The following is a 120,038-nucleotide window of genomic DNA, read 5'->3' as shown; positions in this document are numbered from 1 at the left end:
GAGGGGGAGTAGGGGTGGGGTGGGCCACTTGGGGACTGTGTCCTGGGGAGGACCTGGGGGCTGGAAGAAGGGAAGCCACCTGCAGTGATGTGTAGGTAGAAGTCACCACCTGGTGGCTGGAGTAAAAGTCTGCGGTCCAGCCAGGGTGAGCTCCATCCCCACTGCCCAGCATCCTCAGAGCATCCGTATCCTTTGCTCAGAACTTCGAGGACTTCTCAGCTTGTGAGAACAAGGATGCTGGCATGCCAGGCACAAGCAGATGTCCAGACTCCTGGGTTCTGGATGGCCCCTTCTACCTCCCTCTGGAATGCTTGCGCACCGTGGCAGTTAACTGACTAGCTGGTGGGTGAAGAAGGCCGTCCAGGAATGGAGAGGAACTCTGCTCCAGCCAGATTCCTCTTTTCCAGGACTGGGGACGTGAGAGGGGCAGGCATGGTGCTCTCTGCTGCCACCTGGTGGCTGATGGGAGCAGGGCCACCTCCCCAGTCTGGCCTCCCACCTACTGAGGCCCCTTCACCCCTGGTCTTGCTGGACATATGGACTGGCTGAGCATTTCCCCTTCCCTGTGCAAGCTAGCACCCTCTGGAAAAGAAAACTTCCCACACCCTCCTCCTCATGGCCCCGGTGGGTGTTCCCACAAGAGTCCATCGGCTTTGGGACAGTCCCATTGCCAGGGGTGTGGGGTGGAGGTCAGCAGGCTTCTCAGAGGCCGGCCACCTGCCCAGAGTGCACCAAGCTGTGCAGCCTGGAGACCCTTGCTGTGGGCGGCAGGCAACTCTGCACATGGGTGGGGCATCGGCTCTCTCCAGCTCCTTTCCTGGGCGGGGGGAGTTGGGCATGAGCTGGGGTGAGGGTATGGTGGGTCAGGTGGGAGGGTGGCTTAGGGGGTCTGCCCACCCCTTTAGTGGTGCACTGGGATCATGGCAGTTGGGTTTTGGCTTTTTGCATCTTATGGTTCATGACTTGCACCAACTGTGCATGCATGCTGCTAGTTTCAGTTCCTTACAGTTTCTTTGTATCTGTTGCTTGAAGAGATGAGGGGACACATGTTCAGGTACACACACTGCAGTAAAGGGTCCCAGGTCCCCAGTCCCCGCCTGTCTCATAACCTGCTTGCTTCCGGGTCTGACATCCGGGGACTCTGTGGCCCCCTGTGATGGTGGACAAGGGTCCCTCACGCCTGCTCTACATTCATTCCCGGTGGGGTTGGGGTGCAATGGGGGGGAAGCTGCTCCCCACCCATATGTCTTGGGAGGAAAGGGGATTGTGGGGTCTCTGGGGGGGCAGTAGGCCTGTCCAGGGGTGTTGGGAATGCGGGAACAAGAGCCGGTCCTCCTGGTGGTCTCCATTCCTGGGGCCAGTTCCCACAATTTTTCCAGTTTGCCTTGAGGTTTCGGGTCGTGGGAGCAGGAAGCGCTGAGGTGCTAGGGGCATCCAGTGGGGTGAGGGCTCCTGGTTCTCCTGGGAAAGAAGCCACCAGACCTGCAGGGGGGATGGGAGGAGGGGTGAGGAAAGAGTTCCCATCCCTCCTCCCCATCTCCCGAGCCCAGCTCCCTCATCCTCTGGCCTCCCCGAGAGTGGAATTTTCCTAGTAGGACCAGTTCTGACTCCAAGCTGGGTTTTGGAGCTGATCTTGAACTGGACAGCCTTCTTGGGGAGTAAAGTAGTAAAAGTGTTAGTCTCTCATTCGTGTCCGACCCTATGCAACTCCATGGACTGTAGCCCACCAGGCTCCTCTGCCCATGGGATTTCCCAGACAAGAATACCGGAGTGGATTGTCATTCTCTTATCCAGGGGATCTTCTCGACCCAGGGATCAAACCCAGGTCTCCCATACTGTAGGCAGATTCTTTACCATCTGAGCCACCAGGGAAGCCCATGGTTTTTGACAAGGGGAGGGGTGAGGATAAGAACGCAGCCTGCAATTCCAGCCCGCCTCGCCTCCCCATGGGGGTAGTGCCCTCCTGACCCGTCCTGGTGCAGGGTCTCTCCCAAGGCCAGCAGTATCAGCCTAGGCCCCTCCAAGCCAGGCTTCCCCCTGGGACGGGCGCTCTTCTGAGTGCCTCCTGCACCTGGCCCGGCTGCCATGTCCTCCTCCGTGGCTCGCTCTGGGGTCAGAGGACATGCATTTGGTGGGAGGTGTAAGGAGCGGGTGAGCGGACCTGCTGTCAGGCAGCTGCCAGGTGGCCGGGGGCACGTGGAGCCCTAGAAGGAACCAGCTCCAGGCGCATGCATGGGAGGGACTGGGCAGTGGGGGGCCTGGAGACAGAGCAGGCATCCCCCAGAGCAGTCAGGGACTGGTGGGTCCTGTGAGCAGCCCTGGGTGACCCCTCAAGGGGTCTTTCTCCCCACTCCCATCTCAGCCCAGGCCTGAGTCCACACCTCCTGCTCTAAACCACCCCCAGTGGAACACCTTCCTTCCAGGTGGCGCCACATTAATTACTGTGTGTCCAACATATGGTGCTTGGTGGGAACTCCGGGAAAGCGAGGGTCAGTCACCACGTCTAAGGAGGCCGAGACGGGGGGGCGGGGGGGGGCTGCGTTTGCCAGCCCTGCTGTAAGAGAACCAAACTGTGACAACTTTATCTGCTCCATGCTGAGGTGTGAGAGGTCATCAACCCCAGGACCTGGAGCTAAAGGCCGTGAGGTCCATCCTGGTATTATTCTAAATGGCAAACCTGAGTCCTCTTGGACTGGGGTGACGAGGAGGAGGTGGGCAATGCAGCCTGAAGGCTGACCAGGCCTGGGGCAGGGATCCGCCCCGCAGGAGGTGTTCTGGACAGCAGCGGCCAGTGCCAGGCACTTTTCCTCGCTGCTGGGCTAGTCTTCTGGGGTCCTCCTGCAGCGACCCAACCCTCAGGCTTCAGGAGCCGCCCGACTGCCCGCTCCCCATTCACTTCCTTTCCCAAGAGAATGGTGACCCTCTGTCCTGGGTTTTCTAGGAGAGGCCCATTTTATTATTCCCTGAATAAAACTGGTTTTTAAATGCATTTAAGATTTAATAGGAATTTTCATATAAGTATGCTTATATGAAAGTGACATTGTTAATCACTCAGCGTGTCCAATTCCTTATGACCCCGTGGACTGTAGCCCGCCAGTTTCCTCTGTCTGTGGGATTCTCCAGGCTTGAATACTGGAGAGGGTTGCCATGCCCTCCTCCAGGGGATCGTCCCGACCTGAGAATTGAACTGGGTCTCCTGTATTGCAGGCTGATTCTCTACCATCTGAGCCATGAGGGATGCCCGTAAAAGGGAAATACATGGCAGACTAGCCTGATTTCCACCTCGTTCCATGCCTAAAGGTGGTCTCTGAGCGGCTCACCTGCCCTCAGACCCGACCTTTGGCCTTGTTGAATTTGTCTCCTTGGAGAGGCCTCAGCCCCTCAAGGCCATCACCTCTATCATACCACCATCTGCTGTGTGGAAACACTGGTCCATTTGTGTATTTTTATTATTTTTTTAAATTTTTACTTATTTTTTCGGCTGTGCCACGTGGCATGTGTGATCTTAGTTCCCCAACCAGGGATCAAACCTGTGTCCTCTGAAATGGAAGCATGGAGTCTTAACCACTGGACCACCAAGGAAGTCCCCATTTGTGTATTTTTGACGGCACCGCCCAGCGTGAACCCCTGGAGAGCAGGCACTTTGCTCGGGCCATCACCACACATCCCTCACCCCTGGACCCACACCAGAAGCACACCAGGTCCCAGGTGTTCTTAAGCCTGCTGGATTTTCCCTCTTTTAGCACTGGCACCTGGCCCCTTGCTCTCAGCCTGAAACCTGTAACACCCGGGGGCCACCCTGTCAGAAGCATTCTAAGTCAGGGCTGATGAGTTTGTTTCCATGTCTGAAGGGTCCCACAACGAGAGGCGCTGGCCAGAGAGCTCCGTCCGTCCCCATGTCCAGTGGTTAAGTGGGTGACCAGAGGGTCTGGAGCCCCTGTGGGTGTCTCCTCTGCTACTGGAGGGCTGCCCATCTCCTCCTAGATGACCTCAGAGGCCAGAAGACTTGGAGGACGGTGCCCCCTCCCAAGTCCCCCCCGGGACAGCAGCATCCCATTTGGCTCTGGGCCCTCTCCCAGGCTTGGGCTAAGCTGGGTCCCCTCAGGGGTGCTCCCGAGGGACCAGTCCTCAGCTTCCTGGGTCAGAAAGTTCTCAGGATGGGACAGGTCAGAGCTGGCCCCAGGCTTCTCCTGGAATTTCCCGTTTCCTGGAAGGAGGGTGAGAGCCTGTTCCTTTGCACCTCCATGGGATAATGGGGCCCAGCCTGGGGTGCTGTCTGGATTTTTGGGTGCTCAGTGCTCTGGTCACCAGGGGAGCCGGCTACCCTCTTAGCAGGTGTCCCTGGACCAGCCATTCAGGCCAGTTGTTTTTCTTCCCCAGACCTCAGCTTTGCTGGAAAGCTTCTCCTATCTGCCCTCCTGGGAGACACGGCTCTGGGCGAGCCCCTGCCTCATGGTGGTGGCTGGCAAGGGCCTTGCATGCAGTGTGACACTGGCCCCAGGCCCCCACGTCTCCCTCCAGCTGGGATTTCAGTCTTGCCTCCCACATCTCAGCCACTCAGGCCTATGCAGGGCTTTGGCTTCCCTTCTGGCTCCCGCAGCCTGCCGTGGGCTCAGGAGATGTTTGCTCCACTCCAGCCTGTGGCTCCATCACTTTTCCTGACGGTTTTCTCCCAACCCTTTCACCTGGGCCTGTCCCCTCCACTTCAAGAGGGTACACCTGGGGCTTGTCAACCCAGACCTTGTGATGAGAAAGTCAGGCTTCGGAGCTGACACCTGGAGAAAACCACCTGAGGCTGAGGACCACACGTGGTCGGTGGGACCCTGACACCCGACATGCCCCTGGCCTCTATCGCAAAAAAACAAGTCCTAACCCCCTGTACTCCCACTCTGCTGGGGTGCACATTGGCTGTCATGGTGCTTCTTCCCTTCAGAGCTGTCCTAATCTCCCCTGAAACCTGCTTTAACTGGCTAGGTGTGTATGGGTGTTGGTGGGGGTCATTTCCTGTGTGTGGGGGGGGTGGGGGTCATTCCCTATGTATGTGTGTGTTGGTGGGGGTCATTCCCTGTGTGTGTGTATTGGTGGGGGTCATTCCGTGTGTGTGTGTGTTGGTGGGGGTCATTCTGTGCGTGTGGGGGGGGTGGGGGTCATTCTCTCTGTGTATGTGTTGGTGGGGGTCATTCCCTGTGTGTTGGTGGGGATCATTTCCTGTGTGTGTGTGTGTTGGTGGGGGTCATTCCCTGTGTGTGTGTGTTGGTGGAGGTCATTCCCTGTGTGTGTGTATTGGTGGGGGTCATTCCGTGTGTGTGTATGTTGGTGGGGGTCATTCCCTGTGTGTGTGTATGTTGGTGGGGGTCATTCCCTGTGTGTGTGTGTGTTGGTGGGGGTCATTTCCTGTGTGTGTGTGTTGGTGGGGGTTATTCCCTGTGTATGTGTGTGTGTTGATGGGGGTCATTCCATGCGTGTGTGTATGTTGGTGGGGGTCATTCCGTGTGTGTGTGTGTTGGTGGGGGTCATTCTCTCTGTGTACGTGTTGGTGGGGGTCATTCCCTGTGTGTGTGGGGGGGTCATTCCCTGTGTGTGTGTATGTTGGTGGGGGTCATTCCCTGTGTGTGTGTGTTGGTGGGGGTCATTCCCTGTGTGTGTGTATTGGTGGGGGTCATTCCATGTGTGTGTATGTTGGTGGGGGTCATTCCCTCTGTGTGTGTATGTTGGTGGGGGTCATTCCCTGTGTGTGCGTATGTTGGTGGGGGTCATTCCCTGTGTGTGTGTGTGTGTTGGTGGGGGTCATTCCCTGTGTGTGTGTGTGTTCATGGGGGTCATTCCGTGTGTGTGTGTATGTTGGCGGGGGGGTCATTCCCTGGCCCTGCACCCGGAGCTCTGACCAAGTGCCTGCCCATCAGATAGTTCCTGTTAGTTCCTCAACCCATTTTTTTTTATTGTTTTGATTTTGCATTTTTGTTTCAATTTATTTTGGCTGCAGTGGGTCTTCCTTGCTGCACACAGGCTTTTTCTTGTTGTGATGAGTGGAGCTCTCTCTTGTTGAGGAGCATGGGCTCTAGGTCTTGCGGGCTTCTGTAGTTGCGGCACTCGGGCTTAGTCGCCCTGCAACATGGGGGATCTTCCCAGACCACACTGGCAGGCAGATTCTTAACCTCTGGACCACCAGGGGCGTCTGCCCCATTTGTGCATGAAGGGGCTCCCTGACTGCGTCACAGGAGGACACCCCCGTGGCCAGAGGAGGCTCAGCTGGTGCCCTCAGCCTCTGTGGTCTCACCGAGATCTGATTTGAGGTGGACCCCCTCTTGGGGTACGAAAGGAACAGAACCGACAGTTTGCTCAAGTGACATATTTCAATATAATCTCTAAAACTCTATGAATTGAACAGATAAAATACCTCTGGGCTATTTTGTTACAAAATATTTGCCATTTGGAATCGTCGCTGGGTGCAGCCACCTTGCTTTTCTTTCCCTCGAGAGGCTGCTCTCAACGGGTGAGGGGGCGTACGCGGCGACGGCAGGGGTGCAGCGAGGATGTATGTACAGCAGGACATGGGGACAGACAGACCGGTGGTTGGCGGGGAAGCCTACTGGCACACTGACTTCTGGCAGGCTGTAGGGGGCCTGGTGGGGGGTCAGGGCTGAGCACGTGGGCGGGTGTCTGTGCACACCAGCTCCAGCTCAGAGGTGGGCTGGCCCCGCAGGGTGGGGGAAGCTAGGTTCATCTTCATCTCCGGCTCCTGATTCTGTAGGTGGGGACAAATGGGTGAAACCAGGAAGGGGCCGGGTCCCCAAAGTAAGGCCTGGAGCAGGGACAGAGCAGGGCCACCTTGGGGTCAGTGCGGTCTGCCCAGGAGGCTGTGCCTTGGGGCCCCTCGGCCTAGGGGCTGGGGGCCAGGAGACCAAGAGCACCTCCACTGGGCCCTCCGGGAGGGTGGGGGCCCTGACGTGGCCACGGCTGTACGGAGGGCCCGAGGCTTGTCCCAGTTGTCTGGGGGTCAGCTCTGAGGCCCGGCACAGAGGCGGGCCCCAAGCCTAGCCATTTGGCCCATCAGAAGAGGGAGGTTCAGAGGCTGGGAACCCTGCTCCCTCAAATGTGAGGAGGCCCTGCCGCCCCCTGTCCCAGGCCTGTGGGGGTTAAAGCCCCTTACAGCTCAGGGTCGGCTCCACATGCTGCTGACTCCAGCCTGGTGTGCTTCCTGGGGCCAGCATTCCCAGGGCGCCAGTGGGGCCCAGGGCAGTCTCAGCAGTGACCGGGAGTGGGGAAGGGGCGGTGGGGGGTGGCGCTAGGGGTGAAGCCCTATCTGGGAAGGGCACTGAGACACCTGAGCTTCACATCCTCAGTGGAAAGGACCACGCATGCGCCCGCCCTGAGCCCCCTGCTGGTCCTGACCTGGAAAGTCTGGGCATCGGCAGAGTGGGAGGGGGCACTTCTTCAGCTGTGTGAGCAGATGACAAGGGGTTGCACGACCCCCACCCTGTAGACACATCCTTTTCCTTCTGAGCCCACACCCCTGCTCCCAGACCTCGGGCACTGGGCATGTGAACCTGAACCGTGCACCCCATTGGTCGGCTCTGATTGGAACGACCCTGTTACAGAAAAGACACAGGAGGGGGGCCAGGACAACAAGGACTCGGTGGGGGGGCGGGGGGCACAGACAGGCTCAGGCGGTAAATTGGTCACACGTTATGGACACGGGCTGACAAAGACAGAGCCAGAAATACACTCACTGGGTGACATCACAGTGACGCCTGTGCTTACACACGTATACACGAAACTAGGTCACCTGGAATCTCTGAGAGGGGGAGGAATTGTGCCTCCTTGCAGCCTCGGGCCTGCGGCTGGGGCATCGGGTGGCGCTGGGGAGAAGTGAATTCACTCTAGGTCCAGTGTTCACTGCCATCTCTTGGGATGTCTCGGAACCGGGCCCCGAGCGGCAGGACCGTTACCGAAGGACGGCAGCGCATTGTCGGCTCAGGACCAGAGGCGGGTCCAGCCTGGCAGGGGGACAGACTATTCCTGGAAGGGCCGTGACTGGGGCGGGCTGGCCTGTGCACAGAGGGGTCGCACAGAGGCTGGCTCTGGCTCTGCCGGGCCCTGGGGAGATCAGCGAGCCCTGCGTGGCTCTCCTTCGCGGTTTCAAGGGTGTAGGGACACTTGCAGCCACCCCTGCTGGAGGCGGGCCTGCTGCCTTCTGGGGTGGGGGCGGGAGTTAAGAGGGCTAGTTGAGGGTGACGGCAGGGCGGGGGGGATGCCAAGCCTCTGAGCACCTGCTTCTCTCGCCCACTTCTGCGTTCATGGCCCTCATGGAGGCCATGGAAGTCATTCCGGGCACGGGGTGGGGAGGAGGGTCCCGACCTGGGTGGGAGTCCTCGCTCTGCTGGTTGCGTCTGCCCCTGGGCAAACCCGGCCTCTCCCTCTTTCTGCTTCTATGACGGGAGGACCTAGTTCTCCTGTGTGTGTGCATGTTTATGCCCCGGGCGCACACTTGACACTCTTTGGGGCTAGAGAACAAGAAACTCTATAAAGGGTGCATTTTGTAGCTACATGACCTCACGATTCCTTGGCTCTGTGGACCTGACTGAGAGAGAGTTGAGGGGTGCCCCTTCCCTTCCCCGTTTCCTGAAGTCTCAGCAGCCCTGGGGCAGACAGTGCCCCAGCCCCTGAGGAAACAGGAGCAGCACCCCCAGGCCAGATGGGTCAACGTCCCCGGGGCACAGAGGAGCAGCCTCCTGAGATGGCTGGGCTGAGGGGCGGGGAGGGGCATCAGAGAGACCCCCCCCTTTCCCCAGGCCTCTCCCTGACCTAGCTGCTCCAGGGATCCAGGGCCAACCGGCCCCCACCCAGTGTGGCACACCCAATGCTGGGGCAGGAGCCAGACCACCTTCTGTGCGAGGCTCAGGTGCCAGCCCATATCTGCCACACCTGCCCGCCTGGCCTGAGGGCCAGGGCCTGGCAGACCCGGTCTGGAAGCTGGTTAGGCCCTTAGCTCCTGTCACCCTCAGTCCCTGGTCCAAGCGGCCAGAGGGGTGATCGGGGTAGAAGAGGCCTAGTTGTGCCCGTCTGGGTGGGGCCCCAGGGAGCTAGGGAGGCCGGCAGATTGGAGGGGAGGGCTGCTCAACTGAGGGACGGAAGCTTGGGCTGAGCAAACCAGGTGCCAGGGGCGGGAATTCTCTCTCCAAAATGACAGTGATGGGTGACCAGGAATGCGGCGTGCCGGGCATGGGGAGCAGCGGACAGAAGGGCAGTGGGGGCCCTGGCGTGGCCCCCTCCTCTGCGACAGCAGTGTGGGGAGGGGAGCGTGTCTACACCAGGCTCCTGGAGCCGCTGGAGCAGCGACGTTGGTGCAGCAGGGAGCCGGGCGGGCAGAACTGGTGTGGGTGGTTGTAGGGGGGTGGGGGTGGGGGCAGCGGGGGCCGGTGGACCACCTTGACCGGGGAGCCCGGGCCACCCAGGGACGTGGAGCCGCAGGAGTCGGAGGAGGCTGGGGCGTAGCAGGAGAGGGCCTGGCTCAGGAGGGGCTCCATGCGGGCCAGGCAGGGCTTGTCCAGAACAATGACCTTGACTATCTGCTGGCACTGCACCAGGGTCCCGGGGGGCGTGGGCGGTGGGGGTGGCGGCGGCGGTGGGGGCTGCTCCCTCGAGGGGCTAGGCTGCAGGTCTGGCAACGGCGCTCCCCTCTCGGCCCCCGGCCCGGAGCTGTGCGGGGACACCTGAAGCCTGTTGTGAATTGACACCTAGTTTAGAAACAGCCAGAGAAGTATGAAATGTTACAAGACTAATTCCCAGCTGCTGGGACTGGCCTCCCTCCCGGGCCTCCCGGGCCTCCCTCCCCGCCCACCCCCACCCCTTTCCCAGCTCCTGTGCCCACGAGGGGTTCACAGCCCCACTCCCCATTTCTCCGCCACCTAGAGGGCACCCGGCTGCCAGGCAGAGGCGTTGGGTTTGGACAGAGCCCAGAGACTGCTATGTTCTGCTCCGGCTGAGCTGCCTGGCTCCTGTCTGTGGGGTGGGTGGTTGGACCAACGGACTCAGGTTATGCAGTCTGACCTCACAGACCTGCTGGGTGGCCCTGGGCCACGCGGGAGCGCCCACCAGCCTCCCCACTGGCCTCAAGCTGGAAAAGCAGGAGTAGCTCTACCACCCTCCTGTCCCCCAGGGGTGTGTTGGGGACATGGGGACAGGGTCAGGAGGCAGGTGGCTTTCAGCCTTGCAAGCCCCTCCCCTCCCACCAGCTTTGTTAAAGTGAGGCCTCATGTCACTGTGGAATCACAAAGGTGTCTAAACCCTGGAATTTCAGGGACCCCGAGGGGTAGTCTGGACCTGCCCCATCTTCCCAGACTCCCCAGGGCCATGCCCACACATTCAAGAGCAGAGTCCAGCCACAGGCAGGTCCTCAGCTGCCTTTCTGGGCCAAACTGGGTCCTGGAAAAATCTGTCCTGCTACCAGAGGGGGAACCCAGAAAGGACCCCTTTTTTTCCCCCTGGGTTGGAGTGTGAAGGGGTAGCCCCTCCCTCAACCCATGGAAGGGCACTGGGGACTAGCCTGTCCTCCTCTTGCTAGGAGGGGTGGTGGAAGAAATAGCAGGATTCTGGAAGGAGGAGGGTGTAATTAATTCCTCATCCCTCCAGTGCCCCAGCCTGTACATGTGACACACAAGCCTTTCCGGACACTTGGACCTTTCCAGGGGTGGCTGAGACCCTTATCTCTGAGGTTGCTTCCTACTGTCCTGGGGGCATCACCCGTCAGGCTCGGGATGGGGGAATACAGGGGCTACAAAGGAGGGGACCCTGTAGCCAGGCTAAACCACAACGTCCCTGCCCTACACTATCTCAGAGCCCTGAGCCAGCAGGTCCTGACCCTATTCACTGGCAAAAGGTGCAATGTCAAGAACTCCCCCTTCCTGGGTCCGGGTGCTGCCTCGATGGGTCACTTGGCTCTCCAGTCCTGCTCCTTATCCCCCCAATCAAGCCATGGTTTTCACAAGCCCCCACCGCCAGGGTCTGCAGGTTGTGGGCTCTACTCTCCATTCTCAACCTTTTCCTTGGCAGCGTTTTCTAGGCCTGAGCTTCTCCGCCCCCCTACTCCCTGCCCTATTCCAACAAAGGAGTCCCCAAGCCCCTCAGCGCCCAGACAGGGCAGAGAGCAGGGCTGCGTCTCCCTCCCTCTTGGGGAGTCCTCTGTGGTCCTCTTGGGACAGAAGGCTTCCTTCCAACCACTGGCAGGTGGTGGGGGATGGCGGCTCTTTTCCCCACCTGCTCTGAGTTATTCTGAGTTATTCCCCGCTCTATTCTGCTCTATTCTGAGTTATTCCCCAGGAGGAAGTGGCCTGAGACCGCGGGGTCAATGTTTCTGCTCACCGCCCCCAGACTTTACCGCAGCCCCTCCTGGGGCAAACGCCTGACCGCCCTGGTTCAGACCCTCGAGACCCGCTGTGGCCGCAGCTCTGGTCTCACCCTGCACCTCCTCCTCCGCTCCCTGTCCCTGATCCCTGCTCCGCTGTCTGCACCTCCCTCCGCCCCACCCAAGCTGGCCCATCCTTATCTTTAATAGTAAGTAAGTGAAAAGCAGGAAGTGACAGCAGAACAGTCTCTCATTCTGACCCGACTCCCCCGCTCCCCACACTTCCCTGATGATGAAATAAAGAAGGGGGGGGGAGGGATGGAACATGACTAGCAAGCCTGACAGCTCAGACAAGCTGGAGAAGCCCCTGCTAGCAGGCGGCCAGGCAGTGACGGGGTGGGGGGCCGGAGGACGCGGGAGCTTGGGGTCCAGCAGAGAGGCGGGCGACGAGGCTACCCTCGGTGCAGGGGAGCAGAGGCTGGCGGGGACCCTGGGGCTAGCCTTGCAGATAGCCACGTGGCCCTCTGGGCCAGGGGAGGAGGGGGCAAATGGCCCCCAGACCATGGTCCTCCCTGGCCAGGGGGAAGGCACGGCAGGGCTGGTAACTTGCGGGGTTTATCTGCAAGGCTAGAGAACGGGCAGCTGCAGGGAGATGGGCAGGGGGTGGTGGTCACGGAGGATGGAATACCCACCCTGGGGGCTTGCCAGCTGCTGGGGCAGGAAGCTCCTCCGTGTCAAGGTGCCTCCTCCAGACACAGGTGTGCGGGGCGTGGGGGCCCACAGGGAGAGTGAGGGTGTCCTGGGGCTTCCCCGAGCTTAGTCGGGCTGGGGGCAGGGCTCCTCCCTCAGAGCCCTAAGAGGGGGCTCCTCCAGCTTGGAGTAGGGGGGTCTGTGTGAGCATGAGGGGCCCTGGAGGCCTGGCAGAAATGAGTGAGGGGCTCACGGAGGTCCGAGGGGAGCCAGTGGGGAGGGCTGGGGTCCCCAGGCTTGCAGGGCGACTGCATGCCTCCTCCCAGGTGGCGCTCAGGGGCTGGCAGGGACCAGTTGCTCCTGCCACTCCACCAGTCCCTTCCCTCCAACTTGGAGGGTCTTCAGACACAGCAGCGCCCCCCCCCCCCAAAGGAGAAGCCCTAAGACAACCCCAGTCCCACCCCGACTCACTTCCTCTGGCACATCCCACCCAATGGCCAGCTTTCCAGGTGGCTCAGCTGTGTTGGGCAGTCACTGTGCCCTCCCAGCCGCCTCCACTTTCCCTAGAGGCGTCGACTCAGGGACTGGGCCTGAGGGGTGATTCTCTGGAGGGGCCCAGCTCCCTCCACAGAGGCCGGCAGGACGTGGGAGAGGGGACACGGAGCATCAGGACCATAGCATGTGCGGGCAGTGGGTTTAGGGGACTGAGGAGGAATGCTGTGGGGGTGCTGGGGGCTTCATCTGCACGTGTTAGTCTGGGAGCTCAGCCTGGGGGGCTCGTTGGGCTGGGCGTCCGGGGAACTGGAAGGGGCACTGCGGCTTAATTAGGCGCTAGAAGAGTGGCATTACCCATGCTAGCAGTAACTTTTAATTGTATCTCTTGAAATTGGTAATATGGTGAGTCGGGCTGGGGAGGCATTGATTAAAACCTGAGAAGAGAAACAACAGAGACAGTGAGAAGAGGGCGGGGCACGCAGACACACTCACCTGGGCGACCAGGCCTCCACTCACCTCCACCGAGCTCTCCGCCGCCTTCTCCCTCGCGGCAGCCGCTTCCCTTTTGGCTTTGAATGCAAAGAGCACAGGGCTCACTCTCCACCGCCCTGTTCCTGCACAAAGCCCTGCCTACCCCCCCGCCCCCCACCCCACCCCACTCCACCCCTCCCAACCTGGCATCCTTCTGGAGCCTCCAGGGGCCCCGCAACTGTGGGGGACAGTGGACTTGATGCCTGAGCCCAGCTCTGTCACTGAGCAGCTGTGTGACCTTGGGCAAGATGATACACCTCTCTGGACCCGTTTTTTTCCTTGCTGGGTATTGTCAAATCTCCTTCACCCTTATCAGAGCCCCGGATGCACTGTGCAGGGTGGTTGTGAGGAGGCCTTGGTTCTCAGTTCCTGGGGGCTCCTGAGTGTCTGTGGCACCGACTCCGTGAGGGAGGGGCCCCATTCCTTTCTTGTTCCTGCTGAGCTGAGTGCCAAGGAGGTGAGCTGCACGCGCCCCAGGGCAGAGCCTGGCGCAGGTAAGAGCAGTCTGTGATTGCTACCAGGGATTTCTTTTTTTTAAACATTTATTTTTTTGGCCGAGCCCTGCAGCATGTAGGTTCTTAGTTCCCTGACCCAGGGAACAACCTTGTGACCCCTGCATTGGAAGTGCGGACCACTGGACCGTCAGAGAATTCCTATCTATGAGGGCTTTCTTTTCTTTTCCATTAATTTTTATTGGAGTACAACTTTACAATGTTGTGTTAGTTTCTGCAGCAAAGTGAATCGGCCATACGTATACATGCTGCTGCTGCTGCTCAGTTGTGTCAATTCTGTGACCCCACGGACTGTAGGCTCGGACCCCAGGTTCCTCTGTCCATGGGATTCTCCAGGCAAGAATACTGGAGTGGGTTGCCATGCCCTCCTCCAGGAGATCGTCTTGATCCAGGGATCGAACCTGCATCTCTTGTGTCTCCTGCATGGGCGGGTGAATTCTTCACCACTGAGCCACCTGGAAAGCCCCGTACATATACATACATCCTCTCTTTTTTTTGGATTTCCTTCCCATTCAGGTCACAACAGAGCCCTGAGTAGAGTTCCCTGTGCTGAACAGCAGGTTCTCATTAGTTAGCTTTATTATACATAGTAGTGTACACATGTCAATCCCATTCTCCCAATTCGTCCCACCCCTCCTTCCTGCCATGGTATCCATGCATTTGTTCTCTACATCTGTGTCTCTATTTCTGCTTTGCAAATAAGGTCATCTATACCATTTTTTTTTTTTTAGATTTCACATATATGCATTAATATATATGAGGGCTTTCTGATGGGCCTGGCACACCCTGTGTACCCCCAGGGACAGCTTGAGGACTTCTTCCAACTCAGTCACCCCTGACTCCCACCCCCACCCCCAGCAGCATCCTAGAGCCCTCTGCCAGGGCCCTCTGATTTCTCACAACCCTGGGAGGGTGCAATGCCCACCCCTCTGCTTTCTGTAACACAAGAGGATGCCGGGCCAATGTTTGGAACCAAGGACCCTGCTGGGGAGGGAGCTGATGGACTAGGCCCTGGAGATGCACATGGTCGGGGGGTAGCCTGGGGGCTGCAGCTACCCCCGGAGACGGAGACGGGCTGTACTGCAGAGAGTGGGGCGGGGTGTTCGGGAATCAGCCACAGCTGAGGTTTGACTCTGGGGTTTAAACAGCTGTGAAAACAGTCCTGTGCTGTGACCTCAGACATAAAGGGGCCAGCTGACAACAGGGCAGGTAGAGAATTAGGAAATCATGGTGGCAGGTCAGACCCACACACAGAGGAGACATCACAGTGAGGGTCTCCATGAGCAAAAACCGTGCTTGAAAAACCAATCTCATCTCCCAGCTGGTGGGGCCGGTCCTGTGATGCTGTCATAGCATCTTGGTGCCGTGGCCATAACCAGGGGGGTTTGGGGCCAGCATGGAGCTCACTGGAGGCTCAGCTCAAACTGACATCCTGCTGGGAGCCTGCTTTCCCAGGACTTGGCATGAGGCATACAGGAGGCCCTCAATAAGAGTTCATGGCCACTTCATGTGAAGAATTGACTCATTGGAAAAGACCCTAATGCTGGGTAGGATTGGGGGCAGGAGGAGAAGGGGACGACAGTGGATGAGATGGTTGGATGGCATCACCGACTCGATGGACGTGGGTTTGGGTAGACTCCAGGAGTTGGTGATGGACAGAAAGGCCTGGCGTGCTGCAATTCATGGGGTCGCAAAGAGTCGGACACGACTGAGCGACTGAACTGAACTGAACTGAACCGTAAGGATGAATGACTGAATTAATTAGTGAAGAGTCCTGAATGGTTTGCTAGGGTTTGTTGCACTGGGATTTAATTCTCATGTCACCTCTCCTTCTGATTCTTTTTTCTTTAGGGGCAGGTGGGACGGGAGTGGAGGCCAGTCTTCTCCCTGCAGGTTGGGGGAAGGGAAGGGGCCGGGGATAGAAAAGTAGAAGGGGGGCCAAGGGAAGGGAGGAAGAGGTCTACAGAACATAGCCAAAGGTGACAGAAAATCTGAAGCTGGCTGAATTCGTCTGGAGTGAATAATTCAACCTGGAGAAACCATTTGAGACACTGGGTTTGAGGATTTATGTGGGTTTCGGGAGGCTGACTCAGGCCTGGGATGGGAGAGTGCTGGTGGCCCCTTAGGGAAAGGTCTGAAGGGGGCAGACCAAGATTTCCAGACCCTTCTGGCCACCTTTCTTACCTGCTCCTGGCCGCAGATGCCCCCACCCCACGCACCAGCAGTCTGCAGAGAGCGAGGGACCCAGGGTCCCGACACCTCCAGGAGGACAGTGACCTTTGTTAGTGGACACATTTCTCTCTTGCCTTCCACGCACTCCCACTGCTGAGGCCTCAGGACATCGGGCCACGGAAACCAGCATCTCCCTCGCCCGAATCCCCCAGGACCCCAAGGCTGGGGTGTGGGTGGGGCCTCCACGCAGGCGGGGCCCCAGGTCTGGAACTCACCTGTGGGTGATCCTTGCTTAGATTGCGGGTCCCCCTGGGCTCCCCCGGCCTTAAAGGAGAGAGTCTTTGTTCCTTGCTGCTTCTCCAGCTCCCCTGGGAAATGGAGAAGCTCGTGAACAGAGAGAAACCCGGACACCAGCACACAGAGGAGTGAGGAGAGACGGGGGGAGAGTGGGGGGAGAGAGGAGGGTCTCCCGAACACACGGCACCCGCTCTCCCACTTCATGGCAGGTTCAGTGCCTGCTGAAGCCTTAGTTCACGCTCCAGAGGCGGGGATGCCAGCCCCTGCTCTGACAGCCCAAGAGGAAGGGGACGAGGTTGATAAGAGGGGGGCGACTGCCCGGGTCTGCATCTTGGCTCTGATGCTGCCTGGCTGTGTGGCTTCAGGCGGGTTACTTAACCTCTCTGTGCCTCTCTTATGGGGACAGCAGTGTCTACTTCATAGGGTCACTAAGAGGGTCGCAGGAGGAACGACATCAAAACACTCCTGACAAAGGCTTGTCAGGAGCTTAACACACATCGGCTCCTAGGACGACATGGAAGGCTCATATGGTGTAGTGCCTCACCACCGCTGGAGCCGTCCTGTCTCCCACCGTGTCCGCCGGCTGAGCTCCCCAGAGAAGGGGGTACCCAGCCACCGAGGCTGATAGATGTCTGTCTGCTTTGTTGTTTTGTTGTTCAGTCACTCAGTGGTGTCGGACTCTTGGCGACCCCATGGACTGCAGCACACCAGGCTTCCCTGTCTTTCACTATCTCCCAGAGTTTGCTCAGACTCACATCCATTGAGTTGGTCTGTCTGCCACTCAGCTTTAATTCCTCTTTCTAGACTAAAACCTGGTTCGTTCCTGTCAGTCCTCAGTGGTGCTGGAGAAAGGCCAGTTACCCTCCTTGGGGATTCGACAGCTGTTGTTACATCCCTCCTCAGTTCCTCTTTTCCAGGAGACATCACTCAAGTTCCCTGTGTTAAAGCTACTCTCTTGGGTTCCATTTTCTTCCTCTCTAGGGGGCTTCCCAGGTGGTGCTAGTGGTAAAGAATCCACCTGCCAAAGAGGAGACATGTGTTCAATCCCGGGGTCAGGATTTCTCCTGGAGAAGGGAATGGCAACCCACTCCAGTATTCTTGCTTGAAGAATCCCATGGACAGAGGAGCCTGGTGGTCTACAGTCCATGGAGTTGCAAAGAGTCAGACATGACTGAACATATATGCACTCTAGCAACTAGTCGCCTGTAATCTGAGGACACCAGCTTGCAAACCCCAAACCAGAACCATTTGTGCTGACTGTCTGAACCACACCATCAGTCGATACTCAATCATTTTACTGAACCGAGAGTTGCTCCTCTCTCCCTAGAGGGGCCGCCTTGGCTTTGGAGAAATCAACTTGGGTGTCAGTCTTGTTTTGTCACGGATCATGTGAATTTAGGACCACTTCCTTAAGTTATGTTAGACTCAATTTCCTTATTTGCAAAATGAAGGTAATACTACTCAGCTACTGGAAAGATGTGGCAAGAATTAAGTCATTTGACAGGCGCAGCATTCAGCCCAGGGCTGGGCACGTAGTAAGGGCTCAATAAACAGGAACACTGGCTGTTGTTTTCCTTTTTCTCTTTTCTTTCCTCCCAGCCTTCCTGAGCAACCCCTCTTTGCTCAGCTTTCTTCCCTTTCTCTCCATCGGAAGAGCAGGAGCAGATGTGGGCCCTCACCCCCTTCCCTCAACCTCTGGACAGCAGGAGAGGATATTCACCCTTAGCACCCAGATCCTGGCAATATCAACCCCTTTGTTCTCAGAGGGGCAGATACACTCCTCCCAGGCTGATAGGGAAAGTGGCCATGCGCAGCCAGGCTGGTGCCCGCCTTGGGTGCTGGACTCTCCAGCTGCATCTGGAACATTCTGACATTCTGACAAGGTCAGGGTGTGTCCTTGAGAATGTTCTAGACCAACAGCTAAGATGGCATTGAAAAGAGTCTGTTATGCCCCTGAAGTCACACTGCCCACCTACAGCAGAAAGGGAATTTACACCCTCCCTGCACCAGGCATTAATGAGTTAAGTTATATGCGCTGGTCGGGAGAGTTTTTTGTTTTAACCTGATTTCATTGCTTTCTTAGGAAATTAGAAACAGAAACTAGCCTCTCATTTTCAGACTGGAAAGTATGTGAACCTCGGAATCAGACTCCAGCGCTACTGTCGGGTCGTCCGCTTCTAATATGCACCTTAGACACATCCCTTAACTGCTCTGTCTCGTCGGTAAGGCCATGAGTCCTTGCAGCCTCCATCCGGGCACACCTAAACAAGCTGCCAGGCACACAGTAGGTGCTCCAAGGATGCTCGTCAAACAGCATCGCCTGGTGCACCGGCACCCTGCTCAAAGCTCCCACTGCCTTTTCTCCTGCCTAAGGGGTTTAGACCAATTTAGAACTACTTTTCAGCTAAGTGGCCACGCAAGGCAGACCTGGAGTCTCTCTTTATTTTCTGTTGGAGTTTCTGAATCCATTCTTATTTAATTTTCCTTTAAAGGCTCTCTGAAGCTGCTGCAATGCTTCTTGACAGGAAAGCGTGCAGGTGGGCAGCGACCGCAGGATGTCACTGCTCTTGTCTTGAACCTGGAAGCCACCAGTAAACCATCCGGATGGATGAAGCAGCTCCAAGATTGTCTACAACGCCTGAGCGAGAGCAACCGAGAACAGGTCCTCCTTGGAGGACAGAAAGACAGCTCCTAGGCGAGGGGCAGTCAGAAAGCCAGCTAGGACTCTTCAGGAAGATGACGTTATGAAAAAATTAAGTGGGGGGACCCTTACAGGTTAAAAGACACGAAAGACAGGAAACAACCAGCTGTGATGTGTGGATCTGGACTGGATCAAGGAGGAAGCTGTCCAGGGAGATTGGGTCAGAATCTCTGCCTGGAAGCCCTTGGCGTGCATGCCTGTCTTTAGGGCTGGCTGGCTCCCTGGTCCTGCTCAAACCCAGCGGAGTTCTGTGGCTGAGGAGCCCACAGGGAGCCCCACAGCCTGACTACATGTGCACACGCCTTCGCGTACCTCGGTTTAACTGTGAAGCCTCCATCAGCCATGATGGCGCAGCGGGGTAGGGGACGGGGAGGGCTCGGGAAGGCAGAGGGGCCTTGCTCACCCACACTCACTCCACAGAGGAGTGTCTATCTACGAGCAACCCGGGGGTCTGGGGTGCCCCGTCCTTACACTCTATCCGGATCTGCTCCAGCTCTGTCACCTCGGCGATGGACTCCTTCAGGTCTTCCACAAACTTCTGCATCTCGTCCAAGCCCAGGGCGCAGAAATGCAGCACCTGCCTCTTCTCGGAGCCCGAGAGCGGGGTCACCAGGGTGATGCCGTGAGAGTAATCTGGAAGCCAGACCCCAGCCGCCACGGGCCGTGAGCAGCCGCAGGTGAGGCCTGGGCCCTGAGGTGCCTGCCCCTCTCCCTCCCCCCGCCCCGGCCAAGTCCATGGGTGACAGACTTACACTCGTTCTCGAAGAGCTGGAACTGCATGCCCAGCAGGCCCACGGACCTGCAGAAGGTGTACGTGGAGGAGCTCTTCTTCTTGGGGCAGAGTTTGAGAATCTGTCCCAGAGAGGGAGACACGTGCCCTGAGGGGTGTGCACTCGTGTAATACACGTGCCTCACACACCTGGGTGGGCGGACACCCAGGGGCTCTGGTGAACACAAGGAAACACACAGAGAGGGACATGCACGCCCAGGCAGACTTAACACACTCAGGATACATTCATACACACATACATACGTGACACAGACTTACACACTTAAGATACATTCACACACACATATACACACGTGTGCGCACACATACATATACACACACAATATACTGCATGAAACCCTCCAGCGGCCCTTACCACTGCACCCCCGGCCTGATCTGTCAGCACCACCTCATCTGGTCCCTGCCCTGCTCCGCTCAGGCCACGCCGGCTTTTCTGTGGCTTGAACAGGGCGGGTGGGTCCCACTGTGGATCTCTGCACCAACTATTTCCTTGCAGCTTCCAGCATGGTGGGCTGCTCTCCTCACTTAGTGCTGTGCCAAGCTGCTTCAGTCACATCCGGCTCTTTGCAACCTCATGGACTGTAGCCTGCCAGGCTCTGTCCATGGGAGTCTCCAGGCAAGAATACTGGAGTGGGTTGCCATGCCCTTACCCAGGGGAATCTTTCCGTCCCAGGGATGGCACCTGGCTCTCTTAAGTCTCCTGTGTTGGCAGGTGGGTTCTTTACCACTAGCACCACCTGGGAAGCCCCTCCTCACTTAGATCTTGACTCAAATATGGCCTCCTTAGAGACCCCTTCCCTGACCACCATTTCTAACAAACAAAAACAAAATGAAAGAAGAAAAATCCCGGCCTCAGGATGCCAGGATTGTGGGAGGAGGACCCTCGGGATCCATAAGTCAATCAATGAGTCAATCCATTAACGCATAACAAGCCGAAAGACAAAGTCAAGAAATGCATACACAGGTGACGGCAGAAACTGGTACTTTTTTCCCTAACAGGTCAGCACAGCATCTCAACCACTGGACCACCAGGGAAGTCCCCAGTATGTGTTTTGAGGATGAAGAAGCATAAGGACTGGACAGTGAGTGGGCAGGCCACCTTTGAGGTGGGGGGACATCTGCACTGAATAAGGGGAGAGAGGGGGTCATGCAAAGTCTGGGAGCTCTTCAAGCAGACGATGAGCAGCAAAGTCAGGGTCTGAGATGGAAGGGATCCGGCCTCAGGAGAACAGCTGGTGGGTCAGAGGGTGGGGATGGAGGAGAGGCGTGGAGGGAGGTGAGGCCCATGGGCAGGTGGGCTGACTCCGCTGCTCTTTGGAGGTGGACCTCAGATGTGATCCTCCAATGTGGGACAAGGTTAGAGGCAGTGCCAGGATGAGTCATGGATGGAGAGGGTGGCGGGGGATGGAGAGGAGACAGAGACCAGATCCCGTTCATCCCTGCTTTCCAGCACTTAGAACAATGCCTGGGAGACACAGCTGACACTCACTAAATATCCGTTATATGGATGCCTGTGTTCAAAGGGCTTCCCAGGTGGACCTAGTGGTAAAGAACCCACCTACCAATACAGGAGATGTAAGAGACTTGGGTTCAGTCCCTGGATCAGGAAGATCTCCTGAAGGAGGGCATGGCAACCCGCTCCAGTATTCTTGCCTGGAGGATCCCATGGACAGAGGAGCCTGGTGGGCTACAGTCCATAGAGTCACACAGAGTAAGACACAACTGAAGAGACTTAGCACCCACGCTCTGTGTTCAAAGAGCTAAGGCTGAGCTCCCCATAGATGTATAGACATGCACGCGCACACACACACACACACACACACACACACACACACATATGCCAGCATTCCCCTGGACCCAGGGACAGCGCCGGCCCCTCTCAGGCCCCCTGTACCTCCCAGGCTGTGGGAGAGATGGACATGAAGCCCTGTACCCTCCAGCCCTAGGTTTCTCATCGTGACGGGGAGGTAGATGCTCTGGGACCTAGTCCATTCCCACCAGGACCGGGAACCCTGAGCAGGTAAGCGCTCTGCGCCTCGGCTTCATGACCTACAGAGGAGGAATGATCCTGTCTGACTGGGCCACCTGAAACCCCAGGCTATGGAAATTGGCTGCTGGGTGTGCAGCTCTCTGGAGGGGGGGCATCCCTGAGCCCCTCCCCGCTCGGCTCCTGGCTCGGGTCCCCGCTCACCACCAGCAGGTCGTTGAAGAGGAACACCTCCCTCTGGTGCGCAGCCTGCTTCTGCAGCTTGTTCACGTCCGTCACCTCGAAGAGTCGGCTGCAGCAGACCAGGCGGCGATGAGGCACTGAGAGCACCTGCGGTGGCGGGCACACGGTGCTCAGTGTGGGCGGGGGGCGGGGTGCCCGTGGTCATGGCCATCACCCCTCAGCACCAGTTTCCAGAAGAGCAGATGCAGGCCCGGTTTGACCCTGAACCTCCCCTCTCCTCCCCGGGGCTCTATCCCCTTCCTCGCGCTCCTTGGGGAGCAGGGCTGGGCAAGAGGGGTTCACGATGCTGGGAGGAAGTAAGAGGGTAAAAGGTGGAGAAAGGACATTGAATAGTCTCCGGGGCTTCCCTGGTGGCTCAGTGGTAAAGAATCCACCTGCCAACGCAGGGGACACAGGTTTGATCCCTGGTCTGGGAAGATCCCACAGGTTGCGGAGCAATTAAGACCATGCACTGAAACTACTGAAGCCCTCACACCCTAGAATCCAGGCTCCACAATAAGGAGTAGCCCCTGCTCCCCACAACTAAAGAAAATCCCCCACAGCACCAAAGACCCAGCACGGCCAAAAATAAGTAAATAACATTAAAAAAAAAGAAAAGAACTTGTTCAAGTTCAAGCTGGATCGTTCAAGTCCCATCACTGTGCACCCCTCTCCCTCCAAGGCCTCCTCAAGGGCACCCCCACATTCTGGGCTGTGCCTCTCTCTGCTGCACACCCAGACACAAGTGTGCAAGGTGGGGATGGTGGTCCCAGGGACACTGGGAACCTGCTCTAGTGTGTGAACCAGCTCCTGGAGGGCATTCTCAAGCCTGACAGAGGCTGCAATTTCAGCATGAAGGGCTCTGGCCAGGAAAGGCTGACCCTGCATGAGTGGGTGAAGGGGTCCAGCACAGAGCCTCCAGAAATGTCCCCAAACTGCCCCGTGAGCCAGCCACTGGGGAGGAGGAACCAGAGAGGTCAGGGTTAGATATGGAGGCCAGACCTTTATGTCTGCGGTATACGGAGCTTCTGTGGACACCTAGAGAGGACTGCCCTTAAAAACCACTGCAAACTTGGAGCAAACTGTGACCCGAGCCACAGCTCAGGGGCGCCCCAAGGGTTTGAGACCCCACATCGAGAGCCTGCTTTAGCCCATGTCATGTCTTCTCTTCAGTAGATCATCCAGGATGCCCAGGGTCCGTTCCACTCCAACCTCCCCATCTGGCCTTCCAGAGGCTTCAACCCAAGAGCCCAGGCAGTCTTTCCCAGTGTCTCACTTCCACCCCTCCCACTGCAGGAGCTGGTCAAGGCGGCAATGAGGAGATAGGCGGGTGGAAGGAAGAGGGTGCAAGAAAGAAAGGAAGAAAGGGAAGGAGTTGGAGACAGGGGCTCTGTGGCCAGAGGGGGAGGCAAGCGACCCTTCACCCCTTCCACTCCCACTCCCCCAGCCCCCCGCCAGCTGAGCACTGTGGCCCCATGGTGGGCACTTACAGTCTTCATGCCCACGATGGACTTCTCCACCTTGGTGACGTACGTGACGTGGTCCTCATTGGACTTGAGCTCCTTCTGCTGAATCCTCTCATAGATGCCAACCACCAGCTCCCTGGGGATATCAGCACCATCATCCACACCTAGGGATGAGGAGTGGAGAGGGAGGGGGTCAGGGGGGTCAGGGGCTGGAGCCAGAGAGGGGAAGCCCACTACCTGAGTGACGCTCCCCAAGGGTGGCCTTGATTTGGCCCTGTCCCTGCTCCAAAGCCTTCAGTGGCTGGCTCCACATCCCTGCTAAATTAGAGATTACCTCCCTGGCCAGAGCACCTACTGTATGAGGGCTCAGGACACGTCCCGGCCCCACTTCCAGGTGTCCCATAGCCACAGTCTCAGCTCCCACCTCCCCGGCCTCCTCCTCATCTCTGATCACAGCCTCCAGGCCCCTGCCTTTGCTCCTCCTAGCAGCTCCCACTCCAGCCCTGCCGTGAGGGCACTGCCCGTGTGCTGTCTTGTCTCTTTCAGGCCCTCCCTTCCCCTCCATAGGGAGCTCAGTGATTAGTTGTCAGATGGTGAGAAGATCCCCTCCTTGCTGGGAGCACAGGGAGGGGTGGGACATTAAGTGAAGGAGAGCAGGGCAGCCCCCACAGTGATGCAGTAACAAGACCACCACCCATCTCACACTTCACAGTAATGATCAGACTCTGGTGACAAAAAACACCAGCAGGAAGTACACCAACATGAAAACAACTTTCCCCGGGAGGTAGAAACAGAAGCAATAAAAAACCAAAATCTTCCTTCTACTTTTTCTAAATCTTCTTTTAATGATTATACACTCCTCTTTTCAAGAGGGAAAAATGAAAAATAAAACATCTTGGGCAAGTGCTCTCCAACCAGTTTTCTTAAGTGTTGAGAGGACATTACACCTTCTATGAGCAACTCTCTGGATTGACCCCATGTCTTCCACATCTGAGCTTGGTTCTGAGTTGGGCAGATGAATCAAGAAGCACCCCCCCCCCCAGGGCCCCTGAAAGAAACCAGGCTGCGGCCAAGAGGAGCAGAGTAGGGACTGAGGACATGGGGCTCCCAGGTAGAGATGGCAGGTTGCATACCTCTGCTCCTTCTGAACGCCCCGGAAAAAGGAATCGGCAGAGATGGGGGAAGAGGCAGGGGCACCAGGGGACCTGAAAGTGGGTGAATGAGCTCACGGATCAGCAAACCTGGGAAAGTGGAAACCAGCAGAGGGATTAGAAGGCTCAGAACCACCAAGGGCTCTGGAGCTGGCAGAGCCTTGGAGGTGATGGTGGGCTCGAAATAGGAAGATCAGTTGAAAATGAGAATAAAAGGTAGTTAGACATCCCCACCCCTTCCTCCGCTCCAAGCCTTCATTCTTTGGAAGGGTTGAACCAGGAACTCTGGACTGGTGGACCCCAAGCACAACCAGTTGGAGAAGGAAATGGCAACCCACTCCAGTATTCTTACCTGGGAAATCCTACGGACAGAGGAGCTGTGGGGGCTACAATCCATGGGATTGAGAAGAGTCGGACACGACTGAGCACCTAACACTAAGCACAACCAAGAGTGAGAGTCTGTGCTGAAAACTGGGGGATGAAGCTGATGTCTATGTATTAGGAGACCCCCATAAGCCCACTTCCCACGAAGCTCTCAGAGTGTTGGCAGAGAGACTCAGCCGATCTGGGCCACAGATTGGACATTTCTCTTCTAAGGGATCGAGGAGCACAAGGGAAAATATCTAAAGATATTGGAGTCACTTCTCCCAGTGAAACAGCTCAATGAAATGTCGCCATGAGAAAGCCCACCAGTTGGCAACCCCACACACACTCAGAGTTTTAATCAGCCTTTTAGTGGCTCACTGCTAAATGTGGATGGACAACCAAGTTTCGTCAACTGTGTATGGAAAGTCTCCAACACAAGAGAGGAAAAGTATGGGGAAAACTGTAAAAGGAACTTAGAGGAAAGCAAGGAGAACCTGAAACAAACAAACTAGTGAAAACATATCATTCATATCTTCAGAGATATATAAGAAGATATTGCATCTACAAAACAGGAACAAAATGCTCTGAAGAGGAACACTTAGCAGAAAAGAGTTCTTGAGAATGAAAAAGATGACAGCAGAAATGGAAAATTAAGCAGGAGATTTGAAAGATAAAGCTGAGGGCCATCTTCAAGAAAGTCAAACAAGAAGACAGAGATGGCAGACAGAAAGTTGCCGTCAGAGGCTCAGACTAGGAAGTCTAACATCTAAAAAATAGGAGTTCCAGGAACAGAGTGCAGAGAAAAAGGAGAGGGGAAATTATCAGATGCAATATTTCGGAGGCACGTGTTTCTAGACTATTAATATAAGGAAGAAACTAGTTCCTAGCACAATGGGTGAAGAAAGAGCCAAAGAAGGCACACGATAATGAAACTCAGAGCACAAAGGACTCCCCCGGTGCCCAGCATGCTAGCAACCTCCTGGGCCCAGACAGCAGTGTCCAGTGCCCTTGACCACCGGGGTGACAGCCTGCCGTGGGGGGCTGAGACTCCCAGAATGACTCTGAGCAGTGCCCCTGCCCCCCGCCCCCGCTACCTCGCAGGTTCCGGATAAAGTCCTCCAGCATCATCTTGCGGTCGGGCTTGATGTTGGGGCTGTACATGTCGGTGTTGAGCAGGATGATGGCGAAGGCCAGGATGAAGATGGTGTCCGGGTTGTGGAACTGCTGCACCACCTCGGGGTTGCACATGCAGTAGCGCTGGCTGCAGCGGGGACACACGTGGGGCGTGAGGGCCCTGCCCTCCCCACACTCCGGAGACAAGGGCACTCGGGAACATGTCCGGTTCTCTGAGTGTGGGCCTAGGCCCGGGGCGGCTCCCTGTCACCCCACACTTTGGCCCCCATTCCCACCGAAGGGACGGGGCAGGTGTCACGCACCCACAGATCCCAGGCACCCCCTCCCCACCAGTACCAGCCTCAGACTGATGCTCAGGAATGACCTGCTGGTTGACAGGGACACAAAAGGTGCCAGCAGGCCACCTGGAGGCCAGATGCTGATCCAGCAAAGAGAGCCCCAGAGGTCTGCCCGCTTCTTTCCTCCCCTCCTGCCACCCTCCCATCCCCCCAAGCCTCAACCAGCCCTCTAGGGACTCCTGTCCTCAGTTCACAGACCCTGCTGCTTCCTCCATTCCCTGGCGTGTGGGGGACTCCTGCCCCTGGCTGGCAGCCCCCTGCTTCCCCCACGCCCAGCATGTATGAGGGAGCAGGGCTGGGGAGAGCCCACCTGAAGGCCTCTATGAGCCGCTCCACCTTCTGGGCCTCGCCCTGCACACGGATATGGGCCTGGAACTTGCGCAGGGCCTCGTCCAGCTCCATGGCGGAGAAGTCCATCTCGTCCACCAGACAGCTGAGGCCGGGAGGGGAGGGGGTCATGAGGGCGGTGGGCTGGGTCTCCCTCCACCAGCCAGAGCTGGGGAGGAAGGCGAAGCCCCCCTGCTGGCTAGACAACCCCACCCTGAAGGAGAGGCGGAACTTGGGGGTCTGAGACCAACCAGGAGGGACTTACCCATGCCAGGGTCTCCTGCCATAGCCCAGGAGGACCTCCTCACCCCTGCCTCCTCCCCCAGACAGCCCTGTAAGGTGCTGGCTAAGGGTCCTCCTCCCACTGCCAGAACTTGGGGCCCAGGGCAGCAGCTGGCAGTCCAAGGCCGCTGGCTAAGAGGGTGCTGAGTCCAGACCTCCCGCCTCCAAATCCCAGGGCCTCTCCTCTCAGCCCCTGAGCATCCAGAGTCAGAGGTTTAAATGGTGAACAGTTTCCTTTCCTGTCCTCTCCAAGGCCTGTCAGGGGCCTGGCTTTCTCTCTGCTTTCCATTCCATTTGGAAGTCTCCTCTTACATCACCCCTCCAGGGTCTGAGCATTTGCAGCCGAGAAGCCTGCCCACCCCCAAGCAAGTGACAAGTCAGCTTAACCTCCTGGCCCCCAGCGCATCTGGCCTTGCCCTCCTGGGGCACCCTGTCCCCAGGATCATGAGCATCAGGGCAGGAATCTGGGCCGTGCAAAATATGCCCCCAAGGGCCACAGAAGCTCCCACGTGGGGCTGACGTGTCCTTTTCCGCACACACGTGCCGCTCCACTCTTCTTTGTCCTGGTCACCCCACACCCGCCCCATGCTGCCCTCTCTTAGTTCCCATAGGATGCAGATAGTGAGGGGTTTTTCCTGAACACAGGGGGAAGAAATAGAAGGGTACCATCAGAAGAGTGACAAATCCAGTTTGTTTGAAGATGGTTTCTCTGGTGTTGGGGGAGAATGAACGTAAAGGGAAGGGCAGGAGCAATAGAGAAGCAGAGGCCATCAGAATGCACCTGCAGAGGGCCAGGCGAGAGATGGGGCTAAATTGGAACAAATCGAAAGGACCCAAATAGACCAGGCCAGCTCAGAATCTGAGAGACATCCTAAAGGAAGAACTGGGGGGGACGAGGGTTCATTTGATCGATCTATAGGGTTCATAAGAGGCCACGTTAAATAACAGTGCTACGAGGCACAGAGGAGGCTGCTGAGGGCGGGAGCCTTCACCAGGCCACAGGCTGTGTTAGCAACTCTTGCAGGAAAGTCAGGGTGTACATCTTTTATGTTTTACCAAGTATTTAATATTTTAAGTTGGCCTGAGTAAATATTTGATAATGTCTGGTTTGAGGAATTCTTCAGATAAAATGTCCCCACACCCAGCATCTCTCTCTTCTCAAAGCTGAAAGTATAAACGTGTTTATTTGGTATAACCTGGACAAAGTACTCCAGTGAGTCTGAAGCAAAGACCGCGCATTCTGAATTCTCAGCAGCCCAGGAGGCTGTTCCCTGAGATTGGCCACCTCTGTTGCTGCCCACTCCAGTCACCAGGCCCTGCTGCCTCTCCCTGCCTCAAGGCTCCACCCACCTCTCCCCTCCCCACGGCCTCTGCTAAGGGTCAAGGCCTCAGCATCTCACCACAACTGTGACCAGTAGCCTCTGGACCAGCCTCCTTGCCTCCAAACCATCTTCTGGAAGAACACTTCTAGGACACCCATGGCCCTGTCACTCACTCCTCTGCTTATAATTTTTCCAGGGCTTCCCACACCCTCTGTATGAAACCCGAGTTCCCCAGTAAAGCACGGCCCTGGTTGCTCCCTGTCGCCCCTGCCCCTGAGGCATCCTGGCTCCATCCTGCAGCCTTGCTCTCCAATCACTGCATGTTCGGTCACCCAGGTTGCTCCTTCCTCCTGTGGCCCACCCCCCACCTCCAGGTCTGCGTCTAGATGTCCATCTCTCGGAGAGTCTTCCTCGACCTCTGTGGTTCCTCTGCTGTGACTCCCACCAGGCCACACGCTCCCAGACCCCCAGAGTCGATTTCTGCATTCCTAGCGGATATCTGAACTCAATAAACATTCCTGGGGTGGATGAACAAGTGAGTGACAGGACCAACCTGGAGAACAACTGGGGCCGTGAGCTGGAGAAGGGGTCAGCTGGAGAAGGAGCCATGTGGCTGGGGGGCCTTGACCTGGTGGCCCAGGTCAGCTGTACCTGACTCCCGGACACGGCTGCCAAGGGAAGGGCCGGTGGATTCCAGACCGCGGGCAGTGAGGCAGTGTGGAGTGCACATGCTTCCCATTGTTCAGCCGCCTTTGCAGGCCAGGGAGGGATGAGAACCCGGCCAGCTGGCCCTGATGAGCCTGCTCCCGGGGAGATGTCTGGACCTGCCTGGTGAGCTGCTGCTAACAGGGGGTAATCCCGGTGGTGCTCCCACTTGGGTCGGGGGAAGCCAGGGAGGTGCCCTCCTTCCTGTGAGTTTCTGCAGAGATGCGGCAAGCCCCTCTCAAGGACTGGGGAAGCATAAACACAGACGCTCCCTGCATCTGTATAAACAGGTACAACCTTGCATAAAATTGCTCGTTAGTACTGATCCACGCTTGGCGTCAGTCTGCGTTGCAGGAAAACGAAGCGTCGTACACAACTGTGATCAAAATGAATGTTGTCATCTCCACTATTTTTTTTTTTTTAACGATAGCAAGACAGTGTCTGGCAGACAAAGGCACTGGATGAGAGCTGAAAATAGGTAATGATGGCAGCAGGGATTTTTAACTGGCCAGAAGAGACCGTGAAGACCTGGAAGCTGAGGCTTGGGCCAAGGCTGGGAGAGGTGTGTGCGCTGCCCACATGGGACTCTGCTCCAGGTGGAGCCGGGCCAATTTCAAGATTAGGATGGAAAACGAAACCACCCACCACCACGAGCGGGAGGAACCCGGGTGTTATTTCTGCAGTTCTTGTCTCATACAATTCAATTAAAAATATTCCTTTCCGCCACAGAGTTATTTTCGTTAGTCGGAACTCATAACATGCCTAACAAAGGTCGGGGCCTTCTGGAAAAGGGCAACATGGCCAAAAAAACAAAGCTGGAGGAGGGTGACGCAGGAGGGCCTGCCAGGGTCCCTGGTGACGACACAGCAATGAAGAAAATCCCGTTTGAGAGCCTCAGAGGGGATGGCTGCCAACGCACCCTGAACCTGCCCCACAAATCGGGAGTCAGTGAGGAGGCCGAGACCATTTTCCTTTTGCTGGGCTGGCAGCCCCACCCAGTGGTTCTCAAACTCGAGGGCTCACCAGAACCACCTGGCAGGCTGATCAGCAAGCAGGAGGCTGGGCACTACCTCAGGGTTTCTGATGCTGGGGGTCTGGGCTAGAGTCTGAGAATTGACATTGCTAACAAGTTCTCAGGTGCAGCTGCTGTTCGAGACCCATGCTCTGTGCTGATGACAGGGGTGGGTCAGGAAGAGGTCAGGCCCTTGGTGTCAGACACCCTGGGGTTTGAATCTTAGGCTTCTCTGGTAGCTCAGTTGGTAAAGAATCCATCTGCAATGCTGGAGACCCCAGTTCAATTCCTGAGTGGGGACGATCCCCTGGAGAAGGGTTAGGCTACCCACTCCAGTCTTCTTGGGCTTCCTTTGTGGCTCAGCTGGTAAAGAATCTGCCTGCAATGCAGGAGACCTGGGTTCAGCCCCTTAGTCGAGAAGATCCCCTGGAGTAGGGCATGGCAATCCACTCCAGTATTATTGTCTGGAGAATTCCTATGGACAGAGGAGCTTAGTGGGCTATAGTCCAAGGGGTCACAAAGAGTCAGATGCTACTCAGCAAATTTCACTTAACTTCACTTCCACCATATAACTGTTAGGTTCCTGTTGCTTAGCCTTGCTGGGCCTCACTTTGCTCATCTCTAGAATGGAGCTAACCCTGTAACATCCAGTGGGCAGATGAGGTTATGGGTTTTAGAAGAGACGATATATGTAAAGCTTTTGGTTTATAACAGAGTATAAGAAACAAAGAGTTCCCTACTTGTAGTTGCCAAGAGGTGGGGGACGGAGGGATGGACTGGGAGTTTAAGGTTGGTAGTCACAACTATTACATTTAGAATGGATAATCAACAAGGTCCTACTGTATAGTACAGGGAATTATACTCAATATCCCGTGACAAACCATAATGGAAAAGAATATATAAAAGAATGTCTATATAACTGAGTCACTTTGCTGTACAGCAGAGATTGGCACAACACTGTAAATCAACTATACTTCAATAAAAATATATATGTGTGTGTGTTTAGTTGCTCAGTCATGTCCAACTCTTCGCAACCCTATGAACTGTAGCCTGCCAGTCTCCTCTGTCCATGGGATTTCCCAGGCAAGAATACTGCAGTGGGTTGCCATGTCCTCCTCCAGGGGATCTTCCCAACCCAGGGATCGAACCCTGTCTCCTGCATAGCAGGCAGTTTCTTTACCATCTGAGCCACCAGGGAAGCCTATACACACACACACACACATATATATATATGTATATGGTGACTCAGACGGTATATGTACATATACACAAATATATTTTTAAAAAGAAAATGAGAGTTCTCGTTAGGGACCAAATCAGAGCTGATGCGCCCGGTGGTTAAGCAGATCTGAAGTTTCTACTAAGAGCTATAAACACCCTTGCCATCATCACCAATTAACTATGCCTGAAAGTCCATCACCAGACCCATCAACTGTTTACAACATAGTCCATCAGAGAGAGGAAAACTAGTCGGCTCAGACCAATGGAGGTTTGTGGACCAGTTCCTCACCTCTGCTTTCTTCCTAGATGAGAGGGCTGGGGCCAGAAAATAAAGGTGCATCAGGGATGGGAGGCGCTTCCCGAGTGGTGCTAGTGGTAAAGAACCCACCTGCCAATGGAGGAGACACAAGAGACGTGGGTTTGATCCCTGGGTCAGGAAGATCCCCTGGAAGAGAGCATGGCAACCCACTCCAGTGTTCTTGCCTGGAGAACCCCATGGACAGAGGATCTGACAGGCTACTGTCCATGGGGTCACACAGAGTCGGACAGACTGAGTGACTTAGCATGGACGCAGGGACTGGAGAGCATCTGATTTTTGCCAGGGCACTAGATGTTTCTTCTCTTGGGCCTCAGTCCCTGCCCGGGGAAAATGAAAGGCCTGGACTAACTGACTGTCTAAGGGATTTCTCAGCACCACAATCCACAATTGGAGTCTGACATGCATGGTAGAGGCATCTGGACCAGATGCCTGTTGGGATGAAGCAGAAGGCAGGAAGGTGCGGAGCTGAGGGCTCAGGCTGTGGGCCATTCTAACCGGCTTCAGATCTCAGTGGCGGCTCAGCTCTGTGGGCAAGCAACCCACCTTCTCTGGTACTCAGTTCCTTCACTGGATGCAGACTCCAGCGTTCATCTCACTGGGAAGACGGAATGTGCTGGGAAGACGGAACGTGGCTCTGTGTATAAGGCTCTTGGAACCATGCCTGCCGGCATATGATACACACTTGACACACGTGAGCTGCCCACTCGCTCACAGACAGCCCTCCTGAGAAACCCCGGGGAAGGGGTACGACCCCCAGGACGCCCCTCCAGGAAGTCCCCTTGCACAGAGTGGCCAGTGTCAGCCACACCTGAGTTATCACACAGGATTGAGAGAGACTCCTCCGGAGCTAGGACTGGAGGGCTCAGGAAAGGAGTGGGCACTGGGTTTGTTCATTTTTGTATAAAAGCCAATTTCCATATACTCATGACCAAGCCAAAGGGAGTCTCAACTCTGGACTTGGAGTTCATCCCACTCTTGAACTTGGAGTTCCAGGGTCTCCATGTACAGGAGTGAGTGATTCTGAAATGCCAGTGACTGTTAACTGCTAAGGAGAATCTCTCATCCATGTGTGTGTGTGTGTGTGTGTGTGTGTGTGTGTAGGCAAGGGTGGAGGAAAGGGCACTGGAGAGGTGAGGGCTCAAGGTCATAAAACTCCAAGACACCCCTGTTAGAAGAGACCTTCTCCTTCCATCCCTCTGAGTGGGGGCAGCAAGTTTTCAGAGCCACACAAAGCCTCCTACCCGTGTCTGTCCCTGGCCTCTCTCCATCCCCCTCCAGACCCCCCAGGGTGGGCATGGGTGCCAGCCTGCTCTCCCCTCGCCCAGTCTCCTCGGGAGCAAGACAATCCATCAGAAGCTACACACAGGCAAAGCCTAGGACCTTTTGGAGTTGACCCTTCCCAGTGAAGAGAGGCCAGTACCTTCCAGCCTGTTGAGTTTGACAGACAATCTGTCTTCATTTCTGAGTGTCCCTGAAGAAGAACAAATCTGTTACATGCTGGCCGACACGTTTCCACGGAAATGAAATAATGAAATCTGACTTAAACGTCCTACTCCAGTATCTAACAGAGAATGGAGTAGATGCAATGCAAGAAGGAATCCCCTGGGGAAACTTTCTCCCCCACCCTGCCTCCCGGGACTGCTCAGCCCCCAAAACCGCCCTTCCCGCATCTCCGTGGAAGGGACAGACGCCGTCCACGTGTGCGGCGATCACGCGGGCCAGGAAGGAGGCCGTGAGACCCGCACGCAACAGCACCCCATCCGCTGGCCTTCAAACCTGCTGAAGCGAACACTTTAGGAAGGAAATAGAGCAGAGCTAAATTTCCCAGCCATGTGAAAACAGAGAGGGAAGCGCTTTCAGCCCCCCAAGAATTCCAACCCCACTGCCCTCCGGTTCCCACTGCCCTTCCTTCTCAGCACCAGAGAGGGGCTTCCTCCAGGCTCGGGCGGCCCCTCCCTTCCCCATCTGTGGACTGAGACCTGCCCTGAGGAGTGTGAGGTTTCCCTGTGTTGGGGGAGGGGCCATGGGGGTGGGGGGAGGGACGAGGGGGGTCTAATGCCCTGGGCGTTTTTTAATGCCCTGTGCTTTTAAATAGAAAATACAGTAACAGAAATAGCTGACATTTTAAAAGAATTTACTAAGCATCAGGCACTGAGTTAAGCACTTCATATCCATTTTAAAATTTAATTCATATGACTGGTTCTATTATCCCCATTTGACAAATGACAAACTTGAGGCTGGTTTCTCCTAAAAAAAAAAGAGAGAGCCAAAACCAAAACCTTCAGGTAAACACTGGAATGGACATGGCCCTTTGAGCTCAGAATGACTTCTATTATTATTCAGTAAAGCCTGGTTGGACACATTCCTTATTGGAATGGGGCTTCCATGGACTAGCACAGAAAGGGATGAAAAGAGAGGTCAGCTTTTAACAGCACCGAGGGCCTGATTCTGGAGGCAAATATCACCACCTCTGTGATGCTCAAATGCAGATCAGCATGAGGGGCAGATTCTGTCTGGTGCATGGCCCCTCCTCTCACCCTGTCTGCCCTCCTCCCAGGCCCTCTCCCTCCTGGAGACCTTTCCCCGCCTCTCCCTTTCCTGTCTGGCTGTATCTTGGAGAGTGTGGTGGCTTGGGCTGTCTCAGTCTCCAAGGGGAGGGGTGATTTATGTCTTTTATTCAGCAAACAGCTTTGTACGGAATGGATGCGACAGGCTGAATGTCACGGGTGGGGGCGGGGCGCAGTGCGGAATCCCAATGAAGCCTTCCCGGCCCGGAAAAAACAGCACTGGGTGACTGTCACTGGTGTGTTTCCTCCGGTGGGGGGAAGGAAGGGGCAAGCGATGCTGGCTTGAGCGGCAGGGAGATGCCAGAACTCCCAGTGCCTGGCTGCCCCGCCAGTGCCTGCCTCTTCCTGCCTCTCCATCCTCTTTGGGCACCTCGCAGGGGACAAACCAGGCATCCGGGTGATGCAGACTTGGGGGAGGAGCTGCCACGTGCAGGCTGAGTGTGCCAGGGCCTTGGAGCCCAGGGCCTGCGTGGCTGCAGAGCAAAGCACTTGGGGTGGGGGGCATTCACCGGGGCAGAATCCGGGCTCGGCTCTGCCCTCCACCCTCCCCAAGCCCACAGTGCCCACTGGAGGCTCCTGGGCCCCTTGCCTCTTTTTCCATGTTCCTCCTCTCATCTCTCCCCGTTGACACCTGGGTCTGTATCTTTCCTGAAGCCATTCTGTTCCTTCCCCCTTCTATATACATACACAGATGTACACACATGGGATACCCAGTTCAGCCCTGGTTCCCTACATACAGTAGGCATTCAATATTTGGTGAATGAGTGGTGAATGGCCATCCTGTTCTCCTGAATGCCGCTCTGGGTGGCTCTGGCATGGTGACAAAGCATGCTTTAGGGCAGAAGATTTTGCATGATGCCAGGGTGTTACAAACGCACTAAGGACTGGGGAAAATGATAGATTTACCGCTGGTGCTGGAGGGACCTGAGCTCACACAGCCCAGCCCACCCTCTCTGCAGGTGAGGAAGCTGAGGCCTGGAGCAGAAGTGATGTGCAAAAGCTCCAGAGCCTGTTAGAAGCAGAGCAGGAGTCAGAGCTGGGGTCTCAGGTCCAGCCACTTCTCCTCTCTCCCCCACCGCCCCCTCATCTAAGCCTGAGACCGTCCAGCCGCCAGCCCAGTCCCCAGCCCTGTGCCCCTCCCGCACAGCGGCTGGTCTTTGTCTCCAGCCCACACACTCAGTCTCCCGGGGAGGATGGGCAATTAAGTTTTCACTGTGCTGCTCAGCACAACCTGGGCTGGAGAAAAACCATGTGTTCCCTGAAGTGCAGGCCGGGGATGGAGGGGGGGCGCTGGTTGGGAGGACTGGGGATTGGGAAGCAGGTTAGAATTCCGGGGCCAGGCCACACGGGAACTGGAAAGGTGGAAGAGAACAGACAAGGCAGTCAGGGCCTGGAAGTGAGGCTGCCACCCCTGCCTCGGAGCAGAGGACAAAGCCGGGTCGCCCCTGGGTCGTGGGCCAGCTGGAAAGAATGAAGCCATCGGACGCAGCAGCTCCACTCGCTCACTGGTGGAAAGGGGACAAAGGCAAATGAAGAGGCCAGAGAGGTGAACCAGAGGAAAAATAGGAGAGGAGAGAGACAGGAAACTGGCTCTTTCTCCTCTTGCACAGTTCCTCAAAGTGTCCCCTCAGGGGGAAGAAAAGCATGTGCATTTGTGGGTCTGGGCACTGGGAGGGACAGCCAACTGTCCAAAGCCACCGAGTCAGAGACAGGAGTGGGCCATCAGGGATCTCAAGGCCCCTCGGATGGGTCCCAGCTCCCTCTCTTCCAACTGCACTCAGGTAAAAACTACCCCATGGATTTAGGAAGGTGACAGAGATTCCTAAGGACAGCTGACCTCCCCTCATAGCCCAACCCCTCCACCCTCTGGGTATGGAAACACAGGCCATGGCCGGAGGGCAGGGGCTGTCCCAAGACACAGCACCAAGGCTGCTCCACAAACAGAAGCCAGGTCGGGACTTCCCTGGGGGTCCAGTGGCTAAGACTCGGAGCCCCCAATGCAGAGAGCCAGGGTTCGATCCCTAGTCAGGGAACTATATTCCGTATGCTGCAACTAAGTGTTCACATGAAATGAAGTGAAGTGAAAGTCGCTAAGTCATGTCCAACTCTTTGCAACCCCATGGACTATACATACAGTCCATGGAATTCTCCAGGCCAGAATATTGGAGTGGGTAGCCTTTCCTTTCTCCACGGGATCTTCCCAAGCCAGGGATCGAACCCAGGTCTCCTGCATTGCAGGTGGATTCTTTACCAGCTGAGCCACCAGGGAAGCCCAAGAGTTCACATGCCAAAACTAAAGATCTTGCATGCCACGACTAAGATCCAGCACAGCCAAATAAATAAATGTTTCTTTAAAAAAAAAGAAGCCAGGTCTCTAGCTCCCACCCCAGGGATACTGACAGTGACCCTCTTGCTTCTAAACCTGGAGCAGGAGCCCTGGCCCTCTGTGGTGGGCCTTTGCTGCTCCAAGAGCAAGTACAGGAGGAGGGGGTTCTCCCAGGACCCCTGAGGAAACACTTCTGCTGAGTGTGCCCAAGGACAAGGGGGTGGGAGAGAAGTGGGGAGGGCTCCCTACAGAGGGGTGACTTTGGAGAGAAAGTGAGCACAGGGAGCCAGTGGAAGAGAGGAGGAGCGTGGAGAGAGTCAGGAGGGGAGGTAGGGGTCCGGGGCAGACTTCACAGGACCTCACCCCCTCTTTGGAGAGGCGAGGTGGCTCCAAGGTCCTGCTCCTGAGCCCCAGGGAACCTGCCCCTGCCATGAGGCTCACCTACCTAATCCACTGCATCACACCCATGAAGTTGAGCTCCAACCAAGGCAGCCTCCTCACTCCCCCCACCAAATACTTCATCTATTGGACTTTAAAACAATTTTTTGATTATGTGATCTTGGTGGTCAATCTATCTTTACACAATCGTAGTTTCTGGTGGCTCAGTGGTAAAGAATCTGCCTGCCAAGCAGAAGATGTGGGTTCGATCCCTGGGTTGGGAAGATCCCCTGGAGAAGAGAATGGCAACCCACTCCAGTATTCTTGCCTGGAAAATCCCATGGACAGAGGAGGCTGGCGGGCTACAGTCCATGGGATCTCAAAAGAGTCGGACATGACTTAACGACTACATAACAACAAACGTAATTTCTGGCTCTAAAAACCCTAACCCTTTCCTTTCCTGCCTCATGGTTCCTCCACGATATGAAGCAGACGCTCAGGGGCTGGGGGACTGGACAGGCAGTAGGTGGTGCTGAGGGGTCAGTCCCCCAGGCGGTGATGGCCCCAGCACTGACACAGCCCTCTTCCAGTTGCACTCTCTTGCCTTTTGGTCTCCCTGGACCCTTTTTGTGCTAGCCCCACCCCCAGCACCATCCTCATCCCCAGTGCCAGTGGGAGGAGCACCCTGGCTCAGTAAGCTGCAGGATAACTGGAGAGGAAGCGGGTGATTTGCTAAGGATCATGGGGATTCTGGCTCCTTTGACCAATCAGGAAGCCCCTAGGACTGGAGCCAGGACTTCTGGGAATTCACCTAGACTTCAGAGGTCCTGTCTTGCCCCATGTCCTTTCCTAGCTGATGTCCCAGGCCACCCAGGAGATCCTGGACTGTAGGGTGGGCTAGGAGGGCGGGGCGGAGCCCGGAGGTGGGCACTCACTCCAGCACATCGCGGTTGAACTGCTTCTTGCTGTTGCCCAGGAACTCGCCGATCATCTGGCGGCTCAGGCCCTTACGCTGGAGCAGGAAATGGGCCACTCCAATGGGGGTGTCGGGAATGAAGCCTCGAGAGATCAAGAACTGGATGCCCTTGTCTGGGTTTCTGGGGTGGGGTGGGGAAAAGAAGTAGAGAGTGAGGCAAGATGGTCTGTGACTCCTTTCCTCCCTTTCTTCCAGCCCAGGGAACCCACAGAAGTGCCCAGAGGTCCCCAGGTGGAATTCCCAGGAAATGTCACTATTCCTTCCACTTCAGAGGGCCTCTCTTTCCAAAGCCTCTCTCCGCTCATGCTTCTGAACCTCCCCACCCAGGATAGAGGATGGTGTGGGGCTGGGGAGGGCTGATCAAAGTGGGCTCCAGAGCAGGTGGAGGGGCATCCTTTCTGTCTTCAAGCCTCAGTCCCACTGGATCTGATCTTCAGGCCCCCAAGCTCTCCTCTCACCTGTACCCTGCTTTCTCTACTCAGGATCCACGCTGGAACTGGGAGGAGGGTGGATTGGGACACAGAGGTGGATCTCCTACCACATCCCTCTTCCCTGTGCATTGTAGACACAAGAAAGACCCTGCTCCCCAGGGATTACTTTCCTAGGCTGGAGTCTCTGTGCATGGGAGTGGGTGTGGGTGCTGTGATTTAAGGTAAATGTGCTCCCGGCCTGGTCTGCAAATCCCTGCTGCTCCCTGAGCTGGGTCTTACTGGTTCAGGAGAAGATAAGGACAGAAATAGAGGGTAAGCCTTTAGACCCGTTTATAGCAGGCTGACATTTTCAGGACAACCAAGAATGTGACTGTTTTTCTAGCAACTCACGTTTATTGAATTTTACAAAAGTATCAGCCCACGACATACTGAGTAAAAACCCAAGCTGATCCTTCAGTACACATCATTTGAGAAGCACTGCCTTGCGGGGTCCAGGCATCTGTGTAGGCCTGGGGAGGCAGGGCTGAGGCTACGCTCATCCTGGTGGCTGCCTGATATAGAAGAGCACTGGGCTGGTTATCGGGCAAATATGACTTCACTCAGCTATGCCGCTTACTAGCTGCTTCACAGCACTCAGCTCACCTCACTGTGTGAGCCCGATTCCTGTTCTATAAAATAGCATAATAATACCGTCTCTAAAAATTTGAAGTTTGCAAACATTTTATCACAGGCAAGCTATTGAATATAAGCTTGAGGCCAGAGGATGTGTGTTGCTCATCTATGCGGTTTCTGGACTAAGCACTCCAAAAACCATTGCGGAATGAGTAAACGAACACACAGGTGAATGGTTTCTGCTTAGTTCTCACTGACTAGTGGGAGAAATGCCGTGTTTTCCAGTTCAGGTCTATGAAGGAAGGGGTGAGTGGAGGGTGGAGATGAGTAGGTGTACTTGAAATCTCCCTAGAACGTATGTGTGTGTTTCCTCTGCTTGCCACCAGCTGTATACCTCTTGGTAGCAAGGAAAGTCTGGCTGGGGGCTCTGAGCTATAGCGGTCATTCATATCTCTGTGTCCATGCCCCTGCTCTCTTCTGCTCCACTTCCACTTGCATCACACTCCCCTCCTGACCCCCCCAACCCGTCTCCTGTTCCTTGCACTAGGTCTCTGCTCCCCTGACCTTTCCTCCTTTCATCACTGTCTCTCTTCTCCCATCATCAACCCCATGGGGCTGATGTTCCCCATTTCCCCAACTTCATGTCCCACCTGAGTGATTTCTGCTCCATCCTTATATTATTTACTTAATACTGCATTTTCTTGTAAATTCTCTCACTTTTCAAAGCCTTGCTTCTTCCCAGCAGTACTAGTCAAAGCATAGGTTTGAGGTGTTTTAGCCCTAGTCCTTAAAGTAAATTCATACCAATGGAAAATAAAACGTGTGTCCCCACACAGTATCTCAAGGAGCAGGTGTGGCCCCCAGGCCCCCAGGGGAGGCCCCTGGGCCTGTGGTCTATTCCCAGGAACCTTGCTCATCAGTAAATGCAGGTGCCCCTTTTCCCCCCATCCCCCACCCCAACTTACATGTTGAAGAGGTTGAGGCCGATGCGGTACAGCCGTTTGCGCAGGGTGTCGGTGGATAGCGTGGGTGACTTGCAGCTCGCTGGGTTCTCGCAGTGGTAGCGTGGCAAGCTCAGGATCATGGCCTGTAGGGCCTCCTTGGAGGCCGAGGCCGACGCTTCGGAGCCCGACTTGGCTGATTTGGTGGACGTGCTGCTGCTGCTCAGCTGCTCCGAGTTGTCCCCGGCCTCGAGTTCGGCCTTGGTCCCTTTCGCCGTCTCCTCCGTCTCCTCCTCTTCTTCCTCCTCCACCGCTGGCCCCGCGGCCAGGGACGAGCTGGCGCACAGGGCCCCGCCGGCCTTCACCTCTGCGCTCGGGTCCTCAGCGGGCGCAGCCCCCTGGCCGGCACTGGGGGCCTTGGGGCCCTCCGGGGCCTCCTGTGCCCTGGCCTCGCCCTCCTCAGCCTTAACCACCGTGGAGTCTGTGGGGACGGGGGCTGTCTGCGCGCCCAGGCAGTTGGCCACCGATAGGGCCGTGGAGGAGGAGACAGAGATGTTCTGGCTGGCGATCTGCACTGTGACGTCCCGGAAGGCCATCATGAGGGTGCTGCCGTGGCCCTGGGGCGAACTAGGGGGCTCAGCGGGCTCGGCCCCGGCCCCCGGGGAGGCACCTTCGGGCTCCCGCGCCTCGCCCTCCAGGCCCGGCAGTCCCGCGCCCGCGCGCAGGGCCCGGTGGATCTGGTAAGCGCTGCTCTCCTGCAGGGAGCACATGGTCTTGAGGCTCCAGGTGCTGAGGGCGTCGTCGATGGACTTGGCCAGGGATTGCACCTGCTCGGTGAAGGAGTCCTCCAGCTCGGTGAGAGTGCCCGCAAAGGTGGGCGGCAGGGAGGGCGAGCGCACCAGCGGCAGCCCCGCGAGGCCGCAGCCCTCCAGGAGGGCCCTCTCGGCCGCCAGGCTCTCAGCTGTGGGCGCACGCGCCTTGCGCAGGGAGATCCGCCGCGGCAGGCGGCTCTCCAAGAGCGAGTTGCGGATCTTCTCGAAGTTCTTACTGAGCTGGTACTGGCGGAAGGCGGTTTGGATAGTGCAAGCGGCGCGCCGGGACACCAGGTGGCCCCCGTACTTGTGTTCTAGCATTTCAATCTGCAGTGAGGACAGAGAGGCGCGGGAGCGCGGTTAGGGAAGGGATGCGACAATGTTTCTAGAGACCGGGGCAAGGTTACCTGGCTAACCCTTGGCGGGAGCCTGGGAAATCACAGCTAGGCGGGCACTGAGGGGCCAAAGTCTGAAAACTCTGTGTGATGGCCTCAAATGCCAGGTTGCTGCCAAGACTCCTAAAGGTGTGGGGTGTAGGATTGGATTCTGGGGTTGGGGATACCCACGGCAAGGGTGGGGCCGTTGCCAATGGTAGGAGGTACTTATTTCCACATATTCGCACATGGAAGTATTTATTGCTGAAATGCATGGTATCTTGAATTTGTATTAAAATACTTCATCAAAAAAAGTGGAAGGGTTAGATGAAACAATATTAATTGGAGCTGGGTGATGGTTAAATGGGAATGTATTATACCATTCTTTCTCTAATCGTGTATATTTTAAATAATAGAAAATTGAAGATTAAATAGAACGGTTAAAAAACATTGCTGCTGCTCCTGTTCACCTTCTTTCTTTCTCAGTATTCATGTCACGAATTGGGGTCGTTTCCTGTTTCTGGGAGGCGCGTAAGAGTTGGGATTGGGGTTTGATCATCTCTGTGTTCCCAGTACCGAGCCCAAGGGCTGGCACATGATAGAGCTCAGTAAATGTGAATTTAGTAAAAAGACAGATGGGTGATGGATGGATATTTCAACAGTGGGAGATCCTCCACTACCATGTTCTTCAATTCAAGTCACTTCTGTTCCCAACAATGGGAGCTGTTCCGATTGAGGCAGGGCTTGGTGGGGCTGTGGGGAGGTGGGGTACGGGGTGCTGCCTCATTCGGGTGGATCTGAACCCAGGAAAACTTCAGGCACTGGCCAGTCTGTCCTCAAGGCCCTTCCTCCTCTCCTCTCAGCCCTCTCCCCTCTCTGTGGTCTTTTCTCTCCTTGGGTGGCTAAGCACTCACTTTTTCTCCCTTATCAAAAATCTCTCCGGGGAAAGGACTAGAAAAACATTCTCCTTTGAGGTGTGAATGACAAAGAGGGGTTAGCAGTGGTTCTTCCTAGACAGTTTTTTTGCATTTAAACAACAGACAAAGACTGGACAAAGGGGATGGGCAAAATGGTGGCACTGTGGTGGGTTCCATCAGTCCTTAGGGAAGCTTAGGAAGTGAAAAAGTATTCCTGGGCTCTGAAACTGTGTCCTGTTGCCAGTCACGCGCTGTACACTCCACTTACAGAGTGACATTCCTGAACTAAAAATCAGGACTGGTGGCTGGGATCGACAGCTCAAGGCAAGACCATTAGCCCTCCAACCTTCCCCAGCATCACGGAGAGGTGGAGTACAGACAGAAAGGCCACATTCCATTCCCCAATACACAGAACCTTTCGATATGCTTCCCAATCTCACCGTAACATTCTCTCAGACTGACGATCTCACCATCTCTTGCCTTCTTTGTAAGCTTTCTTCATCCTCTAGTCCCTTCTACTTGCATTTCCAGCCTCCAGCCCAGCATTGGTCCCTTTCTACCACCCTACAGACCCTCTTAAGTCTCCCGGACTGGATCATGACCCTACTTGACTCCTCCGTTCTGGGGCACTAGTCCATCTCCATCTCTATTTTCCGCTAAACCTGTAGGTGGACTCCTCTACCTCCTGTGCCTCAATCTGCGAGCGAATGCCGAACCACTGGCCAGCCCCATGTGCCCCGACTCCTTGCAGCTGCCTCTTGCTCCCACCAGACTGCTGACTCTCCAAAGGATCACTTCAAGGTGAACTTTAACCACTAAATCCCATCCTCAACTCCCCCCCCCCAATTTTTCTGCAGCTTTGATACTTTATCCCTTGAACTCTGTCCTCAGCCTTCATAACCCAGTCTATCTTGATTTTCCTGTCTCCCTACAGCTCCCGGATCCTGTATTCTAACCACAGGGTCTAACCATGCTAGCGACGAGTCACATGCGTGCCCTCTTCCATTCTCCAGGCACATCTTCATGATTTTCCTATGCTGGACATCTTCCTGACTTCCATGTGGGAAGTCTTTAGAGCAGCCCTGGTAGCTGATAATTAACAGCTAATGAAGAGGGAACTGTCTTGGGCAGAGCCTTCATGGCAACTCTAAATAGATGTCCCTGGGGCTAATATCCTCTCACCTCTTGTCTGAGAACCTCGTCTTCTTCCATCATAACTTCACTGCACTGTGATAGGTGAATGAGCAAGCCCATGGGGAAACACCCAGCCCCAGATCCACCTCTTCCCTGCTGGCTGACCTGGGACACGTTTCTTAACATCTCTGAATCTCATTTTCTTGTCTGTTAAATGAAGCTAATCCTGCTGACTCTGTGAGTTCATTCTGTGGTGAGAATTATTATTTCACATGGTACCTGGCACACAGTAGGTCAAAGCTCAATAAGTGGTAGCAATTTGATGGTGAAGTGATGATTCCGTGACTTTCAAATCTCCATGCCTAGACTCAACCCAAGACCTACATTTGCAACAGCCCATTGTTCCCCTTCCCCGAAAGGAACCGGCTCTCAGTGATATCCTTAGTCACGTCACAGCACCCCAGCTCCAAGGCTGTCTAGTCTGGGGACCTGGCATTTGTCCCTGGGTCCTCCTTTGCCTTATCCCGTGCATCTGTCAAGCACAAAGTCCTATAGCTCCGCCCGTCCATACCTTCTGCCATCACTCCAAACTTTCCACCAGACTGTCACCACGTGGGGCGCCCCGGACTCCCACCTTGGACACTCTGGCAGCCCCCGGTTGCTTCCCTGCTTCCTCCTCCAGCACCATCCACCTTGCGTTACATCCCCCTGAGCAGTGTGCTCAGAGAGCAGGGTAAACACAGGCCTTCCAGTCACTGGAGACCCTTGCCCTAAATCAGTATAAACACCCTATCCTGGGGGGTCTGGGGTTCAGCAGCCTGGCCCCGCCCACCCCGGCCCCTCCTACTACAGGAGGTCCACTGCTCACATGCCAGCCCCACCTCCTGCTCCTGCCAGCACCCCCATATACTGCCCCAGAACTTGCTCAGCCTCCCCACCTCCACATCCCCCTACAACCCCCAACCCCCCACACCCCTCCCCATGCCCTCACCCCCTCTCTACCCTCAGCTCCCACCCTTGCCCTCTCCTCCAGGCAAAAACGTTTCCCCTTTCTTTCAGTGTCCCTCCCCCAGGAAGCCTCCCAGTCCCCCAACCAGAATGGATCTGCCTGACGTGAGCCCCCTGGAGAAGGTTGTCATCTGCTCCTCTGATACTCAGTTTCCCCGCTAATCTTGGTGGTGCTCGTCTAACTCAGGCTCCCCACTTCCCTCCCTCCCCCAGACCCCTCCTAGAGCAGAAACTCCTGGAGGCCCTCATGTGTCCTCATTGTCTCCTCCACTGGTGGCCTCAGCCCAGGGCCTGGCCGGGAGCCACTGCTCGTGAAGGCCTCTGAATTCAGTCCTGGGATCATCACCTTTTGTTCCCACCCACCTTTTGTTCCCTTCATGTCATATAGCTGGCTTCCTCTCATCCCAGCCTCAGGCCTGCTGCCTGCCCCTGGCCCCCAGCCCCCATAGGCAGACATCATTCTCTGTGCCCACTGCCATCCTGACCTGTGACTGGGGCTTCATCAGTGTTTGGACCCTGAACTAAATTCAACCCTCTCCTATGCCCCCAGGGAATGCGGTCCAGGCGGTCTTCTTGGTCTGGGCTTGGAGCCAAAGGCTGCACCACTCCAGCCCCTGCCCCATACATGTTCCCCTTCCCCATACCCACAGGCCTGGGGGACATCCCTCGTCAGCAACATCACCCCAGCCAAGCCCTCTCAGCTGGGATTTTGGACTGGCTGATGGAGCAGGCCAGGCAGGTTGGTGAACTGGGGGAATAAGGATTGTCCGAGATCCCTTTCAGCCCCAAAACTACAGGATGTGAGTGACTCATGAGGACCACAGGAGCAGAATACTAAATCCCAGATCGCAAAAAATCCTGAGATGGAGTCAGGGCCTGACCCAGACTTCATGCCCCTCTCCATCCCCTTAAGGTCACTGAGCTGTTACCTTATCTTCTCACTGCAGGTGCTGTGTCGGGCACCAGAGATATAATGATGGACATCTTTGCCCTGCCTTCAAGGAGAAGTCAAGTAAACAGGAATGGTGATCCAGGGCTGGAGGGCAATGTCAGGGAGTACCTGAGTGCTGTGGGACCACTGAGAAGGGGCCTCCACCATAGCCTTGGGAGAGCTGCTGTGGAGGAGGAAGGTGCAGGGAAGTAAGTCCTAAAGCAAGAAAAGGAGTGAGTGTGGACCAGTGCAGGAGTAGGGGGCAGGGCATAGATATGCTAGCAGTAGAGGCAAAGGGCTATAGGCGGCAACCAAGGCCCAGAGAAGGGAAGGAACTTGTCTGAGGTCACACAGTTCATCTGCAGAACAGAGAGCTGTGGAGTTCCATCTTTTGTAAACATATGCCATGTTTTCAGTCATTCTGCCCCAACTCTTCGATCGCTTTTTGCCAGTATTCTTGCCTGGAGAATCCCATTGTCAGAGGAGCCTGGCGGGCTACAGTCCATGGGGTCAAAAAGAGCCAGACACAACTGAGCGACTAACACTTCCACCCCTAGACTGTGCTTGGCCTGGAGGGCTCCCTGGGCCAGGGGAGGGGGGCCATTCCCCAGGACAGGAGGACCCGGCTGCACCCCTACCAGCCCTCATCTTTCCTGCCCCACTTCTGCCCTCCTGACACGCAAGCCCATCTACTAGAACTACACTCCTTCAACTGAATGGTAATCTCTCTGGGGAGCAGGGAGGGACCATGATTTTTTTCTCTTGGGTATCCCACTCTCTCATTTCTTTGCACATCGAAGTTATTTAAAAAACATTCACTCGATGAGCTCTTACTCTGTCCAAGACCCTCTGCTGGACGCTGGGGGATGGGTGCACAGATGAACAGGAGATGGTCTCTGTCCTCAGGGAACTGAGAGGACGCTCTCATCTGGCCAGCTGACCACCCCATCACACCGTGCCGCTCCAGACAGTCTGCCTCCCGGCCCCTGCTTGGGCATTCCCTACCCCAAAAGCAGGACCTGCTACATTTTTAGCAGCTCTTATTGTTAGTTAAGCTAAAAAAAAAAAAGCAGTTAAAAAGAAAATAAAGCCTTCCTCTCCTATAAGTTTAATGCACTAGTACCACTATTTTTTATTTTATTTTTTAGAAAACTTTTTATTTTTTGGTCCCGGCATGTGGGATCACAGTTCCCTGGGGATCAAACCCATGCCCCCTGCACTGGAAGCAAGGAATCTTAAAGGCTGGACTGCCAGACAAGTACCACTATTTTTACCTGGAATGATAGAAAATAATCTGATCAGCCAATTCACATTCAGCTCTTCCATATTTAAAACTCGTCTTCATGTCTACAATTTCCCCATATGACCTTGTGAATGGGTGTGTGCTAAGTCACTTCAGTCGTGTCCGACTCTTTGCGACCCCACGGATTGTAGCCCCCAGGTCCTCTGTCCTTCGGATTCTCCAGGCAAGAATACTGGAGTGAGTTGCCATGTCTTTCTCCACCATATGACCCCAGCCAATTTGTTTTCTTTTTTAGAAGAACCTCAGAACCTCAGGGTTCTCTTTGTTGCCTCTTAAAAGAAGCCCCTAGAACCAGACAGCCTGACCAGTACCCAGTGTGGGGCTCCAGGCAGCTGCCTCCTTTTTGTTGTTGTTGTTCAGTTGCTCAGTCGTGTCTGGCTCTTAGCGACCGCATGGACTGCAGCACGCCAGGCTCCTCTCACTGGGGGTTTTATCTACACGTCTGTGAAGCCCTCTGGGCCCACTTCTCTGGCAGCGGCTTCACTGGCTGTTGATTTATCTTGAGCTTGTAGTCAACTCAAGCCCTAAAACCTCTCACCCAGGACCAGGCCTGCTGGCTTTATAACAGTGCTGTGGGATTTTCAAAGCTAAGAACAGAACTTGAGATTTTTTTTTTCCCTCTTTCACTTTACATTTTCCATTTAACCACATTTCTGTCCTAATTAGATTTTTTTTTAAAATCTGGGATTCTGTTATCAAGGTATTAGCTGTCCCCTTTCAGCTTTGCATCAGTCCCTTTTCAGAATGGTTGAACAGGGCAGGAGCAAGGACAGTCCCTACTTAATCACCTTGGAATTGGCGCTGATAAAAATAAAAAAAAAACAGTGTTTTTTGATAATTCCATTGGAGAACAACCCACCTGACTATATTGTCAACTAACCCACTTCCTATCCCATCCACATAGGTATCACAGGAGATTTTGTCAAATACCTTACTGAAAGCCCTGTGATGCATCGTGGGCAGCTGGCCCCTGACCCAGGGTAACAGCACAGCTTGGCATCCATGCTCAAAGGAAGGCATGTGTCTGGCTGGGCTCAACTGGGCTCAACCCAGGCTTAGTGACTTCTCTACTAGCTTTGCTTCCAAAACTCACAGTCCATCAGGTTAAGGAATGGTTCTTAAGAACCTACACATTTTAGAGCTAGAAGGGTGATGATTCAAGGTATAATTCCCAGTTTTGCTGATGAGGAAACCAACACCTAGAGTGCTTAAATGGTGTTTCCCAAAGTCACAGAGGAACTAGAACAAGAACACAGGCTGAATCCCACACCTGTGGCTCCGGGCTCAACGCTCTTCCTCAACAAAGCTAAGTCATAAAGTCTGTGTCTAAGCATGTTCACACACACACACATCTCCTTTCAGGTCTCTTAATTTTCCACCAAAACAACTGTGCCATTGTCATTTGAGGGGTGTCAGCGGGGACGCCGTGACTGACTTTCTTTCTTGCTGCTTCACAGAATGGAAGATGGAGACTCAGAACCCCTCAGTGAAGTTTGTTCTCCAACAGGGATCTTCCATTGTTCAGTCGCTAAGTCCTGTCCAACTCTGCAACCCCACGAACTGCAGCACACCAGGCCTCCCTGGTCCTTCACTTGGACTCTCCCAATCTGGGCTAATCCTGGGAATCTTTAGTCTACCTGGAGGACACCACTGTCTTCAAACCTCATTTGAGCCTGTGTGTGCCTGAGCAGGGAGCTTGCCCATTGGGTGGGCAGGTAGGCTGGGCATCTCTCTGGAGCAGGGTTGGGGGTGGGGGCTTCGCCTGCCTCGAAGTATGTGGGCTTCCTGCAGCGGCAAGAGGGGCAGAGCCCTGGACACACTGCCCGTAGGCTTGGTGCTGCACGGGTGACCCCTGCCACTGGTAAGGCTGGTTGCAGGAAGAGCTGGCTGTAGGGAGGGGCAGTTACCCCTTTCAGCTGGGAGAACTAGTGGCCAAGAGATGGGCCTGCAGCAGAGGCGGCCCAGACAGGGACATCCCTGGGACCCTGGTCAGCGCCCAAGTCAGGGCCCTTCACCACCCTTCCCGCCCGCCTCGGAGGCCCTGGGTACCTGTTTATTCTTTAGGTCAAGGGAGATTTCGTAATCGGAGGCGGCAGGGGCGCGGGAGCAGAGCGCTGTCGCCAGGGCAGGCTGCTGCCGGCCAGGGGAGGCCGCGCGGTGGGGGCCGGCCCGCGGGGAGGCGCCCCCCGCCCCCGGCCGCTCCTCCTCCTCCTGCAGCTGCTGGGCTTGAGCCTTCGGGGCGTGGGCACTGGGTCTGCCGGCCACCGCCGCCGCCGCCACGGAGTCCTCCGTGCCCCCACCGGCCTGGGCGCAGGCGCCGTCACTGTGAACGAAAGGCAACGGTGCTCGGTTGGGGGGCGGGGTGAGTGTGGGTACAGCGAGGGGAGCTGGGGCCCTCGGGCAGCTATGGGCCTGTGGAGGGGCTGGTGGGGGCCTCCTGCGGTCCTCATTAGGATGGGACTATCTTGGTGTGCAAAAACTCCAGGCCAAGAGGAGAGCCTGAGCTTGGGGAGGGTCCCAGGGAGGCAGAGAGAGGGGCTCAGGAACTTGCTTAGAGGTAGTATGTGTGCTGTGTTGTGCTTAGTCGCTCAGTCGTGTCCGACTCTTTGTGACCCACATACGGTACTTGCCAGGCTCCTCTGTCCTTGGGGATTCTCCAGGCGAGAAGACTGGAGTGGGTTGCCATGCCCTCCTCCAGGGGATCTTCCCAACCCAGGGATTGAACCCAGGTCTCCCGCATTGCAGGCAGATTCATTGCTGTCTGAGCCGCCAGAGAAGCCCTAAGGGTAGACTACCCGGGTTCCGATCTGGGTCCTGTGTCTTATTAGCTGTGGGGCCCTAAGCGGGTTACTTCACCTCACTTTTCCTCTGTCTCCCCATCTATAAAATGTTCAGTCACTCAGGCATGTCTGACTGTTTGCGACCACATGGACTGCAGCCCTCCAGGCTTCCCTGTCCTCCGCTATCTCCCGGAGCTTACTTAAACACAAGTCCATTGAGTCGGTGATGCCATCCAACCATCTCACCCTCTGTGGTCCCCTTCTCTTGCCTTCCATCTTTCCCAGCATCGAGGTCTTTTCCAATGAGTCTGCTCTTCACATCTTGTATAAAATGGGAATAATAATGGAACCTACCTTACTGGGGTGATGGAAGGCTTAAGTTAGAGAGTTCTTAAGGCAGGGTCTGGCTCCTGCTGCCTGCTTAGTGTGTGTTAACTACCATAGTTATCAGTGGTCTGCTTTCTGGCCAGTAGCTGAGAGGAAGCTGACCCCCGCTGAACCAACTGTCTTTAGACGGCCGAGATGAGGCTGGGGGAAGAGTGATGCTTCTAGATGAAGTTGCTGCCCCTCCTCAACCCCCTTCTCTCTCTGGTGGAACCACGGACAGGAGCCACAGCTGCTGCCCATGTGCCCGCACCCTCCCCCCAAGACGACGCTCAGGCTGCTCCCCGCCTGGCCAGCCTCTGAGTTCTGCCCCTCCCCCAGGCCCCGCGCTGAGCCCTCTCCAGCATGAAGCCTTCCCGGTGGTTCCAGCTCCCAGGCTCCATCTGTGAGAACCCCAGAGGGTCACTACCTGCGTCACAAAGGAGCATCTCAGCTCATGGTGAGAGCTGCAGTGCAGCCCTCACCCACATGGCTTTGGTCAAGTTGCTTTTTCTCTGAGCCCTGGTTTCCCCATCAGTACACGGGAGGCGCTGGTACCTGCCCTACAGGGTCCCTGGGAAGTGGAAAGGAGTCAGCACGTTGAGGGGTTCGTACGGCACCTGGCACAGACTGAGTGCTCCAGAAACGTTAACTTCTCTTTCCCCATCTCTCCGTCCAACCCCATTTCCCACGAGCCTGGGGCTTATATTCTATTTAATCCCCTTCTCCCCGGTTGGTGCTGAGCAAACAATGAGGGCTCCGCAGAAACTTGTTGAAGGATGAATTGAAGAGACCCCAAGACCCCTGGCACAGCCTCTGCGGTGGACAGGGACCCTAAGGTTATCTAGCCCATCCTTCTCATCTCCCTTTTTCACAGATGAGGAGCAGGGGGCCCAGGGAGATGGGCTGGCTCTGGTTGGAGGGCCAGGCAACCTTGGGATTTATTTTTTCCAAGGCTTTGTCCCACGTAAGATGCCCCAAATCGTGCCAGAGGGGCTGCTTCCTTTCACTTCCACCTAACTTTGAAGCCTCCTAGTGCTAAAATAACCAAGGGTGAAGAGTCCTTCTTCATTCAGGTCCTCCCGGCACTCCCCTGCACCCCACCCCCACCCTCAAACATAGAGAAAGAAGAGTTCACTGGCCGCCCTAGCAACAAGGAGCCTGACTCCTTGCCTCTGCATAATTCTTTGCTTTGTCATTTTTCCTGTGGCCACCAATCAAGCTGTATAGTTGGATGAGCTCTAAGTATTGGGTTTTTTCACTGGTATCACCAGGAAGTTCTTTGTAAGATCTAACGTCAACTTTTCTTGAGCTAGAACACGCCCATTCTTCCCGAAGGTCACGTGTGCTGTGCTGGGCTTTGTCACTCAGTCGTGTCAGACTCTTTGTGACTCCCCCAAGGACTGTAGCCCACCAGGCTCCTCCGTCCATGGGATTCTCCAGGCAAGAATACTGGAGTGGGTTGCCATTCCCTTCTCCAGGGATCTTCCCGACTCAGGGATCAAACCCAGGTCTCCTGTATTGCAGGCAGATTCTTTACCATCTGAGCCACCTGGAAACTTTCCTCAAATCTGCTGCACCCCCTCAGACCACCATGCCTGTACCGTCATTTCCTCATGCCTAAAATGCCTTATCCTTTCTCTGCCTTGACAACTCTTTCAGAACTCACTCATTGTTCCAGGAAGAGTCCACTCTCCAATGTGCTCCAATAGTTCTTGGCACTTGCCTCTATTTCATAACTGACCACTTTGTGCCTAAATTATTCACTGATGTGTCTCTCGCCTCCACCAGACAGTGCCATGTACAGCTTTTTATCATAGGTGCTTATCACCTAGGCTGGCTTATAAGACATGTTTAGGAAATGTTAAATGGATAGAGGGATGGAGGGATGGATGGGTGGATGGATGAATGGAGGGATAAATGGATGGGTGAATGGATAGCGTTTAATCTCTCACACTTTCCCAAGAGCAGAGATACTGCAATGAGCTTGGTGATACAGCCCCAGACCCTTCTTCAAGGACTGACTTCCTGTCCAGCCCTGGGGCTGCTGTTGAAGCTTGCCTTCAGCTGTCAGCTCCCCCAGTTCCTTCTGGGATTGTCTGAGCTGCAGTAAGCTCCTGGGCCCAAAGTCATGTTTTCCCCAGGGCAGTCTACATCCAGTGGCCAACAGTGGTTATAAAGGTTCAGCCATGTGATCCAGTCTGGATCTGAGAGGTCATTCTTCCTGCAGAGCTCGCTATGGAATTAGCCCAGGCTCCTAGTGGACATCTGCCACAGGTTAACTTCTCTCCCTGCCCTGCACTATGCTCCTGCCCTCTCCCCATGCATGTTGACCCTAAGCATCCTCTAGTCAACATCCAGCACACTGGACTCAGGGTCTGTTTCCCAGAGACACCAATGAGTGATGAGCACCCGACCAGTGATGGGCACCAAGCTTCGCTTTTTCCTTCCTTTTCCTGTCAGCCAGGATTACCCTGGTCTCCCTGCTCCCAGACCTGTAAAACCTTTCTGGGCTCCAGACATCTTTGATAAAGACTCTGGGCTCTGTTCCCAGAAAACATACGTGCTTTCATATGTGCCGAGTTCTACCTCCACATTCAGAGGCTTTACAGACTCCGTGGATCGAGCTGAAAACACTCTTCTGGGGGGATGGTCATGGGTTTCGTCCATGTGCTGAGGACTGCGCCAAGCACTCAGGGCTGTGCCAAGAGCTGTAGGCAGCTCAGCTCTGGTCATACAGAAAGAAAATGTCAGGGTTCACATTCCACTGGGCTTTCAGACACCGGACACTTTCCCTCAACACTGATGGGTCCTCGCTCACAGGGCAGAAGGCTTGAGTGGAGGGAGCCCCCATTCCTCTGACTCACTGATTTGAAGCAAAATATATTTATTCTGCACCTCAGTTTTCTCATTTGCAAAATGGGGGTGTGAATATCTCCTTTCCAGGAGAGTGATGAAGATGAGGTGTCCTCCTAGGTTGGTGTGCTGGGAAAATGCATCCCTGAGAAGGATGAGGGGGAAGAAAGGGCAGCCTTGCAGCCCCTGCCAGGAGCTGGTCCCGACAGTGGTGTCCCCCTGGGCTCCCAGGCAGACCCTGCCCTCCACCAGGAGCTCAGGGCCCGAGAGCTGTCGAAGAGCCGTGTGAAGGCCTTCCTGGTGGCGCAGTAGATAAGAATCCGCCTGCCAATGCAGGGGACACAGGTTTGAGCCCTGGTCCAGGAAGATCCCACGTGCCATGGAGCAGCTAAGCCTGTGCGCCACAGCTACTGAAGCCCCTGTGCCCTAGAGCCTGCGCTCCACAACAAGAGAAGCCACCGCAATGAGAAGCCCAAGCTCCGCAGCTAGAGAGTAGCCCCTGCTTGCCACAACTAGAGAAAGCCCATGCAAAGCAACCAAGATCCAGAGCAGCCAAAAATTAATTAATTAATTAATAAAAGAGCCTGTGAGGGGGGCGGGGAGGACTTCATGGGAGGGAGCACCAGGCCCATGCTCGTCCCGTCCACTAGAGATTGGCTTGGGTCGTGATCCTGGCACAAAGGCAGAGAAAGGGATGAGAGGAAGCCTGAGGCGTGTTGATGGGGGGTTTGGGGACAGGGTGGGGAGGGAGGGAGGGAGGGCCACTTTCCCCTCCAGGCACTGGCCAGAACAGCAGTTCCTGAGACCCAGGCAGAAGTGTTTTGAAGGCTGGAGGACTCCTTGGGCGGCAAGATTCCCCCAGAGGGCCTGACCAATTGCACTAGATTATTCTGGCTCCGCCAGCCTTTCTGAAAGCCCTTCTGGGACAAAGAAACTAGGCATTTTCCAGACAAAAGCTAACAAAACGCCTCACATCTCAAGATTTTTCAGCCTTTACTAAAACACTCCTTTCTGTCTCTTGCCTGAATCGATAAAGTGATCTTCGATGGTCAGAATAAAGGCCAAGCAAGGGGAGTCAAGTGTCCTTGCAGAGGGAGGGGGTCCCAGACGGTACTGGGGAGGGGTTGCAGTGAATAGAGGGCCAGCGTCTGTAACAAATTCACCCCGTGCTGATTCCAAGCACAGGCTGGAAAATGCCGCCCGAGCTGGTGGAGAGCCCTGGGCCCCAGGCAGGGTCTGACTGCCTCTGCTGGCTGTGCTCGCTGTAACCGTAGGCACATGGCTTCCCTGCACCTTGGATTTCTCGTCATAAGATGGACAGTTTGAGCAAAAGGCTCTGACAACAGGAAGGAAGGAGAGGCCAGCTTCCTCCCTTTCCCTTTCCCTCCAAGGGGCCCGGGCCCACACCCTGCACCTTCACATCCACGCCCCGCCCCGGCCTCCATACCCAGGGGCATGCTGAAGGCCTCCCTGCCTTCCTCTCTGCCCTGACCACTGTCATCCATGCTGGAAGCCGGGGCTCACAGGAGGAGGCCCTGGAGGAGGGTAGCTGGGTCTTCCCTGCTGTCCATTTGCAGAGGTTGCCCTTCCTCCCACGGACCCCGAGAGAGTAAGTTACTCCCTCTCCTGTCCGCTCAGTCGAGACTCCAGGATTTGGCTGCACGACTGTTCCAGAAGGGTCTGGACGGGCTGGTTTGTCTGGAGGGGTTTCCTGTTGAAGGCATCGCAGCCTTCTGGGCCTGTGTCCTCCGCAGACCCAAGCCCACTGTGCCCAGGGAGCCACTCAAGGTGGCCCCCAAGTCCAGCGTGGAAACCATCTCTGCATCATAGCCCACCTCACAGTGGGGTGCCAGCACCTGGTACCTTCTGGGGAGGGGGCTACATCTAGAAGTTTCCTCAGGACACCTCCCACACAGACTCACAGGCTGGGCCACACCAATGATGCAGTTTTATTGCCACTGGAAGCCTAATATTTTTGAGTGTTTTATTTCCTCCCCAATAGGTGTGGATCCAGTAGCAAAATCAAGCTCTCAGGACACCCTCCCAGCTCGCTACCTGACACACCGCATACACTCACAAGCCCAGGCTTCTCTGAGCCCGAGGACACACCTCAGGCTTTCTCACCTCCTGTGTCTGCCCTTCCCCCACCCCCGCAGAAGCTAGTCCCCTGCCCATGTTCTCACCTCACCCACCCCAAGGATGACGCTCCAGAAACACAGACTGCAATCTGTCCTGACATACCCCACAGTCACCTGACAGCTGCACTGAATAGTTGTTGTTTAGTTGCTCGGGCGTGTCCGACTCTTTGCAACCCCATGGACTGTAGCCTCCAGGCTCCTCTGTCTGTGGGATTCTCCAGGCAAGAACACTGGAGTGGGTTGCCATTTCCTTCTCTAGGGGATCTTCCCAACCCAGGGATGGAACCCGGGTCTCCTGCATTGCAGGCAGGTTCTTTACCATCTGAGCCACCAGAGAAGCCCGTGGGTCGTCTCCAAAGGTGTTTGGGTGAAAAGGGAAGCAGGACACAAAAGCTTTGGGAGGAAGCCCCAGAGCTCCCACTGTGGGGAGCCAGCCCCCCACTCCAGGCAGGGCAGGGGTCAGCCCCAGGCCGCAAACTTGTCCCTGTGGGGGCTAAACTGTCTCCTCCTCTTAGGACAGAAAAAGGCCAGCCTGTCAGCTGGCGAGAAGATTTCCCTGATAAAATGCCTGTACGCTTAATCGCATCCTTGCTGCGCTGTGACAGCCTGGTGCTCGGTTAAATCATTTCCTCTCCTGCCCTGACATCTAGAAAATCTGCTCTCAGGGCCCACTGGCCCTGCTTGATTGGCATTCATCAGGGCTTTTAGCTCCTTTGATCTCTTCCCCCAACTGGTCTCTCAGTTCTGAGTCCCTCACCCCTGCTCTCTCTCTCCAGGCAACTCTCCATGTGTCACGGGCCAGGCTGGAGCAGAAACATCTGAACGTGGCCCTCTCCTCCCTGCCCATTGTCTGCCGTCCAGAGGAGGGACTGGGCCCTCTCCCTAAAGGACACAGCTCAACAACCCAGAGCAAACCCAGAGTCACGTGTCTGCTTCCTCTTGCCATACTAGGGTCTCTGCTGCAGGGACCCCATCTGCTGAAAGAGTAGGCCCATTCTAAATATTTCCGAATCATGCCTGAGCTTCTAGACCCCTTCTCCCAGAACTCCTAGATCTTACCTGATTTCTCCCTCTCTGCTCTTGAAAAATCCAGTTTTAAAACAGCTAGCATCAGAAATTCCCTGGTGCTCCAGTGAGTATGACTCTGAGCTCCCAGTGCAGGGGACACAGGCTTGTTCCCTGCTTGGGAAACTAAGACACCACATGTTCGTGGCATGGCCAAATACAATTTAAAAATTAAAAAAAATAAAGAAAGGCAGCTCTGGGTCACGGCACGTGCATGTGTGTGTGTTAGTCTCTCAGTCGTGTCTGACTCTTTGCGACCCCATGGACTAAAGCTCACTAGGCTCCTCTCTCCATGGAATTCTCCAGGCAAGAATACGGGAGTGGGTAGCCATTCCCTTCTCCAGAGTATCTTCCCGATCCAGGGATCAAACCAGAGTCTCCTGTGTGCAGGTGGATTCTTTACCATCTGAGCCACCAGGGAAGCCCTCTATGACACATACCTCATGCTAAAAAAAAAAAAAAAGCTAGCATTTATTGAGTGCCTACTATATACCAGATATCTTTGCACACAAGATGTCATTGAATCCTCCCAACCACCCTAAGGGGCTTCCCTTGTGGCTCAGCTGGCAAAGAATCCGCCTGCAATGCAGGAGACCTGGGTTTGATCCCTGGTCTTCCCTGGTTGGGAAGATCCCCTGGAGAAGGGAAAGGCTACCCACTCCAGTATTCTGGCCTGGAGAATACCATGGACTGTATAGTCCATGAGGTCGCAAAGAGTCAGACATGACTGAGCAACTTTCAAAACCACCCTAAGAGCTAAGTGCTAATGTCCCCATTGGACAGATGAGAAAATCAAGGATCCCAAAGCTTCAGTAGTTGCACCACTGTCACAGAGTTTGTATGTGGCCAAACCAAGGACCTGAACCTGAATTTGAGTTACTCTGTGTGCTCTCAGTAGGTCTCCTTTAAAACCCACTTTTGTATTTTCACAATAAGTGAGATGAGGCTTCCCTGGTGACACACACGGTAAAGAATCTACCTGCAGTGCGGGACACCCGGGTTCGATCCCTGGATTGTAAGACCATCTAGAGAAGGGAATGGCTACCCGCTCCAGTAGCCTAGCAGACTGCAACCCATGAGGTTGCAAAGAGTGGGGCACAACTGAGCGACTAACACTTTCACTTTCAATAGGTGAGATGGAGAGAGAAATCCCACACCCGGCCTGCTGAGGCTCCTCTGATATAAGTGCTCCCTCCACCTCCCAACCCCAAACTAGGGTCTCCTGTTGGGGTCACACCACCTTGATTTGTCCTGCTTTGTAAATGCTCCTGGTCCCTCCGTATGGACACCTCTTTCAGCCAAGGCAGCACCTTGCCTTCAGGTAGAATCACTCTAGGGGAGGAACCTCAGGGACTAGAGTGTTCATACTGCACCCCCTCCCGTGTGATAGCTGAGGACACTGAGGCCTGGAGAAGGGGGTGGCTCATCTCAGTCTGGGGAAAGGTCAGCACCAGCTCCGTCAGGAGGCCTGAGTCCAGAGGACAAGGCACCTTGATCTCCTTCATCTCCCGTCTGTAGATAGTAAAAGGCTGCACCCTGTGTCTCCACCACCTTGACGTCCACAGGCCCCCTTCTCTGTCCTCCCCCTACCCTTCTCTCGGCTCCAGACTGAAAAACATTGTCCTTCACAGACAGCTGACTTCCCTGTTTTTAAATACATATATATATATATATATTTACTTATTTGGCTGCGCTAGGTCTTAGTTGTGGCATACGGGATCTAGTCCCCTGACCAGGGATCGAACTTGGGCCCCCTGCTTTGGGAACACAGAGTCTTAGCCGCTGGACCGCCAGAGAAGTCCCTTGCTTTGTTTATTAATCACCGCAAACGTAATCTCTAAAAATCTCCTTTCTTAAGGCCTCTCAAAGGCAGTAAATTCTTTAAGAATGCTTGATCTGATGTAATTCCTCTCACTACATAGATTAAGATCGTTTCCTCATTTGGAGTCCGATGAATTGCATTTGAAACCCTTTTTGTCATCCGTCAGAAACACTTACTGGAATGGTAAGTCATTTTCATGGTCGTGTTATGGGTTAAAAGATACATGAATAGGTAAAGATGACCTTTCAGAGGAGAAAACAAAATAGCACAGGAACTAGTGAAGTTAGAGAAATCTCTAGGCCTTCCCTTCCTGGGAGTGAAAAGAGAACCCCTAAAATATTCAAAAAAGAAGTTTTCAGCAAACGGAGCAAAAATTTGTTTCTTCTTCCAAAACTGACAAAGCTCTGCATGAATAAAAGCTGGTCCTCGTGGTAGCTTTCAATTTGTTGTTCTGAAATTATTATTTTAGTTATGTTTATTTCTTTTTTTTTTCAGCCATGCCATATGGCTTGTGGGATCTCAGTTCCTCGACCAGGGATTAAACCCCCGGCCGTGGTGTGAAAGTTCAGAACACTAACTACCACGGAACTAACCCAGGCCACCAGGGAACTCCCAAACATGGAACTCCATGCTCATTTCTTTAAATAATAAAGCCTAGAGCTTTTATCCTCTTAAAGTATTCCCTTGGACGTTTCTCTCTTCAGCCTGGTTGCACAAATCTCCTGCTCAAGGGTTGGGGAAGGCGGGGGGCAGGGAAGGGGCCCACCTTCTCACTCCCTGGACCATAGGCCAGGCTCTCAAGGGGATAAAGTTTGGGGGGACCACACTTCATTTCCTGCACCAACGAATCCCTCCCTTCCTTGTCCTCTGATGCCAGTTGTAGAAGCCACAACAGACGTGGTTCAAATCCCAGCTGTGCCATCAACCGGTCCGGGGACCAGTCATTCATCATCTCCGAGCCTCGTGTGTAAGTAACATGGAACAACAACATTTTATAAGCTTTCAGTGAGAATTAAATCATACCTGTGTCTAGGGCACACAGCAGGCTCTCAGCACAGGACGGCTAGCATGCTCCTTCCCTCTCGTGGGTGGGGAACACAAAACAGTCACAGAGGGAGCAGGGGTTCTCTAACCAGCTCCAACATCCAGCAGCCTGTCTGGAGATGGCCCAGCCTGGCCTGGCTCCCAGGGAAGCCCCCACACAGCCCCGGGGCTGAGCATCCATCATGACCATCCAGGTCACAGGAGAGACCATCTTAGAGGACAGCCAGGCCTGAGCGGGAAGCACATGGGAGATTGCTCCAGACACAAGTCTCATGTCCCACAGAGCAGAAGGCGGACACCAGCACAGGACAGAACTTTCCTGACGCCCACTGGAGTTAGGGGGACTGCTCTCACCCAGAGGAACTCCCTCCAGATGGCATCTGTTTTGTCTCTTGTCCCCTCAGAGTCCAGCAGGGAAGACTCAGGGGGGCTGAGCGCACAGAGGGGTACAGTAACGGGGTCTGGGGGAGGAAGACCACCGTCTCTGGCTCCAGGACCAAATTCTCTGCCCTCTCCATTGAGGCCACCCTCGGGGATGGAGTCAGCCAAGCTGGGCTCTCTTGTGACAAGCTGGGGACCCTCAGAAGACAGGAGCCCAAATAAGGGCAAGCAGCCCCTCCCCACACCCGATGCTCTGCACCACGTGCAGTTTGCTGCGCCCACAGTGGATGGTGGTCTTTGACCCCCAGGATTCCTGCCCAGGCTCCACTCCAGGGCAGTGCATTGTGGGGGGTCTTCACAGCCCTGGCTAATGTGATGGACCCTAACCCCTGCAAAGGCCTCTGGAACTGAATCTCTGGACTCTGAGGACATTGGACAATTTCCCCTTGGCCTTGCCACTGCCCACTGCCTCCCTGGCCTGCAGACGCAGAGAACTTGGAGCTTGGGGGCTGGGTAGGCTGGGCGCGCATCCTTCCACCCCTACCCCTGCCCGGCCCCCACCCATGCAGTGACAGAAGCTGAGGCCTTTCTGTGCTTCTCTGGGGAAGAGCAGGCAGTTCTGAAGTCCCAGAATGGGGAAGGGTGGGGGGCAGTGTCCCCGGCAGCCTTGGCGCCTGATGTGACGGGTGGAGCAGGCACAGGACTTGGGGCCTCTGAGCCCAGCTGTTTGAAGCCTAAACTGTATCAACTGAGAATTTAATCACTCCGTAATCACTGAGTAAACTCTGGCTGGTCCACTGATCAGGCCTCTGGCCACTGTGGCGGATACTGACGTGGGGCTCCCCCTGCAATGCCCCTGCTGGCCGGTGTCCCCTCCTCAGGGGTCCCCAGCAGGGCCCCCAGCCTGGCTGATTGGCAGGTGATGGGAGTGAGGGGGACAGCGAGGGACTGGCCAGGGGGGCAGGCTCTCTTGTGGCCACGGTGCCCTGAGCAGAAAAGGTAGACTACAGAATTGTTTTTCCTTTCATGGGGGGAGATATAAATCCCAGCCTAGAAAAATAAACCCTGGCAGGTTGCACGCTAATACATTAACAGCAGTTAATTCTATACGACCAGCTTCCGTTTTTATTTTCTTCTTTATATTTCTGCATTTTCCACATTTCCAACAACTAGCAAGTATAACTTATAATCAGAGAAAATAGATGTTATTCAGGGTCGAACGCAGTGGCTGGAAGGGTCCCTCCCATGCTTCTGAAGAAAACCCTGGTGGCAGTTCTGTGCAGCGCGGCAGCCTGCAGGAGCTCAGCCTGGGCTGACCTTCCAGCCCCAGAACCGGTGGGCAGGGGTCCCTCTGCTGAGACCCCGAACTTCTCTCCACCCCAAGCCTTCATCTGCAAGTGGCCACAGGGAATGGAGACAAAATACGGGGGCTGCTTAGTGCCAGGGGGCTGGCGCATTAGGTAACACTAAGTGCCTCTTCCATCCTGGTTGGAGGACCCGACACCCAGAGTGCCCCAGCCCCTCCCCTCCCCCAGGGCTGGGGGTGGTTCTGCTTCCTGCTCAGGGACCCCCTCCTGAGCACCCCCCACCTCCTGTCATCACTCTAACAGAAGTCAGTCTTCCTCCTCTGGGGGAAGGGTGCTCCCTCCCACCCACAGAGACAAATGGGCTGCTATTTTTCTCTCTCTCTCTAGATGCTGGAGGCTGCTTATTCCCCAGGTTACTCAGCACCCCAAAGGGACGGGAGCCTGTGGGAAGAAGGGCAGGGCCTGCAATCACTGGCCAGTTCAGTCGCCCAGAATAAAGCCCTGTCATTAGTGGCAGTGGGGGGACGTGAGGAAGTGGGGCAGAGCCTGGCTCGCACTCCACTCGCTGCCCTGGAGGCTGAAGCGTGGGATGCGTGCTCGGGGCTGCGTAAACCTAGGCACGGGGATGGGTGGTCCAGCCTCAGAGGCCTTGCTGGCTCCCATAACCACCCCAGGGCACCCCGTCCCTGGCCTCCCAATCTTCCCACTTCTGGGAGCATCACTCTTGGGCAGGCTCTGGGTCCCAAGAGAGAGGTTCCCTGACTCCACCCCCAAAGCTGCCACTGGGGTCGCCGGGCAAGGCTGAACTCACACCCCCGCATCCCCAGGACTGGGGCTTTGGGGGGGCAGGGGTCTCCCCCGGGCGAGGGTTTACCTCAGGCTCCAGCAGCTCTTCTCTGTATGTCTGATCAAAGGGGCTGTGGGCCATCGCCTGCCCCACCACACCCCTATCCCCAGGATGAACCCATCGGCTCCTGAAAGGGACTCCTGCTCAGTACACAGCTTGGGTAGGGATGGTTGGTGGGGGGATGGTTGGTGGTGGGGGGAATAGCACCTCCACTCTGCTGACCCGGATCACTGCTGTCTTGGGCCGGATTCAGAGGAGGGAGGTAAGGGGTCTCGTGGCCAACCCTGCACTCACACACCGAACACCCTGACCCTGAGCTGTGACTGATGGTGTGAAGTCTTCACTGGGCCTCCTGTAGAGACCATCCGGCTTCTCCCTGGAGACCCCAGAGGAGGCCCACTGGCTGGAACCTTGCTGTTGTTCTATTGTTGTTCAGTCGCTCAGTCAAGTTCGACTCTTAGCAACCCCATGGACTGCAGCATGCCAGGCTTCCCTGTCCTCCACTATCTCCCTGAGTTTGCTCAAGTTCATGTCCGTTAAGTTGGTGATACCTTGCAACCGTCTCACCCTCTGTCTTCCTCTTTTCCTTTTGCCCTTAATCTTTCCCAGCATCAGGTTATTTTCCAATGAGTCGGCTCTTCACATTAGGCGGCCAAAGTATTGGAGCCTTGCTGAGCTGGTGAAAACCCAGACTGAGCGGTGGGGGCAGCCTGGCTTGTCCTGGAGCCCAACCGGGGGTCTCTTGAGGGTGGCTCAAGGGGCCTTGTGACCTGTGTCCTCATCTCAGCCCAGTCTCTGACCTCAGCACCTCCTTAGGGAAGTGCAGGGGTGGTGGTCAGGTACCCCCTCTGGAGGCTAAAGGGGAGGGAAGGGTCGGGAAGGTCCCAGGCAGAGCTGGGAATAGGCATGTTGGGTGTCTGATGGGAGGAAACTTATCTGGGCTGGACTTCCCCAGGAAGCCAAGAACAGACAGACAGACTGACACACAGACTATTGAACATCCGGGGGCTCCTCCTAGAGAAGCCGAGACACTGACATCAGACAGACTGACGGACAGACAGACAGAAACACACTCCAGGAAACTACAGACCAGACAGACAGGACAACTGGAACAAGTGGGCACAGAAAGTGACAGTGGTTGACCATCGGGACACACCTGGGGGCCCCTCCCCTGGCCCTGTGCAGAGTGGGCGGCAGGGAGGCAGCAGTGGGCAGAGCTCACAGGCCCTGGGGGACCTAGAGAACCTCCCACCTCCCTCCCAGGGATACTAAGATAAGAGATTTTCTACCATCTTGAAAAAGAAGCCTGTCCCCCTGCCCCCTCCTTCCCCTCTGCCTCATTCTCCCACCTCCTCCCACCAGGAGTCAGGGCTGTGGTGTGGGGGTGGGGATGGCTGGGAGGGGGCATGGAAGACCCAAGAGATGACTTCTGTCCTTGGGCACTTCCCAGGCACCAGCGTCTTGGGGGTGCTGTATTGTCTACCCTCACTGGTGCCAGGGCTCGAGTGGCAGCAAGAGATGTGGACTGGACTGAGATGGACTGATGGGCGGGGGTGGGGTGGGGGGTAGGGGGTGCAGGACAGACAGCTCCTCTCTCCTCCCTGCCAAGGACGACAACTCGGCCATGTGTCTGAGCAGTGACTGCTCATGGGACAGGGCACGTCCCTCCCCGACCTTCCTCCGGGTCACTAACTCTCTGCCCTCTTTCCTGTCCTCTCCCACTGTCTCATTCTTTCATTTCTCACCTTCCTTCCAGTTTCCAGCAGGGTCATTTCCAATGTGGGGGCTCACATGCCCCCCTGGACAGGGAGCCCCTGGGGATCCAGGAGGCTGCTCTCTCCTGAGGTCCTGGGCGCAGAGCTTGGCCCCAGTCCTCCAGGCATCAGCACAGCACCTGGTCCTCCCCCTGCTTCCATCCCCAGTGCGGTCACCTCCGGGAACAACTATGCCTCCTACAGCCCTGGAGGTGAGCACCCCAAGGTGGGCCCCCGATTTAACCCAACCCAACTCTCCGCCACTTCCATTCCCCCCACAGAGTCCTGCCTTTCCCAACCCCCTGACTCCTTCCAAGGGAAAACAAGCAGTAACAACTTTAAGGGAAGGTTTTCCATCGCCAAGCTCACCAGCTTCCTCTGGTGACTACCCATTATTTTCCTAGGAATAAAGGGGGAAGGATCATGGATCACTGAGGCTTAAACCGGGAAGTGGCCCGGTGCAGATCTGGGCCTGGGTGCTCACAGCCCAGAACCTTCTGCTGCCCTCCCACACGGACCTAAAGCCCATCTGGGCTGTCAGCGGCCCAGAGGCTCAGTAAGATGGCACATCATGCTGTTCTCTACGTAGAACAGCCCTTCTTCGTACAGATGGGGAAACTGGGGCCCAGGGGAGTTAAGGAGCTTGCCCAAGTTCACTCCAACAAGAGGAGATAGCAGATGGGGTCAACTCCAGGCCAGAGTCCGAGTGTCCCGACCCCCAGGGAAGTAAAGGACAAGCAAAGGAAAGAGAAAGGTGCTGAACTGAGACAGAAATCTTGGGGGAAAGAGAAGAGGACAAAATGTGAGCAGCACAGAGGGGGCGGCTCCAGGTGGAGACAGAGGGAGAGAGTACTGATGGGGGGAGGAGGAGAGACGGAGGGTTGGGGGGAGGACAATGAGGGGAGAACGCTGCAGGGCAGGACAGGATGGGGAAGAGAGAGGGCGGGTGAATGACCCAGGACTGGCGAGGAGGAGAGCCTGGACAGGACCCTGACTTCTCAGTGCCCCCCTCCCTTCCCAGGTGGTCTGCGAACCCAGCAGAGGTGGACAAACCTAAAAATCATAGTTATCTTGGCTCCTTCGTGGAAGGAGAAAGATTGCCAAGAAAAATGCAAGTGTTGACTAAGAAAGGCAGGATGGGTCCTGTTATTGGTTAAGGTACCTTCAGGTGCCGCACAACCCACCACTAAGACATATAGATAGAATCAAGTTAATTTCCCCTGATGTTTAAACAAGTGAACCTTTTATAGGCTGTTTAGGGAGGAGGAGCATAGGTCTGGGATTTGAACAGTAGGGTATAATGACCTAAAAGTCAGCAATGGCTCATCTGTGGTCTGGAGGAAGGAAGGAGAGATGGAAAGGAGAGAAGGAAGGAGATGAGAAGGGAGGTAAAAACAAATAAACAAAATGCGAGACGAGGGAGGAAGAAGCGGAGTGGGGCCCTGATGTGCGCTCTGCTTGGGGTGGAGGACGGTGGGGTGGGGAGGGGAGGACGCGCAGCGGCTCTTCCCACCTGTGGGGGCCCAGGTCGGAGCAGGCGGGCTTCTGCTCGGCGTCGGCGGCTGGACAGCAGAACTGGTGCAGCACAGTCTCATTCCTGAGGGCAGAGCAGAGGGAGAAGGTCAGCGCCCTCTGACCACAAGGCGCCTCTGCCAGGCATCCTGCCCCCCGGGGAACTCCGAGGTCCCAAACACTGCCCCGGGAGGACGTGGGTCAGTGCAGACACCACCTCCTGCTCGCAGCCCTCCCACCTCTTCTACCTCTGCACCCCGGTCCCTGCAGCAGGCTCCTCCACGTGGATGTACCATCTATTCAGCTCTGACTTTTGTCATGATCACAGTGAGTCCTCCATAGCCCTGCCGCCCACTAAGGTCCGGCCAGCAAGGCAGAACTAGGTCTATTCATCCAAGATGCACAGAATTGCACGCAGTGAACATTTTTGGCTAATCATACGCAAAGATGCAAAGCGCTCATAGAGGCTCAGATGGTAAAGAATCTACCTGCAATGTGGGAGACCCAGGTTCAATCCCTGGGTCAGGAAGATCCCCTGGAGGATGAAATGGAAACCCGCTACTCCAGTATCCTTGCCTGGAGAGTCCCGTGGACACAGGAGCCTGGTGGGCTACAGTCCATGGGGTTGCAAAGAGACGGACACGACTGAGTGACTGAGCACGCAGACGATGTCTCGCTTTACTGGGACTGTTTTTTGTGTGTGTCTCAGCACAGAGGGGATTCCGAAAAATTCAAAAAGGAGGCGGCTTGGCCTGAGAGAAGAGGAGAAGCTTAGATTCATCCGGAAGAGGACCCTACTTCTTATTTCAAAAGAGCTAGGAAGTGGAGAAGAGAGCGGCGGTACTGCCAGGGGAAGGTCAGAGACCAGAGAGGCCAGCTGGCCGGAGGGAGAGGAAGCACCAAACGGCGAGAACTAATGAGGCCATCGCCCGGCCAGGCCCCGAACCAGGGGAAGCTGCCCAACCACGACCTCCCACATCTGTATTCAGACTCAGGACTCCGCTGCTCAACCATAAACACAGCTGAGTCATTGATGAGACGTGCGGTCCTGCAGCGGGTGAAGTGGCGGAGGATGGACAGACACGGGGACACCCAGCAGGAGAACCGAGAAAGAAAAGCCAACAACTTTCACAGACAAGAACAAGTTATAGGGACTTCTCTGGTGGTCCAGTGATTAAGAATCCACCTGCCAGTGCAGGGAACACGGGTTCAGTCTCTGGATCAGGAAGATTCCACATGCCGTGGAGCAACTAAGCCCATGAACCACAACTACCGAGACTGTGTTCTAGAGCCTGCAAACCATCATTACTGAGCCCACGTGCCACGACTACTGAAGCCCGAGCACCCTGGAGACCATGCCCTATGCTCCACACCAAGAGAAGCCACCACAATGAGAAGCCCACGAACCACAAATAGAGAGTAGCCCCTGCTCGCTGCAACTAGAGAAAAGCCCGCACAGCAACAAAGACCCAGTGAAGCCATAAACAAATTAATAAATAGACAAGTTATAGGACTTTCACTGTGTGCTTTTGAGACTTAAAGCTGCTCAAATAAAGAGAATTTGGTGTTGGCATAGGGACAGACATACAGATTGGTTGTACCAAATGCAGAAGCTAGAAATAGACTTAAACATCAACTGATTCTTGGTACACTGATTTGTAGTAAAAGTACCAAGATAATTCAGTAAGGGATAATAACTTTTTTAACAGATGGTGCTGAAACAGTTGAATATCAATATGCAGGAAAATGGACTTCAATCCATATCTTACACCATAGATACATAAATTAATACAAACTGGATCATAGACCTAAAGTAACAGATGTAATAATTTTATAAATAGACCTAATGATTTTATAAATAAATTGTAAAACTTATCAAAGAAAACACAGAAAAAAATCTGTGACTTAGAGACACAGAGATCTCCTATGGAGGACATGAAAAACACAAACCATGGAAGAAATAAGTTGATAAATTAGACTTCACTGAAATAAAAAGAAATTTTCCTTTTTGAAAGACACTATTAAGAAAAGTGAATTCTTATAACTCAGTAATTAGGGGCTTCGCTGGTGGCTCAGTGGTAAAGAATCTGCCTGTCAATGCAGGAGACAAGGGGTGGGTTCCTAGTCCCAGACGATTCCATACACCTCGGGGCAACTAAGCCCACTCGCCACAGCAACTGAGCCTGTGCTCTGGAGCCCGGGAGCCGCAACATGAGAAACCCACACGCTGCAACTAGAAAGTAGCCCCGCTCATCACAACTGGAGAAAAGAAATGAAGACCCAGCATAGCCAGAAATAAATAAATAATTAAAAAAAAAAAAAGACAACTTCACAGAAAAGTGTACTAAAGATTGAACAGATACTTCACCAAAGAAAATATACTAATGACATCACTAGTCATTAAGGAGATGCAAATGAAAATCAAAATGAGACAAAACTGCATACCCACGAGAAGGACTAAATTCAAAAGTCTGACAACACCAAGTATTGAGGAAAGTGTGGAGCACTTGGGACTCTTACACTTCTGGTGGAAATGTAAAATGGTACAACTCCTGGGAAAGGACTCTGGCCGTTTCTTATAAAGTTAAAACACACACTTACTGTTGGCTCCTGTAACTGCATGCCTAGGGCTTCCCTGGTGGCTCAGATAGTAAAGAACCTTCCTGCAATTGCAGGAGACCCCGGTTTGATCCCTGGGTCAGGAATATCCCCTGCAGAAGGCAATGAGTACCCATTCCAATATTCTTGTCTGGAAAACTCCACGGACAGAGGAGCCTGGCAGGTTACAGAGTGAAGAGTCGCAAAGGGGTCGGACACGACTGAATGACTAACACTAACTGCATGCTTAGGTATTTACCCCAGATAAATAAAAATACATATTGACATGAAACTTCACAGCTGCAAATGTTCCCAGAAGTAACAAGCTGTCAACTCTACACATACACTGTCAGTTGATCTTGGGCAAGGTTGCCAAGAAGGCGCAACGGGGAAAAGATCATCTCTGCAACAAATGGTATTGGGAAAGTTTAACACCCTCATGCAGAATAATGAATTTGGACCCATATCTTACACTGTACACAAAATCAACTCAAAATGGGTGAGAGACTTAAGCATAAGACCTAGGGGGAAAGCTTTATGACATTGGTCTTGGCAACAATGATTTCATGGATATGACATCAAAACCACAGGCAACAAAAGTAAAAATAGACAAGTGGGACTATATTAAACCAAAACAAAGAAAAACTCCTGCACTGCAAAAAAAAAAAATCAACAGAGTGAAAAGGCAACCTACAGAACAGGAGAAAATAATTGCAAACCATATGTCTGATAAGCAGTTAATTTCCAAAATACAGAAAGAACTACAACTCAATAGCAACAAAACCTAGTAACTCAATTAAAAGTGGGCTAAAAACTTGAACAAACATTTTTCCAGAGAAGACATACAAATGGCCCACAGGTATATTAAAAGATGCTTGAGGTAACTATCAAGAAAATGCAAATCAAAACCATGAAGGGCTGTTACCTCACACATGGTAGGATGTTTATCCTAAAAAAATAATAATAATAATGACAAAGACTACAAATATTGGAGAAAATGTAGAGAAATTAAAACCCTTGTACACAGTTGGTAGGAATGAAAAAAATGGTGCTATGAAAAACAGTTTGGAGGTTTCTCAAAATATTAAAAATAGAACTACTGCATGATCCAGAAATCTCCCTTCTGGGTATTTATCCAAAAGAATTAAACTCAAGATCTTGAAGAGATACTAGCACTCCAATATTCAGTGCAGCCCTGGAAGAGGAAATAGCAACCCACTCCAGTATTCTTGCCTGGAGAATTCCATGGACAGAGGGGCCTGGTGGGCTACTGTCCATGGGGTCGAAAAGAGTCGGACAGGACTGAGCACCACACAGCACATCATTCAGTGCAGCACCATTCACAAAAGCCAAGATTCACAAACAACCTAAAAGATGGATGAACAAATAAAGATAATGCCTTCTACACAAGAAGTGGAATACTATTCAGCCTTTAAAAAGAAGGAAATTCTGGGAATTCCTGGCAATCCACTGGTTAGGACTCCACATTCTCACTGCCAAGGATTCAGGTTCCTTGGTTGGGAAACTTAAGAGCCCACAAGCCATGTGCTGTGGCCAAAAGAAAAATAAATAAAAAAAAATGGAAACAACAAAAAAAAGAAGGAAACCCTGCCGTATGTGACTACATGGATGAACCTTAAAGACATGCTAAAATAAGCCAGTCACAGAAAGACAAATACTGCACGATCCCACTTAAATGAATGAGGATCCTGAAACAGTCAAACTCACAGAACTGCAGACTAGAATAGTGGTTGCCAGGGATGGGGGAGGGGAGGGGACAAAAGGGAAATTGCTGATCGATGGACATAAAGTTTCAATCATGCAAGATGAATTTTTCCTGGAGGCCTGCTGCACAGCATTGCGCCAGTAGCTACAGTGTACCCAGGAATCTGTTAAGCAAGTGGATCTTGCATTGTGTGTTTGTACCACAATCAAACAAAATATGTAAAAAGGTTAAATATTCATGTAAGTGTTTGGGTTCAAATATTCATTTCTTGAGTTGTGTGACTAACATGAGGGTTTCCAGGGACTTCCCTGGCAGTCTGGTGGTTAAGACTTGGAGATCCCAATGCAGGGGGCACAGGTTTGATCCCTGGTCAGGGAACTAACATCCCACATGCCGTGCAACCATATAAAATGAAAAAGTGATTTCTGCTTTGTGAGCCTCTGTGCCCTGGCCAGAGGAGTAAGAGTGGGATGGAGTTGGCCCAGAGTTAATTCAAGGAGAGTAAACACACATACACACTAAGCCTTAGTAAACTGAGTAAATGATGTATCCTGCACACATATGGACCATGTGTTCTAAATGTATATAGAGGCAGTATTTTTAGAAAAAAGGGAGAGAGACTCGTGTTAAAAAAAATAATCCTAAATGTCCATGAACTGGTAAATGGATAAGCAGATTGTAGCATATCTATACAATGGAATACTATTCAGCAGTAAAAAGGAACAAGCTTACTCAAATAGGCAACAAGTGGATGAATTTCAAAAGAGCCTTATAGTAAGTGAAGGACAGCAGACACAGAAGTCCACACACTGCATGATTCTATGTGAATGAGGTTCTAGAAAAGGCAAATCCGTAGTGACAGGAAGCAGATCAGTTTCAGTGACACGGAAGCTGAAGGGAACAAGGGGTCATGGGATGGTGGAGATATTCCGTCCTTTGAGAAGTAGCTACACAGCAGTAGCCACTTGTCAAAAATCACAACCTACACGTATAAACATGGGAGGCTTTTATTTTATGTAATTGTATCTTAATATGGCTGATTTTTTTAAGACCAAAATATTTTCTTCCCCTTCTCACTTCTTGATACGTCATCAAGGGTCTTGAGAATAATTTCTAAGTTCCCTCCTCCCATTGCCCCCGGGTCACCTAATTATTAACCACCCCCCTGCCCTCATGCAGCAGGAAAAAACACCAACTTTTTCATTCTCTTCAACAGTTAGATTGGATTTTCAGAGACCAGATGGCTTGCAACTGAGCCAAAGGAGGCCAGGGGGCCAGAAAGCAGGACAATGAGAAAGTTGGGGGTGGGGGTGGTTGAGCTGGGAAAATGCTGGCTGGGGACCTGCAGCAGGGGTGGGGAGGGGTGTTCCAAGAAGTGCAGCAGCAACAGCTCAGGAACTCGTGATGGAGACCCAGGCCCCTCTCCACACGCTGGCCCTGGGCCAGCACTGTAAACCAGGCTCACCTTGTAAACCTGTCAAGTCACTGTAAACCAGGCTCTTAGGCCTGCCCTGTGCATCTTACTGAGCTGTGGGGATTCAGGAAGACTTAAATGCAAAACTGCACTGGGAGAAACCTAATAAGCCCAGCACAGACACACAAACATGACTGTGCTGTGCTAAGATGCTCAATCCTTTCAACTCTTTGTGACCCCGTGGACTGTAGCCCACCAGGCTCCTCTGTCCATGGGATTCTCCAGGCAAGAACACTGGAGTGGGTTGCTGTGCCCTCCTCCAGGGGATCTTCCTGACCTAAGGATTGAACCTGCGTCTCTTACATCTCCTGCTTGGCAGGCAGGTTCTTTACCACTCGCACAGCCTGGGAAGTCTATTACTGATATTAGCCTGGGAAACTGAGGGACTCTGTGGCCCCAGCTCTGTGGGCAGCAGAGACTGCCGGGTAGGTGCCTTCCCTACTTCCTCCTCCCAGCCCCCGCCCCTCCTGCAGGCCAAGGGCAAGAAGGAAAGGGTGGACTTCCTTTGCTCCTCAGTGCAGTCAGCCAACTGTACATCCTCCTCAGAAAGCTTTGGAAAGGTCTTAATAATAAGACAAGTGATGACAGATGTCCCAGCAGCCAGGGGCATAAAGCTACAGAAATGTCACCCTGGTCTAGGAGGCCCGCAGCTCCGTGTTCCACCCCAAGTCAGACCAGGGCTGCAAGATAAGGTGGGCCTCCCTCTCACCAGCCTCTGCTTCCCTCTCATTCTCTGCCCAGTCTCCTTTGGAGGAGCTTTAAAGGTCAGCTAGTCCAGCGGTCCCCAACGTTTGTGGCACCAGGGACCAGTTTCATGGAAGACAATTTTTCCATGGACTGGGGTAGGGGGGATGGTTTCGGGATGATTCAAGTGCATTACATTTATTGTGCACTTTTCTATTCTTATTACATCAGCTCCATTTCAGATCATCAGGCATTAGATCCTGGAGGCTGAGGACCCTCAATCTCATTCATGTCCCCCCACTGCCAAGGAATAGGGGTTACAGAGCCTGGCGGAAGAGCTACCTGTGTTTCCCTCTCAGAGAGGAGTCCCCTGAAAACAGGCTGCTGGCTCTTAGATGTTCATATGTAGAAGTCTGGTCCTGCAGAAACTGTGTGTTTATCTCCTGGGTTCTGAGGAGCCTCAGGGCCCCATTGGCCGCCCCTGGGTCCACCCCGGAGTCAGGAGGCAAGTGGAAAAGGCTGGGTATGGACCTTACACTCCAACTGGAGCTCTGATCTGGTCTAATTACATGTTAGGATGCCATCAGGTTTGATGTGGAGGGTGGGGGTGGGGAAGTTTCCTTGTTTTAAAAAACAACTGAGGAACTATTCTTCTAACTGGAAGCTCTCTTCCTGCGGTGATTAAGCCTGTTCCATCTCTCCAGTCACCATGGGGTCGGAGAAGAGCTTCGGTGGCCCACCCCCACCCTCCAGGTCTCACTGCCTGGAGGAAGCCTCGTTGCTTAATTCTGCCTAACTCCTTGGTACCTGTCTTGCCTTGGTCTCCTCATCTACAAATGGGGTTAATGATAGAACTTCTCTACAGCATTGTTCTGAGGGTGAGATGAGTTAAAACACACGCACTTGCAATAGAAATTGGCGCACAATAGACACTTCCTTGGTGGCTCAGACAGTAAAGAATCCACCTGCAATGCAGAAGACCTGAGTTCGATCCCTGGGTTAAGAAGATCCCTTGAGAAGGGAATGGCAACCCACTCCAGTATTCTTGCCTGGAGAATCCTATGGACAGAGGAGCCTGGCGGGCTACAGTCCATGGGGTCACGAAGAGTCGGACACAACTGAGCGACTATCACTTTCATTTTCAGCAGCTTAATAACTGTCAGCTGTTATTAAAGCCCTCGCTTCTGCCACCCTTCCATCTCAGGGAGGGTGATTCTTTCTCTCCAAGCCCCATCATCAAGCTTTCTCCTCCTCGATGGTCTTCAACACTGTCCCGTTTCACAGGCTACACTCTCCCCTCTCCTCTACAGCCTCCCAGGAAAAGTCAGTTGCTACAGGTGTTTCCTCTCACCTTGATCTCCTGGAACTCACTGGAATGTGGCTCTTCCTCGGAGCTCCCCCAGGGAGCCCCCAGCGAGCCTCATTGACTTGACTCTCTGGAAGATTCATCGGCCAAACTCTCCTTCCTGAAACACCCTGGCCCCTGGCTTCCAGAGAAGTGGTCTGCAGGGTTGTTTCCATGGTGATGGGAGGAACCCATCCCCATACAGGGAGGAGTCCATGGAGAAGAAAGGGGCCTACGTCCAACAACACCAGCTGGTCCGGCCAGTGCTTGTGACCATCCTGAAAGTGAGCCTTCGGAGTCAGGCCTCATTCTTGAATGAGCTGCTCTATTTCCCAATCAAACAGCAAACTCCACGTCTTGTGTACCTGTTCAATGTTTGCTGGCCTGGGGGTCTGCCTGGGTCTAGTGCATTCTTTTGTTTTCTTTTCAATTATGCAACCCAGTGCTATCAATTCTGTTTTGCCCTCGCTCCTCAGACTTTATTTATCTCACAGGTTAAAGTCTGTATACCCTGTTACTAGCTTCTCCCTATTTCCTCCACCACACATCCAGTCCCCGGCAATCAGTTTTCTCCATTCTGTTTCTATGAATTTGACGTGTTTTTTTTTTTTCTTTTTAAGATTCCACATGTAAGTAATATCATGCAGTATTTGTCTTTCTCTGTCTGGCTTTAGGATCACACCCTCAAGGTCTATCCATGGTGTCACAAAGGCAAGATTTCCTTCTATCTCATGGCTGGATGATAATATTCCATTATATACATATGTGTGTATATATGTATATATATGTACATATGTGGATCCATCTTCTTTACCCATTCATCCATTGATGGACGTGTAGGTTGTTTCCATATCTAGGCTATTGTAAATAATGCTGCAATAAATGGGAGTGTAGCTATCTCTTCCAGATCCTGTTTTCATTTCCTTTGGATCAATACCCGGAAATGGAATTACTGGATCATATGGTAGCTGTATTTTTAATTTTTTTGAAGAATCATACTCTCTTCCATAGCAGCTGCATGAATTTACATTCCCACAACAGTGCACAAGGGTTCCCTTTGCTCCACATCCTCTCCGACAGTTGTTATTTCTTGTCCTTTTGATTACAACCGGCTTAATAACAGGGGTGATATGGTATCTCATGGTGGTTTTTTATTTTATTTTTTTAATTTATTTTGGGCTGCACTGGGTCTTCGTTGCTTCACACGGGCTTTCTCTAGTTGTCTCAAATGAGGGCTACTCTATAGGTGCAGTATGTGGGCTTCTTATTGTGGTGTCTTCTCGTTGCAGAGCATGGGCTCCGGGAGCGAGGGCTTCAGCAGTTGCATTTCCCAGGTCCTAGAGCACAGGCTCAGTAGTTGTGGCGCATGGGCCTAGCTTTTCCTTGGCTTTTCCTCCCACCTAGATCTCTCGGTAGGATCTTTCCAGACCAGGGATTCAACCCATGTCTCCTGCTTTGGCAGGCAGATTCTTTACCACTGAGCCACCTGGGAAGTCCCCTCTGCCCATTTTTTAACTGGTTTGTTTTTTGCTACTTAGTTGTATGAATTCTTTATACATTTTGAATAGTCACCACTTCTCACGGCATGATTTGGAAATATTTCCTCCTGTTCCGTATGCTGCCTTTTTGTTTTGTTGATGGTTTCTGTGCCATGTGAAAGCTTTTCAGTCTGATGCCATCACACTTGTTTCTTTCTGCTTTTGTTGCCAGTGTGTTCCTTGTCACATTCGGTACCAGCACCTTGCTGGGCACCCAGGTTGCTGTCTCTTCCCTTCACTCCAGCCCCTCGCAGCTTATCCAGCATCTTCTCACACACCTTTTCATCTTTGGGTTAGATCTAGTTATTCCCCTTGGCAGGTAAGGAACAGAGAGGTGACCTGGTTTTCCCAAGGTTGCACAGCTGGTTATGGGTGGAACCAGCGCTGGTCAAGTTCCTCTCATCCTAGGCGAGTGGCCCATGGAGCAGCCAGGGAGCCACAGATGCCCTAGGGAGGAATTCCACCAGGACCCCTTCTCCAGCCACAGGAGGCAGCTCGGTTCCTGGACACCCTACAAGCTGCAGGTTTGGGAGGAGCTTCATTCAGTCCCTGCCTCCCCCTTGGTGAGGCTGTGGACACCCCAAATCTACGCACACACCATCCTACACATGTGTCATGGATGCACACGCACTCACTCTTGGCTGTGTAGACACACATATGCACACACATATTTTCACATGCAACCCTGCATGTGCAGATGGGCACACACAGGACTGAGACCAAGGATGTTTCATCCCTTAGATGAACCCTGCTGACCATGTGGCCATGAAAGGCTACGATGTCCCGCGCATGCTAAGTCACTTCAGTCGTGTCTCTTTTGCCACCCGATGGGCTGTAGCCGGCCAGGCTGCTCTGTCCATGGGATTCTCCAGGCAAGAATACTGGAGTGGGTTGCCATTTCCTTATCCAGGAGATCTTCCCAACCCAGGGATCGAACCCAGTTCCTCTGCATTACAGGTGGATTCTTGTCTTTATTTCCTGGCAAGCCACAATGTCCCATGGGGACCTTGCAAATCATCCATCCATGGCTGCACATGACACTCTGCCTGTCCTCAAGCCCAGTCCTCAGGGCAGAACAGAGGTGAGTGGGCCAAAGGCCAAGCTCAGCAGTATGAACAACTGTCATGTGGGTGTGTTACATGGGGGGGCACGTGGGACCACCAGCCTTTTTGACCATGAACCCTGGGCAAAGTTCCTGATCAGACCTTGACTCAGGAAGCACTTCCCCATCACAGGAAATTCCCCTATACTCCTCTAGCGTGGGGATAGCTACAATAGGGAGCATGAAGCTAAAGCTTGCGTGTGAATCCTGAAGACACCACTGTTGCTGTGTGACCTTGGTGGGTCAACTTAACCTCTCTGGGCCACAGTTACCACATCTGTGAAATGGGGATAATCATGCCTTCCCATTAGGACTGTATAGATAAACTGAGATTTAAAGACGTACATAAATGCTGAGTGCATAGCAGAAATTAGCATGTGGATGTTGAAAGACAATGAATGAGATGAGTGAAAATCAGATGGTTGCGGGTTGCATTGCGGGGCTCTCTCTGCAAGCTGCTCTCCTTCTTGTGCCCCTTGAGCCCCCTGACTATTTCCTGTCTGAGTGGAGACTTTGCTCCCTGCTCAAATTCCCCCAGCTTCCACCCTACACACCCCTCTGGAGGGGCCCTGCAGCCCTCACAACCCCACCTCTGTCTCTGTCTCTCTCCACTTTACATTTCTATTCCCTGAACACATGTGTTTCTTCCAGCCCCAAGGCCTTTGCACAGAATATTTTCCCCTCCAGTCTTTCTGTGGTTCCATCCCTCACTTTATTTAAACTCTGGTCAATGTCACCTCCTACATGAGGTCTTGCCTATAAACTGCCCTCCTCCCATCTCTCCCTGATTTTTCCTCACAGTCACAATGAGTGTGTATAAACATGAGTTACATTTCTTGTTGAACATCTGTCTTCTCCTCTCAAATGTGAGTTCTTTGATGGCTGAGTCTTTGTCTGACTTGTTCACTGTGAGTCCCCTGCACCTACAGCAGAGCCAGACATGCAGTAGATGGTCAATAACTACTTGTTAAATGGATGGACAGCTAGAACTCTGCTCTTGAGGAGCCCAAATAAAACTTCCATCCCTAAACAACAATAATATGCTCAGTTCCCCTCTCTCCACATTCCTTCTCTTGCACAGCTCAGCTCATTAGTTCAATATATTTTAATTTTTTCCCAGCACACAGCTAGCTGATTCAGCTGATCTATTCTAACGACTCTTTTTTTTTTTTTTTAATTTGACTGCGTTGGGTCTTAGTTTCAGCATGCAAGATCTTCGTTGCCTTTTGTGGGATTGAACCTGCATCCCCTGAATTACAAGGCAGATTCTTAACCACTGGACCACCAAGGAAGTCCCTCTAATAGTTCTTGGGCAGGGTGCTGCATGGGAATCCTGAAAACTTCCTTTAAAGTAGACTTGGACGAAATGTGGGAGCAACCTAGATGCCCATCCACGGATGGTGGTCTGTCCATGCCATGGAATAATATTCCACCAAGAAAAAGAATGAAGTGTTGATACAAGCTACAGTGTGTGTGTATGAACCTTGAAGACATTATGAAGATGCCAGGCAAACAGGACCACTTCTTCCACAACTCTATTCCCATGACACATCCAGCCCGGGGAACTCTCTCGAGTCAGAGAAGAGATAAGTATTTGCTTGATGTTGAGAAGGGTTGGAAGATTAGACTAGTGACAAAGGGTACAGGATTTCTTTTTTGAGGTGATGAAAATGCACTTAAATTATGGTAATGCTAAAAAAAAAACACGGATTGTATACTTTACTTTTTCTTAATATTTATTTATTTAGCTGTGCCGAGTCTTAGCTGGGGCTCGTGGGATCCTTGATCCTTGCCATGGCATGAGGGATCTTGGGATCTAGGTTCTGACCAGGGACTGCACCCACACCCCCTGCTTTGGGGACTCTGAGTCTTAGCCACTGGACCACCAAGGAAGTCCCGGGAATTGTATTCTTTAAATGGGTGGATTGGGTGGGATATGAATCGTATCTCAATAAAGCTGCTTTTTAAAAAACTAAATAAACAAATAAAGTACATGCAGGTACTCCCCTTCCCCCTCAACCTCCCCCTCAACGACGGTCTCCAGGGTGAAGGCCCACGGGCATGCCCGTTCCTGGTTCCTGCAATCGTCTGCAGGAAGGCTTCCGAGCACAGAGGCTGAGAGCACTGACTCCAGAGTCACATGCACCCTGGGTTTGAGTCTGGATGCTACCTCATGATTGCTTGACTGAGGAGGGGTTCCTGACCCTGTTGTGCCTCACCCCCCCCCAACTATAGACATTACTGAGACATATATTGAGATAAAGTTAGGTTGCAAGGCACTTAAGAGAATGCCCAGCCCACAGTGAGTGCAGGATAAAATATTAGCCTTTATTAAATGTTTATTACTTTCCTCCAGGCAGTGAGGCCGTGTCCTCAATCTCCCTGCAGCGCTCAGTGTAGGGCCCTTCCTGTGGATGGACATCCCTTGCAGCTGGCTGACACAAACACGCCCCCATCACTCCCACCTTCAAGAACAACCTTCTGTCCTGAACCCTCATCTGCTCCGTGTATCGCCCCATTTCTTTACTTTTCTTTCTAGAAAAATTCATCAAAGAGTTTTCTATACTCACTTTCTATAGATCCTTCCATTCTGTCATCTTCTAAACTTCCTTTTAGGGAAATTTCAAACATGTACTTTGCCAGTCTTCTACCCACCACGTTTTTGCTTTGTGCTTAGCTGCTCAATTGTGTCCAACTCTTTGCGACTCCATGGACTATAGCCCACCAGGCTCTTCTGTCCACAGGATTTCCCAGGCAAGAATACTGGAGTGGGTTGCCATTTCATACTCCAGGGGAACTTCCCAACCCAGGGATCGAAGCTGCATCTCTTGAGTCTTCTGCATTGGCAGTCAGGTTCTTTACCACCAGTGGTTCTTTACCACTGTGTCACCTAGGAAGCCCTAATATTGTGTTCAAATGTCCCTGGTTGCTTTAAAAATGTTGTTTTACGACTTCCCTGGCAGTCCAGTGGTTAAAACTCCCTGTTTTCAATGCAGGGGGTGTGGGTTTGATCCCTGGTCAGGGAAGCTCCCACATGCCTTGTGGCACAGCCAAAAACATTAAAAAAAAAAAAAAAAAAGTCTTTTTACAGTTGCTTCATCAGGGCTTTCTTTGTGGCTCAGCTGGTAAAGAATCCGCCTGTAATACGGGAGACCTGGGTTCGATTCCTAGGTTGTGAAGATCCCCTGGAGAAGGGAAAGGCTACCCACTCCAGTATTCTGGCCTGGAGAATTCCATGGACTGTATAGTCCATGGGGTTGCAAAGAGTCGGACATGACTGAGCGACTTTCACTTTCATTTTACTTTCATCTGAATCAGGACCTAATCAAGGTCCACACTTCACACTGGGTCAATTTGTCTAAGTCTCTTTTCCCTTCTCCACACAAATCAAGCTTCTGCCCTACCCCTTGCTCTACCCATGTTGGGCTTTTGGGGATCACCAATGACCTCCACGCTGCTCAATGGACTGCCCCCCTGCTCACCCTGTCCAGGGAGTGACTCTGCTCCTGTCCTCTGCACTGAGATCCCTCTCTGCTGAGACACCGCTTGAGTCTCTAGCTCTTCTGTTCCTTCTTCCGCTGCTCCTTCTCCGCTCCCCTCCCCACCTCTTGATACCAGTACGCTCCAAGGCTCCATACTGGCCCTCTTTGGTCTTCTTTTCTTACTCCCTGCTAGCGTCACCCTCCCCAGTTTTTATCTCTAGTCCATCCAAAGGCCATCTCCTCCTGCATGTCTAACAAGCATCTCCAACTTAGCCTGGCTAAAACTCAACCCCCACAGACGTCCCCATCTCATCCTTCCAATAATTTTGACCCTAACCCTTGGACTCATCCTCACCTCCTCTTTCTTTCATACCCACGTTAATCCTTCAGGAAGCCCTGTGGGTTTGCCTGCTTATCGCCACTTACTTCCACGATCCCTGGTCCAAGCTACTTCCATCTCTTACCTGGACCTTGCAACAACCTCCCACCTTCTCTCCCTGCCACCAGCTTTCTTCCTCCTCAGTCGATCCTCAACCCAAGCTCAACCCAGCAGCTGAGGTCCCTTTGAAGCATTCTCTGCTCAAAACCATCCACCAGCTCCCAGTTTTTCTCAAAGTAAAAGCCAGACTCTTCACAACAGGTTCCAAGGCTCCATCAGTGCTTCTCATCAAGCAACGCTGGCATTGTGGGCAGGAAAACTCTTCCTGGTGGAGATGGTCCTGAGCACTAGAGGATGCTAGCCATAGCCCTTGCTCATTAAATGCCAGCAAAGGATCCCCTCCCACCCCTGCCAGCCACTGTGACAACTAAAATGTCCCCATACACTTCCAAACACTGCCTGGTGGGTCTGGAAATCCCAGGCGAGACTCTCTTACAAGGTTTGCTGCAGCCCGGCATGTTCCCCCACGCCCGCAACTGCCACCCCTCCAAGGTCTCTGACTCCCCTCAGACCACTCTCCCTGTGCTCCATCAGCCCCCCGCCTCCCTCGCTCCCTTGCCGCTGCGGACCCTGCCAGGAGCCCTCCTCCCCCAGAGCACACAGAACCCCTTCTCCAGGGCACACTCAGGCACTATCTTAGCTCCCAACCTTCCCAGGGCACCTCTTCTGAAATTGCAAACCTCTCTATTTCCAGGCCTCCTTGCCCTCTTTCTCCCCAGAGCACATATCCCATCAAACGTATGTTTTAATTCTTAACCTTGTTTATTTACTTATTTTTTGTCTCTAAGCTTCATGAATTGATGTGGGGCATTTTGCTCGCTGCTATATCCGAGTTCCTGGCACACAGCAGACAATCGATAAATATTTGTTAAGTGAAACAAAGAATGCAGATGCCATAGATATTTACTTACAGAGAGAAGAAAATAAGCACTTTTAAGCCACAGGAATAAATAATTAATTTCACCCTCAGCAAGGACTGGAGTGTGTTCAGCCTGGAGTGGCAAGAAGGGGAAGAGATGATGAAAACCTCAGTTTATTTCTCAGATCAGTTCAGAAAGACTTCCTGGAGAAGGTGAGCTGTAGAACTCACTCTCAGCTCATTTTGAACCAGATTATAACATCCTGGCAGCTTCCCCAACACTGATGAGTGCAGACAACACAGTGAGCCCAGAGCAGTGGAGAGTTTTCAGGTAGGAAAGCCCACTCCCTGAATCTATTTCTACCGCAATTTACCAGTGTCTGTAGGAAGCTCCACCAGCAGGTTCCCCACTGGAGGGCCAAGTTCAAATAGAGCCACTGGATAATGCCTGCCTACCTGTGCACGACCCATCCCCACCCTCAGAAAAGCCCACCCAACTGATTACACAGAGGCAGGCTGCCCAGAGCTTGCCTTCCACACGCTCAGTGAACGAAAAGAAAGGACCTAGATTCACAGTCACACAATGGAATACTTTATAGCTATTGAAAAGAATGAGACAGTTCTTTTTATACTGAATATGGAAGCATCACCCAGATAGATTATTAGGGGGGAAGAATGCAAGATGCAGAAGTGTATAGTATACTACCATTTGTACAAAATGAAATATATACATATCTAAACAAATATATATACCTATAAATATATGAGTGCTCAGTTGTGTCCGACTCTTTGCAGGCCCCATGGACTACAGCCCCCCAGGCTCCTCTGCCCATGGAATTTTCCAGGCAAGGATACTGGAGTGGTTGCCATTTCCTCCTCCAGAGGATCTTCCCAACCCAGGGATCAAATCCACGTCTTCTGTGTCTCTTGCATTGGTAGTTGGATTCTTTACCACTGACGCCATCTGGGAAGCATATATATATATATATATATACACACATGTATATACACACACACATATAGACTATCCCTGGAAGGATACACAAGAAATTGCTAACAGTAGCTGCTGGGAACAGGGGCTGGGGGTGAGTGGGTGCAAAATAGAGGTGAGGAAACACTTTTCACTGTAAATGCTCGCATCTTTCAAATTTTGTACTATGTCGATGTTTTGATACTACCTATTTGAAAAGAGTAAATTCCACTTTAAAAAGAACACAACCAGACTGACAAAATGAAAACCAAGCATGTGAAAAGTTCAGCATGTAGGGTTTTAAAATGAAAGCCACCTGCAGAAGAACAGGGGGCCAGAGTGGAAGGACAGACTGCTTCCAGCAGACCAGAGAGTGAGCTTCTCTAACAGTGGCTTCTCCATCTACGGCCGGGGACTGAGAAAGCCAGTGAGTTCCTAGGTGCCATGCAGAGCCAGGCAGCAGCCAGAACCTGCACGGTTGGGGCAGGGCTGAGGGAAGGACTCCACTGCCCTAGCTGGCCAGGCCATATCTGACTCCTGAGCCTCAGGGCTCATTGTAGCTCCAATGTTCTAGGAGCTGGAAGCCAGACTGAGGGGACCAAGCTACCCACAGATCCCACCTGGAGCAGAAATTACAGGCCTCGGTGTGCTCATCTGAAAGCAAAGGAGGCAGCTGGAGAGAGTGGTCAGGAAGGCCAAGGAGAATGGACTGCCTTCAAATATTTGAAGGGCTGTCAGAGAATGAGGAGACCTGTTCTGAGCCCTCTGGAAGACTCCACCTTCCAAAAGCACTTTTTTGGCCCAGTTCTTGCCAGAGAGGACCCCAGATAACAGCTGTCCTTGAGGCCCCACTGCACCAGGCCCCAGGTTGCTGAGTGCTTTATTGGCATCGACTTTGTGAATTATCACAGTGTTCCTAGGAGGGTTCACTCTTCCTACTCCCATTTTGGAGATAAGAAAACCAAGGCTGTCACTGCTGAGGGTCACATCACTACATGACGAAGTCAGAGCTCAAACCAGAGGCCACACTCTGAACTACTACAGTCATCACAGGTTTGGCCAGAACTCAAGGGCCATGTGATTCTGTTGCTGTTCAGTCGCTCAGTCGTGTCCGACTCTTCCCAACCCCAAGGACTTCAGCACCCCAGGCTCCCCTATCCTTCACTATCTTTCAGAGTTTGCTCGAAGCCATGTCCATTGAGTTGGTGATGCCATCCAACCATCTCACCCTCTGGCGCCCCCTTCTCCTCCTGCCCTCCATCTTTCCCAGCATCAGGGTCTTTTCCAATGAGTCGGCTCTTCATATCAGGTGGCCAAAATATTGGAGCGGCTCTTCACTTCAGGTGGCCAAAATATTGGAGCTTCAGCTTCAGCATCACTCCTTCCAATGAATATTCAGGGTTGATTTCCTTTAGGGTTGATCTAGCTATGGGAAGCTAAGGCAGAGCTGGGATCCTCTGCCAAGGTGACTCGGGTACAAGGAAGGCTAGTGAGGTGGATGCTGAGTAGAACTGGACCTCCTTGACACCTCCCTGACCCCCGATCCTCTTTGCTGCCCCTGCGGCTTCTCCCAGAAAAGCGATGGCCCTTTCCACAGTCCCGGCTGAGACATCCAGCTTGGATCGTCCGCACCCTAGTACAGCGCCACTCCTCCGCAGCGCCCCAGCCTCCAGTCCCCCGGAGGAGGGCAGCGGGTCGGGTCTGGGGAGGGACCGCTGCCCGGAAGCCCCTCCCCCGGCCGGGCCCCCGGGAGGCGGGCAGCTGGGATGCTCCCAGACACCGTGGGCGGGCGGCGCGCCAGGCTGGGGCGGGGAGGGGGGGCGAGGGGGGGGCTGCGGGGGAGCAGCCGACCCGCGAGATGCGCCCCTCCCCACCCTGCGGGGCCGGGCGCGCAGGTGTGGGCAGGGGCCACGCTTCCCGGGCGCGTGACTCAGCAGCCGCCTCGCCAGGCGAGGCGCGGGGCACACAGCTTCCCGACGCGGGGGGGTAGGAGGGGGCCGCCCTGTCGCCCCCGCGGGAAGCGCCGAGGGGCGCGTGGGCCGGGACGTTCCGCAGCGGCCGCTCGCCAAGCCGCCCACGCAGCCCCGAGCCCGGCCCGGCGCGCCCGGCCCCGCGCGCCCGCCCCCGCGGAGCCCCCGGGACGCGCCGCCCGCTGAAGGGCTTCCCCAGGCTCCGAGCGCTCCCCTCCGGCTGCTCCGGGGTTTACGCTCCAGTGTCCGAGGGGCGGGAGCCTGCAAATCCTGAGAATCTGGAGCGGGAAGACCCAGCGGAATGCACCCCGCCCTCCCCGACCTGCGGGCCCTGGCCGCCCTGCAGGGGGCCCCAGGGTCTGTCTCCTTGGTTTCTCACAAAAAAAAAACCCAGCGGATTCTGAGCTCCCTTCTTGAGACTCTTAGCATTTGGAAGTCAGTTTTCTCATCCAAGGTAAGTTGGTCCTGTTGCAGCGACCTCTGAACGGCTCAGCTTTGCCCCAGCCTCAGTGACCCGTGGGCAGAGAGGGGCCCAAAGGTGGGCAAAGACCGATTGTCCCCACTGGCCAGAGGGGACACCAAGGCCCACTGAAGGGGGGGGTGGATTTGCAGCAGTTCACACTTGGGGTCAGTGTGGGTGGGCACAGCGATCAGGACCCAGGAGTCCTGGCTTCTGGGCTCAATCGAGCCCAGAGAAAACTGCCCCCTACCCACCCCTTCCACTGCTGCCTCGCGGTGCCTTCACGTGCCTCTGGAATTCCCTTTGGCCCTCCCCCACGGGCTCTTAGGAGTTGAGTAGCTCCAAGAATATCCAGGATGCCCAGCAAGCCGGTTTGGAAGCACCCGGGCATCTCTGTTCCCAAAGACCAGTCTGTGCGCCGGAAACGTTAGACACAGCCAGGAGATTCCCAATCGCTCTGCTGAGTTTTTGTTGCTGTTTTAAATAATCATTGTGTTGAAGTGATGTGTTGAATGAAAATCGTGCTAGATTGGAATCATTTATCACGGAGGAAATTGTGGAATTCCCTTGCTTCTCCGCTGAGATGGGGATTGCATTCGTGATTGGAACAGGGAGGCAGCTGGTTTGACCTGCTGCATCCAAACTTGGAGAGGTCACCGGCGCCAGGCCCTGGCCACAGTCGGGCCAGTTCAGAGAAGATCACTGCGGCTTGGCCAGCATCTTGCTGCTGCCAGCACCTGAGCGTCCAAACACAGCACCTCCGCAGAGTCCCAAATACCTCACCCCTGTACTGGCCAGCTCCTTCTTCCCAGAGCTCACAGCCTCCAGAGGCCGAATCTCCTCCACACTCCAGGCAAAGTGAGGGGGAGAAAGTGGAGGTGCTGTAGATTCGCCCCACTGGGGGGCCAGGAGGAGCTGGCTGGGCAGCAGAGAGAAGCAAGCACACAGAGAAAGAAGGAAGCCAGAGTCGGGACAGCGCGCACAGTCTGGGCGGTGAGAAGGCAGGGAGGAGGCCTGTGCTGTGGGGTGGGATCATCACCCCCTCCTCCAGCCCAAGTCAGGAACGGGCCCACCCTCAGGCAGACGCACCTTCTCTGTCCCCCAAATGCAGCCACGCCAGACTCACACCCACTCTCCCTCCTGTCAGCATCCTAGCGGCTCCCTGACCGGAGTTCACACCACTGCCTGGTGGAGAAATGGGAGAGGCTTGGAGCCTGGCTTCTGCTTCCCATGGCTGCCCCCAGGCCAGGCAGTGACCCCAGAATCCAACCCTTTCTCCTTTGTCTGTTTTCTACCTGGTGACATGGCAGCAAGTCAGACTTCCTTTCCCTCCTGTCCTCTTAGACCTGTTTTCCATTTCTAGTTGAGCCTGCTGATGGGCTGTGTGCGAGTGTGTGCATGTGCAAGAGAGAGAGAGAGTGTGTGTGTGTGTGTCTGTGTCTGTGTCTGTGTTGGAGCACTCCAAGGCTTTCTCATGCTTCATTCTTCCTGCAGCTTCCCAGGCTGAGGACTGGACTGCTCAGAGGCTTAGCGCAAAAGAGGAGGGGGCCCTCCACCCTCATGGGTAGAATTGGGGTGGGGTCTATGCTCCTCCATTGGCCTTCAGACCTGAGCCTCTGATCCAGCGTTTCCCAGGTGCTCAGCTGCGGAAACTGTGCCCATGAGTGTGGGCACCGCCCACCCCCTCGTGGACCTCCCTCCAGCTGAGACCTTCTTCAGCCCTGACTCTGTACCCCCTCCCTCCACTCAAGGATGGATGAGGCTGCCTGCGCCCTACGCACTGAGAGCTTATTCCTTCTCATGTTGTTCATCACACACTGCTAGGTGTTGAGTTTGCCTCCGTCCCCCACCCTTCTCAGACTCATGTAACACCACCTACTGCCTGCCGACATCTCCCCCCACCATGACAGACCTCATTAGAATTGTGTGAGAGTTTTGCCATCTAACATATTATTTTAAGGGCCTAGAAAGGATCAAAATTGCTTAACCAAGCACCAGGATGCTCCTTAGATTCCTGCCTTGTGACTTTTCCTCATGGGGCTCATTGGGGAAGTATTCCTTCTCCAGCACAGATAATTTCAAGATGAGCCAGTGTGAGAGTGAGTGCCCTGGGTCCCTCCCCTTTGCTTGCCAGGCAGTGCTAATTCCTTGCAAAATACAGTGGACATGAAGACCACTTAGGCTTCATCAGCCTCCCCCGTGAGCCCTTCAACACCTTCTGAGCCTCTTGCCCCCGCTGTTAGACATCCTCTTCCCTTGTCAAGCTCGTCCTCAGACACTGCTCAGATAAATTCCCATGCTTTTAGAGCCAAACGTGTTGTTTTTCTTCTTTCCTAGGAGAATTTGCATTTTAACAAGGGGGATAACCTTGAAGTCCCCAAAGGAGTCTCTAATTGTGGGATTGCCGGCCTAGGCAAGATGTTCTGGAAGGCAGAGAGACCTCCCTGGGTGCCCGAAACCCCTGTAACTGGGGGTTAAGTTTGGCCCTGCACACCCACGGGGCAGCCCTGACTGGTTCTCTGGGTCCCTCATTGCATGGTGACAAGAGCGCTGGATGAAGAGTGTGGAGAAGCTGAGTTGTAAACCTAGTTCAGCCACTAATCAGTTTGGAAACACCAGCCCCTTCTCTCTCAGGCCATGTGAAAGCGAAAGTGAAGTCGCTCAGTGGACTGTAGCCCACCAGGCTCCTCTGTCCATGGGATTTTCCAGGCAAGAATACTGGAGTGGGTTGCCATTTCCTTCTCCAGGGGATCTTCCCAACCCAGGGATCGAACCCAGTTCTCCCGCATTGCAGGCAGACGCTTTAACCTCTGAGCCACCAGGGAAGCCATAGTTTTCTCATTTGCCAAATGAGAAGTTAGGTGCAAATGAACTTCCAGAAGCTTTCCAGCTCTGACGTTTGGAGGGTCTGGGGGACACTGGTACAGCTCCCAAGGCCATCCAGCCCCTGGGGCTGTGGACACCTTATCGGTGTTGGGGAGAGGGGTGCTTCTCTGGGCAGGACTTGCACTGGCCTGCAGGCCTCCTGTCCACAGCAGCCCGTCCCCTGCTGGGGAGGGAAGGTAGTGCTCAGCACATCCTCCGCCTGGCACTTACATAACCCTCCTGATGGGCTGTTCTAAACAGCAACAGCATAGCAGCCTGTGCCCTGCCCCACCCGATGCCCCCAAACACACACACACACACACACCACACACACACACACACACACACACACACAGCTGTTTGCCTGTGACGGCCTCACAGCCACAATCACCTTTCCATCTTCTCTTTTCCATTTGTTTTCTTGCTGCTGTTGTTCAGTTGCTAAGCCGTATCTGCCTCTTTGTGACCCCGTGGACTGCAGCACGCCAGTCTTCCCTCGTTTTTTTCTAGAAGGTATTTAATCTAAGAGAGTCCTTACAAGATGAAACTCCTTTACCCTCTGGGCTTGACCAGAAAAAAGCAGAGTCCTCCCCCAGCCACCCTGAACCCCCCCCAGCTTCCACCAAAATGCCATGTCGGGTCAGGCTCCCACTTTTCTCAGCCCCTCCCTGCTCTGTCTCCCTTTCTGACTGCAGAGTCTTGGAAAGAGTGGGTCTGCCTTCTCCCTTCCATTCCCAGGATGGGAGAATTTGGAGAAATGGGTTTAGCTTTCATTCCAGTGAACGGGAGGCATTCTCCTGGTTCAGACTCCATCTCCCACCCTCCCCTGTTGTCCTTGACAAGGTCACATATGAGATGACACTGTGGTTTCCCCGTTTAGAAGACGGATGAGGTCATTGTTACCACTGTGGGGTGTTGTGTGGCAACTCAGGTTCACTCAGTGTCCATAAGAAAAGTGCAAACAGTCTGAAAATGCAGCTGAAGAAATTCAGGTTGGGCTTAAGGAAGCAATTCCCAGCTATTCAGTTGTGAGACCTCATCACAGTTCACTAAGGGATGATGGGTTTGTCCTGTCCAGCTGCATTTCAAGACAGGCTCCCATTCACGTATCTGGTGCACACTGTCCAGAGGTTGAGTGGTGGTTGAAGAAAGGTCACACGTAGAAATGTGGCCTAGAAGACTTCCTGAAGGAATCGTGAACCTGGATTCTCCTCAATAGCTATGGTCTCACTCTGGATGAAACTTGGGCCCTGGTTTCTATATCTGTAGAAATAGTACAGCATATTGAGCACTTACTACGTGCCCAGAACAGTTTAAAAAATATATAATCTAATTTAAAAAATTTTTACAACATCCTTTAAAGTAGATATTATTCCTTATTTCATAAATGAAAAAAAAAAGGCTCAATGAAGGTATAAGGGAACTCTACTCAGTGCTCTGTGGTGACCTAAATGGGAAGGAAACCCAAAAAAGAGAGAATATATGTACACATATAGCTGATTCACTTTGCTGTACAGCAGAAACTAACACAACATTGTAAAGCAACTATTCTCCAATAACAGTTGAAAAAAATGAATGAAAGGCATTCCAGCGGGTATGTGGTAGAGCAGGATTCATACCCAGGCATGCAAAGCCTAGATTCTGAACCACCTGGGTGTTGAAACCTCCCAGGTGACTCAGCAGTAAAGAATCCACCTGCAGGAGATGCAGGTTCGATCCCTGGGTCAGGAAGATCCCCTGGAGGAGGAAATGGCAACCCACTCCAGTATTCTTGCCTGGAGAATCCCCTGGACAGAGGATCCTGGCAGGCTACAGTCCATGGGGTCGCAGAGAGACACGACTGAGCAACTGAACAACAGCAACAAGGTTTCCTTAAGTTCCTTAAGGACTGAACAACCTAGTTTCTCCCTCCCGCTACTCCTCCTACTCGTGTGTTAATGCCCTTGCTGCCTGAAGTGGACAGGACCTTCCATTCCTGTGTGAACACAAGAAGCCCTTTGCAGCTTGTGTGGGACCCCGCACTTCACGCTTCTCACGAAGCAGAGGAGGAAGGCGCTGCAGCAGCTCCAGCCTCAGAGGTCCCACCACACGGCCTTGCGTTTGGAGGTCTGCCAGGTGCAAGGAGCACGTCCCCAGGACCTAAGAAACCCCTTACTAAGCCACTGCTGCCCTGGGTCCTCTGAGAGTTCTTGCGGGCCCCGGTGGAAAACGTTTAGGATCTGCAACAGGGCAGTCTGTGTCTAAAATTCCTTATGTGGTGTTTAAGTTCAAGATCCAGGCCTCTTTCCAGACCGCGGTCCAGCTGGTTATCTGGCTGTCCCTGATTTTTTATGTCACTCTCCCCCCAGACCTGACCCATCTGCCTTTTTTCACAAGTGACCTCTGAAACCCGGGCTGCATAGATATTTGCTGAATCAGCAGGACCGACTGCTGCTCCTCTCACCGGGTTCCCGGCCAAGAGGAAGATGTGCCAGGATGGCCTTGCGAGTGCCCCTGGTGTTGGCCATGTGGTTCCGAGAAGGGCTGGGGAAGGAAGGAGGTGGCAGAGGAGCAGGCGTGCAGGTGACTTTTCTCTGGAGTCCTGTTGCTTTGGGCTGAGAGTGAGGAAGGAGCAGTGGACCGGGCCCTCAGAGAGGCAGGGGACGGCAGAGCATCACGAGTGTCTGTCCATGCCAGCTTCTGGCTGAGCAGAAGATGCCCAAGCCCTCCTCCTCTCAGCGAGCCTTCACTCAGGCCCCTTTGCCAGCTGGCCAGCCAGGTGTCATCCCCTCCTTATTGAGATGGCAAGAGGAGGACAGGGAGGCTGGGGAACAAGAGCGTGGTGTGACTTCCTCAGCTAGCAGGGGTTTTAGCCACTGGGTAGAAAGGACCAGTACTGAATGAGATCTTCCTGTGTTGATGGGTTTAGCCTTAGGGGTTGGGGGGTGATGGGGGAGGGGCTGTAGGTCAGAGTGGGGAATGGTAAGCACGTGCAGCACAGACATTTCCTTGGATCGACTCCTCCCAGCCCTGTCCCCCTCCAGCTGTCCCTGCCTCTCACTATTCCTCATGTAAACCCTTGGCGCCAACCTCGGAAACCTTCTCTCTGGGCTCTGGATATGCTATGTATGCTCTCCTTTTTACCCCATTCTGTTCTGATAGAGGCTGGCTCTGGGCACCTGCAGTCCGCTTAACACTTACCCAGATGTTTCTAGACTCGTGTCTTGAGTGCATTGAGCACGGACTGTCTGTGTCTTTCCTGTCTTTTCGCAGCAGAGAGTGCAGGATTTTGAACGGATACAATAGAGTTGACTGACAGACCTTCACACACTCTTAAGAGCTCCCATGAGGGGCTCGTCTTGGAGATCTGCCACCTCCAGGCAGACAGCTTTGATTCAGTAGGAGCAGAGATGCCTGCTCCAATCAAGGTCTCAGACAACAGGCTAAAAGTCACTTCCACTAGTCCTGCCATCCCCTACTCTGGGGATCACAAGACCATGGTGCTCAAAAGATGACCCAAGATTTAGTTTATGCTTAGGATGGGAGCAGAGAGTAAGAGACTTCTCTACACAGCTTACATGGAAGCAAAGAATGGAAGGAAGAAAATATGTCGAGGGGGTGTGTTTGAGGGGAGGGATGAAAGGGGGAAGAGAGAAGATATAAAAAAGACAAAGGAGGAAGAGGAGAGGACAGGAACTCCCGAGACATTTGGACTTAAAGGCCCCATGGAGATGGGGAGCTCCAGGGTAGGAGCGGAGTTTGAATTATAATGAGAGAATCTTAACCTGCCTCCAGTAATCCTCTGCCCATGGACATGGGGATTTGGGCAAGCCCTGGGGTCCACTGGCTCTAAACACACGGCTGGGTGGACTGATGGACACGTGCTCAAGCAGAGAAGCTGTGGCCACACTGAAGCCTGGAGCTTCAGGCTGGGTCATATGCTTCCATGGCGAGGAGGGGACTTTGCTGGGTCAGGCTGAAGCTCTGGCTCCAGCCAGGAAAGAGATAATCAATTCTGTAGAGGCTGTGAGCCTTGATTGAAAAAATAAAGAGGAGGAAGCTAGATTGCTGCTTTCATTAAGAGGCAAAAGCAGTGGGGGCTGGAGCTTAGCAAGAGCCAGGAAGCAGCAGAGAAAGAATGTTAACCCCTTGGGTGTCATTCTTCCTGATGTGTTTACACTCACCCATTCCCACATTGTTGCTTCCTTGACCTGACCTCCAAGGCCACCAGCTTTGTAGCTCCCTTAGCTGGAGGAGGGAGAGGCTGGGTGGCATATTAATGGAGATCTGATGACAATTAAACGATCTATTATTTCCCAGCCCCAAGGTCCCCAGGGCTCCCTCCTCTCCTGGATTTGGGGAGGAAGATGAGTTCTGGGGATAAGAGATAAGCTGTGCGGTGAGATCACAAGTCTCACAGTGCCTGGTAACCCTCACCCCCACCTCAGCAACCTCACCAGGGCCGCATTCTCACCCTACTGAGGCCAAAAAAGGGGAAGGAAGAAACGAAAATGGATTTCAGCGAAATTATGATGGAGAGACCCCTCTGCCGGCTCTTCCTCCTACGTCAGCATGCCCAGTAGGGAACTGATTCAGCAGGGAGATTCCCAGGAGAGGCCCCAGGGAAAGGGCTGCTGGCTCGGCTCTCTCTCCCCCTGTCTCATCTGGTCCAAGGAGTGCTGCCCATATCTAACCCAACAGCACTGAGAGGTTGGGTAGAAAAGGGCAGACATGCAAAACGGGGGTCGTGGGTGGAGAGCAGGATGGGGCCAAACGTGTAGTCAGCAAAGATGATTTCTTCCTGAGGTTCTGCGGGGGAAACTTCGGCTGAAGTTAAGCAGAAAAGTGGGGAGACACGGGTGATCCAAAAGGCATTTAGTCCGCCTGGATGCCCAAGATTTCCCATCCAAGCGGGGAGGGAGCTGAGGGAGGTGAGGCATTTGTTTCTGAGCTCTCTAAGTCTCTGGGTGTCTAGGCTTGAGGAGCAGGGGGGGTGAGCTGGCAGATCTGAAGAAAGGAAGGGGTTGCTGGCAGTGTTAACTTCTTGGTACCTGGCACAACTTCCTGAAAGATTTCCAACAGCTTCCACTCTCTTCCACCGCTTTAATTACTTATTTTTGTCCTGCTCCCTTGGGAAGGAAAAGCAGGACAAGGGAGAGGGGAAGATGAGGACATGATGGTTTCTCTCCAGTTGTGACATGTGAGGCTGGATAGGAATCCAGATGATACCTAAAACCCCTGGGTTCCCAGCAAGAGCCCCTGGGCCGGAGAGTTTGGGCTCTTAAGCCGCCTTGGGGGCCACAGCAAAGTCCTTACTCAGGAGAAATGAGCTTTCCTCCGCCCTTCTTGCCCACACAGTCCCCGAAGGGATGCAAAGAAAGTGGGAATGTGGTGGAAAAGGAGGACACCGAGGAGCATGAAGAGAGGAACCACGATTCCCTGGAAGCTGTGGCTGCCCTAGGAAATGGAATGGGATAATTCCTCCCCTATTTTGTGGGGGGAAACACATGGTATTTTGGATGTTTTTGGTTTTCAATTTTTTTTTTCACCTTTTGCTGAGCCACGGGCAGTGAGGGAAAACTGACTTTCTGCTTTTTCTGCCAAATAAGGAAAGAAAACCGTGACACTGAAGGGAGAGCAATGGACCATTGAGGGAGCTTGGAAAGAAAGCCGCATCTTCTTGGGGTTTGAATCAAACGCTGTGGAGTCATCCTGGATCTTCCCCTCTTAAGAGCCCAAGATTTTGGTCACATCTACCCTGTGTCCTGACCCAACTTGTTTAACTCTGCAGTAGATGTGAGGAGGAAATGAGCCTACGTCAGATCTTCACAAGTATCCATAGATTAAAGCATGCCAAGGCTGCTGAAGATGACTCTTGGTTCTCCTCCTTTCCCACTCCCAACTTCCTTAGCATCCCCATTGTCAGGGTCAGGTGTTGACTAGCTTCTGATTTCCCATGAGCTGTTCTTCCATCACCTGTCTCATCAGAGAAAGGAAGCTGACATGGTCACAGCCTTCCCAACACAGAGGAGAGAATATTCCAGTCTTCTTCTCTTCTTCCCATATCCCTAGTTCATGGACGTTGGATGTAAAGGAAAAGAGCTTGAAGTCCTAGAGTTTCTCATTAGGGGCTAATAAGCATATTTCTCTCTGGACCTAACATGAGATTCCGCTTATCACCAAATAACCAAGGGAAACAAAATTTGTAGTCACCAGCCATAACAGGAATTACATCCAAATGCCAACTCCGTTTGCCAACTGTCTCATCATTATTCCCTTTCCACGATTGCTAACACCCTGCATAGAAATCCTCCTTGAGTCAGAACCAGACAGACCTGACACTATAAAGGGATTCTCCGTAGGCTTGATGGGTCGTTACCTGGCACCCCTCTAGATTTGTGGGGATTCAGAAGAAAGGGGCCCACTCAGGTCAGAGCAGAGTAAGCTTCCCCAAACGAGCCACTCCTGGCTTTGACTCCCACTGCATCGGTTAAAGAGCTAGCTTGTTCCCCTGGGAGATGCTTTCTCCCACCTTCCTCTTCCTCTGTATCCAGCCCCCCTTCCTTCTCACATCATCCTGCCTCTCAGCCTTATGTTCTGCCTCCCAAATCCCCTCAGACCCCAGTTCTACTCTTCCTGGACCCTGCCCTTTTTAAAGCTCTTAACATGTCTTTTTTTCATATCTCCCTCTCCATTCAAATAATTTTACTACCCAAACTCCCATCCAGATTTTCCCTAACTTAAAAAGATTCTTCAACTGTTCTCTTTTCTTCAGTTTAATTTCCCCCGCTAACTCCCCCCCCCAGTCTTGTCCCCTTTGAAATCCGCCAGTTTTCAATAACCCTAATCACTTAACCCCCATATCTTTTCTCCTCTGACCGCTTTTGCTCCAATATCCCCCAGACCCCCTCGAACACTGGTGTCGTTCCCTCCTCCTCTCCAAATCTCCTTGACATACTTCTGCCCCTAAACATCTTCTCACCCCTCCACTTCACACTGCCCTAGTCCTCTAGACTCGGGTGCACCTGATCACCCCCGCGTCCCCCACTCACGCCAGTTAGCTTCCCTCCCTCCCACAACGGTTCCCATGCCTTCTTCCCCACTCACTCGGGTCTCCTGCTCAGGACGCCCTTGCCGAGGGCGGCGGGGGATTTGTGCTGAAGGAGGGTTCCAGCAGCAGCGCAGCAACTCGGGGGACGCTCCTTCTCCTTGTCGGCCACGGCCCCGGGCGCCACAGGGTGCTGGTGGGGCGACTGGGGCGCGTGAGCCCTGCCGCTGGGGCCCGGCTGGGGCTGAGCCAGGAGCTGTCCGTGGTGCTGAAGCGGGGGCTGCTCGGGCGCGGGTTTTGGCGCGGTGGGCGGCAGCTGTCCGTGGTCCTGGAGTGGCTCCTGGGCCCCTGCGGTGGCCGGCGACGGGGGCACGAGCCCGGGCGGAGGCTGGGCTTGCAGCAGCTGCTGGTGCTCCCACAGGCTGCGGTTCTCGGCGCTCAGCTCGTCCAGCCGCCGCTCCAGCTCGTCGATGCGCTGGCGCTGGGTGTGGATGAGGCTCTGCTGGTTCTGCACGATGGCCGTGAGCTCCTTGAGGTAGAGCACGGCGCGCACCGGGTTCTCCAGCAGGCTCTCCATGCCGCCCGCCGCCGCCTGCGCCCTGCCTGCGCCTCGGCGGGCGGCGGGGAGCGCGAGGGCGCGCACGAGCCCAGCAGCCCCGGCGGTCCGCTCGCCTCCCTCGCGCCGCCGGCGCCGCGTCACCGCCACACCGACATTCACACACGCACGGGGGGCGGGACCGCGGCGCTCGGGCCCATCTTCCCCTTCCCATCCTCCCCCTCCCACTCCCTCCAGGCTTCGTGAGGAGTCTCGGCTTCCTGCAGGGCTGGCAGGGACGGAGAGAGGCGAGTGAGAGAGCGGGTAGAGGCTCAGGATAAACGGAGGGGGCCCGGGATGGATGACATGAATCTAGCAAGAAGGGGATTGCCGGCGAGGTGGAAGTGAGGTGGGACCGGGAGGAGAACAGAAGCAGATAAGGAAAGAGGAAGCAGAAAAGGAGAGGATGGCGAAAGGAGACAGAAATGTACGAAAAGGAGGAAGTCTGACAGGTCACGCGTTCTTTTTCCTGTGTCCAGTCATCCCAGGGGGTGAGGGTCCACCTTAAAGACCTTCCGAGGAGAGGCCACACTTGCCTCTTGCGTACTCGACAATCTTATATTCTGCTGGGGAGATCCCCTGGAACAGGAGGGTCTTGGGACACTGAGAGACCCCAGACAACATCTGGTCCTACTCCTTCAGCCAAGGGGAAACTTAGGCTGGGAAGGCTGTTTATGCTTGATTTTCTCTGGGAATGAGACCTCAGGACAGTTTTAGCCATTCTAATAGGAACATGAACTAAATAGACCGGACTCTCTGTGTCACGGACTAAAGAGCTTCCAGAAGCTTCTTAAAGAGATCATTCTGTTTGAAAAACATCTATGAAATGCATACTGCGCGGAACACTGTGCTGGTTGGTGGTAAGATAAGGGTAACTAGGATGGAATCTTTGGCTTCTTGAAGCTTATGATTAAGTAGGTGAAATAGGTAATAAATATTTCATTTCAATATATAGTGGTGGTTGTAAGTGATAAGATGGAGAGTGCCCCGAGTGCTATAGGAGCCCAACGGCTTGGAGATTTGAGAATGCTCCTTGGGGGAAATAACACTTGAAGTGGGAAAGATTTTCCAGAAAGGGAGAACAGCATTAGCAAAAGCTCAGAGACAGGAACCAGCGTGGACTGAATTACTCAATAATTTCTACAATAAATTTACATAAAACACACACTAAGTGCTAAGTAACATACTAGGAACTATACAGGCTAGCTGTAGCGTAGATCACAAGTTATCATTTCTGTATTCAAGAGGATTGCAACCTAGTAGAATAGATATGGTATGCACATGAACAACTAAAATATAAATCAAAGTTTCTGTAAGAGACCTTTAAGCCAAGTGCCTTAGGAGTTCGCGCGAGTGAGAAGTTGTATTTGACTATGGTGATCTGATAAGCAGGTGTTATTCAAGCTGGGCCTTGAAGGATGGGAAGTGTGTCATCAAATAGAATAGGGAAAGGTTGGGAAAATATGTCAGGCAGCAAGAAAAGACTAAGGAATGGAAATACAGCACCTCTGTTCAATCCAGTTTGGCAGGAAATGACCCTTTCCCCTGGGCTAGGAGTGCTCTTAGCATGTCTGTTGGACTGTTGCATTTTCCACACAGATGGTCCACCAGCCTCCCTGTCTACCTGCTACTCCCCTAGAGTGGTTATATCTGTTGATACCAGGTATCCAGTGAGCTGGGTCAGCCACACCCATCTGGTGCCAGACTTAAATGACCTGGGGAGGATCTGTGCTCCGCAAATACGTTGATTTCTCTGCACTTGGGTTTTTATTTTGCTTTCTTCCCATTTATTTTCCTAGCAGACTTCCTTTTGTAAAGAATAAGTGAAGAAAGTTTATCCACAGCTGAGCCAACAGTTGGTAGAGCAGAGCACCCAAGAGAGTGACCAGTATTTCCACTGAAGGATGGAGATTAGGGAGTGGAATGAGAGCACACAAAATGCAAACACTTTTCTTCTGAATTTTCTTTGCTTGCCTAGTTGATTCATTGTTTAAACAAGAGTTGGGTGTTCATAGACACCAATACTATTTCTATAAATGAAACAGTCTGCAGCATAATTATCTATAGGACCCTTTATTAGTTCTGCTGTGTTGAAATCACTTGGAGTGAAGCCCAAATGTTTTCATCTTATAACTCTTTTCCTTTGATTAAAAAAAAATTTATTGAGTTACAACTCACATGTAATAGTATGCACCCACTTTGTGTGCACAGTTCAATGAATTTTGACAAAAATATACACCGTGTAATCAAAATTTCCATCACTGCAAAAAATGAGATTACCTCATCCCCCTTTTCAGTCAATTGCTGTCATCCTCATCCCCAATCAACCACTGATCTGCTTTCTGTCAAGAGAGATTAGTTTTGCCTATTCTAGAATTTCACATAAATGGCAATCACAGAGAATATATTCCTTTGTCTTTTTTTTTTTGCACAGCATAATACTTTTGAGGTTCATCTATTCTGTTATAGGTATCAATATTTTGTTCCTTTTTATTTCTGAGTAGTCTTCTATGGTATGGATACACTATAATTTATCTACTCACTTATTAATGGACATTTTGGTTGTTTCTTGCTTTTGATTATCCTAAATAAAGCCTCTGTGATCATTAATGGACAGTTTTTGTGCAGACGTATGTTTTCATATGTTTCATATTTTATGCTACACGTGTCTTGTAAGAAAGAAAAATCTAGAATTGGAATTTCCAAGTCATATACAAAATGTGTGTGTGTGTGTATGTGTATATATATATATACACACATACATACACACGAATATTTAACAATAAGAAACTCAAATTGTCCAAAGTGGTTGCACTATTTTTTATCCTCATCAGCAGTATGTGAGAGGTTCAGATGTTTCACATCCTTGCTAACACTTGGTATTTTTAGCCTTTTTTTTTTTTTGGTTGCACTGGGTCTTTGTTGCTGTGCGCAGGCTTTCTCTAGTTGAGGTGCAAAGTCTTCTCATTGCTGTGGCTTCTCTTGTCGCTTCTCTTAGAGCACAGGCTCTAAGGCACATGGGCTTCAGTAGTTGCGGCTCACAGGCTCCAGAGCCCAGGGTCATTAGTTGTGGTTTGTGGGATCAGTTGCCCCGCAGCATGTGGGATCTTCCCGGACGAGGGATTGAACCCGTGTCCCTTACATTGCAAGGCAGATTCTTAACCACTGGAATACCAGGGAACCCCTGTGGGAAGAATTCAAGTTCTTTAGTACATATGGGGCTATTCAAACATTCTATTTCTTTAGGTATCCATTTTGGTAATTTACCTCTCTTGCAGGCAGAATGACCTCCCAAAGATGTCTTAGTCTTAATCACCAAAACCTGTGAATGCGTTAACTTATATGGCAAAAGCCACATTAAATATGTGATAAAATTAAGAATCTTGAATCACAAGAGTCTTTGTAAGAGGGAGGTGAGAATGTCAGAGAGGAGATGTGACAACAGAAGCAGAGGTCATGGTGAGGCAATTGCTATATGGTAGCCAGAGGGCAAAGAATGCAAGAAGCCTATATGTGTGTGTGTGCTCAGTCGTATCTGACTCTTTGTGACTCCATCGACTGTAGCCCGCCAGGCTTCTCTGTCCATAGGATTTCCCAGGTGAGAATACTGGAGTGCATCGCCATTTCCTTCTACAGGGGATCTTCCCGACCAGGGGTCAAACCTGGTCTCCCGCGTTGCAAGGCAGATTCCCAACCACTGGACCAACAAGGAAGCCCTCTTCTCTTATTTTTAGTTTTCCTTTTTCTACCTACTTGTGTTTCCTCTTACTTTTCTTTTACTAGATTCTTAAGATGGAAGCTTAGGTTAATGACTTTGGACCTTTCTTCTTTTTTCATATAAGCACTTAAAGCTCTAAATGTTTGCTGTTTTTAAAGTTTTATAAAGCACTTTTTTTACTGCATCCCACAAATTTTGTTTCCATTTTCACTCAGAGCAAAATGTTTTGCAATTTCCCTGTTACTTCTAAATCTTTCCATTATTGATTTCTAATTAAATTACTTTGTGGTCAGAGAACATACTCTGTATGAGTTCAATCTTCTTACATTTATTGAAACTTTTGGGACTTTATATGGTCCAGTCTACAGTCTGTTTTTTTTGTTAAGACTTTTTTTTTTTAATGTGGAAGGTTTTTTTAAAGGTCTTTATTGAATTTGTTACAAAAATTGCTTCTGTTGTATGTTCTGCTTTTTTTGGCCATAAGGCATGTGGGATCTTAGCCCCCTGACCAGGGATTGACCCACACCCCTGTATTGGAAAGCAAAGTCCCAACCACTGGACCTCCAGGGAAGTTCCTGCAGTTAGTTTTGATGAATATTTCACATGCAAGTGCCTGATAGCCACTCCAACTCTTTCAGCATTAATGTTTGCATGTGTGGTAGGCAGAACAATAGCTCCCCAAATGTCCATATCCCACCCTGAAAACCTGTGAATATGTTACCTTATGTGGCAAAAGAGACTTTACAGATGCCATTAAAATTATGACCTTGAGGTGGGAAGAGTGTCATGGATTAGCCAGGTGTGTCCAGTCTAACCACATGGTTCCTTAATGGTGGAGAACTTCCCCTGGTTGTGGGCACATGGAGACATGACTACAGAAGAATGGTCAGACTAGTGTAACTTGAGAAGGACTAGACCTACTTAATTTGCTTTGAAGACAGAGGAAGAAAGAATTCCTTGGTGCTCCAGTGGTTAGGACTCTGGCTTCCACTGCTGGGGCCCGGGGTTCAGTCTGTGGTCAGGGAACTAAGATGCCACAAGCTGCATGGTGTGGCCAAAAACAAGAAGGTGGAAGAAGAGGCCATGTGCCCAGGCATGTGGGTGGTCTCTAGAAAAGGCATGGTAACTGATCCTACCCTAAAGCTTTCAGAAAGGAACGCAGCCGTGCTGAAGCCTTGGTTTTAGCCCAGTGAGACCCATGTTGAATTTCTAACTAACAGAACTGTAAGATAGTACATTTGAATGGCTTAAGCCACTCCATTTCTAATCATTTGTTATGGCAGACACAGAAAACTAATACAACAAGTTACATTTCCTCCCATCCTTTAAATTTATCTGTGTCTTTACATTTGAAGTGTTTTTTCTTTTAAATAACATTTGGTGGTGAAAATACAGTATCTAAAAGGAAAGTTTTACTGGATGGGATTAAAGCAGATAAACACTACAGAATTTTAAAAATCAATAAAACTAAAAGATAAAGCAACAGAAACTGCTCAAACTGATTGATATTATTCCATGGGTCACCAAGTTCTCTATTCTTTTTTTTTTTTTAGTTATTTTTTTATATCTCTCATTTCTCACCTCATTATGTTTATGTATTTCTCCTAATTTGGGTCTCATTTTCCTGCTTCCTCAGATATTTAGTAACTGTTTATTCTATATTGGACTTTTAAATTTTTTTCTTTATTGGAGTATAATTGCTTTGCAAGTATTGTATTAATTTCCACTGTAGAATATGCTGGACATTTTGAATGTGACTTTGTTGAGTGGAGAATTTTGTTGTTTTCATTTGAAGAGTATTGGGCTCTGCTTTTATAAGTTGTTAAATTACCTGTGGATTCACTTGATCTTTTCAAGACTAGTTTGTAAACTTTTTTTTAGGGCAACTCTTGGGCTAATTTCTCCTTTAGGATGGACTGGTTGGATCGTCTTGCAGTCGGAGAAGGAGATGACAGAGGATGAGATGGCCGGATGGCATCACCGACTCGATGGACATGGGTTTGGGTAGACTCCGGGAGTTGGTGATGGACAGGGAGGCCTGGCGTGCTGCAATTCACGGGGTTGCAAAGAGTCGGACACGACTGAGCAACTGAACTGAACTGAACTTGGGCTAATTTATCCCTGTTGCCATGGTGTGATCATTCTGTCCTCCGATCAAATGCCATCAGGGTCTCTTCAGTGTGACTGGTCAGAACTCTAATCTCTTCCAGCCTGTGTGAGCCCAGCAAATGGTTCAGCTTAACCACCCACCCTATCCCAGTCATTATTTATTGAGTTTTACAGAGTTTTACCATAATCGTGTGCAGTTCAATGTTTAGCATCAGAACCAAGAAGGGCTCTCTGGATTCCTGGAGCTCTTTCTTCATATAACTCCTTCTCTGACTCTGCTCTGTAAATTCCAGCCACCTCAGCCTCCCTAAGTGTCTGTGTCCTCAGCTCAGAGACTGTCATGCTCTGCTGTGCTCCCCGCTCCCCGCACAGCAATCTTTTTTTTTTTTTTTTTTACTTTTTGTTTAGCTGTAGTTGCCATGCTGTACATTACATTGCTAAGACTTAACTTATCTTGTAACTGAAAGTTTGTACTTCTGTCCACAATTTCCCATCTCTGGCAACCACCTGTCTGTATCTATGAGGGTTTTTTAGTGTGTGTGTTTTATAAGTTAGATCATGCAGTATTTGGTTTTGTCTTTCTGATTCATTTAACTTAGCAAAATGCACTCAAAATCCATTCATGTTGTCACAAATGGCAAGCTTTCATTCTTTTTTATAGGTGAGTAATATTCATATATATACATATATCTCACATCTTCTTTCTTCATTTGTTCACAGGCAGTTAGGTTGTTTCCATATCTTGATTATTGTGAATAATGCTGCAATGAACATGGGGGTGCATGAAATTTTTTTTTAATTGGAATATACTTGCTTCACAACGTGCTAGTTTCTGCTATACAACAGCGTGAAGCAGCCATGTGTATACACATATCCCCTCCCTCTTGAGCCTCCCTCCCACTCTGCACTGCAATCTTGAAAGTTCCTCCCTGAGGCCACAAGCCAGGGCTCACCTAGTTTGCATTCCTTTTCTTAGGAACCATCACCCTGTGCTGCTGCTTTTCCAATGTCTGAAAATTGGTTTTCAAATACATGTGTATACTGGAATATAACAATTTTCTAGCCATTGATAGAAGGAGGACAAATGCGGTCACAGTTCTTGGCTTCTGGCCAGTTTTTTGTGGCCAGGAGCCAAGAAGTACATTTTTAAAAAGCACCCCAGGTGATTCCAATGCACCTTAATGTGGAGAGCTACTGGGCTAGCAAGCAACAAAAGGAATGCCTCTCCAGTTCACAGGACATCTTCACCTTCATGTTTGTTATCATTTCATCCTCCCATCCTCCCGCTGGGGAAGGCAGGCAGGGATTACCGTTCCTCTTTCAGGACACGCATGTTGAGGCCCGAGGAAGTCATGGAAATGGTTGGGAGGGGTGAGAGAGACACCAGTGAGCAATTATGCGTAGTCAGAGGGAAGAATCCAGCTTTAGAAAAGGTCACTTATCTCCTTGAGCCTCAGATCTCTCTCTTTTAAGATGACATGGTACCTCTGGAGGAGGAATACTCCAGTATTCCTGCCTGGGAAATCCCATGGACAGGGGAGCCTGGCAGGTTACAGTCCATGGGGTCACAAAGAGTCAGACACAACTGAGCAACTGAGCACACACACACACACCCAATTACAGGGCTGCTTCTGGTTTCTGGACAGCCCACTCTCATTTTTTGGAAGTAGACTTTTGCTTTGCTTGATTAACTCTTGCTACTTAAAACTGCAAATAAATGAATAAATAACAGGTAGGACACCAGGTTAAATTGTGTGTGTGTGTATGTTTCTACACATATGCAATGCGTAATCAACAATAAAATGTTTCAATATTGCGATCAGTTCAGGAAGAGTTCCTGTAGGAGGTGGGATTCTAGGACCTTTCTCTTAGCTATGACGTGTGTGCTGGTAAGATTAGAATTCGAGGGTAACATGATGGCAGCAGGAAGGATACTGACAAGGGCTTTGATGCCCAGTGAACAGTGGGGGATTCAGTTTTTCTGGCCCAGGATATGAATTTGTGCCTTTCTTATCCCTCAACAACCTGACAAGGACAGAAGGCACTGCCACCTCTGTCCCCAGGGTGAGGAGCAGGGGGGATCCTCTCAATTCAGCGCAGAAGACCCACACAGATTTCACACCTGGCTCTGACTGGACAGCCTGCCAGAGGGGCAGGTAGGGGTAGGGAGGAAACAGTGGCTGTGTCTGCTCCTGCCCACAAGATTCAGGGGATGCCAGACCACTAGCAAGGGCACTCAGGAGCACTTTGTTCAGCCCTCTGCCTCTGGATTCCATGCAAACCAGAACTCAGGCGCACACGTGCTTCTTATGCACTATTGCCAGGAATGGGAAGAAATCGAGCTATCAGCCTACAGGGAAGTAAAGCAAACACGGCCTCTCCCCGTGACCTTTTGGGTCTGTTTTCACTGGTGTTTGCCTTATTGTTATTTAATAACAGTGTTGATAATCCTAGCCAGCATTTGGCTTTCATTCTCTGGGCCTGGGTTTTCTTAACTATAAAGTGGGAATAATAACTGAATCCCATCATAAGTTGTAAGGGTATTGTAAGGATAAATAAATAGTGCATGATATGTACAATCACATGTATTCATTTTATTTGATTCTCAGGAATGGTAAGCCAGACATGGACTTTTTCAGATGTGGCAAATGAGGCTCAGAGAGGGCAAGTAGCTTTTCTGAAGTTACACAGCCAATGATGGCAGAACTAGGACTGGAACCCAGGTCCCCTGTTCTAAGCCCCTACTCCTTTTCCTCTGCACTACATATTCAGACATCCTGACAGGTTGTGAAAAGAATACTTTGAGGGGTGGTCAGCAGTGACCCTATACTTGTGTGTGCATGCTAAGTCACTTTAGCCCTGTCTGACTCTTTGCCACACTATGGTCTGTAGTCCACCAGGCTCCTCCGTCCATGGTATTCTCCAAGCAAGAATACCAGAGTGAGTTGCCATGCCCTTCTCCAGGGGATCTTCCCGACCCAAGGATCGAACCCTTGTCTCTTATATTTCCTGCATAGGCAAGCGGGTTCTTTACTACTAGCGCCACCTGGGAAGCCCCGACCTTCTTCTTGTATGTGTGTTTAAATGAGATGAAGCGTCAGAGTACTCAGAACCATGTCTGGCTCAGGGCATATGCCCGGTAAGATCAGTTTTACTTTAATAAAGCTTTTATGAATACCGTAATAAGTATAGCAATGCCAAACCATGAGCAGAGTACTTTGACAGATACACAGGCTCGTTCCATCCTCACAAAAAAGTCCATGGAGTATTTGTATTAACCCCATTTTACAGAAAAGAGTGCTGGGGCACACAGGAATAACATAGCTTTCCCAAGGCCAGCAGATGACAGAGCTCTGGGCCCCGCTCGAGCCAGGCTGCCCCGGGTTTCCTCAGTCAGGGCTTCTTTCAAGTGAAGCCCAGGAGGTGGTGTTTCCGGGTCTCACCTAGTAAATGTCAGTGGATGGGATGAAGTTCATGGCCTGGGCCTCAGAGGGAATCTCTGAGGCCATCCTGCAGTCAGGATTTGGGCTGTAGGAGCCCTAGTCAGCCTCATCACCCCTGATGGATCAGCCTAGCCCTTCCAGTCCTTCTGGGCCATTCTGAAGGCATCCCAAGCTTTCTGGCCTGAACAGAGCCCCACATCCCTCCTCCCAAGACGCCATTTCCTTAGGGTGTCTCTGGATTTAGGGATGAAAAAAGAACATGAGTTCTAGAAAAGGCAGACGTGTGTTTGAGCCCTCACTCTGCCCCTCCCACCCACGTGAATTTGGGGAAATCAGTCACCTTCTGAGTCTCCATGCTTCACCTGTACGTGGGTCTCAGGCATGTGCTGTGGTTCCTCCATGTCAGACTCTTAGAGATGTTCCAGAAAGCCGTGTGGTTCCACGACACCTGCCGTAGGGGAAATGCTGCCTCGTTGAAGAGCAGGAGTGGTGAAGGATTCCCTGGGGTCTGGCACCTGGCGAGTCACTTTCTTGCCACATGCCCCCAACCCCATCCGTGGAGGGGTCAGTAGCAACACTGCCTGAGATTGCCCCTGTGGATGTCCTTTATGAAAACTAAGTGGTGAACACGTTGTTCGAGGAGGAAGTCTAGGTCCAAGAAGGACCTGAGGGCCCAGCTAAAGGTGGGAACACCCCTCCACCTCTGTGCCCTCACCTGCAGCCCCAACATATGGCCTGCTTTGAATCTGGAGGTCAGAAGGCTCCATGACAGACTCTCAGAGATGTGCCAGAAAGCCCTGTAGTGAGAAGGGCATAGAGAGAATTATCTTCCATCTTTGAGGGGGGAGGGCGTGCAGTGGGGTGTCACTGAGAACATTTGAGAAGCTTCTAGCTGGAACCACAGCTCTGAGAATGCTGGCTACTGGTTCTGACCCTTTCTCTCTGCCCCTGAGAATCCCATGGGCCAGGGGCAAGGACTTCTCTCCTCCAGACCTCAGAAGTCCTGAGTGGAGTCAAGGTGGAGGTGGACTCACTAGATCCAGGAGAAAAAAGGCTCTGGGAGCTCACCTACCCAAGGATACCCTCCCCTCTCAAGCACAAGCACCCCACCATGTCATCCCTGATCACCAGGCTCTGCCCCAAATTTCCCAGGATGGACAAGTCTCTGCACCACAACATGGTTTTCTAATACCAAAATGACAACATGGCTAGGAAGATTCTTCTTTTCTACAAATATTTGTTTGTTTGGCTGTGCCAGGTCTTAGTTGCAGCACAGGGGATCTTCAGTCTTCATTGTAGCATGTAGACTCTTAGTTGCAGCATGTGGGATCTAGTTCCCTGACCAGGGATTGAACTCGGGCGCCCTGTGTTGGGAGTGCAGAGTTTTAGCCACTGGACCACCAGGGAAGTCCTGAGAAGATTCTTCTTGTGTTGAGCTGTGATCTGCCTTCCTTAACCTTTCTCCCATGGGTCACGTTCAGCCCTCTGAAGTCTCATTATATGAGCTCTGCCTTCCCAGGAAGAGGAGGAGATGAGAGAGAGGGAGGAGGGAGTAAACGACCTGCAAACTGCCTGAGCTTTTTCATATAGCATCATCTCCACGGAAGCTCTGGGTGTCACGTTTGACAAATTGTTTTAAAATATTCTCTTTTTCTGATTGCTGCCAACTCTTCTTCACCCCCCCACCCCCACCCACTGACACTGCTCTGAGAATGACCCAGGAAGTGGGAAGCAATCATAGCACCTCACCCCCTGGGGCTTCTCCAGTTTGAATGACAGTATTTAGCAGTTCTCACCTTTTCATCATTTTTAATAATTTTTTCAGAAGAATCCTTTTTTACCAAATAGACTCTTATGTGGAGCTTGGATGGATGAATGGAGAGGCAGGTACTTAGATACAATGGGAGTGGTGTGGTTGTGTAGGAGTACTACAGAACCCGACTACAAGGTTCAAGTCCTTGCTCTGTTGTTTACTATTTACTGGCCTGGAGCAAGTCACTTAACCTCTCAGCTCCTCAGTTTCCTCATCTGCAAATGAGTGTAATGGTTAAAACCCATCTTATTGGAATATTGTGACAACTAAATGAATTATTGCATCTGGAGCCTTAAGAGAACCCCTAGCGTAGTGAGTGTCTGCCATGATGATGGTGATGATGATGTGATGGTGATGATGGTGATGAACATGATGATGGTGTGATAATGGTGGTGATGATGGTGATGATGATGATGATGGTGGTAGTGATGATGGTGGTGGTGATGGTGATGATGTTGGCGATGATGGTGGAGATGATGATGGTGATTATGATTGATGGTGGTGCTGATGGTGATGGTGGTGATGGTGATGATGATGGTGGTGGTGATAGCAATGGTGATGGTAATGGGAATGGTGATGGGAATGGCGATAATGAAGATGACTACTAATGGCTGAAGTTGGGGAGGTCCCTTCCTCCAACCAGTGTAATTCTTGAAACATTGAAGATTCTGGGAACACTGCTTGTAGACAATTTATCTAGCTCATTTTCTCATTTGATAGAGACCTCTACAGGGTCACACGATGGAGTGTTATAGAATAAACCCAGATCTTGAGCTGAGGTCTCCTGCCTCCTGGACTTTGCAATTCTCAGAGGTCTTCCTGCTTGTGCCAAGCTGTGGGCCTGAGGCAAGGCCAGAGACAAAGATTCAGCCTCACCCAACAGCCAGTGGGTCTGACCTTGGCTGAGCTGTGCTGCTCCCCATTTGCCCTAGAGTGGGTCCCAGAGGTCTTCTGCTGACGAAGTAGCAACATCAGGCCTCTTGAAGTAACGATGGAGGCTGAAAGGTGGGGAGGAGGTGAATGAAGGCAATGAGATGTGAAGCTTAATTCACACTTAGGCCTGGTCTTAAGGGCTTAGGCTACAAGTTGTCACATTCTGTATTTACAAGGTGCAGTGATTAATTGACAGATGAGTCCAGAGACCAGGCTTTCTCTGCCCCCTCTCCCCTCCTCTCTCGCTGTGAAACAGGAGAGGAAGTGTCTCCGCAAACGTGCAGTTCCAGGCAGGAGTGCCCCTCTGACGTTTATATTGCAACCCCAAGGTGACAGAGCAGGGAGGTCTTTAGTTTTTTATCAAAACTAAATGAACTGTGTCTGTTACATCAAGTGACAACCCTCACTCATTTGTTTAACACAGTTACCGAGCAACTATTATGTATGTTCGGAAGGGCCGCCTTCATAAGCATGTGACCTGTCCAGTCATACGGGGTCTCATGCTCAGACCCACATTTGATTCAGTGGTCTGCTGTCAGAACCTTGAAATCGTTACTCATTTTATCTCGACAGGGCTGTTTTGTGAGGTTGCAGGGAAGTCTGGCACAGGAGAGCCTGCCAACAGACAGCAGGTGTGTCCCGTCCCTTCATCCTGCTCCAGTACAGTCTTCTTGACACCCCACGAGCAGAGAACTCCGAGGGACACACACGTGGGGACAGCGTAGGGAGACTCACATCAGCACAGGGAGGGGGTGGGGTCCCCAACTGATGGGTGGGTCACTCAGAGGCTGGGGGAGGCCACTGTACATCAAACCCAGAGCTTGCTCTGTGCACAGAGAGAAGGCAGTGACATTCGAAGAAACGTAAATAACCAAGGAACCCTATCATGTCCTTTCCTACTGATGTCACATCCTTATTAACCAGCAGTGATGCTGAAAATTGTGACATGGAAGGAAAGGAAAAGACCGAGCAGCCGCCAGCTCCCTGTCCTCACAGCCCTGCCTGAGTCATCAGTGACCCAAGGCAGAGTGTGGGGGTGGAGCTGCAAGTGTAGAGAGAGAAACATCCAAGTTTATGCAGCATTCCCACTGCTCCCAGAAGAGTGAAATACATACACGTGAACCAGCTGTCAACTGTGTGATTTTGGTGATTCCACATAGTCAAATGCTCATATTTCCACTTAAAATTTTCATGGTATGACATAAAGATGAATGAAAATTCATGATGATCATTTAAATTTATTTTTTTAACCTGTTAGCTTAGGATGGCATTAAATAGCAAAGAAAAATACTATGACAAGCTATACTTCAATAAAAAAATTTTTAATAAACTATAATGGAAAGGAATCTTAAAAGAGTATATATAGATACATGTTCTTTTTAAGAACATGTATTTATTCTTAAATATAGATGTATTCTTTTTCAGATTCTTTTCCATTTTATATATATATAAATATATATATAATATATATTCTTTTCCATTTTATATATATATATATACATATATATATATATAACTGAATCACTTTGCTATACACCAGAAACTAATACAACATTGTAAATTAACTACAGTCCAAAAAATTTTTTTTGATATGGACCATTTTTAAAGTCTTTATTGAATTTGTTGCAGTATTGCTTATGTTTTGGTTTTTTGGCTGCGGGGCATGTAGGGAGCTTAGCACCCCAACCAGGGATTTGAACCTGCAGCCTGTGCATTGGAAGGTGAAGTCTTAACCACTGGACCACCAGGGAAGTACCCACCCTCCAATCTTTTTTTAAATACTATGACAAGTCAAGACAGAAAACACAGAAGAAAAGGAAAAGCTGTCTGTTTTACTGTCTCTAATGAACAGGGTGCTGCCTTTTCATTTTGTGTGGGGCCCACACATTACATAGTAGCCCTAGGGATGAGGCACCAGGGATCCAGGATCAACAAAATACAGTCCCTGTCCTCATAGAGCCTACTAGTCTAGTGAGAGAAACACAGGTGAAATGAATGTTCCTAGAAGTACATCATTATAAGCTGATCAGTGGACTTACCAGGTGGCTCTAGTGGTAAAGAACCTGCCTGCCAATTCAGAAGACCTAAGAGACGCAGGTTCAATCCCTGGGTTGGGAAGATCTGCTGCAGGAGGGCATGGCAACCCACTTGAGTATTCTTGCCTGGAGAATCCCGTGGACAGAGGAGGCTGGTGTGCTATACAGTCCATAGAGATGCAAAGAGTCAGACACAACTAAAGTGACTTAGCACGCATGAACACAAGCTGATCAGTGCTAAGTAAAAAAAATTAGAAGGTTACCTCAGGGCACATAGTAGCAGGACCTAAATTAGCCTTGGGGTCAGAGGAAGTGATGTTTTAACAGAGATGTGCGGCATAAGCAGGTGTCCATGAAGTAAAGAAAAAGGAATAAGTGGTCCAGAGAGAGGGGACAGCGTGTGCAAAGGCCCTGAGGCAGGACAGAGGCTGGCATCACAGGAAAAGAAGGCCACTTGACTGGACATGGCCCAGTCTTATAAGTCTCATTGAGGAATTTATCTTTATCCTAGGAGTTATGGAAAGCCATTAAGAATCTGAATAGCGGACTTCCCTGGCAGTCCCATGGTTAAGACTGTGCTTCTATCCCAGTGGGTGTGGGTTCTATCCCTGGCCAGGGAACTAAGATCCTGCCTGCTGTGTGGCATGGTCAAAAAATAAAAATTAAAACACATAAACAAACAGAAGAATCTAAATAGGATTCCTAGTACATGCAGAGACACAAAGAATCTAAGTAAGAGATTAATGGGTCAAATCTGTGTTTTTTAAAAAAAATGAAAAGTTCCTTCTCAGTTACAATATAATGAAATCAAATTTATATTTTAAGGCAGGGCAAGAAAAAATTAAACATAATTCTCTCTGTGTGTTTGAGCCTCCCTGTTCATGTACATTACCCATTAACCAGAACCTTGAAAACAGGGGAGTGCCTTCTTAGCTGTGAAGATCTTTTTTTTTTCTTTCTTCTGATGCTAGCAATGTAACTTCTTTTTTTTTTTAATAAATTTATTTATTTTAGTTGGGGGCTAATTACTTTACAATATGGTAGTGGTTTTTGCCATACATTGACATGAATCATCCATGAGTTTACATGTGTTCCCCTTCCTGAACCCCCCTCCCACCTCCCTCCCCATCCCATCCCTCTGGGTCATCCCATTGCCCCGGCCCTGAGCATTTGTCTCATGCATCGAACATGGAATGGTGTTCTGTTTCACATATGATAATATACATGTTTCAATGCTATTGTCCCAGAACATCCCACCATCACCTTCTCCCTCAGAGTCCATAAGACTGTTCTATGCATCTGTGTCTCTTATTCTGTCTCGCATATAGGGTTATCGTTACCATCTTTCAAATTCCATATATATGCATTAGTATACTGTATTGGTGTTTTTCTTTCTGGCTTACTTCACTCTGTATAATGGGCTCCAGTTTCATCCATCTCAATAGAACCAATTCAAATGTATTTTTTTAATGGCTGAGTAATATTCCATTGTGTATATGTACCACAGCTTCCTTATCCATTCATCTGCTGATGGACATCTAGGTTGCTTCCAAGTCCTGGCTATTGTAAACAGTGCTGTGATGAACATTGGGGTACACGTGTCTCTTTCAATTCTGGTTTCCTCGGTGTGTATGCCCAGCAGTGGGATTGCTGGGTCATATGGCAGTTCTATTCCCAGTTTTTTAAGGAATCTCCACACTGTTCTCCATAGTCGCTGTACTAGTTTGCATTCCCACCAACAGTGTAAGAGGGTTCCCTTTTCTCCACACCCTCTCCAGCATTTATTGCTTGTAGACTTTTGGATAGCAGCCATTCTGACTGGTGTGAAATGGTACCTCATTGTGGTTTTGATTTGCATTTCTCTAATAATGAGTGATATTGAGCATCTTTTCATGTGTTTGTTAGCCATCTGTATGTCTTCTTTGGAGAAATGTCTGTTTAGTTCTTTGGCCCATTTTTTGATTGGGTCGTTTATTTTTCTGGAATTCAGCTGCAGGAGTTGCTTGTATATTTTTGAGATTAATTGTTTGTCTGTTGCTTCGTTTAGCAATGTAACTTCTTAAAAGAAGAGCATTCTCTCCCAGTTCTGCAGAGGGTCGTGGTGACTTGCGTTGTAGGTGCTGGACGATGCATTCTTGGTGAGCTTTATGTAAAACATTAGCATGTCATTTTGATGTGCGATCCTTTGTCTCAAAAACGTCTATGACTGTGCCTTCTGCTTCTAACAGCAGAACAGTTCTTGGAGCTTTCTGATAATCTGCTTCCTGGATTATAATCCTCAATTTGGCTCGAATAAAATTCCCTTTTTTTTTTCTTCTTAACTTGATAATTAATTGACGTTTCATCAACAAATGTTAGAACAGCCTGAAAGGAGCAAGGCTAGTTAGAAAGGAGGCTACTGCAATAATCCAGGTGAGTCGATAGTGTCTTAGGCTGCAGTGGGGAGAGGGTTGAATAGGTTTAAGAGGCAAGGAGGAGGAAAAGTGATGGAGTGAATGGAGGGGGCAAGAAGAGAGGAGAAAGGATATCGTGAATGACCCCTAAGCTTCTGCTCCTTACCACTGTGTGGGCGGTGAGGTCATTTACGAGACATGTATCGGTGATAGAGGCCAAGTTTGGAGAGTGGAGGAAGGGTGAGAGAGAAGTTTATGAGTTTTCCTTTATGTTCAGTTAAGTTTCCTTTGGAACATCCCAACAGAGTATTGAGAATGCCGTTGGCATCTTCATTCAGAGCCCAGCAGTGAGGTTTGGAGAACCTCAGCTAATAAAAGCTACAGCCATGCGAGAGGCTGGAATAGACAGCTGCACAAAGACTTGCAAATAATATTTACCGCAGCATTATTCGTAACAACCCCAAAATGAAACAAACCAAATGTGCTTCACTTGTGAATGGATGAACAAACTGTGGGTATGCACCCGCTGGAATATTACTTGTCAACAAAAAGAAACAGACTACGGCTACATGGAACAACATGGATGAATTGCAAAAATAGTACGCTTAGGGAAAGAAATCAGATATAAAAGACTACATATGCCTAATTCAATTTACATGACATGCTAGAACAGGCAAAACTAATCTTTACTGATAGGAATCGGATCGGTGACTGCCTGGAGCAGAGAAGGATGTGAATTGACTGCAAAGGGGTGGGGGTAGGGGCACGGGTTTTGGTGGGGGGGTGATGGGACTGCTCTGTGCCATGACTGTGGCGGTGGTTACACAGCTGTATGCGTGTCAAGACTCTCAGAACTGTATGTGGAAATGTGTGAATTTTACTGCCTGTAACTTAAACCTTAAAAAAAAACCCAAAAAACCACAATTTAAAAACTGAAGCCATGAGTTTAGATAAGATTCACTGAGTGAAAAGGATAGAGTGAGAAGAAAAGAGAACGGTGGAGTGGGTGACTGATAATTTCACCAACGGTTAACACGTGTCCTTACTCACATCTTGCACATGAGAAAAACGAGACTCAGAGACGTGGAGTGCCTTCTCCAATGTCACACAGCACTAGGGAGGAAAGCTGGGTCTTGAAGCCAGAGCCATCAACCAGGCCTGGGCCCATGCTGAGCCCAGTCACCAAGCAAGGAGAAGGCCCCTAACTCATATTCTTTGAGGTGCAGGTGTCACTGAGCTGGTTTGGGGTGTTCCTCTTACCTGATCTGTAGATGTAAAGACACCTGTTTTCCGCCCGTACACTCACAACATGCAACGGCAGGACAACAGCTCACAAAGGGGTAACAGAGGAGGCACAAAGGAACTGCTGGTCCACGGTGATTCTGGAATCTGCTGGGCCCATGTTGCGTGTTCCCTGCCTACATTTCAAGACCTGAGAACGATTCCACGTCTGTTGGCTCGACGTTCTGCCCTTGGGGTCATCTTTCCACTGAAAGGCAGCTGAGTAGTTCTCTCAGCTTCTTCCTGCCGGTAGAATTTGGGAGATCTTACAGCCTCCTTCCATTTTGCATTCTCATTGCCCTGACGGTCCGGTCAGGCAGTGCTTTTGCTGAATAAGCTTTTGTCAAGACTGTGTATGTCTGGGACTTCCCTGGGGGTCCAGGAGTTGGGACTTCACTTTCTAATGCAGGGGATGTGAGTTCGATCCCTGGTCTGGGAGCCAGGGTCCCACATGCCTGGTGACCAAAAAACCAAATCATAAAACAGAAGCAATATTGTAACAAACTCAACAAAGACTTTAAGAAAACATACTGTGTGTGTCTTCCCTGGATTTCAACAGGGTTCACTCCACCTGTCGAAAGCCACACCCCAGGTCTTTGTGAGATGAGCCCTCCCTCCCTTCAGCCCCAGCTGAGGTCACCAAGGGCTGACCCCCTCTGGCTGCCTGGAGGCCCTGTGTTTGGACTAAGAGGTTCTGGTTCTGGGAGGCACACCCCCAGTCTCTCAAAGCAGCCCTTTGAGTGATTCAATACTGCTGTGATGCTTTGAGCTCCATGAGGTTTTTTGGGGTTTTTTTTTTTGTATTTGTTTTTGACTGCGCTGGGTTTTTGTTGCTGCGCTGGCTTTCTCTAGTTGCAATGAGGCAAGAGCTACTCTTCCTTGCAGTTCATGGGCTTCTCATTGCAGTAGCTTCTCTTGTTGGGGAGCACCAGCTCTAGGGCGTGCTGGCTTCAGTAGTTGGGGCACACAGCCCCTAGAGGGCTGGCTCAGTGGTTGAGGCACATGGGCTTAGTTGCTCCTCAGCCTGTGGAATCTTCCTGGACCAGGGATCGAACCGGTGTCCCCCACACTGGCAGGTGGATTCTTATCCACTGTGCCACCAAGAAAGTCCTTCGTGAGGTTTTAAGGAAAGATTGTACAGGCACACTTTCTGCTTTTCCTCTAGACAGCTCCCCTCTATTCCATCTTCCTGGAGGTTGTTTCTTAACATTCGCATCTTGCGCCATGTGGGAGGCTGAAAATTCTCAAAATCCTCAAGTCCTCCTTCTCTTTCCATGGCTTTTAAAATCAGCTTATGCTTGGGAATTCCCTGGTGGTCCAGTGGTTAAGGCTTCATGCTCTTGCTCCCGAGGGCTTGGGTTCAATTCCTATTTGGGGAACTAAGATCCCATAAGCCATGTGGCATGGCCAAAAAATATACATAAATAAATTTAAAAAACAAACAAACAGCTTCTCTTCCATTAATCTCTCTCCTCTCACATTTTAGCAGGAAAAAACAGGAAGCAACCTGCAGCCCTTGTTCCCCTCCACTCTGTTAACCAGTGTATCATTTACCCTTTCTGTTTTCCACGTACCTGCAAGGAGACAGTTTTACTAAGCTCTTTGCTGCTGTTCAGCAAGGGTCTCCTTCTTCCAGTTGCTCATAGTAAAACCCTCACTTCCATTGAGGCCTGTCTGGCAAGTTCTGGAAGCCTGCAGTTCCGACAGGCTCTTCTAGGATCCAAGGAGCTGTCAGGTTTCTCAGGACTCTTCCAGCCTCTGCCCTCTCTACCCCACATTTTTATGGATTTGTTAAAGCAGTACCCTTGTGGCTCAGCTGGTAAAGAGTCTGCCTGCAATGCGGGAGACCTGGGTTTGATCCCTGGGTCAGGAAGATCCCCTGGAGAAGGGAAAAGCTACTGACTCCAGTATTCTGGCCTGCAGAATTCCACAGACTGTATAGTCCACGGGGTTGCAAAGAGTCAGAGACAACTGAGCAACTTTCACTTAAAGCAGTACACCATTTCCATTACTGAAATATGTATTAGTTATCTATTGCTGTGTAATAGTTTAACCACAAACTAAAAAGCTTAAAACAGTGTATACTTATTATCTTTTTAAAAAATCTTATTTTGTTTATTTATTTAGTTGGGTCTTAGCTGCAGCATGCGGAATCTAGTTCCCTGACCAGGGATCAAACCTGGGGTCTCCTGCATTGGGAGCTCTGAGTCTTAGCCCCCAGACCACCAGGGAAGTCCCCATGTTTATAATCTCACAGCTGGTGAAGGACAGGCATCCAGGCAGGAAGGAACTGCAGTGAGATGTCCAGAGACAGAAAGAAAGCATGTTCCTGGTTTCCAGGGGCCAGGAGGGAAGGATGAGGATGGCTCTTGGTGGGTACGGGATTTCTTTTTGATGTGACGAAAATGTTTTGAGATGGTCAAGGATGGTTGCCGACTTTATGACTATACTAAAAATCATTGAATTGTATACTTTAAAAAGGGAAATCTTTATGGCATGTGGATTATAGCTCAATTAAAAACAAAAGGGTGTTGGCCAGGGCTAGGTTCTATCTTCCAACAACAAAAAATATTTTTTAAAAAATGTTTAAGTAAACTAAAAGTGAAATTAATTTCAATAATATATTTATTTAACTCAATGTATCCAAAGTATTATCATTTCAACTTGTAATCATATACAAAATTATTAATGAAGTCCTTGAAAAAATCATTTTTTTCATACTAAGTCCTAGAGGTTTTGTGTGCATTTTACATTTACAGCACATTTCAGTGTGGATGCTAAATTTTTATTGGAAATACATGGCCTGTATTTAGTTTCACCGCATTAATGTTGAAAATTCAAGTTGTCTCACCCATATTTTTTTCTAATAACTGACAGGAGGGAGTATCAACTTTTTTTTCTTTTTTTTTTTTAATTGGAATACAGTTGCTCCACACTGCTGTGTCACTTTCTGCTGTACAGCAAAGTGAACAGCCATACATATACATATATCCCTGCTTTTTTTAATTTCCTTCCCATTTAGGTCACCAGAGCACTGAGTTGTACAGTAGGTTCTCTTGAGTTACCTGTTTTATACATAATATATCAACAGTGTATATATATCAATCCCAACCTCCCAATTCATCCCTCACACACACACCCCACCCATTCCTGCTTGGTATCCATACATTCCATACCTTTGTTTTCTATGTCTGTCTCTATTTCTGCTTTGCAAATGAGATCATCTATACCATTTTTTCTAGATTCCACATATATGTGTTAATATACAATATTTGTTTTTCTCTTTCGGAGTTAGTTCACTCTGTGTGACAGTCTCTAGGAACATCCCCAACCAACTGGTTCATCTGCAGCCAACTTTTAAATTGATTTTTACTGAAAATTAAGCACACTGAGTTCAGTCAGGTCCTCAGCTGCACACACAGGCCACATTTCTAATGCTCCACATCCACTTGTGACCAGCGGCCACCAGGGTGTAAGCCTCGGCTGTCTGGGCTGTCTCCAGTTACCTCCACTGATTTGGGCCCCAGGAAACCGGGTCTTGCCCTCCAGTCACTCCCGGGGGAGGTGAGATTTCAGAATTCGCTGGGTTAGTGAGATGGGAAGGAGCATGGACAGCATGGGTGGGAGACCACTGCGGGGAGAAGAGACCACTTAGGGGGTGGGGTGGGGGAAGCTTGGGGGGAGGAACATTGTACATTTGATTCATTGTGTTGGAATGATTTGGTTGTTAAATAAGCACCTTAAGGGATTATTTGACATTTCATACTTTTAAATTTTTATAAATTAAATTCTTTCCCCTAGGCTAGGTTTTTCCAAGCTTCAGATCTCTGGCTGGAATTGGCCTGGTTTGCATAATCCCACCTCTCACATTTAGCCCCACCCCCTAGGATCCCCTTTTTCACTGGTCCATCAGGGAAGGCTCTCTGCTGGGCATTCATTCGCCTTCCAGGATCTTTCCACAGTGGGCAGCCACCCTGCTCCAGCCTCCCCTTCCCCGGGGCTGAGCCGGGCCACGCTGCTGCTGGGAAGCTGGGATAATCCTCCCTGAGCTATTTCGAGGATTAGTCCTGCTGCTCGGTGCCAGCTACCACAGGGTGGGATTTCAGAGCTGTGGACACTGGGCCAGGAATGGGGGTGCAGCTCCTGACATGCAGATCCACTCGGGGCGCTGGGCACCAGGCTCTGGGCTCTGGGCTAACGGCACGTCCTGGAGTGTGGAGTTGAGCAGGACATATGCAGCTTGCCGGGCTACAGGCTGGAGAGTCAGAGCCTGAGGTCTTAGGTCCTCAGTCTCTGCCCTGAAACAGACACACACACACACACACACACACACACACCTCTCCAAACACACACACACACACCCTCTCTGCACATACACACACACCCCTCTCCACACATACACACACATGCACCCCTCTCCACACACACACTCACACCCTTATCTACACACACACTCTCACCCCTCTCTCTACACACACACACACACACACATCCACATCCTCTCCTCCTCCTCACTTTCACACACATCAGCCTCATCACAACTCTCATACTGGGTGGGTTCTTTTATGTTTGTGGGAATCTTATTCCATAAAGAAATATTAAATATCATATTTTCTGACTATGTTGGTACAGAGATGAAAATGTTAATACTCAAATATCTTCTTCAATCTGAAGTTCATTTTTTTCTTCTGATTCTTAATTAAAACACATTTGTGGTGTTCTGGAAGTGCTGTCTTACCGTGCGTGATGGGGGAAGTTGGTGCCACCTGTGGCTGGCTGGTGCCTGCCCCAATGTGTTCCCAGCTCTGGTCCTCCAAGGCTGCAGAGGAGGCTGGGATTGGGGATGTCAGGAGAGCTATGAGGTCCCAAAGTGGGTCATTTGGGGGTCAGAAGGAGGCCTGGAAGCCCCCTGCCTGCTCCTTCTGAAAAAGGAGAGTTACCTCAGCTGGGAGAACCTGGTGCCACCCAAGAAGAATGAGTTCACAGTTTCACGGAGTTCGTCCCGCCCCCCAGATGCCACTGATGACAGATAAGTCAGAGCAAATCTGAGGGAGCCCAATTTTGGCATCAGAAAGAGATGGCTTCTTCTCAACCCACTGGCCACTGGAGTTCTGGCTCAAGTCCTGACTGCCCACTGTGGCACATGCGGCTCTCTTCGGGAGCTGATACAATGGAGTGGGTGAGAGCGTCTACTAACAGGTGGCCCTGGCTGAACTTGGACAAGTTCCTAAGCCTCTCAAAGCCTCATTTTCCTCCAAATGTACATAGGAATGATGGGAATATTTTCCTTACCAAATTCTTATAAGTATTAACTATTGTGTGCCAACACGTGCTTTGCACCCAGGAAAATGCTACACACTTGTTAGAAAGTAGGATTGTCATATGGTCCCATAACTTCATGACAAATAGATGGGGAAATAGTGGCAGACTTTATTTTCTTGGGCTCCAAAATCACTGTGGACAGTGACTGCAGCCATGAAATTAAAAGACACTTTGCTTCTTGAAATAAAAGCTATGACAAATCTAGAGAGCATATTTAAAAGCAGAGACATTACTTTGCCTACAAAGGTCTGTCTAGTCAAAGCTATGGTTTTTCCAGTAGTCATGCTTGGATGTGAGAGCTGAACAAAAAAGGTTGAGTGCCAAAGAATTGATGCCTTTGAACTGTGGTGCTGGTGAAGACTCTTGAGTCCCTTGGACAGCAAGGAGATCAAACCAGTCAATCCTAAAGGAAATCAACTTTGAATATTCATTGGAAAGACTGATGCTGAAGCTGAAGTTCCAATACTTTGGCCACCTGATGCGAAGAACTGACTCATTGGAAAAGACCCTGATGCTGGGAAAGATTGAAGGCAGGAGGAAGAGGGACGACAGAGGGTGAGATGGTTGAATGGCATTACTGACTCAACGGACATGAGTTTGAGCAAACTCTGGGAGATGGTGAAGGACAGGGAAGCCTGGCATGCTGCAGTCCATGGGGTCACAAAAGTCGGACATGACCGAGCAACTGAACAGCAAGAGAACTGTCATACAAAACAAACACAGATGATCACCCACCTCTTCTCCTCAGGTCAGGCCCTTTATCATAACTGAAAATCATACCCAGTATTGTGGTCTGGTTCCTACTTCTTTTCTAATCTCATCTCCAGCCCCTTTGCCTTGAATTTCACCAATACCAAACTGCTTACGGTCTAGTGTTGCATCCCCCTCTGCACACTCTCACCTCCTGATCGCTGTAGCAGAAACTGTCTCATGTATAGATAGACTCTGTTTCCCAGCCTCCTTTGCACTTAGATGTGGCCACTTGAGCAGAGTCCTGCCAGTGAAAGATAAACAGGAGTGATCTGTGCTGCTGCCAGACCTGTTCCATCAAACCCTGCACGTGCTCTTCATGTTCTTTCCCTTCCCAACCCCAGAAGCCCCTTGTTGAAGGTGGCAGACCCATAGATGGAAAGAACTCAGGCCCCTGAATTAAAGCCTGAAGGAAAGCCCTCCACAGATTTGGATGTCCCATTGGTGAGAAGCGATGGGATTGTTTTCAGTTGCTGCAGCAGCCAGCCTCGCCTTGATGAATAGACTTCTGCTGTCTCGTGGTCCTGGAATGCCTATAACCCCACCCTCCTTCCCTGGGGTCACTCTGCTCATCCTTTAAGCTTCATGTCTGGCATCACATCCTCCAGAAATCCCTCTCTGAGCAAACATGAGCAAAGGTTAGGTGTCTCTAGCAGACACTGCACAGTTGAACATGCTCTTTCTATTCACTCCTTCCTAACTGTTGTCTAGTCGCTAAATTGTGTCTCTTTGCAACCCCATGGATGGTAGCCTGCCAGGCTCCTCTGTCCATGGGATTTCCCAAGCAAGAATACTGGAGTGGATAGCCATTTCCTTCTCCAGGGGATCTTCCCAACTCAGGGATTGAACCCACTTGCCCTGCATTGGCAGGCAGGTTCTTTATCACTGAGCCACCAGAGATAGAATCCTATTTTGTTCGGGTAAGTAATATCCCCAGTTACAAAGACTCATATCCCAAGTCTCCGTTGTAGCTGGCCAAGGTCATGTGGTCTAGACCTGGTCAATAAGATGTAAGAGAAAGTTGTTGGATGGAGATTCTTAGGGAATTTTCATTAAAAAAGAAGTAGATTAGGTTCACGTCTGTATTTTATCTTTTTGCTTCCTTTCTTCCCCTAGTGCTTAGACAGCATTTCTCATGCCCCAGCCTTGTCTGTCAGTTTCATTTTTTAGAGTGAGGTGATAGCTATACAAACTGACCATTTTAAAGTGAACAGCTCCTAACACAGCATTGTAAATCAACTATATCCCAATAAAAATTATATTAAAGAAAGCAAAAAAATTTTAATCATCATGCAGTCAATGATAGCCTTGCTTTACTCTTTATCACTTAAATTTGTAAAATATGGCCTTGTGTTGTTTTTCATCTGTGTCTCTTATTTCCCAATCAGGCCATTAAATTCTTTTTCACTTCCCAAACCATCAAACAAAATGCCTTGTAGATGTGTTTGTAATAAAGATTCAATAAATGTAAAAAACTTAAAATAAAGTGAACAATTCAGTGGCATTTAGTGCATGCACAATGCTGTGAAACCCCTCCTTCTGCATAGCTCTGAAACCTTTCATCATCCCCAATTAAAAACTTGTACCCATTAAGCAGGGCATCCTAGGTTGCTCAGTGGTGAAGAACCTACCTGCCAACACAAGAGACTGGGGTTCGATCCCTGGGTGGGGAAGCTCACCTGGAGGAGGGCATGGCAGCCCACTCCAGTATTCTTGCCTGGGGAATCCCATGGGCAGAGGAGCCTGGCGGGTTATAGTACATGGGGTTGTAAAGAGTCAGACACGACTGAGCACACACATACCCATTAAGCAGCCGTTTCACATTACCCCTTCCCCTCGTTCTTGGAAATAACCAACCTGCATAGATTTTTTGGGATATCTTGTGTGAATAGAATTACATGATGGGTCAGCAGCGGCAGGTGGAGCCCCAGTGTTCACATATTAAGACGACACTCAACTTTTCTTTATCCAGACTGACATCAAGCGTTCTCACTGCAGCTCAAGTGGCTGAGGTCAAATGTCTTTGCAATCCAGCTCCTAGGAAAACTTTGAAATGAAGTGTGGGATAGCCAGTCAGTGATAGATGAGGCAGAGAACTTGGATGAAGTGAGGGTAAGCGGTCTGGAGGGTGAACTGGCTGCTTGGGGCTGGGTGTGCTGTCTTGCAGCACTTTTGTGAGAAGACAGCCGGGTTTGATGTGTGGAGTATGTGGGCACGTGTCTATGTACAGACAGACATCCCGAGCCCTTGGTGTCTGAACACACTTCACAGACCACAGAGCACTTAGACATCCTTTCTCTCCCGTGCTCAACCCTTAACCCCAGTTTATAAACGCGGCAGCCAAGGCCCAGACGGTCCCTCTTTGATACGTCCTGGATACCTTAAGCCGACCAGTCATTGCTCAGGTGGAGGAGAGGGAGATGAGCTTGCAGGTTGTGTTAGTCAAAAACAAGATACCATAGAGTGGCTTAAACAGCCTAAATTTATTTTTCACAGTTCTGGAGGCTCCAAAGTCCAAGATCAAGGTACCGGCCGATTTGGTTCCTGGAGAGAGCCCTTTTCCCTTTTGTCTGTGTCCTTAGTGTTGCAGAGAGACAGAGTATTTCTTCTCATCAGGGCTGTCTCCCCTCATGAGAGCCCCACCCTCATGCCTCATCTGCCCCTAATTACCTCCCAAAGGCCCCAGCCCAAATGCTGTCACCTTAGGGGTTAGATGTTAATGTATTGGAAGGGGTGCACATTTGGTCTATAATACAGGTGCAAACCCATCTCTTTCCCATCATTGGTGGGAACAATATGCTGCAGCCTGCAAATCATTGGGGTCTACTCATCAAAAAAAACATTTCATCCTAACTCTCTCCCAGGAAAGAATGCAGAGAGGGGTAGGGAAGGAGGACAAAATTCTGAGAGTAATCGGAAGAGAGTAGAGAGAAATTTGTGCCAGATTTAGCAAAAAAATATATAAAACACTTGATTCTGAATTTCAAATAAACAACAAATGATTTTTTTAATGTAAGTGTGCCCCATGCTTAGTTTGGGACATACTTATACTAAAAATAAAAACAAAAAACTTTTTTTTCATCTGAAATTCAAATGACCTTGGCATCTTCTATTTTCATCTGGCAACCCTAAGAGAGAGGGGA

At 51.8% G+C, this 120,038-nt stretch overlaps 1 protein-coding gene and 2 long non-coding RNA genes across 5 annotated transcripts; 1 reads left to right on the top strand and 2 right to left on the bottom strand.

The window, feature by feature from the left end:
• Positions 1-9,151: 9,151 nt before the first annotated feature.
• On the bottom strand, positions 9,152-93,079 carry IQSEC3 (IQ motif and Sec7 domain ArfGEF 3). 2 transcript variants are annotated; one of them, XM_081593964.1, is made up of 14 exons: positions 92,562-93,079; positions 63,965-64,048; positions 48,144-48,417; positions 39,640-40,754; positions 37,591-37,752; positions 26,507-26,629; positions 25,819-25,985; positions 23,232-23,371; positions 21,724-21,849; positions 19,495-19,594; positions 19,214-19,375; positions 16,020-16,112; positions 13,046-13,098; positions 9,152-9,737 (listed from the first exon to the last, which is right to left on the bottom strand). In XM_081593964.1, the coding sequence occupies exons 1-14, from the start codon at positions 93,077-93,079 to the stop codon at positions 9,306-9,308; spliced, it is 3,549 nt and encodes a 1,182-aa protein (XP_081450090.1). In that variant the 3' UTR covers positions 9,152-9,305. The 2 variants fall into 2 exon arrangements, with proteins under 2 accessions (XP_081450090.1, XP_081450091.1); XM_081593965.1 differs by lacking the exons at positions 9,152-9,737; positions 63,965-64,048; positions 92,562-93,079 and adding exons at positions 12,884-12,963; positions 49,229-49,605.
• Positions 40,234-43,083, top strand: LOC145546633 (uncharacterized). Its single transcript, XR_014083086.1, has 3 exons — positions 40,234-40,470; positions 42,387-42,519; positions 42,653-43,083. It is a non-coding gene; the product is annotated as an uncharacterized LOC145546633 (long non-coding RNA).
• Positions 59,646-61,060, bottom strand: LOC145546632 (uncharacterized). 2 transcript variants are annotated; one of them, XR_014083084.1, is made up of 3 exons: positions 60,905-60,992; positions 60,725-60,824; positions 59,646-59,934 (listed from the first exon to the last, which is right to left on the bottom strand). It is a non-coding gene; the product is annotated as an uncharacterized LOC145546632 (long non-coding RNA). The 2 variants fall into 2 exon arrangements; XR_014083085.1 differs by lacking the exon at positions 60,725-60,824 and having other exon boundaries at positions 60,905-61,060.
• Positions 93,080-120,038: the final 26,959 nt, after the last annotated feature.

The sequence above is a fragment of the Giraffa tippelskirchi genome, chromosome 4 (assembly GCF_054371585.1).
Source record: "Giraffa tippelskirchi isolate mGirTip1 chromosome 4, T2T-mGirTip1v1.2.pri, whole genome shotgun sequence".
Taxonomy (NCBI): Eukaryota; Metazoa; Chordata; class Mammalia; order Artiodactyla; family Giraffidae; genus Giraffa; species Giraffa tippelskirchi.
This window is presented reverse-complemented; position numbering and strand designations above follow the sequence as displayed.

Excerpts from the sequence above, each read along its gene's own strand:
- IQSEC3 (XM_081593964.1), bottom strand. The coding sequence starts at position 93,079 with ATGGAGAGCCTGCTGGAGAACCCGGTGCGCGCCGTGCTCTACCTCAAG. Across the intron at positions 19,376-19,494 it reads CCAGCTCTTCGAGAACGAGT|ATTACTCTCACGGCATCACC; the intron begins GTAAGTCTGTCA and ends TCTGGCTTCCAG. Across the intron at positions 13,099-16,019 it reads TAAGCAAGGATCACCCACAG|CCAAAAGGGAAGCGGCTGCC; the intron begins GTGAGTTCCAGA and ends TTGCATTCAAAG.